Source organism: Eschrichtius robustus, chromosome 2 (assembly GCF_028021215.1).
Source record: "Eschrichtius robustus isolate mEscRob2 chromosome 2, mEscRob2.pri, whole genome shotgun sequence".
NCBI lineage: Eukaryota > Metazoa > Chordata > Mammalia > Artiodactyla > Eschrichtiidae > Eschrichtius > Eschrichtius robustus.
Window position 1 is genome coordinate 166690741 of NC_090825.1, and position 122973 is coordinate 166813713.

The following is a 122973-nucleotide window of genomic DNA, read 5'->3' on the forward strand; positions in this document are numbered from 1 at the left end:
CTCCTGGACTTCAACCCCTGGTGTAGAAAGGGAGTATCTGCCAGGCCCCTTGTCTATCTTCTCCAGTGGTCACTCTTCAGCCACGTCCATCACTTTATTCTTTCATTCTTTATCCAATATTTACCGGGCACCTACTGTGTGCCAGGCCTGTGCCTGTTATGTGCCTGTGGGGTAGCCCTGCACAAGGAGGTGGGGAGTCAGCCTCAAGGAGATGCCCCCTCCCCTAGACACCTCCCCTTCATCTGCAAGGCAGCTCATTACAAGAGAACAAGAACTTGAATGGGAGAATTCTCAGCACCAAAGCTTCATCCAGACCCAATTCTGGCTCTGGAGCTCTGATGGGGGGGTGATAGGGGCCATGAAAGAGAGGGCTGTGTGTCAGGAACTGTCTCTGAAGACTGATTTAACCTTCATTGCTTGTGCACTGGCTGTTGCTTTAAGTTGCTGTGGTTTCTGTCTTCAGGTCTAAGGATCCTAGTTCTCCCTGGTCCCAGGACCCCCTGCTGGCTCCCTTATACTTTCTCCCTCTCTAGAACAGCAACAAAAGCACAGACTTCTCCCCCACGGAAGTTCTCTCCATCTTCTGATTCTGAGGCTGTCTCAGATTCCCCGTAGGGAAAAGGAGGCCTCTGATGCTTTCTTGCGAGTCACAGCCCCTTCTGGGCCTCAGTTTCCCCTCCATGGCCTAATCCTTAGTACTTGGGTAAACTTTGGTTGGAGGGTGGTGTTTGTGACCTCCCTGAAATATCTTAGAAATATGGGGCATTCTCTGGGGTTAAATAAACTCTATCACCCATAATTAGTACCGTGCCCATTTCACGGGTGGGGAAACTGGAGCGGAGAGGTCCTGTGGCCTGAGGGCTCAAGGCCCTGTAGGTGGGGTCACACGTTAGCCAGCGGCGCCCTCTGGTGGCTGGAGGCGCAGCGGGGAGGCGGGGCGAATTCGGGGCCCTTCCTCGCTTTGCCAGAAGTCTCTCCCGCGCCCAGCTTGGTTGAGTTCACCCTGAGGGTGCGGGCCTGGCGCAGAGCAGGTGAGGCGGCTCTGTGCTCAAGTCTCAGATTCAATTCCCGCTTCCGGAGGCCTCAGTATCCCCCCATCCCACCACATCCCCCACCCCCTAGCCTCCCTCCCCGCGTGTCTGATGACTTATACATTGGCACAAGTCATCACAGCAGCCCCTGGCTTCAAGAACAGCAGGCTTCATTCCTAAATAATTTCATTAATAATTTCATTCCATTGATGAGTCATCGTCATCACAATTAATGATCAAATTCCACAGAGGGAGAATTAAAGGGCAGCTGGATCATGAACTTGGTGCATTTCCTTCCACACTTTTAAAAGGCAGAGACTTATGGGATTTTTAAAGGGCAGAGATTTATGGGATTTTTATTTATATATATTTTTTATCATTTTCCCCTTGCAAGTAATACATGTCGCTGTAGAGAATCCGAAAATAATGGAAACATGTAAAGACGAAAATAAAATTCTGCTGTAACCTCACCCACAGATCATCTGCCTTCAGCATTTCACCTTATTTCCCTCTGTTTTTTTCTCTACCCATTCATAAGAACACTCATATGTCCCCCTTCATTTTGGGCCACAGGTATCCCTCCCTCTTACTGACTGCACACTACCCACACTGGTTTTTTAACACCCCAAGCACAGTCCCACCTCAGGCCCTTGGCACATGCTGTGCCCCCCTACCTGGAATACTTCTCTCCCTCATCCTCACCCTTTGGGTCTCAGCTCAGCATCCCCTTCTCCAGGAAGTCCTTCCTGACCCTCCCCCTCCCACCCCAGGCTGGCACTGGTGGAAGCTCTCTGGGAGTCTTTGCTTCGTGTCTACCACCCTCTCCAGACTGTGATCTTCAGAGTTCCCCAGAGATGGACTTTGAGAACGTCAACAAATCTCTTAACCTCCCCGAGCCTTTGTCATTTCGCGGGTAAAATGTGTTCTTTGTGAGGCTCACAGAATTGTAACAACAGGTATTGTTTGAGGAAAGCATGTCCTGAGCTCTTTCTTCACACGTATAGAAACTGAGGCCCACAGAGGGTACGAGGAAGAAGTCACTCACATGCTCCAGGTCTCCCATTTTCTCCTGTTTAGGGTCCTTCCTGAGGGACATAGTCCTTGCCTTTGTGGCCCACTCTAGACCCAAAGAGGAGGGTGGGAGAAGATCTTTAGGGCCCCTGGGAACTTTCAGCCCTTGTGAACTCCTAGAGTGACTCGTAGGGCCTCAGTTTGCCCTCTGTTGAGGGGGAAAATGTTGCCTGGCCCCCCTTCCTCACAGAGCTGGAGAGGGGTTGTCCCTCGAGCTTGTTTAGTGAGTTCCAGCCTCAGGGCCTTTGCACTTGCTGTTCCTGCTGTCTGGAGCACTGTTCCCCCACTTCTCCCAGTGGCCAGCTCATTCTCCTCCTTCAGATTCCTGCTCAAATGTCACTTCCTCAGAGAGGTCGTCCCTAACCTCAGTGGCCAAAGTCACGCTCCTTCTAATCATTCATTTGTTCATTCATTCATGTCATACCATCACAGGGCACCTACTGTGTCCAAAGGTGTAGGTGCTGGGGACACCGATCACCGACTTTCAAAGCTCACAGCTGGCTATTGGATAAATAAGTCAACATGATCATTTCTAATGGGGATGTGTCAGGAAGGAGAACTATGGTGACATGATAGGAGGTGACATGGTGAGATCAGAACTTCTGGAGGGAGGTGGGTGTTGATTGGAGATCTGAAGGGGATGAGAGAGCCAGGCACAGAAAGAGCTGGGGAAATACCTGGGGAAGAGGACACAGCAGGTGCAAAGGCCCTGAGGCAAGGTTGCACCTGGAACCTCGAAGAGGGAATGACTCACCGGAGGAGAAAGATGAGGTAGTGGGATGGGATCTGAGAGGGTTTGGGGCCCTTCTGCTACCCAGCTCTGTTGCTCGGACCACACAGGACACCTCCCCTCAAGTCTGTAGTCCCCACCTCCAATTCAACCATCCTAATTCCAGAGCCTTATGCTGATTCTTAACAATAAATCCTTCCATTATTTTTATTTTAAAATACAAAATCCTGGGACTTCCCTGGTGGCGCAGTGGTTAAGAATCCGCCTGCCAATGCAGGGGACACGGGTTCGAGCCCTGGTCCGGGAAGATCCCACATGCCGCGGAGCAACTAAGCCCGTGCGCCACAACTACTGAGCCTGTGCTCTAGATCCCACGAGCCACAACTACTGAGCCCGTGTGCCACAACTACTGAAGCCCGCGCGCCTAGAGCCCGTGCTCCGCAACAAGAGAAGCCACCGCAATGAGAAGCTCGCGCACCGCAACGAAGAGTAGCCCCTGCTCGCCGGAACTAGAGAAAGTACGTGTGCAGCAACGAAGACCCAACGCAGCCAAATAAATAAAAGAATAAATACATAAATAAAATAAAATACAAAATCCTTTGTGCAGAAGCTGGTATACATTGGTGTGGGCTTTTACCCTTTGGGAAAAAAATAAGTGCGTGTTTCCGATCGACACCCACGTACAAAGCCGTAAGCATGCATTTGGGAGGTCAGGGAGCCTAGCTGCCTCGCACGCCCTCCCCTCCACCTGGGCAGCTCCTGGAGCTCCGCCCCCCCCCCCAATCCCCCACCCCAAAGCGGGAACTCGACTGCTGGTCTTCCCGTGGGGAGAGATTGGAGGTGGATTTATATTTATTCATTATCTTTTTCTGAATCTTCCCAGTTCTCCGCAGTGGGTTTGTGATACTTTTATAGTCTGAGTGAAGAGGAGGGACAAAAATGTTATCCTTAGAAAAAAATAGATTTCCCAACTGCAAGGAGAGCTGGAGGGACGTCTCCGCACTTCCGGGGCGCTGGGGGCGGGGGTAGGGGGCGTGGGCGGCCTCCAGGCGCTAAGTTATTCTGGTTTCTAGGCGCCTCTGCAGCTGGCGAGCTTTTTATAAAAAAGACAAGCCCCGCCCCTCGTCTCCTGAGGAGGAATCAGGGAGATGAGAATTTTCCTGGGGCCACACGCCCCCCTGCCGGGTGTGGGGACCGGAGTTGGGGCGGAGGGCAGAGACCTGGAATGGAGGCCAAGGTCTCGTTCTTCCTCCCCTCTCCCAATTCTGACTTTTTCACATGAAGATGGATGTGACGGGTCACCTTGGACCCCAAAGTCTCCATCTCTGAGTCATTTTGCCAGGATGGAGGAGGGAGGACTCTCTGTCCCTGTCTTTTTAAACTCAGGAACCAGGGAGGAGTAAAGCATCTCCCACCCCTTGTCTTTATTGTTGGGTCTTTGAACCTCGCTCGTATTCTCCCTGTTTCCCAGGTTTTTTACCGCAGACTTTGCGAGTTTAGGGGACAGGCCGTCTTTCTGCCCTACTTCCGCCATTTCGTTGAATTTTTCTCTGGAAAATGGGGAGCAGGAAGGAAAGGAGTTCCTGGAGCGTTCGTTAGCCCCTTCCTTTTTTCTGGAAATTGGTGGGGAAGGGTGACTCTCTTGATCCCAATTTCTTCTTTCTTCATCTCAGAAACAGGGTGGAGCATCTACTAGCCCAGCCTCTTTTGGGGGTCTTACAGCTGAAATTAGACGGAGTCTATCTTGACCCCTATTTCCGCTTTTTCTTCTTTTCTACTTATGTTGAACCCAATAAATAGGAGACGTGGAGCATCTTCTCGAACCTCTGTTCCTCTTTTCTGAAATTGGGAATAGGGAGCGTTTAAGGAGAGGTCACAGCACCCTGGACTGAAAGGGGACCTGCTGAGTCTCCGACATGAGTGCATGGGGGCGGGGAAGTGGAACACCCCAAGAAGACCCAGGCTCAGCCCAGGCCTCAACCTCTCGCCCCTTCAACCGCTCGGGAACCGTCATTGGACAGGAGGAGGGAGTGACAATTGGCTACTTTGCCCGTCGCTCGAGGACTTAAGCCAATGAGAAGGCGCCGCGCAGCCCCGCCTCCCTAACGCTGAAGAGAGGCGGAGCCGGCAGGCGATTCCTCCCCTCCCGCACCGCTTCTGCTAGCTACTGGATGCGCTCTCTGGGCCCCGCCCCATTCTCGCGTCACTCTGCGTGAGAGCCCCGCCCCTCCCGGCTCTGTGTGCGACCGTGGACCACATCCCCATCTGTGGCTCCTCCCCAGAATGGCGTCACGACTGCATCTGCATGTGAAGCCCCTCCCCTCTCTTTGCAGGACGTCACCGCGGACTGCAGGGGCCTGAGCCGCTACGGTCGCCTCCGCTGCCACGCAGCCCCACATCAGCGCGCTGGGGGCCCTGTCACCGCCGCTGCCAAAAAAGTCGCTGCCGCTAGGGTCGCCGCCGCATCAGTGCAGGGCAAGGTGAGCTCCCGGACGGTCCGGTGCGCTCCCTCTCGGAGCACCTACATAACCTTCATTTGACTGATGGGCTGGGGTAGGGGGACGAAGTTGGCCGGCGTTAAATGAGGGGAAGGATGCGGCGGTCGCGAGCCTGGGGAGGGGTAGGGCCCCGGCTCCCTCTACCTGCCCTATCCTCACCCCCACCCCCATCCCTCCACCCCCGGCTCTGCGGCGGAGGGGGAGGGGAGACGAGACGAGTGCCTTGCGGGAAGCTGTGCGCGCGGGAGGCTCCGTGCGTGCGCGTGCGCGTGGTGTGCACACGCGTGTGCGCGCCCGCCTGTGCGGGCGGATCTGTGTGTACCCTTGCTTGTGTACCAGGGTATTCTCGTGTGACCCCTTGGAGGTCCCGATCCAAGTTTGTGCGTGTTGCAGGCATGTGGAGGGAGACGCGTGGACTGTGCGTGTGCGTGCACAGCAATGTGCATATGTGCGCGAAGATGCGTGTCCGTGTGGGTGAAGTGTACTCGGCTGCATGGGTGGAGGACGCAGTGCGCACGGGTGGGTTTGCACATTTGTATATGCATGTCGGTGTGCAGACAGGCTCTGTCCCGTGCACCGAGTGTGTTCGACGCTCAGATATGCACGAGCGTGTCTGTGTGTGCCCTGCTGTGTGCACGTGAGCGTGTGCACGCCCCGCTCCTATCACGTGATGTAGCTGTCTCAGCCCAAGCTCTCCCAGCCTGGGAGGAGGACTGCGGACACGCGTCCCCGCGGTACCATACACGCGTGTGCACGTGCTCCCGCGTGGCTCAGTTCTGAGAAAAATGAATGATTGATGGGGGGCGGGGCCGGCCGTAGTCACCCCTCCAGGCGCAGCTGTAGTGCTTAGATTACAGCCGGACCTGGGGAGCAGGCCTGCTGGAGGGGCCTGCAGGGGTGTCTCCATCCCCTTCGCTCTGAGGTTCTCCCCTGAAACCTCGGGCCTTTCAAGGTCATGGCCCGCCCTCTGCCGTGGGCCGCACCGTTAGTACTGGGGCTCCTGATGGGATAAGGGTAATCTCCATCCCTCTCTGGGAGCTCTCCATCCTGAGCCTGGGCTTGGGTGTTTGGGGATGGAGGGAGACCCCTCACGCTTGCCTACGACCCGCACCCCCAGATGGCATCCGCCACAGACTCTCGCTATGGGCAGAAGGAGTCCTCGGACCAGAACTTCGACTACATGTTCAAGATCCTCATCATTGGAAATAGCAGCGTGGGCAAGACGTCTTTCCTCTTCCGCTACGCAGACGACTCCTTCACGCCTGCCTTTGTCAGCACTGTAGGCATCGACTTCAAGGTCAAGACCATCTACCGAAACGATAAGAGGATCAAGCTGCAGATCTGGGTGGGTCCAGCTGGGGGGATTCTGGCTTCATCACTCTCCCTACCGAGAATATCAGCCCCAGCTTTGCCTATTTCTTTCCTGTCTAGATTCATTCATTACACACTGGGCATTTATCAAGCACTTACTGTGTACAAGGGGCTGGAGGCACTGAAGAGAGTGCCCCTGTTCTTCCATCAGTGCCTAATCAGCGCTCTTCAGGGGTGGGGAAGGAGCAAATGCTGGGTCCTCTCCTGAGCCTGACATCATCAGATGCATCATTTGCTTGGTGCCTCAGTTTCCCCATGTTCAAGTTCCTCCATGTGTGTCTGTATCAGGTTTCAGAGGGATCTTGACCCCCAACCTCATTCCCTGGGACAGGAGCAGGCTCCTCCGTCAGGGTCTTCTGGCCACTTCCCTCAACGCCTCCGAGGCCTGAGGAAGCCTGCTACATCCCAAGTCAGAACTGTTCGTTCCCTGCTCCCAGTCCTTCCACGGCTCCCACCTCACTCCGGGTAAAACCTGCACCCCTCCCCGCAGCCAGACCCTGCCTGGTCTGCCCCCGTTGATACCCCATCTCATCTGTCTCCTTCCATCTCTGTCTCAGCCTCTTCATTGTTCCTCAAACGTACCAAATGCAGTCCCACTTCAGGGCATTTGCCCGGGCTGTGCCTTCTGCCTGGACTGTCCTTCCTCTGATCCCCACACGGCTCCCTCCCTCATCCTTCAAGTTTTAAAATTGAAGGCAGCCCACGCTGCCCATCCTTGTCGGGCTTTTTTCTCCTCAGTCCTTGCCACCCTCTGACGATACATTTTCTACCTTTTCACGGGTTTATTGTCTGTTTCCTGCACTGGATTGTCAGTTTCACAAGGGCAGTGATTTTGGTCCATTTTGTTTACAGCTGTGTCCCCAGTGCCCAGCACAGGGTGTGGCACAGGTACACGTGTGTTGAATGAATGAGGGAACGATCCTGTAGGTACCTTAGGATGACTGGGTACCACATTCCCAGTGCAGGCAGCCAGCTCACTCTCCCTGACCCACTGTGCCTCTGGGCAAGCCCCTGCTCCCCTGGGCCTCGAGGGGGCTGGACTTGACCATCTCAGAGTTCATACCCACTCTGAAGAGTTTCCGTGTGTGTCCTCTCTGACACCCTGTCTCTTCTTCCCCAGGACACGGCGGGGCAAGAGCGGTACCGGACCATCACGACAGCCTACTACCGGGGCGCCATGGGCTTCATCCTCATGTACGACATCACCAACGAGGAGTCCTTCAATGCGGTGCAGGACTGGTGAGCGTGCCCCCACCTGCTTGCAGATGGTCTTCTGAGCTAGGCTTGGTGTAAAGCCTGGGGTACAGGCAGAGATCAGGGAGCCCCAGCCGCTTGGCAGAAATGTAAATAACAATATTGGGGTCCCAGCCCTGCTATCAATCTATAATCATTAAAACAGTGTGGCATCAGCTCAAAATAATGGGAAACAAGGTTTCAGGTGGAAAAATGAAACTGTAAACATATAGGAAAAAAAAAATCTGGGACAGAAAATATGAAGACAGTTTGCATAGGTTAGAGGATATAAACATTTACACTTTCTGACTAGAGTAATGATAAATTTTGAGAAAATGTCTGAATTTGTTTTAAGAGCGAGAATTCTTCTCTGGGGGTGGGGGGATCTGGGAAGGATGGGAAAGGCTGCTTGAAAGAGGACCTCCCAAGAGCAGTGAACTGTGGGAGCAGACACCTGCAGAGAGTGTTCCTGGCAGGACAAAGACGGGGAGGAGGACCGAGCCTGCCTCCCTCAAGAATTAATGGGAGGTGCGGGCTGGAGTGGGGTGAGGACGGGGAGAAGGGGGAGAGGGTGGCGGAGCTCAGATTCTCCAAGCCCTAACCCTCCTCTGTCACCACCTCCTCCAGGTCAACCCAGATCAAGACCTACTCATGGGACAATGCCCAGGTGCTGCTGGTGGGGAACAAGTGTGACATGGAGGATGAGCGGGTGGTGTCATCGGAACGCGGTCGGCAGCTGGCTGACCACCTGGGTGAGTACCCAGCGAGGCTGGACACCCACAGGCTAGGAAAGGGACACTGAGGCCCTGAAAGGGGAGGAGACACACCCAAAGTCTCACAGCAAAGCCAGGATGGGGCGTGGATTCGAATCCAGATGATTCATACTTTCTGCAAGCTGGCCTTGATCCAGGGGCCATTTGAGGTGAGTCTTTTTTTAAAAAAATTAATTAATTTTATTTATTTATTTTTGGCTGCATTGGGTCTTCATTGCTGCGCACGGGCTTTCTCTAGTTGCAGCAAGTGGGGGCTACTCTTCGTTGCGGTGCGCGGGCTTCTCATTGCAGTGGCTTCTCTTGTTGCGGAGCACGGGCTCTAGGCACGCGGGCTCAGTAGTGGTGGCTTGCGGGCTCTAGAGCACAGGCTCAGTAGTTGTGGTACACGGGCTTAGTTGCTCCGCAGCATGTGGGATCTTCCCTGACCAGGGCTCGAACCCATGTCCCCTGCATTAGCAGGCGGATTCTCAACCACTGCGCCACCAGGGAAGCCCCTTGAGGTGAGTCTTGATGGATGCTTAGGAGTTCACTCTGCAGGAAGTTTCTGATTCATTCTGATACTCTCACTGCCCAGCCTTGTGCTGGGTGTTGCTGGGCCCCTGAGAGGCCTCCAGCTTTGTGAGAGAGGGAGGGACCTCAGCTGGGGGAGCCAGGCTCTGCCTGGCACAGGTAAGTCTTCCTGGAAGTGGGCCTTGGATCTGGTACTTGAAGAAAAAGGGTGGTCTTTCAGACAGAAGAAACAGTGTGGGCAAAGGCCAGACGTGGGAAAGATCCTTTTGGCAAACAGTTTAACGTGACTGGAACATGAGGGTCACTTGGAGGAAATATGGCTGATCTTGCAGGGCCTGAAGCACGAGCTGAGGAGCCAGACTTTTCAGAGGGCAATAGGGAGCCGTGGAGAGTGTGTGAGCAGGGGAAGGCCTGGGATCTGAACGTCAGATGCCGCCAGGGCCCGGGCTGGGCTGTATGGTGGAAGCAGGGAAGTGGGTCTTACCAGGGCTCTGGGGACAATGAGAGGGGACAGTTTTAGGGTGAAGAAAGGAGTGCAGGAAATAAAGGCTGACTCAGTCCAGTGTTGCTTCCCCAAGGGACCTGTCAGTGCCTTTAACATGCAGTTGGCACTGGGAATCTCCAGGTGTTACCTGCCCTCGGAAAAGTGTCTCTGGGCGTGGGGGGACCAGGGTCCTCACCCCTCCCTTCCCCGACCACAGGGTTCGAGTTCTTTGAGGCAAGCGCCAAGGACAACATTAATGTCAAGCAGACCTTTGAGCGGCTGGTGGATGTCATCTGCGAGAAGATGTCCGAATCATTGGACACAGCCGATCCTGCAGTCACGGGCACCAAGCAGGGCCCACAGCTCACGGACCAGCAGGCGCCCCCCCACCAGGACTGCGCCTGCTGAGAGCTGCCCCGCCCCATCCTGGCCCCGCCCCCTGCCCGCCCCCTGGGCCTGAGCCAGGGCCCCTACTGGCCATGGGCGTGAGTCCCCTGCCCTGATTTAGCCCATCACCCTATTTATTATCGTAGCTATTTATTTATTTATTTATTGGAGGTGTCCCCCAGGGGCTCGGGCACCCCACCTGCTCCGTGCCCCACCCTGTACATATAGCCCTGTTCCCGCTCTGCAGTGGCGTGTCGTGGCCCCGTGAACTCACCACTCACCCTTCTCTCCAGAGCCCACCTTTTTATAAATTCACCCCCATCAACAGTTAACAGTTTTGAATAGGGGGCCGGATGACACCCCAGGGCAGTCTGGTTGCGTGATGCAAGGTAGCCAGAACTGCCAGCCCCCTGGCTGTGACACGGTAGGTCCAGGTGGCTGCAGGCATCTCGACGTGGACCACGGGGTGGGTCAGAGCCAGGAAATGGCCCGCCTGGCTCCTCGCCCCCAAGGTTGTACCTTTTTTTGGAGGGGGGCGGGGGCTGCTGTGGATATTCACCACCTTGGGACACCGCCTCCCACCTGACCTGTTCTGATGTCATGAGTGTCAAACATGCCCCCCAGTCCCCCCAGGAGATGTCATGACAACACTACACACACCCAATAAAGTGAATGGACGACACAGTGTCCCTATGAGCGCCGGCCTGCCAGTGCTGGCTTTGCTCATCCACAAGATTTTCAATTACAAAGAATTTAATTCTCTGTACTTCCATAGTCCACGAACAGAGGATGAGACTGGAGGCTATCCAGCCCCACCCAAGGCTCAAAATTCTGGGGGCCCTGCTCCAAGGGTATGGGCGATGTCCCCACCTTGGTCCCAGAGCCCAGCCCGCAGGAGTGTTGAGGGCTTGGTACTAGCTGGCTGGCTGAGGCCCACTGCTGAGGATGGAACATCTGTCACCAGTCACCTGAGGCTCTCCCAGAAGGGTTGGGGGATGACGGTCCGTCTTCATGGTTGTGTTCCAGATGGAGAAACAGAGGCCCGGCAGTGGGCTTGGAAGGGGCAGCCCAACCGGATGCCTAGGAATCAGGGTGGGCCTAGGACTGGGCCCAGCAGTCTGTTCCACTTCCTGCCGAGGCAGCTGGTCAGCTGAGGGTCAGTCTTGCCCTGTCTGGCGTGTGGTGGCAGTGTGGGGCAGCTCAGTGCCCAGGGCCACACCTCCTGGGGGCGCTGGGGGGCCTGGGATCTGTCCACACAAGAGGATCTGGTTATAGGCACTATTCATCCCTCTGGACTCCTCACTGAACCCTCCTCCACCCGGGCTGGGGTCAGGCTTGCCGGACAGATGTGGCAGGGACCTGGCCGAGGTCACATCAGACAGAAGACGTGGGCTTGGTCTTCACCCCGCTGGTGATCAGCAACCCACCCACCCACCATGGGGTGCAGGTTGTCGTGGGCACAGGAGGCCCGCACCCTGGAGCGTAGTTGTACTGCCATTTGGGGCTCACACATGTGGCCCCCCAGGAGTCCCCTGGGTACTTGGTCTGCCCACTGCACTTACCCGGTATTTCAGATAGGAGAGGTATGTGTCCCAGCCCAGCGTCAGGCCGTTGATGTAGGTGACTCGGAACTGGGGGGGCACGAAGAGGAAATTCACCAGCTGCGCAGCAGGCCACACGCACCAGTCAGCCTACGGGGAGGGGTGGAATGCAGTGAGAGGCAGGGCCGGGAGGGACCTGGGTGGGGCCGGGTGGCTGTGAGAGGTGGGGCTTTGAAAGGGGGTGCCTGTGAAAGGGAGAGGAGGGACAGATGCAAGGGGGCGGAGATGAAGGACAGGCGGGGCCTGGGAGGGCACGCCCACCTTGTAGAATTCCCAGAACTTGTCCCGCAGCTCCTGGCAGCTCTCGCCCAGGGTCTGGCCCTCCAGGCAGCCAAGGCCTAGGAAGGAAACCAAGAAATCAGTGTCAGAGGCTGGGGAGTACGGAGTACGACGGTAGAGCGGGTGGGGTTGGACCCCTGAGGAACAGTGTCTCAGGCAGAGGAAACAGGACACTTAAAAGCCTTGCAGTGGGAAGGGCAGCACAGCAGGGTGGGTAGGGTGGGTAAACAACAGAAAAAGTCGGAGAGAGGTGAGAGGAGAGAGGTCTGTCGTGAATAATCGCGTACCCTGACGGATGGGTACGCCACACACCCTTGTTGTGGCTGGGGCTATTTTATTACCGGTCCTAGGATGACTGTGCCCTGTCACCGTCAGTCTCAGCTCCCCTTCCTCCAGCCTCAGAGCCTTTGCATGGGCTGTTCCCCCTGCCTGCTGGCTCCTTCTTCAAGTCTCAGCTGAGTGTCTTCTCCTTTGGGAAGTTCTCCCAACCACTGTCCAGGGCAGCCCCATCAGACACTGTCTTCATCCTTCCTACATTTAGCGTCATTGTCTGTAATTCTGCCATTCACACTTGCCTCCACTGGGTCTGCCTATCACCACTGTACCCCAGCCTTCAGGAGGTGCATCAGTAATGGGTCTCCACATCCTTAACACAAAGCTGGCTCTGTCCCTCCCGACCTATGAGGGGCAAAGCCCAAGCTCACGGGGCTCCTTACCCAAGAAGTACCAGACGCCCAGCATGGGAGAAGCCACCAGTTGGTCGACGAGGACCTTCCTGAGGACGTTTGGGAGGCCACGGAAGCCAGATGCAGGGAGCAGGCGGTCCAGCCAGAGGTACCAGTAGTGCAGGAAAGGGCCCATGCTGCAGCCCACTGCAAACATGCTCGCTGTGGGCGGTCCAAGAGTCAGGGGGTGCATGTTAGGCCAGCAAAGCCCCCAATTCACTCTCTCCCTGTCTAAGACCTGGGTAAGCCTGACACCCTCCCGGAGCCCAACCCATTACTAGCCCCACTGCCACGTACCATTCCAAGAGCTGCGTTTGCATTTTCTTCCCTCATTCCCTCACCACCGTGGCAGAGGGTTCTACCATCGCCCCGCTTTCCAGAGGAGGAAACAGAGGCACAGCGGGTAGGGAAGCGTGGGACCAGGGCGCGATCCTAGGCTGGCTGGGGCCAGACGCTGCGCCCTTGACTACCCCGGGTGCAGCATCCTGTGCTCAACGCTAGGTCTCTCAGTGCAAGAGAGAAGGAAGCAGACCAGGGGTTGGGCGGGGACCTGACCCTCAGGATGCGAGCGAACAGAAACCCCACGTATGGTAGGGGATGAAGACCCCCGAGGGGGGAGGGGGCAGAGATCGGGGAGGGGCTGTCTCGGGTGCACGCTGAGGTCAAGGGTCTTGCCAGGGACTGAGGTCTCGGGTCATGGGTCACGGCACGCGGGTCCGGGTCACAGGTCTCCGAATTGAGGTTGGGGCCAAAGATCCTCTGGGGTCAAAGGCCAGCAGCACTCGCCCCCTCACCTGAGCGCCGCGGGTCAAACTTCTGGCAGGGCCGGGCGCGGATCTCCCAGGACTGGCGCGCTCCATCCCCGGCCGCCATGAGAGCGCCGCAGCCCAGCGTGTTGGTGACGAGCAACGCACGGCCTTGGAACAGGGGCTGCCCCGCGGCCCAAAGGCCACGCAGCCAGCACCAGCCGCCGGACACCATCGCCTGCCGGGACCTAGGAACTGGCACACCCGACCGCCCTGCCCATGCCGGCCAACCTCCAGTCACCCCGCGTCCCGGATGCCCGCCTCGCGCCGTGCTACCCAATCGCACGCTGCCTTCGTGATTTGCCTGCCTTCCCCAAGTCGCTGCAGCCAATCACCGACCGCTTGTCTCTTCACTTTGCCCGCCCCGGGAGGTATTAGCCAATCAAAAGTCGGCATCCCGTCTAGAGGCTAATTGCCGAACGAAGCCGCACACCGCCTTCCGAGCCTTACGGGCCAATCGCAAATAGGCTTCGCGTCACACCGCGCATGCCAATTGCTGTCGTTCTAACCTCGTTTTCCCGCCCCTATCTTCTCTGGCCTATGGGTAACCGTCGCCGCACCCTTATTTGCCTGCCCAGTGCTGCACTGGCCAATCGGAGACCCTCGCTGACTATCGTTAGGCTGGCAAATCACTGACTGTCGTCCTGCCTCCCGCATTGAGATGGCCAATCTTGAACAACTCCACCGAGTTCTCTCTTGTAGTTGCCCTCCAGATTTCCAGATTCTCCCGGAATTCCTGAAAAGGGGATCGGACTGTGGCCATGACTACCGGGGCGGAAGTCCAATCCCGCAGAGGCTCGAGAAAGTGGGGGCGGGGCTACAGTTCTGCGGCGCGCGCAGGCCGCTGGGATTCTTGTGTAGACGTTGACCTTGGTGCTGACTAGTGCTGAGTATCTGACCTCAGTTCAAGAATAACGTAATTAGGGCTTCCGTGGTGGCGCAGTGGTTGAGAATCTGCCTGCCAATGCAGGGGACACGGGTTCGAGCCCTGGTCTGGGAAGAGCCCACATGCCGCGGAGCAGCTAGGCCCGTGAGCCACAATTACTGAGCCTGCGCGTCTGGAGCCTGTGCTCCGCAACAAGAGAGGCCGCGATAGTGAGAGGCCTGCGCACCGCGATGAAGAGTGGCCCCCACTTGCCGCAATTAAAGAAAGCCCTCGCACAGAAACGAAGACCCAACACAGCCAAAAATAAAAAAATAATTAAGAAAAAGAATAATTAAAACGTTAGGCACTGTTCTGGGCACATGATATGCATTAAGATTTCACAGCAACTTTGTGTTGCTGCAGGGACAGTTTTATCACCATGTTAATTTCCTGTGTTCCTGGAGGGGAAAATGTGAGTTTCAATGGAAATCTATGCGTTACCTACAGGAGCAGGGTGTCGCAAACTGTCGCCTGTGGGCCAAATCCTGTCGGCGCCGGTTTTGGTGAGGCTCGCGAGCTAAGAATTCTCTTACCTTTTTTAATTGGTCGGTGAAAAAAATCCAAATAATATTCTGGGACATGTGAAAATTATATGAAATTCAAATTTCCGAATCCTTAAATAAAGCTATGTTGGAACACGGTCATGCCCATTTGTTTCTTTATTGTCTACTCTCATTACAATGAGCAGTTGCAACAAAGATTGTATGGTCTGCAAAAACTAAACTATTTACTATTTGACTCTTTACAAAAAAAATTTTTTTTCCTCTTTGTTAGAGGACACCCTTCAGGGTTTTCTGATTTTGATTCTATGGGAGATATTTTATAAACCCTGTGGTTATAACTGATAACAGGGAAAAATAATTCTTCCCTATAGACATGCAAATGAATTCTGCCGAGTGGAGAGATGCCCACCCCCAATTTTTTTGCCTTCATTTGCACATTCATTTTACTGTGCTTGTTTTGTCTGTTGTTTGGTTCTTCTTTGATATGGGTTTAACGCCTGATCAGTTGCCTTTATTAACAACGAGTTAACAATTTTTAACACATGCTCATTTTTATTTCTGTATGAGAGTCGTGATTTTTACCTCTTTTGGGAAAATTATCCTTCAACACTTCCTATTGCTGTCAAGTAACTCAGCCTGGTATTCCAGGTTCCAGATTTTACTGCATTTTGGTGGAAAACCTCCAAAATGGTTAAAAGAGGGGGAAAAGTCAAATTATGATTCACGAAACAGAGTCAGGTAAACTTTTTCAGCAGAGAAGTGCATTTCATGGTGGCTGAAGCCCTGGCAACTTCAAGAGGTAAGAGAATCTTGCTGATTCTCTATTTTTCTCATCTGTGTTTTCCTCTCTCTAGATAGGTGCCTTGTTTTTGATGCTTTTATGATGGATAATGTCACCAGCATTAGAGGCATCAGGGACTGGGAATTTGTCTTTATGGTCTGACCATTTGGCAATCTCTATCAATGGATTACTGCTTTACTGGCTGAAAAGCAGTGGAGGATCCATTAAGAATTTAGTGCCCACCAGGAGGAACAGCTTTTGATGTCTAGACCTGTGATTTTGGGTGTTTCTGTTGAAGGAGTTTTCAGAACATGCCACCCCAAAATATGCTGCTCTGGCAGATTGATTACTTTGAGTTAAAGGCATTAATAAGACTGCAAGATGCAAGAAGGGCTCTTGGTCTTTCCTTTTTCTTACTGAAAGCAGGAAATAAAATTCCCATGGCAAAGGTGCCCTCCCTCTACTGGGAGGAAGAAACCCTCTTATCCCCAGAGACAGGGAGTCGAAGCTGAGAGAAATCTGTACAAACAGGTCTTGTTGAAATGACTCTTATCTTCCTTTAGTCTCCCTATGTACTTTAGTTGCTTTTCTGCAGTTGACGCTCTGTTCAACCTAGTAAATAACAAGTCTTTGGGTCTTAATTTTTCTTGCGAAGACTCCCACGTACATGTAAATAAATGTTTTATGCTTTTCCCCTGTTAATCTGTCTTGTGTGTCAGTCTCAGCCAGAGACTTGTGTGCCGAGAGCTTGGCTTGGCTTTCTGTCTGCTAGGGCATGCCGGTTTTGGTCCTACATGTCCAACCATCAGGTGAGAGCCCTGAGAATATGTAGATGACCAGAAAGAAATGTGGGTTGCACCCCATTTGTGGCTAGGGTCCTACCGACCACTGGACCACTGTTGCCAGCCTCTGAGGGGAATTGTCTAAGTCTTTCTCTCTTTTGGCCATCTTTGGGAGTGGCTCTGGATCTTGAGAGAGCTGCATTTTTTGCACCCTCTTTGGGGACCCCTCATGCATCCATGGTTTAGTCATAGAAGGCTGATTGGTTTTGGTTTTGAATCACTTGGAATAGGTATGCTTTTGGTTAAAAAAAAGAAGTTAAAAAATAAAAAGGGAGTTCAATACTGCCGGGAAAATTTACTGTTTGGGCTGAAACCTGATGATAAGATATTGAAAGGATTTTTTTTTAAAGGAACTCTATGTCAGAAATTGGCTTTATTGGAGACATATTCAGAGCCTGATTGGAACTATTTTCAAGGCCTTCTTCTTTCCTAAGCTAAAATGGAACTATGTACTCAGAGGGCTATTTGGAAATACACCGGCAAGAAAAATAGTTTAAAAAGGCTTCTTCACAAATATTAGTAACTTGTTCCATCTGCCAGAAACACACTTTGGATCCAACTTTTTTTTTCTTCAATAATGAGTTTAAAATTCTTGTACCTGTCTCATGGCTAAAATTTAAAAATAAAAGTTATAAGATCTCTGTTTGCTTCTGTCTCTATGTTTATGTATGTCTATATACATGTGATATTCTTCTACCTCTGGGAAGTATTGCTAAAAATTAACTTGTAAAAGAGCTCTATTTAATTGTCTTAAAAAAAAGTGCTTACGTAAGTTGATTAGTCAAACAAACTGGTTGTCTCTACTAGATGTTTAGATTATAAAACTGTAAATTCAAACTAAGAACAAAACAGACAATAAAAGTGAATTGCTTGATGTATATCAAGCACGACAGTAAATTTTAAAATAAAGGAGGTCATATATTTAACTTTTTACATTCTTTGCTTCTGTGATTTTTGATACTTGCTTGATTTATCAACAATAACAAGATTATGGCTAGCTATTTAATGACTCATGAAATTTTCATGAGTAATTTAAGCATAATTGTTAAAAACAAGTTAAGTAATAAACGTAAATGGGATAAAAGTTTATAAGTGAACTAATCAACAATAATTTTGTTTTATAATGCCTTCTTAAAAATAGTTTCCAGAATCATTTTGGAAAATTGAAACCTTATACTAAGTTAAGTGAAATGGTGGATATTCATTGAATATGTAGACAGTTTTCAAATACGAGAAAATACTAAAATATTAATCACTAAACATAAGTTTATCTTGTTGGCTTCTTAATTTTTACAAAGGGACTAATGATGTTTCCGTTAGTAAACACGTCCTTTGCCACATCAAAAAACTGTATTATAAGGAAGCATATGCCTCTAGAAATTATGAAATGATGTATTCATAAATTTGCTAATCTACTATAGAATGTTGGTATAAATGTTGGTAAGGCCACAGGCAGTTTACAATTGCTTGCTTCCTAGTTTTCACTGGAACTTAGGGTTATGAATTATAATCAATGTAAGTAAATGAAACTGCTAGGAATAATAAAGGTACAGAAAAAAAACTCTGTATGTGAAGTGTGCAAGGAAAATAAGATGTGTTTCTGCAGGAAAAAGTATGAGGTATGAAGGATGCGCTCTTTTTTTTTTAATTAGCAAGTATTTAATTTAATTAATTTATTTTTGGCTGTGTTGGGTCTTCGTTGCTGTGCATGGGCTTTCTCTAGTTGTGGCGAGCGGGGACTACTCTTCGTTGCGGTGCGCGGGCTTCCCATTGCGGTGGTTTCTCGTTGTGGAGCACAGGCTCTAGGCGCGTGGGCTTCAGCAGTTGTGGAGCACAGGCTCAGTAGTTGTGGCACTCGGGCTTAGTTGCTCCACGGCATGTGATGTCTTCCCGGACCAGTGATTGAACCCTTGTCCCCTGCATTGGCAGGCGGATTCTTAACCACTGAGCCACCAGGGAAGGCCAAGGATGCGTTCTTAGGAAGGAAAAAGAAGAGTAACTTTATCCCTGTTTAAGCGTATTTAGTGATTGTTTCAAAATACAAAAGAGGAAAATAAAGGAGAAAAACCTAAATGGATTTAGAAAGTTGGAGAGGGAGAAAGAGGAAATCTTATCTTGTGTGGTCAAATTGGCAAAAATTAAATGGATTATTATAAGAATTTTAAAAATGAGCTTTATTTTAAAAAAATTTTTTATTGAAATATAGTTGATTTACAATGTTGCATTAGTTGCAGGTGTACAGCAAAGTGATTCAGTTATACATACATATATACCTATCTATTCTTTTTTAGATTCTTTTTCATTATAGGTTATTACAAGATATTGAGTATAGTTCCCTGTGCCATACAGTAGGTCCTTGTTGGTTATCAACAATGAGCTTTAATATCAATAATGTGACTATGCAAAACTAGAATTTGACTTTCTTTCTCTGTTAAAAGAATAACATTTTCTTGGATTATTGTAAAAGATTTTTCTTTACCTGTTAAGTAATTCATATAGAAAACAAAGATTCTGTTTTATCAAAATGTTGTCTTTATCAAGTCTCTAATTAGGAAAACTGAGTCGTCTCAAAATTAAAAGAGCTGGAGCTTTTTCTTTTATTATGTTACTGTATTTGCCTATAAAATCTTTTATTGTCACTTTGGTTAAATAGGTAACTAAGTATTGTTTCATAATTATTTGTGAGCTTATTTAACCTAGTGTTCAAATCTTTGACATTTTGGACAAACTTCCCAAAATCAAATTCTAAATTTTATTTCCCCTACACTGTGTTTCCTCTTGAACCATGGTTGAAATTTTAGAATTGGAGCCACTAAACTCTGTCTGCCTACCTATAGGTCTGTAATTCAGAGAGGCCTTTACTTCTCACTATGTATGTTGTATTTTTCTACACCAGGAGGTGTGAGAGGCAGGATTCTAAGATATGGCCCCAAGATTTCTGCCTCAGATGTACATCAGTACATCCTCCTCAAGTGTAGGTAGAACTTGTGAATATGATAACATGCAAATATGACGTTATGTTGTATTTTAGAAGGGATTTTTTAAAAACTTATTTTACTGAACTATAGTTGATTTACAGTGGTGTGTTAATTTTTAGAAGGGATTTTGTAGGCATAAGTACCCTAGTCAGTTAATTAAAAAGGAGCTTGGTTAGTGCCCTCACTGTGATACATTTCTTTTTTTTAAATTGAAGTATAGTTGTATAATATTATGTAAGTTATAGGTATACAGTATAGTGATTCACAACTTTTAAAGGTTATACTCCATTTGTAGTTATTATAAAATATTGGTGGGACTTCCCTGGCAGCTCAGTGGATAAGACTCCCTGCTCCCAATGCAGGGGGCCTGGGTTCGATCCCTGGTCAGGGAACTAGATCCCACATGCATGCCACATCTAAGAGTTTGCGTGCCACAACTAAGGAGCCCACCTGCCACAACTAAGACCTGGTGCAACCAAATAAATAAATAAATATTTTTTAAAAAAATTGGGCTTCCCTGGTGGCACAGTGGTTAAGAATCCGCCTGCCAATGCAGGTGACACGGGTTCGAGCCCTGGTCCGGGAAGATCCCACATGCCACAAAACAACTAAGCCGATGTGCCACAACTACTGAGCCTGTGCTCTAGAGCCCGCGAGCCACAACTACTGAGCCTGCATGCCACAACTACTGAAGCCTGTGCGCCGAGAGCCCATGCTCCGCAACAAGGGAAGCCACCGCAATGAGAAGCCCGTGCACCGCAACGAAGAGCAGCCCCCGCTTGCCACAACCAGAGAAAAGCCCACGTGCAGCAACAAAGACCCAACGCAGCCAAAAATAAAATAAATAAAATAATTTAAAAAAATATTGGCTATAGTGCCCGTGTTGTAGAATATATCCTTGTAGCTTATTTTATACCTAATAGTCTGTACCTCTTAATCCCCTACCCCTATATTGCCCCTCTCCCCTCCCCCTACCCACTGGTAACCACTAGCTTCTTCTCTATATCTGTGAGGTCTGCTGCTTTTTTTTTTTTTTTAACATCTTTATTGGAGAATAATTGTTTTACAATTGTATGTCAGGTTCTGCTTCCTAACAAAGTGAATCAGTTATACATATACATATATCCCCATATCTCCTCCCTCTTGCCTCTCCCTCCCACCCTCCCTATCCCACCCCTCTAGGTGGTCACAAAGCACTGAGCTGATCTCCCTGTGTTATGCGGCTGCTTCCCACTAGCTATCTATTTTACATTTGGTAGTGTATAGATGTCCATGCCACTCTGCTTTTTTGTTACATTCACTAGTTGGTTGTATTTTTTAGCTCTGTGATGCATTTCTTTAAAAAAAATTTTTTTTAGTATTTATTTATTTGTTTATTTTATTTTTGGCTGCGTTTGGGTCTTAGTTGCAGCTCGTGGGATCTTTCGTTGTGGTGTGTGGGCTCCAGAGAGCGTGGGCTCAGTAGCTGTGCTGCGCAGGCTTAGTTGCCCTGCAGCATGTGGGATCTTAGTTCCCCGACCAGGGATCGAACTCCCATCCCCTGGATTGGAAGGCAGATTCTTAAGCACTGGACCACCAGGGAAGTCCCTGTGATACAATTCTATTTGGCAGATTCCTGAAGGTGCATTGGCTGATGTTAGGGAACCACAGGACAGCATTATCAATCCTAATTCCAGTTATTCGTCCAAATGTGAACTTGGCCACAATCCCACCACATTGCGTTTAGTCATCCCCTCTCCTTAGGCTCCTCTGGTCTGTGATTCTTTCAGGGTTTTTTCTTGTTTTTCATGACCTTGACACTTTTGAAGAGGACCGGTGGGACATTTTGTAGAATGTCCCTCCATCTTGGTTTGGGTGCTGTTTTCTTGTGGTTAGACTGGGGTTCTGGGTCTTTAGGGAGAATCCCACAGAGGTGGTGTCCTCCTTGCATCAGATGGTGCGTGTGATATCACACGATTTACCCCGGTGACGCTAACTCGGATCACATGATGTTAACCAGGATCACGTGAGGCTCACCGGGCTCACGTGATTAAGGGACGTCTGCCAGGTGTTTCTACTCCACTGTCAGGTTACCATTTCTCCCTTTCCCTACTCTTTGGAATTGAGTTCCAAAATCCAGTCCACTCTCAGGGCTAGAGTGAGGGGGTGGAATTAAGCTCCACCTCCTGGAAGACAGACTGTTTCCAGATACAATTTCACCAGCCATTTTCAAGAAACTAAGTTGGACTTTTGGGAGCCAGTGCTTACAAAACTCTCACAGGAAAACTGGCTTGTCCCTGGCTTGAGGGTCAGCCCTACAGGTCCAGCCGGGCCAACCAAGATCCTTGCCATACTTTGGGGACATCAAAGAAGAGAGAAATTCACCAAAAGGCACAGGTGAAACTGCAGGTGAAACTCGAGTTATCTCCAGTTAACAAATGATAGAGGCTTTTAGAAGTCCACCCTGAGATTCTTTACAGAAACTGCCAGTAAAGCAAACTGAACTCCTGCTGCACCTGTGTAAAATAATCAGGGCAAATCCCATGAGACCTGTCAAGGAAGGACTTTCTTTGAGATTTTATTTTATTTTTTATTTTTATTTTTTTGGCTGAGTTGGGTCTTCGTTGCTGCACGTGGGGTTTCTCTAGTTGTGGAGAGCGGGGGCTACTCTTCACTGCGGTACGCCGTCTTCTCATTGTGGTAGCTTCTCTTGTTGAGGATCACAGGCTCTATGGCATGTGGGCTTCAGTAGTTGTGGCCTGAGGGCTCAGTAGTTGTGGCGCACAGGCTTAGTTGCTCTTCGGTATGTGGGATCTTCCCGGACCAGGGCTCGAACCCATGTCCCCTGCATTGGCAGGTGGATTCTTAACCACTGTGCCACCAGGGAAGTCCTGAGACTATTTTTAACAAAAGGCACAGCTCAAATATCATTCAGTCATTAAAAAAAAAAAGAAGGAAATCCTGCTACTTGTGGCACCATGGATGAACCTGGGGGGCGTTATGCTAAGTGAAATTAGACAGACAGTGAAAGACAAATTATGATTTAGTTTATATGTGGAATCTAAAATAGCCAAGCTCGGGCTTCCCTGGTGGCGCAGTGGTTAAGAATCTGCCTGCCAGTGCAGGGGACATGGGTTCGAGGCCTGGTCTGGGAAGATCCCACATGCTGCGGAGCAACTGAGCCCGTGTGCCACAACTACTGAGCCTGTGCTCTAGAGCCCGCGAGCCACAACTACTGAAGCCTGCGTGCCTAGTAGTCGTAGTTGAAGTTGAAGCCACCGCAATGAGAAGCCCGTGCACTGCAGCGAAGAGTAGCCCCTGCTCGCCGCAACTAGAGAAAGACCACGTGCAGCAATGAAGACCCAATGCAGCCTAAAATAAATAAGTAAAATAAATTTATTAAAAAAATAAACATCCATTTTTATAAATAAATAAAATAGCCAAGCTCATAGAAACAGAAGAACGTTGGTTTTCAGGGGCTGGTGGGGAGGGAAGGAATGGGGAGATGTTGGTCAAAGGGTACAACTTTCACCGTAAGATAGTAAGTCCTGAGGATCTAAGGTACAGCATGGTTACTATAGTTAACAGCACTGTATTGTACACTTGAAAGTTACTAAGCAAATAGATCTTAAGCATTCTCACCACACACACCAACCATGGATCATGTAGGACTATAGTACATATTTAGTGAAAAAAATTCGTGTAGAAGTGGACCCATGCAGTTCAAGCCCATGTTGTTCAAGGGTCAACTGTATTAAAATTAGAAAAACATAAAGCTGGGTGGGAAAAAAAGGAAGAGCTCTCCCATCCCCTGCCCCTGTGAAAAAGTCGGTTTTGCACAATTATTTCAATATTCCTGACCTATAAATCCGTCTGTTCTTTGAATATCTGACCTGTTTCCCTAATTAATCATGAATTAAATAAAATCTTTAACATGGATTCATTTTACATCAGTATGAGAATCACGATTTCTCCTTTCTTTGAAAATTATCCTGTAACATGCCCTGTCGTTCTTAGGTGCCTCAGCCTGGCATTCTTTTTTTTTTTTTTTTTTTCTTTGGCTGCATTGGATCTTCATTGCTGCGCATGGGCTTTCTCTAGTTGTGGTGAGCAGGGGCTACTCTTCGTTGCGGTGCATGGGCTTCTTATTGCGGTGGCTTCTGTTGTTACGAAGTACGGGCTCTAGGCACATGGTCTTCAGTAGTTGTGGCTCACGGGCTCTAGAGCTCAGGCTCAGTAGTTGTGGCACACGGGCTTAGTTGCTCTGTGGCATGTGGGATCTTCCCGGGTCGGGATCGAACCCTTGTCCCCTGCATTGGCAGGCAGATTCCCACTGTGCCACCAGGGAAGTCCCTCAGCCTGCCATTCTAACTCCAGATTTTGCTGCTATCTGGGCCTTTTTACACTGGTTCCCCTTCCCTGAAACACCATGATTTCCCCCCAGTGAACATATTCTTTCAGACTCCCCAGACAAGGTCCCTGCCCCATCCTCTGGCCTTGCCTGGCTCCAGTTACCATTCTCTGGCTTAACCCATAACACCCAATGTGAGGCAACAAAAAGGGGTAGCTAGGGATGTTTGCTGAATTAATAAATACATTTTCTGCCTAATGAACTCCTAGTCACCCTTCAAAACCCCAGTCCCAATGACCCTCCTCCCTATGCAGAACGTTCACTCCTCCTCTGGGTTCTCTAGTGCTGGTGCCTCCCCCTCTAGCCCATCCCTGCCCCCATGGGACTAGGGATGTCTGTCTGGCTCTGCATCCCCTGGACAGGGGGCTTCTCAGGGGTTCCAGCATTGTGCAGATCCAGGAAAAGGGGATTTGCTGACTTAACAAATGAATCACAACATCCAGAAGTGTTTATTGAACTAGTTTCAGTGTAGCACCGTTCTCAGTGGGGCAAGATTCTTGATCTCAGGGCAGAATTTTGAGTCTCGGCTTCGTGGAATGTGTAGAAGTTATCTGGATGATAAGTAGTGGCTGCTGACTCAGGGATCAAAAAATGAGCGCAGGTGGGATCTTGTTCTTCCTGCATCAGTTCCCTCCCAGGGCACCGGCCATCACTTGAAGCAGACTTCCTTGTGGGAACTGGCTATGAGTTGGCAGACATCCGGCTTCTCGCCCTGGAGGAGATGGCCAGGAGTTGGGGTCCTGAAAGGAGACCCTGCCCCCACCAGCTGAATCCCTCTGTCCCCTGTCTAGCTTACCTGGTATAACTGGCAGACGAGGCATAAGAGCTGGTCCTTCTCTTTCATGGGTTTCTGCACAAGCAAGACAGGAGGTCTTAAGTCCCACCTGCCCCAACCAACCCGTGCTTGGCCCAGAAGGGGCTGCAAATGGCCCCAAGTCTGGCCCCTGCCTCCTGCCTCCCAGCCCAGTGGTCACATCCATCAACCCGGTCCCTGCCTGGGGGATGACCTGAGGGCTGCAAGAGTTCTTACCCCATTGACGACGACCCAGGGCACATACTCGTGGGGTGGCTGCAGAGCATCCGTGAGCTGGGCATTGATGTGCAAGAGCTGCATGCCACGGTCCCCTGTGGCACACTCCATGATGGAGTCAGGGGACACCTTTGGAGCATAGATCTGCAGGCACTGAGGGCAGAGGGGGAGCTGGCCAGCTGGGGTGCTGTCTCAGCTTCCTCCCTGTTATCTCCCCAACGGTCCTCCCACTAGAACCACCCCACACCCCAAGCCAAGCTTTTGTTTCCTCACTAGCAACAGGAGACAGTTGGGTTCACAGGGATGCAGCAATGCCCATAAACAATGGGTGCTTAATACATGCCTGAGTGGAGGCCCCCAAGGTAGGGGCTCAGGCTGCTCCTGTCTCCCATAAGACCAGACCCGCAGCCCGACCCCTATAGTGTTTTATTTTCCTGAGAGCATCCGTACTTGCTCTTCCCTCTGCCAGGAGCACTTTTCCTTCCCCTTCCCCTGAGTCTCCTGAGCGTTCCCTCATCCTTTGCACTCCATAGTATGACTCTGCAGGGCCTGGAGGTGTCTCAGGGTGGCTCAGGTCTCTTGGGTGGCCCAGATGTTTGATGAATGAATAAACAATCAGGGCAGATGGGTCACTCCTTTGGGAGTTCTTTTTCATAACCCGCCAGGGAGTTAAGTGGGCCTGTCCTGTCATCTCCTTACCCCAGAGAAGGATCACCATCTGTGTCCCTTCACATTCCTGTTTGTCAGAGCCCAGCTCGGAGGCATCTTGTCCAGGAAGCCCTCCCTGATCTACCCACGTCCCCAGAAGATCTTTGTTCTCTCGATTCAGAGATCGAGGCTTCGAGAGGGGAGGCTGTCTTCCTGGGGCTGCACGGAGAGTGGTAGTTGTGGCCAGCACTTGAACCTGGGTCTGTCTGGATGCAGGAAGGCCAGGGCCCTCCAACCCAGGCTGAGTGAGGGGCATTGCTCACCGGCTTCAGATTTTTCTCCATGTCATCCATTTCTTCTAGGCAGACAATGGTCAGGAAGGCCGCGCTCCTCTCCAGCTGGTCCAACAGGCAGGCCTGGGGTGGGGGGGGGGGCAGGCAAGGATGTGAGGGTGGCCCAGAGCACCCCAAGACCACTCCGGGAATAACCACGAGTGTCCACTAATAAAGCGGAGAATGAAGGCACACAGGCAAGGGACGGAGTTGGCTGCAGTCCATCCCTTCTGAGTCTTGATTTCATTTTCCTTATCGTGGGCAGTCTCCCCAGCCTCGTGCCCCCAACTCGGGAACTCTGGGGGCTGCTCACCTCCACCTTGTTAAGCTTGCACTCCTGCTCGCCGTGCTGGCACGTGAACTCCCACCTGCCGCTGATGTTCTGTTCCTGAGAAGCAGTGGGGTGAGTGCTGGCTGCCTCCCCACCCAGACCCCCTTCCCCTGGCCACAGGCCTCAGTTTCACCCGTACCCACGCACCTGAGCGTTTCCGTAGGGCACCAGCGTGACATTGAGGATTTCCCAGACCATCAGCCACGTCGGAAAGAGCTCTCGGATCAGGAAGTACCGGCAGCCGGGGCACAGTGACTCATAGTAGAGGCTCACGTTGATGGGCGGAGGGTCAGACTTCCGGAGGGGCGCCTGCAGGCACAGCTCACCGGCCTGCGTGGAAGGAAGGGATGTGATTCAAATGCAGCTCTGCTTGATTCTCTTGCAGGAAGGGAGCTGCAAACAGTAGGTGCTCCACCTCACACTCCTTCCGGACCTTGCCAGGGGGAATCCTGACTCTGAGGCTTAACGGCATTCCTAAATACTCCTAAATATCAGTCTGTCTGCAGAATGGATGTGACAAAGATTTGCAAACAGTAGGCAGTTAATGAATGCACAAGTCTTGCTTTCTTCCTCCAGGTGAGGTGAAACTCCTCACCCAGGGGCACGCCATGCAGTAAGAATTCAAGGCATGCACATTTCTGGTCTCTGCTGTCAATCCTGCCTTCTCAGTCCTGCCTTCTCGTGAGGCATACCACTAAGGCAGGCTCATTCATTTCCACTTCATCCCTAGAGCCTTCGCCCTGAACTGAGCAAGGCCCTACATACCCGCTGACTCATTTATCCTTCCTCTCCACGGGCCCACTGAACCCCTCCCAAGGCTACTGCAGAGGCGGCGCCTAATAGGTGTTGACTTCCGCCCGCTGAGGGGCGGCGGACGGTCGCATCTGTGAGCGAGTCGTTCAGCCTCCAGGGCATCTGCTTCCTCCGCACCAGGAGCACGCGAGCTCTTCCCCGACCGAAATGCACCCAATAAGGAGCCCCTAATGAATGCGGTGGCCATGCGCAGGCCGCTTAGCTAGTCTGGGCTTCCCCTGGCCTAAAAGAGGAGACTCTGATTCCTGCTCTAGATGTACACAGTAGGTGCTCAATGCACCCTGGGGGGGCGGGGGGAGTTGCGGGAGGATGGGGTGGGGGGACAGCTGAGCGACTCAGACTCCAGTTAGGGAAGCAAAAGGGAAAGGGAAGTATGGCCAAAGTGTAAGGATTGAAGCGGGGGTGGGGTGGGGGGGGGCGGCCGGCACCGACCCGGGCAGCGTCCCCTCCGGACCCCGGTCGTCCCCGTCGAAGTCTGGGGAGCGGGAGGAGCCGCGGGCACCTCGCCTGGGCGCTGGTCCCCGCCTGCCCGCCCGCCGCGTCGCCTTCTCTACCTCGCAGGGGGCCGCCCCCTCGGGGAGTATTTCCAGCGGGGACGCCCGCGCCGCAGCGGCGACCTCCAGCAGCAGCAGGAGAGGCAGGAACAGCAGGAGAGGCGACGAGGCCATCACAGTGGGGGCGAACGTGCGACGGCGGGAGCAGCGTCCCGGGGAAGAAGCCGCCTTTAACCAGGCGGTGGCCCAGCCCCCAGGCCGGGCCGGCCTCCAGGTGCACACGCCTCTCTCGGGGGCCGGGGCTGACGTCTCTAGGGATCTCTACTTTTTTCTCTCTCTCTCTGGGTCTTTCTTTCCACCCCGACCCCACCCGCATCCCACAGCCCGCCAGGTGCTGGGCTCCCAAACTCCTGGACAACGTGCTGCCCTTCGATCTTCCCCGACACTTCCCCGTAATCAGCCCCGTCCAGTCCTGTGAGGCTGGGGCTTGAGCACCTTGAGCGGAGGATAGGTGGGGGCTTAGAGACAGAGACACGGAGAGACCAAGAGATAGGAGGGTCTCTATGGGTCCACGGATCCCTCTGGGGGCCGCCAGGGTGCTCCAGGCCCCTGGTCCTAGCCCGGGGACCCCGCCTCCCCACACCATGCTCCGATGAGAGGTGATCCCTGGCCTGGGAGCAGGCAGGAGCTGAGCAGCCCGGGCCCTTTCCCCTAGCCTGGCCCGGACCCCCCTAATTCTCAACCTCCACCCCCTCCCCCTCTCAGGCTCCAGAGCCCAGACGCTCCAGATCCACCAGCGTGGTCCCGTGGGGCTGACTCAGGCTTGGCCACAGCTGGGCCAGAAAGCAGAAGCCAGCGCAGGGAGGGGCTCCCTTCTCTTGGCTCCCTCACCCCTGGCTGGGGGGTGGGGAGAGAAAAAAGCTGGTGTTCCTTCTTTCCACCGTCCAAAGGCTTGAGGAGGGGGGCATCCCTGCCCTCAGCCAGCGCCCTTGTCAGAAGAGAGGCCCGGGTTGGAGCAGTCATTATTACCTGAAGCCTGTACTCTGTACATGGAGCCGGGGCGGGGGATCCCCGGAGGACCCAAACCCACAGGAATCAGCCAAACCCACGTTTGCTCTGGGACGGTGTGGGCATCTCAAGTGATGAAGCCTCAACTCATTCTGTAAAACGGGAGAAGTGAGGTTTGGGGAATAAAGCTACCATGGAGGGCTCAGAGCAGAGGGAGAGTTGCCCCAGGCTGGGTGTGGAGGTGACACAGGTGAGCCTGGGAAGGTGTTGACGGGACAGCAGTGAGGGCAGGGAGAGTAGCCCAGATAAGGGCTTGGCGGCTGGTAGTGTTGGGGGAAGTAACCGAGACGTTCAGACTTCAAGGCCTTGACACGACACAGACTCAGATCCCACCAGAGAAAATGCTCACCCGTGGGCTGGAAAACGCCCAGTCCTCCGCTCCACAGCCCGTGTCCCGCTTCATTTCTGGGGAAACCGTGGCCCGCGTGGCCCACATTCATAGCAGCAGGATGCTGCTGGATGAACCCCCCACCCCATTCTTCTGAACCCTTAACAAAACCCACTTCCTTTGTGAAACCTGCAAGACTAAGCAACACAGCTTTGGGGAACTAGTGTGTGCTCGGTCCTGTACTGGGCAGGACAGAAGAAATAGCAATAAATATAATTGCTACTATTTTTCCGGTGGTTATTAAACACCAGCCCTATTGGAGGAATTCATAAATGTAACCTCACCCATTTGATTGTGGAACCCTCAGAGGTGTCCACTGGGGGCAGGGGTAGAAACTACTGACCCTACTTGGTAAGAGGAAACAGGATCAGAGAGGGGAGGTGACGTCTCTGAGAAAACACAGTTGACTGAGTGTGGGGACTGGCTAGAGGCTCTGTGGGCCGTTCTCTTGTGCCCCCAGGTTCCACCCGGCTGGACTCATGGGACTGAGAAGGTGAGCTTTACCCTGCGTCCACCCATGCAGTGGGTGAAGGCCACAGTGGGGGCAGAGTCCGGGCTGGAGTTATTTATGGGGCGCCTCCTGACTGACCACTCAGCGGGGACAGTGCTTGGGAAGGACCAGAGCTCTGAGGCCAAGGGAAGCAAGTCCTGTCCCTCTGAGAGCCCAGTGGAGAGATGGGTCAGAGGCGGCCTGGTTCCTTCATCCACCTGGGGCTGCCTCAGGCGTGTTGGATCCTGACAGGTGCTGTGTGGGGAGAAGAAAGGTCAGAAGGTTCCCAGCCCTGGGGGTGTGAGAGGGGAGGGTAGAGTGGCAGGGACCTTGGGGAGGGGGAAGATGGTGAACATGAATCTGCGTTAAAGACAGCATGAGGACCCAGCTCAGTGTCCCCTGGGACATGGCAGCTGGCGTCAGGGTCGGGTGTGGCGAGGGGGTCAGTGGAAGGTCAGCAGGGAGGGGCTGGCACTGAAGACTCCTCTGGGTGTCACGGGAGGGGTTGTGACTATTGAGCCTGCCTGGCAATGAAGCTGCACATCAGAGGGGAGGTGACTTTCTGGAGGGTAGGGCTGGTGGCTGATTGCCGGAACTCCAACTCCAACTTGGGGGCCAGGGAGGAGCTGGGCCAGGGTCTGCCTGGGGTCCCCCCAGCAGGCCAGGGTGTGGGGCAGAGCTTGGGGTCTGAGCCTCTCTGCTGTGTGACGTTGGCGGGTCTCTCAACTTCTCTGGACGTGAGCATCTAAACTGGGGTTGGGGGACTTCCCTGGTGGCGCAGTGGTTAAGAATCCGCCTGCCGATGCAGGGGACACGGGTTTGAGCCCTGGTCCAGTAAGATCCCACATGCCGCGGAGCAACAAAGCCCGTGCGCCACAGCTACTGAGCCTGTGCTCTGGAGCCCGCGAGTCACAACTACTGAAGCCCACACACCACAACGAAGAGCAGGCCCCGCTCGCTGCAACTAGAGAAAGCCCGCACGCAGCAACGAAGACCCAACGCAGGCAAAAAATAAATAAAATAAAATAAAAAATAAGTAAATAAAAAAAATAAACTGGGGTTGGGGGTGGAGGTGGGGAGGAGGCAGGGGTTGTCAGCCCTCGTTTGGCAGCCCGGAGCTAAAGAAGCCTGTCACCAAAGACAGAAGCATCCATCAAGTTCAATGTTTTATATCCACATCAGTATCAACGTACCATACAAAACCCGCCTGCCAGCCTGGCCAGGCAGGCAGGAGGTGGGGTGGGATGGGGGTCCGTGGGTGGCGTAGAAAACCAGGGCTCTCGTCCCAAAAGAGGAGAGAAAAGAGGGCTTTACGTACAGTAGAGGAAAAATAAAATCAGAGCCCGACATGATTGAGGAGAAGCCTTGAGTCTGCGTCGCGTAGAGGTGCTGTGGGCAGCGCTGCGTGTCGGCTGCCCCAGAGGTGCTGGTGGCCTCAGTTCCTGGGAGGCCTGGGGTCAGCTCATGAGTTTATTTTTACTTATTTTCTTTTTGGGGGTTACTTCTTGGCAGCAGCCCCGTCATGGTGTTAACCGGGTTTCACTTCAGGATTTGAAGGGGAAGTTGGGGTCTGTGGGGCAGGTCCCGCCTGGCCCCAAATGTCATGGATGAGGTTCCTGGAAGTGGCCAAGCGAAGTTCCTTCCTGCCCTGATCCCAGGTCTATGGCTTAAAAATCGGGGTACCCAGGTCGGGGCCGCACAGCCCGGAAGCCTCTGTAAACATGGCAGGTGCAGCCAAGGTGGGGCTTTGGGGACCCCGGGGGCCTGTCAGGGGCAGGGCACAGGGGTGTGGGTGGCCAGAGCTGCAGGGAGGGCAGTGCTGGTGGGGGAAGGGGGATGGAGTGGGGGAGGCGGGACCCCCACCACAGATACATAGAGGGACAGAGACCAAGAGGGAAAGAGAGGACAGACAGATGGAGCTAGAAAGAGACGAAGTGTGACAGTGGGAGACGGACAGAAACTCAGAGAAAGAGACATGGAGAGACAGGCAGACACGGAGGAGAACCTGAGAGAGACAGAATTGCAGAGAGATGAAGAGAAAAACAGATAGACCTGGAGAAATTCACAAAGACGAGAGAGATGGAGAAAACCCAAAAAAGAAGAGACAGGTTCAAAAAGATGGAGACCGCAGATGTAGCTGCCACCCCAGCCGGGCCAGTTCTCCTGCTCAGAGCTCAGCGGGTGGCAGGTGGGGGCCCGGGGCCCGGGGCGCGCACAGGATGGGCAAGTGTGACGGTGAGCGCGTCGTTGTGCTGCACCAGCGAGGCGTGCTGGTAGTGCAGCACCAGCTCCTTCAGTGACCCGTACAAGTTGTAGGGTTCTGCGAAGCCAAAGCCCGTGGCGGTGCGGTAGATGACACAGTGCTTGGTGTCGCCGTCCACCCTGTGGGTGCAGGCGAAGGGGTGGGTTAGATGGGCCCCCACCAGGCTCTCCCAGCCCCGTCCCCCAACTCCTGTCGGGTGACCCTGCCTGGCACCCATATCTCCCCATTTCCTGGATGCTGGATGCCGACCCGATCCAGACCCCGCAATCTCCTGCTTTGATACTGTTCCAGCTTCCTCCCCTGTCCCCAAGAATCTAGGGCTTCTTCCTGACTGTCTTCCCGAGGCCTAACATACAGTTGGCACTCAATGAGAGCTCTCGGAAGGAATGGGCGGATCCCTCCTCCCCACCTTCAGTCCACTCTCCGTTCCCTCGCCAGGCACTCACACCACAGAACAGGCATAGCAGCCCCGCTGGCTGCTTTCACGGATGAGGAAGGTGCCATCCCGCTTGCCGCTCAGCATTTCCTCAGCTTGGGTGCGGTTGATCTTGCCTACATACCACGTGCGTTCCTCATGGTGGGGGAGATCATCTTCATCCTCCATCAGTGAGTACTGGCTGCGGGGGAGGCAAGGAGGAGCCCTGGTCACTTACTCGTTAGCCTCCAAGGTCCCCCTGCCACCTGGACAACTCTCCCTCCGTGGTGAACTCCTACTCATTCTGCAAAGCCCACCAAAAATGGCCCCTCCCCTGGGACAACCCCTCCCCCCCCCCAACCAAGTGGTCACTCACTCCTCAGTCTCGTTCTTGATCCCCAACCATTCATTGATTTTCTTCTGCCGGGCACCTTTCTGAGTGAGCCACCTGGGGGGAAGAGGACAGGTGGGCTCCTGCTGCTCCGCTGGTAGGGGAACAGCAGCTGCAACACAGGCAGGGTGAGCCACCATGGGCCAGGCCAGCCTGGCTGGAGGCAAGGGCTGACAAGTGCAGGTTCTGGGTGTAATACCCCTGGTTGCCACAAGGGGTCAGCCTTGGCCTGGCCAAGGACCACTTGAACCCAGATGGACTCCCCAAGCTCTGCCAGGGAACCCCCCTATTTATTATGTTTCTGTTAACACTTTTTGAGACCCTGGATTGTGCCATCATGGCAAGGTCTTATCACTATCAGAGGCTCAGTCCCGGGGACTGCACAGTGGTGCGCCTTTGCACAGGGCAGCTTTACAAAGGACTTTGAAAGGACCAAGTGAGCTAACGTGTGCAGGGTGCTTGGCACACAACAGGTGCACATGAGCGTCAAAGACCCAGGCGGAAGAAGGAAGCCGCTGATGAAGTCCTCAGTGGGTCAGTGGGCAGAGGAGGGATCCTGGGCTCAGGCTGGGCACCGTGTGCTGAGCTGCACAGTTGGCATTCATGGAGTGGACCCTGTCGGAGGCTCCCAGTGGCCCGGCCTCGTGAGAGCAGTGTTCCCATTCCACAATTGAGGCTGAGGCCGCTGCACAGGGAGCCCTTCTGAGGGGGATGGGAGGGGACTGATCGAGAGGGAAGGGGCTGGTGGACAGACGAGGGGGCTAGGAGACTAGGTGGGGCTAGCTGGTGGAGAAAGCAAGAGTGAGATGCATGCAGAGGTCACCTCGCCAGGTGCCCCTGCACTAACGGGGGGATCCACGGTTGAGCGCAGAGCCAGGCACTCACACGAGGTACTGGTCTCTGATCTTGCGCAGCTGCATGAGGTCTGGCTTGAGGCTGTTCATGCGCTTGTCAATCTCTCGGTTGTCGGAGGCCTGTGCCCGCAGCTCCTGTTCCAGCTTTGTGCGGCTCTCGTGGATCTCAGCAATGCGAGACTTAAGTCGCTCTGAGTTCAGCAGGATCCTGTAGGAGGAGTGGCTCAGAGGCCTCAGATGGCTTCCAGTATCTAAGCGTTTGGACATGCTGTTTCCCTGATTGTTCTTTCTGGCAAACTCCTATTCATCCTTCAAAACCCATTTCAACCGACCCTCTCTTCCCCTGAAACCCAGGCTGCCCCTTCTGTTTCCTTTCTTTCCCCACTTGCGCTGTGTCAGATGAAGGTGCGGTAGGGCAGGGCAGAGGAACCAGACTCACCTCTGCATCTCTTTCTCATTGCCCTCACGCCGGAAGCGCTCCAGATATTCCTTGCTGCACTTCTCCTGTGTCTGGCCCTGCTCTTCAAAGATCTTGATAGTCTCATTGAAGGCCTCGATGGCTGTGCGCTTCATCTGCAGTTCCTGGAGGAGGGAGTAAATCTGAGCACCTCCTGGGACTCCCCGCAAGTCCCTCAGGAGGGATAAAGGCAGATCCCAACCTGATATGGAGACTTTGCTCAAGCTGTTCCCTCCACCGCGTGCACCGTTCCTCTAGCCCCTCCTTCACCAAACGAACTTTTATTCAGCCTTCAAATCCCACACTCCCCAAACCCCCTCTTCCTTTAGATCCTCCTTTAGGCACCTTAAAAAATACCTGGGTCTGTGAGCACAGCTGAGAATTAATGATAAATCTAGTTGCTACAATTCATGGGGCTCCTTCTCGGAGTAGATGCTGCACCAAGCACCTTCCATGCATCATCTCATAAAACCTCCCAACAGCCTCTCACAAAGTCAGAACTATTAATGGGGAAACTGAGGCTCAGGGGGCCTAAGCCATTTCCACGGTCATGATGTTCCTAATTGATCCCAGACAGGTATCTTGTCCACTTAGAACCTCAGGTGACCCATCACTAGAAAGGGGACAAGACAGAAATTGCTCAGCGACTACAGGGGAGACAGAGAAATTCCCTGCTTGAGATGGATGTTCAATCTGAGTAAGATGCATCTCAACTTACAAGATAAATTTATTAACACAGTCTTTGAGTAATAAAACCTCCCCCCACTTCCCTGTTTTTAAAAGACACTGCTCTTTTCCATGATCTCTTGACCCTTTGTCTTAGGTAACTCTTCGTCAGGCGGTTATCATCATTTTGAATAACATCCAGGTTGAAGGGGATGGAGAAGTAATTAAGACTCACGGTTCCAGTTTCCAGATGGGGAGACTGAGGCCCAGAGGCTCAACCAAGACATCTCCCACAGCTCAGCCGCTCCTGGGAGGCTGGTTGGTGCCTCTTCATCTGTTTTGTTTTTTTAGAAACACATACATTGATTTCTATGTTTTTAGGGTGGTCCCTGGTTGTAAGAGCCTGCTGTGACCTAGAAGTGGACGTCTGTCCCTGTGGCCGTGGCACTGCCCTTCCGTGCCTGGGTCTCCCGGGGTGCGCTGGCCTGCGGTACCTGGGAGGTGCGTGTGTACTCCTCGTAGAGCTGGTCATACTCGCGGCTCTTGTCCTGGTACTGCTGGTGGTAGACCTTGAGCTGGGCGCCCACTGCTTCCACACTATCCTCCTTGACGATCTGGTCCTGGGGATAGCCGGTGCTGTCAGGGAAGCTACCTGGGAAACAGGCCCAGGCCCGGCCAGGCACCACCCACCCCCGCCCCCAGCTCCCACCCCAGCCCTGCACCTGCTGGTACTTGGACACCGGGTAGAGGAGTCGCGTGTCCAGCTTGGCGTTGTACTGAGCCAGCGACTCGTGGCGGTAGTGGGTGATGAGGTCCACAACAGAGCAGAAGGTGAGTGGCTCCGAAAAGCCATAGTGCCCGTCTCGGTGGAAGACCTTGATCAGCTTGTTGTTTCCACCTTTCCTAGGGGCGGGTGAGAGGGGATGTCAGCGACCAGCAGCATCTGCAGACCCAGCAACGTCCCACTGGCTGTGCGACCCCCAGTCCTCTGACCTGGGTGTTCTCCCTCCCAACGCTCACCCCTGGTCTCCCTGAAGGGACAGGCCCCCACCTGAGGGTCAGCGTGTACTCCCCCTGGATCTTGCTAGATGCATCTCGGACCAGAAAGGTGCCATCAGGTGTGTCCCGCAGTTTCTCGTTTACCTCCTCCCTGTGGAGACAGCCAGGACTGGGGCTGCCCACTGGGAGACCCGACCCCTCAGGCTCTGCCCACCATGTGGCTCCACCCCACAACCCTACCTGGAGATGTCACCCCAGTACCACTCAGCATCCTGCAGGGAGGGCGGGTTGCCCCCATTGACCAGGCCTGTGGGGGCTGGCTTTGCCTTGGGGGGTTTTGGTGGCAGTGCTGGGGGACAGGAAAACAAATGCACACTGAGCACCAACTGTATACTGTGGCCAGCTCCCATTGCAACCAAGCCTGCTGATACCGGCAGGGCTCCGAGTCAGCATTCTTGGTCCCCAACAATAGGAGCTAATACAAGGGGGTGGAGGTCACCTGGGGGTGCAATCTCCTGTTCCTCCAGATGTTCCTGAAGCAACTTCTCCACCAGTAGCGCAGGGAAGTCGGGGGTAGCCTCAGTCCTATGGGGAAGGGACGTGTGGTGAGCGCTGGGTAGGGCCTGGTGTGCACAGGGCCCTGCATGTGCTTGCGCGTCTGGCGGGGGGTCTATGTGAAAGCATGTGAGGGGAAGAAGAGTAGGTGACGCAGGCTGGTGTGGGAGACCCATTACTGTTTATGCATATGCAGTTAGCGCCCAATAAGTATTCATACAACAAACAACAGGAGTCAGCATGTGAAGGAAGGTACAGACACCACCCAAGTGCCTGCCCTCCGGTCTAGGCCCCATCACCTTGTCCCAAGCCCTGCTAGAGTCTTCCTGGACCTCAAGTCCCACCCCTTGTTATCTTTCCTAGCTCGCCCATCATGACAGCTCTGGCCTCTTCTCCGCTGGGCCCCGTCCATACTCCTTTCTCATCGTCTAGACCCCCGCCCTGGCTACATCTCCAGCCCTTCCTCCATCTAAAGACCCACCCCTTTTTGCTCCGGCTCAGCTCCCCCTCCCCAGGCCTCTCACCCGTCGGGCGCGCCCCCTGGCGGCGGCGGAGGCGACGGCGCCCGCAGAAGCAGCGGCCCAAAGGCGGCGCTCAGGGCACGCACAGCTGGGCCCAGGGCTGGGGCGCGCCGGGCCACCCGGCCCAGGTGCTGGAGCAGGAAGCGCAGTGTGAGCGCGCTGTGCAGCGGCAGCGTCGGGGGCTCCAGCGCCGGCCCCACGGGCCCCGCGGCCTCTGCGGACAGACGGCCAGGGGAGGGTGAGCCAGGGCCGGCACCCGCCCGCCCCAGCGCCCTCCCCAGTCCGGGCTTCCCGCCAGACTCACCCCGCAGGGCTCGGTGTGCCTCAGCCGCGGCCTCGGGTGTCACAAGGGGTGCGGGCAGCGCCAGCAGGAAGCCCTTCACGCCATCAGTCAGGGCTGCAGCGTCCCACTGCTCCATATCGCTCAGCGACCAGTCTGCGGGTGCAAGGGGGATACATCGATCCAAGGCGGGTGCAGGGAGGGGACATCATCCGTCCGGGGCAGGTTCCTCTCCCACTCTTGCCCACTGAAGCTTTCCCTCACCTGTGCGCGCGGCAGGTGCCTCAGGCCTGTAGCTGTCTAGCCCTGTGGGGAAGGGGATGGGGTAGGTTAGTGCCACCCCACGTGGCAAGGCCAGCTCTCAAACGCTGCCTCGACCCCCGTGTGGGGTCTGGGGTGGCTGCTAACCTCCCAGAGGTAAGAACAGGGCGAGGGGAGGGAAATGGTGGCAGAGGGCATGGCACATGCAATGATGGGGTCTACATTCCCCCCGGGAGTTACTCCTTCCCCAACTCAACATGGAGGCCCAGAACATCCAGACTCAGCCTCTTCCCATACAGAGTGAACCCAGCAGCCCTGTGAAGGAGATGAGTTGCCCATCACCAGAGGTAAGCAAGCAGAATCCAGGGGTTGCAGCCAGGCCGAGGCTCACCTGTCCGCTCAATGGCCTCCACAAGTTTCACCAGGATAGGGGGAGCCACATCAGGCGGGGAGAACTGCTCGGGTAGGTCAGGGAGTGTGAGGCCTGGCAGGAGGGGACAGAATGTTGGCAGGGTCCCTAGAAGGACCCCAGTCCCTCTCTTTGCCTGCTGCATCTCAGCCCAAGTGCCTGGCATCTGGACCACCACTCTAGAGGGGGACAGAAGGCCCAGCTGGTGGGGCTGGGAGGGCTGAATTAGTGGGAAACGATTTTCTAGATTAAAATATCAATTCACCCAACTACACAGGCCAGCTATAGTTGGCTGACTAGTGTCCTCCCAAATGGTATGTCCACTTTCTAATCTCTGGTACCTGTGACCGTGACCTTACTTGGAAATAGGGTCTTTGCGGATATAATTAAGGTAAAGATTTCAAGATGAGATCCCTAAATCCAATGACTGGTGTCTTTATAAGAGAAGGCCATATGAAGGGAGAGGCAAGAGATTGGGGTGATGTGGCCACAAGCCAAGGTACACCTGGAGCCCCCAGAAGCTGGAAGAAGCAAGGAAAGATCCTCCCTTAAAGCCTCTGGACAGAGCACAGCCCTGCCCACACCTTGATTTTGGACTTCTGGTCTCCGGAACCATGAGAGAATAAACTCCTGTTGTTTGAGGCCACCGGTTTGTGGTAGTTCATTACAGCAGCCACAGGACGCCCATACAGCAGGTTTAGGGCTCTGCCATTGCTTGCTGTGCAACCTCAGGCACAGGACCCACCCTCTCTGTGCCTCAGATTCCTCAACTGAGAAACTGGTCGATGGCATCATCTCTCCTTTCTCAGTGGGAACAACAAAGTGGTTGAAGAGAGTAAAAGGAAAATACCCCAGCTGGATCAGAACACCTCATTCCAAGGACCTTTCTCCATTTTCTAAGTCATTTTGCTTAAAAAAAAAAAAAAATTCCCCCCTTTTAAAAATGCTGACCTCCTTCCGTGTCCCAACCCCGCCCCCCCCAGCCCCATGTTTCTGCCCCACCCAGCCTTTTGTGCTCAGGCGCACTCTGCCTGCACAGCCACCATTTGATGCAGCTTTGGCCCTTGGCGGGGACGCCCTGGCACACAGCAGGAGCAAGCCGGGGCCTGCGGGGCCTCCCTGAGTGATGGGCCAGGTGGTGCCTTGAGCTGAAGAAAGGCCCAGCTGTGTCAAAAATGCAAAAAAAAAAAAAAAAGTGAGCGAACAAGGGGAGGTGGGTGACATCCCAGCTGGTAGGGGGACTCTGAAATTCAACTTTGAAATTTGCCTGTGACCAGTTTGCAAAGCATGGAGGGAGGTCCCATCAGGATAGGCATTATCCCCATTTTACGGATGAGGAACTGAGGCTCAGGGAGGGAGCAACCTCCCCGTGGGTGCACAGCCAGACGGGGGCGCAGGTGACATCAGGGTTTGGCACGCAGCTCCCTGCGTGGAGCTGAATGGAGGGAAGGCAGCTGCAGCCTGCTGCCTGGTGGTCCCAGGATCCCGGAGGGTCAGGGCTTGAACAAAAGGACTAGTACCCCCCATTTCCAGATGAGGAAACTGAGGCCTGGAGAGGGCTGGTCCTAGCCGATGTCATATAGTCCTGGAAGATTTGGAGGGTGGGGCTGGGTGGCCGCCCGGAGCAGGGATGTGTGTGGTGTCTGGACCCAGGCCAGGCACAGGAGGGAGGCGGCTGTTACCAGGGGGAGAGGCAGATTCTGGCTGGGAGCCCGGATGGGGCCTCCTCCTGCTCCTCTAGGCCGAGGCGGGACGCAGGCACTGGCCCTGGAGACGCCAGATGCTGCAAAGCCCAAGCCAGCAACCATGCTGCCTCAGCACCCCGCCATTCCACCCCACACTGTGGGACCCTGGCCTGACCCTCTTTGGGCATCAGTGTCCCTTGGGCACAAAACCAGGCAGGCCGTTGGGTGGGGCCACGGTGCCTCCCAGGGGCTTTGGCCTTCACTGGGTGACTGCCCCTGAGCAAGTGGTTCAACCCCCTTGCACCTTGGTCTCCACATCTGTACACAGGGCCTCACTGGGCGGCTGTGAGGGTCGGAGCAGACCACGCCGGGCGCTCAGCACTCATCAGCCTCCTCCCCACAAGCTGAGCCTCGGTTTCCCTGGTTGGAAGCCACACGCCCTGCCCAGCATACAGCCCAGCACGCAGCAATTGCAGCGTACGTTCAGTGCCCCGATTCTCCACTCCCAGGATACTCTTTGGAAGTAGGGATGGCCGAGGGTCTCTTTGGGGAGGGATGTAGGGTCCTCACACGTCACTGTGCTGCGTGGCCTCGACTGAGTAGCCCACCTTCTTTGGGCTTTTTGGCTCTCTTCATTTTGGAAACGGGAAAATTAGGGTTACAACAAAGGGGGTTCCTCAAGGGATTCTGTCTGCAAACCACAAGATGAAGCTAAATTGAGCCCCTGAATCTTACTGGACACTCCCTGTTGTCCTCAAAATCAATCACACGAAGTCCTTGAGGTGAGGACCCTGCCCCTTTCCTCACTCCGCTCCACCTGATGGCTTGTTCCCTGAGAACCCGTCATGCCATTCCCACCTCAGGGCTTCTGTCCTCGCTGTACCTGCTGCCCGGAGCCCTTTACCCCCATCTCTCCTGAGAGGCTCCCTCCTCACAGCATCTGTCATCACCTAATCACGTTCTCATCACTTCTTGAACCAGAAGCCCCATGAGGGCAGGGCCAGGCCTTGTGTCCACCACTCAGTGCCCAGTGCCATGAACTGCATCCAGCCCTTGACGGCAGTGTAATGAACACTTGCCGACCAACCAAATGTCCTTATTCCTCCTCTCCTGGAAGAAGCACCGTTGCCTCATGGGAGAGAAGAGGATCCTGAGGGTCTGAGGGCACTCCCCCTTTTCCCCAGCCCTGCCAGGGGCCCTACCTGTTGCTCACCTGGCTCAGGGGGCCCATCTCGGGGCCTGGCAGGCAGTGGGCGTGGGCCACGTGGGCGAGGCCCAGGCCGGGCCAGGGTCACAGGCCCTAGGAACTCAACATAGGTGCCAGGGAAGTCGCCGCGCTGCCGTGTACGCTCATTGAGGCCAGGCATCCAGCCCACGCTCTGTGGGCAGCGCTCGCTGCCCTCGGCCACGCCCAGCGCCTGCAGGGCTGCCCTGCTCACCACCAGCACGTCGCCCGGCAGCAGCTCCAGGTCCTCCGGCCGCTCCCGGCGGAACGGGTACAACGCACGGTACTGGAAGCCCTCGGCGCCAGCCATGGCTGGGCAGGGTGGGGTATGGATGGTCAGGTGGCTGCTCGGGGCCCCAGTGGCCCCATCAGCCTGGGGTGGGGGCCAGGAGGGTCCGCTGGGTGGGCCTGGGGACTCAGACCTCTATTTCCACCAGGAAGTTACAGGTGACCACAGGGGATGCTCACGCCTTGCTTCCCACCATTGTTCCACGACCCTGACAAGGGTCACTCGTTGCTCGGTCCACCATTCGTCAACTGGTGGGAGGGGGGCGGCAGCAGCGTGATCTCAGGTCACTCAGCCGCTGCGTCCCCCCTCAATCCGTAGGGCTGGGCTGGGCCGCTCACTCCCTCACGTGGGGGGCCATCGGCTCCCGAGGCTGGCGGCTCTTCCAGCTGCGCCAGGCGAGGGGGCCGAGGGCACAGGCTGTCACCATGCTCGGCTCGGGACGCTGACCTAGGGGGAGAGGGGCAGGGCAGCATCAGCCAGTTTGGACTCCTGCCACCCCCAACTCAGAGATGGGCCCAAACACCAGGTTAGAATCCCCTGACTCATTGGGTAATGGGGGGGCCAGTCCCTGCCCCCTCAGTTTCCCCAGCTGTAAAATGGGTACAATAATAGCCCTCCTTTGGGGTTGTTGGGGGCAGAGCTCCAAAGAATCTGCCCCGGGCATATTGCATGCTCAGTAAACAAGCTCTTCATCATCCCTGTTAGAGATGGGGAATCTGAGGCTCAGAGCAGGGAGGTCTTTGCTGGACAACTCAATGGGCCAGGATGCCAGGACTCAAAAACTCAGATCCGTCCAACTTCACAAGGCCCAGGATAGATGAGAGGAGGCAGCAGCCACATGACAGATAGTTATACCCAGAGTGGGTAGGGTGTAATGGGTGATGCTCAGGGTGCTGTGGGAGCCCCGAGGAGAGACTGGGCCAGCTGAGCACAGAAGGACGCATCAGGGGCAAAAGGCGGTAGGAAAGGAGGTACAAGCAGGGGCCCCAGCACAGGCAAAGGGCTAGAGGTGAGTCCAAACAAATGGATCTCTGATCTCTGCGGGGGAGGAGGGAATGGGGGGGGGCGGTGTCCAGACATCGCTCAGTTTGGTGCCCACAGTAGGTACTCAAAACAGAAGGGGGGTGGTGGGAGGCCAAGAGGACCTTAGCTCCAGGGTAGACATGGAGCCAGTAAAGGGTGGAGGGAAGGAGGGCACTGCAACTGCCAAGAGGGAGGCTGCTGGATGCAGGGGCAATGATCACCCCTTAGGAGCCCCCAGTCTCAGGGAGACACAGCCCAGCACAGACACATTCTCAATCTCAGCCCTGCAGGTTCAGTCCTCCAGAGAGGTTGGGGGGTGGTAGGCGGTGCTTTTCCTAGGGGCGGGTCCTCACAGAGGAGAGGAGGGGGCACTGGCCAGAGGAAATAGTACAGGCAAAGACTTGACAGCAAGAAATGCTTGCCAAGAGTTCAGGGTGGCTTTAAGAAAGCCGCAGACCACGCAGGGCCCTCGAGTGCCAGGCAGAGGGTCAGACTGTATCCCTCGACCACGGGAGCAGCAAGACGTGTCCGAGCTGGGGGTACAAGCTCCACATTCCAGGACGCCCCAACTTACCCGCTCCCTGGCCCCTGTACCCCCACTCTACAGGTGGGGAAACTGAGGCCCAGCGAGGGGGACGTCCAGGAAACCGCCTAAATCCGCTTGCCTGCCCGCCTCCGCGCCCAGCTGAGCACACGTTTGCACACGCCCCGGTGTGCGCGCCTGGGAACCAGCGCTCCCCGAATCCAAGAGGCGGGTGGAGAGGCCAGGCCTGGCTGGGGTCTTGGCGGCTGGACTCAGGGCCTGCGCGCTCACGCGTGTGCAGACGCGCACTCGGGCCTGCGTGGACCCCGCAGCCCGGCCCAGGGGCCGGAAGTGGAGTCGACCCTCTACCGTCTTGCACCCCACTATGCCCCACACAATGCCTGGGCGCCCCTCATTACTGCTCAATGCTCCACTCCCGGCAGGGCCTCCCTCAATTCAGGGCCGCAGCTCCAACCCCTTATCTCTGCCTAGGGTCCCCCGTTCCACCCCCATCGTCCGGGGAAGGCTGCAACGCAGCCAGGTCGAGCCAGAGGCCTCCCGCTCCCTGCGGCCCCCAGTTCCCGCGGGGCCCGATGCAGCCCTGCTCGCATTCTGGCTTCCACCGTGGCCCCACACTCTGCCTGGGCGCCCCGCATCTGACCGAACCCCCAGACCGGCGTGCCACGCGGACCAACCCGGACTTACCTGGTCGCGGCCGCCACCGCTGCTGCCGCGGCCGCCGTCACGCAGAGCCGAGCCAGACCCGTGGCTCCACCGCGGCCGCCGTCGCCGCAGCCGCGGGATCCCCACCTCCGCCGCTGCCGAGGTTCCGAACGGTCGGGCCCGCCCCCGGCGGAAACGGCCGAGCGTATTCGGGCCGGGAGGGTGCAATGAGGCCGAGGCGGAGCCTGGGAACGCTCGAATGCTTCCGGAAAGAGCCGAACGTACTCCCGCGGGACTGGAGGGTAACGGGGGTGGGGGTGGGGCGCCCCGAGATAGCCGATCATTTCCGGAAACAGCCGAACATAATCGGGTCAGATGAATAATTCCGAGGCTGAGCTCGGCTAGGCTCGGCTGGACTCAGAGATGCCCGAGCGATTCCGGAAACGACCGAGCGCGCTCCCCCTGGACCGGCAGAACAGAGGCTGGGCCCCGAGACTTCGGAAAGTTTCTGGAAAGAACCAAGGGTGCTCGGTCCCAAATGAGGCCCTGCGAACTTAGATCTAGAGGCGACCACCAGCTTCCGGAAACTGCCGAAGCATGGACGACTCCAGAGGGCGAGTGAGGTGGCCCAGAACTCAGGAAATGGATGCGGCAGAGTTGGGGGGAGAGGCTCAGACAGAAAGCTGCGCTTTTCAGGAAACAAGCTGAGAGCCGAGAAGGAGCCGGGGTTGAAAGCCGGGGTTTCCGTGGTAGCCCAGAGCGTCCGGAAACAGCTGAACTAACTCTCTCGGGTAGGGAGAACTAGTCCAAAGCCTGTCCAGATGCGGACTGTTTCCGGAGATAGCCGAAGACACTCGGAAACGGGGCGTGGCCAAAGGTTTCCGACCTACGGAGCGCTTCGGAAGTAACCGAACGCGCTCGGGCTGGGTTGGGTTCCAGTGGTGGCGAGGGGAACTTTAGGGCACAGCCGGTTAAAAAAGGACACAAAGATGGTTTATTTATTTATTAACACAGCTTCAGAGCCCCAGACGGGTGTCTGGATGAAGCTTCTAAGGACAGAGCCCATGATGGGTACTCAATTCAGAGAGGACAGCAGGAGGCCAGGACCAGAGAAGGCATCAGGAAGAATCTCAACAGTGAAGTCCCAGCAGCCTTCAAAACCCACTTCAAGTGACTTTGAGCCAAGGGTCTGTTTTCATCCCGCCCCCCACCCCACTCTTCCCTTAACCTTTTCTTGGCCCCTCACAAATCCAGACATTGGACATCTTTGTAAATGTGGTCTTTTATTCACCGTCAGCTCCGGGATGGAAGGCGGGAGCAAGTCATGCACAGCCTTGATCTAGTTCCAACACCAGGCAGTGCTACGCGGATGTCTCCAGAGAGAACACAGAGTGGGCTGCAGTGCCTGGAAAGTGCCCTCACCATTGTGGGGTACGGTGATCTTGCTGGCCACCTCTGAATGGGAAATGGAGACTCTGAGATGCCCAGTGGGTCACACAGCATTACAGGGGAGAGAGCTGGAGTTGCAGTCGGCTATATCTGACAACAGATTCTCCATTCAAGCTCCCTTGACTACAATGCCCAGGACAGGGCCTGGCTGCATGACTCTTGCCAGGCAATGGTGGGGGCAAGTTTCCACGCCTTGCCAGGCCTTAGTTATTTGTCTGTAAAATGGGGATGACGACACCACCTCCAGCCTTCTCAAGGTTGGCTGAGGGAAAAGCCACAAGTAAAAGCGCTTGGCATACAGTAGGTGCTTAATAAATAGTCATTGGGATTTGTTTTGTAAACACAAGGAAACTGAGGCACAGAGTGGGGAAGTCATTTTCCCAGAGCCAAACAGTGAAGCCAAGATTCCAACTTGGGCCTCACTGCCCCCCAGTTGGATTTTTCTCACTCGAATTTCATCCCTACAAGGCTCTGGCATATCGATGGCACCCCCCAGGGGCTGTTTCAGACACATCATGGTCAAGTTCTCACCCTGGTGGGCATCAAACACAAAAAATCTTGTCCAGGGTGGACATTCTTCTCCTACCCTGGCAGTGTCCTGTGAGGCCTCTGCCTCCTGGGGCATCAGTGGCTGCTTGTGATGCAGGAGACCCCTCTGCCTAGATCTGGTGAACTTCTACTCATATATCAAAGCCCCAATTCCCACACCTCCTAAGCCTATAGGACTGGAGGCAGACTCTAGCAAGGCTGGCCTAGGGATGGAGGCTATGATGGTGGGAAGTAGCCTTCAGAATCCAGTCCATCATCAAGATTACTTTGTTTTGTGGTGGAGGGGAATTGTTTACGGAATCTCCAAGTCATCCAAACTGGGCCTGGACAGGTAAGCTTGGCTGCATCCCTTCAAATCTGTGGGTCTTGAGTCAGGGATGGGATCAAGTAACACAAAAAAACTTTAAAAGTTCAGAAAAACCATAAAACACGAACACATGTTGACTTGTCCAAAGTGCTTCCTTCTCAGCCCAGGGGGCAGGGTCTACAGATGGGTCCCAAGTGCATGGGACAAGACCTGGGCAGCCGCCTTAACAGTGGCGGCTCAGTCTGGCTATCGCTTATAAAACGTAATAAATTAGCTGCAGGGATTTGCTGCTATTTACAATGCCACCCTAGTCTCCCTTGCCTGCCCCTATGGCCCCCGGATTGATCGGCTCCAGAACATGAGGGAAGCACTTTCCAGCAAGAAACGCGATCGCTTCTCATCTTCCAGGTGTCAGAGGCTGGTGGCTCAGTCTCCATCCAGCTGTCAATTTATGGAAAACACATTCCACAAAAAATGCGTTGACTTCCAGGCCAGGGAGAGGCTAGGTAGGGGGGATTAGTCTTTCTCATAGGGTCCAAGGGCTCCTGGCACAGCCTCAGCGCCCTCCACGGCGATCTGCGGCACCAAGGTGGGTGGCCCAGTGGCCTCCTCAGGTGGTTCGTCAAAGCTCACCTCCTGCACAGCCTCCTGCTTCTTGAAGGAGTCTCGGCGCTCAGACAGGTGCAGCCGCCGCATGACCACCAGCTCGGAGTCTGGCCCGCGGCTGCGGCGCCCCAGCTCCCCGTCGAGCCGCTCACCTGTACCCAGTTTGTCAGCCGACTGGCCTCGGCGCAGCCTTGGGGACCGGGCAGGCACAGGCGGATGCCCTGGCAGGGGCGACGGTGAGCGGGGTGGGGGCGCTGACACGGGCGGGCAGGCCAGCGGGGAGGGCGGGATGCTGCTGGTGGACTTGCGGCGGCCAGCTTTGGGGCGGGGTGGCCCAAGCTTGGTGGCCAAGCCATGCAGGGAGCTGGGTCGGGTGTGGCCAGCGGCAGCCGGAGATGCAGGGCTGCTGGAGCTTGGGGATGCGCTGGGTGGAGACACTGTGTCTGTGGGTGACAGGGGAGGGTCAGGGCCACCAGCCTCAATGTGCCAGCCTCGAGGTGGGGCCCTAAGACTGACTGCCAAAAGCCCACACTGTTCCCTGTGGCCACCCATCAGGCCTGGTTTTTCCTTTGTTTGAACAGGCTCTTCCTTTGGCTTAGATCTGGTGGACTCCTACTCATCCATCGAAGCCCTAGCTCCTCTTCACCTACTTCTCACCTAAATGACCCACTGAATCATTCAGCCAAAGGTACCTGCCCACCGTCCATCTATCCACCCCATGAGCCATCCACCCACTGGTTCTGGAAGTTATCCAGTAAGGGCCCTGCCTCTGCCTTTGTCCACTCCCTACCCCTAGGCCTCAGCCCCTGAGGATGCCTGATCTGAGAAAGACAAAGATGGCACAGATACCCCCAGCCCCATGAGGTCAGGGTAGGCCAGAGGGAGAGATAGCAGTTGGGGTCCCCAGAAGGCAGGAAGCCTTCCCTGCCTCTGTGGATTGCCCCAGACTGTCTCTCGTCTGATGATAACCCAGTGGGACTAGGGGTGTCCATCTCTGGCTGTCTCTCACAGACTGGGGACCCTCAGGGTTGGGCCAAGTCACCATCCTTTCCTGCTCCAGAACAATCTTTCCATGCCCTCCCTGGCTCACCCTCCATGGCTCCCTACTGCCCCCCAATTTAAGCCCAGCTCTTCGGCTTGATCCATCCCCCAATCCCCTCTCCCTAGCCTCCCTCTAGCTTTCACATCTCTCCTGTCTGGATCCCCTTTGTTCATGATGTTCCTTCTGCTGGGCACACCCTTCCCTGCCCATCCCAGACTGCCTTTGAGGCTGTCACACATCAGGTCATTCCAGCCTCCCAACTCTGCTCACTCCCCCGCTGGGCTCACCACCGCAGCCCTAAGGGGCTGTTCTTCCCAGGGTGGTCCTGGCGGGTGCACCCACCTGCTGGGGCATCGGGAGCCGGGCTGCAGCAGGGCGTGGTGGGGCTGGGGGAGAGGCTGTGGGTGGGTGAGCCCGGGAGGCTCTCGCTGGATGACAGGGAGTGGTGGAGGCCGGAAGAGAAGCTGCGGCTGGTGTGCAGCACGGACGACTGTTTTGAGATCTTCTTGAAGAGCGACTTCCGCCTGGGGGTTAGAAACCCAGATTCTTCAGAACCCCTGCCCCCAGCGTCCCGGGCTGCCCAAACATGCCACAGGTCCTGCATCAACCCTCCCCGGCAGCCAGCCCACCGCTCACCGGTCCTGCGTCTCCCGCCTTCGGCTCCGCTTGTTCCTGCGTGCCATGCGGCCCTTGGTCACATTCTTCCGTGCGGGGCCCACCTTGATGGAGGTGTTCTCCAGGGGCGTGGTCCGAAGGGCAATCTTGTTGCCACTCTGCAGGAGGGATGGCAAGGGGTCGCCTGTGTGCCTTCCATCCAACGAGCCGTCCATGCACCCACCCACCCATCTACTCATCCATCGGAAGCCCCGGATCCTAACCACCTGTTTCTTACCTAATGACCCCACCATTCACTGGGCCAAAGATGGATGTCTGCCATCTGTCCATCCATCCAATGAGCCATCTACCCACCCACTGGTCCCAGGAGCTATCCAACTAGGGGTCTGCCTCCTCACCTGTGCCCACCTCCCCGCCTCTAGGCCTCAGCCCCTGAGGACCCGTGGTCTGAGGGGGGCAGGAGGCAAAGATGGTACAGATACCCCCAGCCCCACAGAGTCAGGGTGGGCCAGAGGGAAGGTCAGGAGAAGGGGCACCCAGGGGGCAGGAAGGGCTTCCTGGAGGAGTGGCTCTGAGGCAGAGGGGACGGGGCATGCAGGGCCGAATGCGGAGTGGTATGGTTGGACGGGGAGAACCACACAGAATCGGGAGCTGAGGCCAAGGGGTGGGGATGGGGGTCACAGGAGCAGCCCAGAGGGTGGGCAGTGTTGGGAGATCCAGGGGCCCTGAGGATGGACAGGGGGTGGAGGCTCTGGGATGGAGGCGGGGATGGGGTTGGGGGCCTGCACCTTCAGCAGTAGCTCCACGACGTCCATGTGCACCAGGCCTAGGACCGACTCCCCGTTGATGTGGGTGATGAGGTCCCCGGCCCGCAGGCCTGCCTCCTGGGCAGGGCTTCCCTCCTCCACGTTCTGGGGGTGGGGGCAGATGGCGGGGTCAGTGGCCTGGGCCCCAGAGCTAGAGACCCCAGCCCAGCTGAGTCAGCTACAGGCCCCCAGCAAGCTGCTGCCTTTCACACTGCCTGGTTTCCCAGACCTTTCAGAGACCAGTGGGGAAGGGACAGGTCCTGGGCTGGGGGAGGGAGGACAAAACACCCACTGTGCGGGAGCTTTGTGCCCACTTGAGGTCTCCATCCCTCTCGCCTAATCCTCTCCCCATAACTAACAAGGACCATTAAGACACAGGTGGCATCAGTTCCCTGCCCTGGGCTCCAAAACCTCATAGGCAATGAGTACTCGCCTGCTTTCCAAGACTAACAAATGCAGCTCCAAAAGGGAAGCACCTTGCCAGGGCAGAGCTGGGACTCAAACCAGGTCTGGCTGTTCCCGCCCATCCCAGGGCCAACTCACCCACACGACATGGTGCACGGTGTAGATGTCACTGTCACCCATGTAGACGCGGATTGCCCGCAGGCTGAAGCCGTACTTCTTGCCCGAGCTGTGGATGACAATGGGGGGCCGCAGGCTGCCACACACGGGGGAAGGGTCTCGGCTTGGAGAGGAGTCGCGGGACGACGGGTTTGAGGACACCGAGCGTGGGGACAGGGGGCTCATGAGGGGGCCGCCGCTGCCGTCATCTGCAGGGATGAGGTTCAGGGAGGGGGGGTCACTCCCTTGTGGGTCCCCTCACAAGGCACCTTCCCCTCCCTCCACACTGATCAGTCAGTTTGTTTTTGTTTTTGTTTTTTGGCCGCACAGCGCAGCATGTGGGATCTTAGTTCCTGGACCAGGGATCGAACCTGTGCCCCCTGCAGTGGAAGCTCAGAGTCTTAACCACTGGACCACCAGGGAAGTCCCCACACTGATCACTCTGGCTGCTTTGCTGCCGCTCCAATGCCCCAAACACCCTCCCCCTTCCCCTCCAGGCCTTTGCACATGTAGTGCCTGCTGCCAGGAATGCCAGTCCCCCAGCTGCTTCCCGTCTCCTGGGCTCAGCCCCGAAGAGCAGCCCTGGGAGCTTTGTGCCCAGGGACACATCACCTGGAGGGACCCCCTCTAGCTCCCACTGGCCAAAGCAGCCCCCACTCCATGGTTAAAATGGACATGGACAGACAAGCAAAGACGAGGCTGGGCCGTGGGCGTCACCTGCCGTGATGATGAGCGACAGGGCAGACACTGAGGCTGACTTGGGCACGCGACCCCCGCTGGGGGAGGTCCTGGATTTCTCAGGGGCTGAGTCTCTTGGGCCCCCAAGGAGGCGGCCCCGGCTGGCATCCAGGGCCCTCGGCGTAGAGTATCGTGCACCGGTGCTGTTGCTTCGTAGGCGTGCGTGGCTGAGGGCAGCTGTGTCAGCTACAGGGATCAGCAGGGTCAGGGGGTCAGTCTGCCCCTCCTCCATCTCACCACTTGCCCCCTCTGCCCTCAGAAGGCAAAGCCCCTTCTTCCCTGGTCAGTGTGTACACAGTCCAGCCTCCTGGCCTTTGTTCAGGCGTTCCCTCTCCCTGCACACCTTTCTTTCACTGCTCTCCCTGGGAAGCTCCACTCTTCAAGTCCCCTACTTCAAGAAGCCTTCCCCTCACCCCAGTCAGATTCCTAACTCCCACTCTTGGAGCTCCCCAGTTCAATTCCTCTCTCCCGTCCTAATCCAATGAAGCTGGGGGGTATCACCCTCAGACTGAGGCCTTTGTTACACAAGTGAATGTTGTCTCTAGAGAACTCCTACTCATCCTTCAAAACCCATCTCAGATAGTCCCTCCTGTGGGAAACTCTCCATGACACCATCCCTCCCACCTTGGACTCCACCTACCAGAAAGGCTTGAGGGCTTGGGCATCACTGGGGTGGCTGCTGGGGGTGGGTCGGGCTCCCCTAGAATGAAGACGGGCCTTTTGGGGCCCACAGGAGCTGGGCCGGCTCCCTCATCCTCTGATGAGAAGGCAAATTTGGGCATCGTGTCCAGGTTGATGGTGTTCAGGAAAGATGGGCTAGGGCCCCGCTCAGGCTGGGAAAAGGATAAGTGGCAGGAGGAACCGGAGGATGTGCAGGACCTCAGCCTGTAGCAGGGAAGAGCCTGAGTCACACCTGCCAGGTGCCCTCACCCCAGGACACCCAGTCTCCCCTAGTGACCATACCTTAACTCTCAGCCTAGATTCAGAGGTAATTTGTAAATATAAGGTGAGCTCCCTCTGCCTGCTCTGTCCTCTGTGACTGCCCAGAGAACTCCTATTCAATTTTTAAAACCCAGCTTCCAACGCCCATCCTCTAGCAGACATTGATTATTTCTGTGAGTTTGGACATTGAAAGATGAAAGGGACTTCATGAGCAAAGGGTATTCTGGGCAGAGGAAACAGCGCAAGCAAAAGCCTAGCAGTGTGACGGTACATGGCTGCTTTAGGTTTAGTGTGGTTAGGAATGCAAAGCCAAAGGGAGTGATGATAGGGGCCAGGTTGGCAGGGGTCTGACAGGCTGGCCAATATGTTTTACCCTTTTCTACTGGGCCACTGGGAAGCTCTTTCCAATGTTAAGACTTTGTGGCTCCACCTCCCAGCAGGTTTGGAAGCTGGATCTGCTTATACTCCCCAGCCCACCTACCGGACCTCGGTGATGCTCAGCCGGCGCCCATAGTCCCCCTCACTGCTGCGCTCCCACCCTTCCTCCCGGTCCTCACTGAAGCTCCGTTCAGCAAAGGTTGGGGTGGGCTGGGCGGCCAGGAACTCAGAGCTGCTGTAGACCTGGGAAGCAATTAAAAATAACAGTAACGGGACTTCCCTGGCAGTCCAGTGGTTAAGACTTCGCCTTCCAATGCAGGGGGTGTGGGTTCAATCCCTGGTCAGGGAGCTGAGATCCCACATGCCTCGCAGCCAAAAAAACCAAAACATAAAACAGAAGCAATATTGAAACAAATTCAATAAAGACTTTAAAAAATGGTCCACATCCGAAGGAGAGTTCTGGGCAGAGCTCTGGCCCCTGAGGCTTCTGAGGAGGAGTTGCTACCATCATGACAAGCATGTATTTCTGTACATGAGCCCCTTTGGCAAACTGGTGACACCTACAGATCTCTTCTCAGAGTAGTATTTTTAAATGCATCAAATGAAATAGGTCAGGTTGCAAGCGAGGCTGATTATATTAAAATAATATTAGAATATTTTTTAAACCAGCAATATGGTACTATACGTGCCTCTTTAGTAATGCATTAAATAACAAGATCTAGCAGGTCTTATAAGCACCATAATTTTGAAGTAGTTTTGAACTTGAAAGATATTTTACGGCTCCAGCGTGATGTGAAAAATCCATGATTTGTATTGGTGACAAAGTCAAGGTCATGCTAATATTACTGTGATTTGTTGCTTATATTACAATTGGAAAACATGCCAAATTTCAGTTCGAGATTAGTGAAAATAAAGATGTAATTTATTCCCATGCAAGTTCACAAACCCTAGATTAAGAAGCCCTTCAATAAATTCTGATAGTACCTGAAAAAAAAAAAAAGGTCCACATCAAAAAAAAAAAAAAAAAACAGAAACAAAAAAACAGTAACAACAACCACATTCATGGGGGATGGCTTAGTTGAGTGTTTCCTACATGCCTGACACTTCCCTGAGTCACTTCCTCAGATCCTTACTTACCACATCTCTAAAGACGTAGAGTCTTTAGCCCACTGTACAGGTGGAGAAACTGAGGCTCAGAGCGGCCTGGCTACCAAGGGGCCACAGCTGGGGTTTCCTGCCTGGGGCCCAGACCCATAAGCAGTGCAGGTTTTTAAATCAAATTATAAACAAAGGAAGGAACTCAAGTTAAGCTGATGAGGCTATAATATAACACCCAGCATAGCAGGTCTATTCACAATTGCCCCAAAGTGGAAACAACCCAAATGTCCATCAATTGATGAGTGGATAAAACAAAATATGGTCCAACCATATAATGGAATATTATTCAGCCATAACAAGGAATGAAGCACTGACACATGCTACCATGTGGATCAACCTTAAGAAGCCAGACACAGGGAATTCCCCAGTGGTCCCACATAGCGTATGATTCTATGTATGTGAAATGTCCAGAACAGGTAAATGCATAGAGACAGAAAGCAGATTAGTGGTTGCTGGGGAGCGGGGGAGGGGGAAACGAGGAGTGACTGCAGCCGGGTACAAGGTTGCCCTTTGGGGATGATGGAAATGTTCTGGAACTAGATACAGGTGATGGTTGCACAACATTGTGAATGTACCAAATGTCAATGAATTGTATGTACAGTTTAAAATGGCTAAAATAGTCTATTTTATGTTACATGTATTTCACTACAATAAAAAAAAAAAGAAAAAACCCCCCAAACATCTTGCCCTGTTTCCTGAGCACTAGCTACATCCAGGGCCCAGGCTCACCTTGCTGAACCGGTGGGAACAGGATGAGAACTGGGGGATCTCCGTGGATGACTCCTCATCATTCGTCTCGTCATCTTCAGAGCCCAGGTGACGGTAACGCTCTGAGCGCGCTGCGGGAGGGAAAGGCATGTGCAGCCCACCTGATGCTGGGAGGTGGACACAGGGGCTGTGGGGTGATGTGGGGAGGGCCTTCCAGGTGGGGAGACACTGTCAGGGCAAAGGCTTTGTGGTGGGACCAGGCTTGGTATGTTTAAGGACCAGAGGAGGCTTGGGCAGCAGATTTAGTATCTGGGAATAAATCCCAGCTGTGTTCCTAAAAGCTGTGGGACTGTGAATGGGAATTCTTGTGTCTCAGTTTCCTCACCCTTAAGATGGGTTACCCAGAGTTAGGTAAAATTGTGCATCTCAAACATAAAGGATGTTCCTCATCTTACAGAAAAGGAAACAGATGCTCAGAGAGGACCTCTGACATGCCCGAGATCACACATCAAGTTCTGGAGGAGGAACTGGAAGCCGAGGGCATTTACTCTGTGTTTGGCCAGAGCCCCGAGTGGGGAGAAGGAGATTTGTCTGAGCTCACCTGAAGTGCTTGAGGGGACCCCCTCCAGCAAAGCTGAGCGAAGCACCCCACCCTCCTGTATGACAGGCAGGGCTCCATGCCTGGTCAGGGCTGACACTCAGGAGGCTGAACCTGCTGGGGGACCCCCAGGCGAGGGCTGCCACACTCAGTGCCTTGGTTTCCCCTCCCGCAACCCAAGGTGGTGCGACAGCCTCCTGAGCTCAGACGCATAGGAAATCCAGGCAGGGGGGCAGCCAGCAGACATGCCCCAGCTTCTTGGAAAGCTCAGGAAGCTGGAAGCTCCAGGCACAGGGCGAGGCACCAAGCTGGGGTGGAGACCCTGTTAGATACCCCTCACCACCCCAGGAGATCGTGGGACAGCACAGCCCGCCTCCTGGACCCCTGCTTACTGTCGAAGTAGCTGGTGTCGTCCTCAGCTTCAAGCTGCGGCACGAACTCGGCCTTGTGTCGCAGAAGCCCCGCCCAGTCCAGTGTCCAGAAGAAGGGGTGCTGCTTTACTTCGTGGGTGCCTCCTGCAGACATGCCTGGCTGAGCCCTGCTGGTCCCCACCCCCCATGGCCCCCTGGGCCAATTATGAACACAAACTTGGCCAACACAGAACCAGAAAGATAGGAGGGGAAACGAGCCATCCTTTAAGAGCCCATAGGGGAACCAAGCTAGGGCTAGAACCCAGGCCCTGCTCTTCCCTCCGCTGGATTCTGAGATCCCGTCACCTGGAGAAACCACAGAACCTTAGGAGGGGGCTTTTTCCACATGTTTCTACCCCATGGAGCAGAGCTGACTGTATCCTGTTCCCCAACCTCAGCCCCCATAGTCCTCTCCAGTGGCCAAGCTTCATCCTGAATGTGATCTGTAGTGGCCCACATAATGGGTGGCTGCATGAATATTAAATAGTCCCTTAATCACTATTTTGGTGGCTGGGGAAACTTGGGACAGTGGGATCCACTGGGCTGGGCCTTGGGGACCATAGGACAAAGCCCATGGCAACCTGGCAGGTTCATATACACAGCCTCAGTGCCCCTTGTCTGAACCAGACCCAGCTACCTGCTACTCTTCAAAGTCTTATGCTAATTCTTGGTGAGCTCCTATGCATCCTTCAAAACCCCAGTTTCAAGTCCCCCTCCTCTATGCAGCCTCTCAAATAGAGCTCTTGTTTACCCCAGCCCCCATCCCACCTACCTGGGCCCCACCGACACCTACGTACCAGTGCCCAGACGGTCCAGGGGGCTCTGTCGGAGCAGCCTGGTGATGAGGTCCTGGGCGTCAGCTGGAAGGGCTTCGTCCCCCTCTGGCCACATGATCTCGTCTAAAATGAGAGGAGGGAATGAGGGACTGGGGACAGCGCTTCCTAGCACCTCCTACTACCTCCCCTTTCTACGCTCCAAGCCATCAGCCTCCTCTGCTCCTTCAGCATACCAGGCTTGGTCCCATACAGCCTTTGTTCTGGCTGTGCCCTCTGCCCTGAGCACCTTCCCTTCATCCATCTCTGTGGCTCCCTCTCGCTCCTTTAAGTCTTTGCCCACATGTCACCCCAGTGTGGCCCTGCGTGACTCTCTATTTAATATAGCACCCCTACCACCCGCCCCCCCCGCCCCCTCCCTTCTTCCTGCTTCCTTCCCTCCTTGGCATTTTTTGCCTCTGATTGCTCTGTAATTTGCTTATTTATCTCCCTTACTGTCTGTCTCGCCCTTGGCTGTGTCCCCAGGGCTCAGCTGGGGCCGGGCACGCCATAGGTGCCCAATCCACAAGTGGGCCTGCTCCCCTCCCTGGCAAAGGCAGGGGAACCACCGACCAGAGCCAAAGTGGGGCTGAGACTTAAATCTGGGGCTACAGGGCAGGGGGAACGCACCACTGACCACCTGGCCAAAGAGTTCCTCAGGGGTATCTCCGAAGAATGGCACGCAGCCCACCAGGAATTCGTAGAGGACGACGCCCATGGCCCACCAGTCCACTGGCTTCCCGTAGCCCTGGCGGAAGATCACCTCGGGGGCGATGTACTCAGGCGTCCCGCATACCTGGGCCAGGTGGGACAGGGAAATGAAAGACGGCCCCCAGCCAGGGAAGAAAGTGTGGGTAGAATTACAGGGATAGTTTATTTTCTCCTTTTTTGCTGCAATGTCTCCCCATGTCCTGGGCTCAGGCTTCAGGCAGAGGGAGGCAGCCCCGCCCACCTGCTTGTCCACGAACTCCCGAGTGTCCTTCTCGATGTGGCCCTCGTAGAGGTTGGTGGCCATACTCATGAGCCCGATCTTAGACAGGCCGAAGTCAGTTAGCTTGATGTGGCCGAGCGAGGTGATGAGCAGGCTGTGGGCAGGCGGGTGGTGCGCTCAGGGCTGGGGGGCCCGAGCTGCTTGGCTGCTCCCGCCCCCTCGCCCACCCAGAACTTGGTCCTACAGGAGGCGGCCCGACCCCTCCATGGATCAGAAAGCACTGCCTGTGCATGATCACATTACTGAAAGAACCAACGGGTCCTGGGCAATATTACAAATTTGGCAAACATCTCTGTGCACCAACTGGGTGCATCTGGTGTTGCTCTTGAGCACCTGCTGTATACTCCACTGTGCAAAAATTAAGTTCCTGAGAATCACAGCATGTCCCCACTGGGCATTAAAACGTTTCGTGAACACCTCCTGGGGGGGATCTACAGCATATTCTTGTACGTGCATCCACGATTTTAACAAACTGAACACTTTGTAAGCACCTATTGTTAAGTGAACATGTCTTTAGCACCTGCTGTGTACAGAAATATTTGTGCCCCTTATGGGCGCACCAGTTTTTTAAAACTTACACACCTACCATGTATCCCTGAACCCTCCAGGGCTGCACCTTCCCACCCCGTTTTTCAGATGAGGGTCCTGAGCTTGGGAGGGACAGATTCTGCCTTGGGGACACTTGGTAGATCCCACTCCAGGATGATCCCACAGAGGCCCGATGGGCACAAAGCAAGCAGCCTTAAAGCTTCGAGCACAGAGGCCCAGGTACACAGCAGATGCCAACACACATTTGCTTTGTTTTCTAAGCCACTCGCAAACAACAAGATGCCCTGAAAACATGCAGGGCTCTTAAGACTTATGTTCACACCTCCACATAGCAAGTACCTCCATTGGAGAAAGGGACCCATGTCCCTGGCACACAGTAGGTGCTCAATGCATGCTGACCTCAACATAAAAACTTTATAAAAAAACAGCTGCAGTGTTCGGGGACTGACACACAGTCATTGCCTAATAACTGTTGTTCTGATCACTTTTACACAGCTGGTGCCCAATAAATACACACCAGCTAAAAAATGTGCTTTATAAACTCAAAAGGGTCATCAGTGTGTGAGAAGTTAGTTATACCGCCGTCTGGGTTCCTTAAAACGGTGAGCACAGGCCCAGGTATACAGAAGGTGCCAAATACAGGTGCTTTGTTTTCTAAGCCACTTGCAAACTACAAGATGCCCTGAAAACATGCAGACTCTTAACGCTTATGTCCACACCTCCACATGGCAAGTACCTGAGAAACTCACACTTCTTGCCTGGTATCCAAAGGGCACTTGATGTAAGAGCAGCCCTTTCCTCTGTACACAGGAGGTGCTCAACTAATGTAGGGAAGAGTGCTTTGAAAATTATGAAAGGGTTACAAAGCATGAGGGATTATTCACACTCACACTTGCGTTTTTCAGTCACCCAGAGAGCACCGGGCACTCAGTAGGTGCTTACTAGAAGCTAGGATAAAATAAACACCCTAGGACTCTCTTTCTTCCCTGCACTAATACACAGCAGGAGCTCAAGACATGCAGTCCCTTTCTCTACACATAAGGTCTTGCAAAGTGCATGTCCCCGCTCTTTGTATATAGCTGGTGCCTCATAAGTGCATGTTCACTTCCCTTGTGTGGCAGCAGCTCTGTGAGTGCATGGCCCCTTCCCCTGTCCAGTCTGTGCCCCCTCACTTTGCCTGGCCAGCACCTCGATAAGTGCACTGTCCTTCCCCTGCACACAGCAGGCGCCTATTAAATACCTGCTCTCTTCGGTACACACCAGGTGCTCAACATTGCCAAGATCCCTGCTTTCTACCAGCAGCGGGCCCATGATGCCAGCAGAATCTAGATGGTGGGGCTCCTGAGCAGCCCCAGACCCACTCAGAGGCCCCGCCCCCAGGCTACTCTGAGCCCCGCCCCCTGAGAGCCGGGGCCACTCACTTGTCCGGCTTGAGGTCCCTGTGCACGATGCCATAGTTGTGCAGGTACTCCAGCGCGAGCACCGTCTCGGCGAAGTACATGCGGGCCATATCCACGGGCAGCGGGCCCATGTTCTTTAGGAGCGTGGCACAGTCGCCGCCTGCAGAGGGGTGGACGTGCTCACAGAGGCCCTCGGCTCTACAGCCATGCCCAGACTTGTGCCTATGTGCCTTCCCCACCTTCTGCAAAGTGTCTCCAATCTGTCCTGAATTGGGGTGGGGAACTGGGAGGGGCGGGAGGATAGGCAGACCCTGCCTTCTGATTTTTCCCTGGCAGGGCAGCAGCTCTGTTAAGTGCACAGTCCCTTCCCTTGTACACAGCTGGTGCCTCCTAAGTGCATGCTTCCTCTCCTCACCTGGCAGCACCTTGGTAAATGCACGTCCTGCACTTACCTGAAGGCCCTGCTCTTTCCTGAACTGCAAACCTGATCCCACAACTCCTCACCCTGGTCCCCAGCCCTCCTAGTCCTTGTGACGCACGCCTCCCTCCCTTCGCTGCTCTTGCTCTAGCCTCTAGGCCTCTGACCACCAGTCCCTCCTGCCTAGGCTGTCCATCCGACCCCTATATCCTAGGGTCCTGCCCTCACACTTCTCTTTGGGATCCCCCAGCTCCAACTCCCTGAGGCTGGGACCCCATGGAGGACAGAGCAGACTGCGGGCTTGGTCAAAGGAGGGGTAAGGTATTTCTTCTGGATAAGGAGTAAGCTCTCCATTGCTGTGGAGGCATGCAAGCCCCAGTGACCGCACCTTCCACATACTCCATAACCATGCACAAGTGGCGCCGGGTCTCGAACGAGCAGAACATGCTGACCACAAATGGGTTCTCAGCGAAGGTGAGGATGTCGCGCTCCACGAAGACCTGCTGGATCTGGTTGCGAAGGATCAGGTTCTGCTTGTTGATCTTCTTGATGGCAAAGCGCTGCCTCGTTTCCCGGTGCCGCACCAGGTAGACGGCCCTGGGGCGGGGGGGGGGCGGAGCTGGGCTCGCTGAGGCCCGAGATCCAGGTCCCAGCAAGCACTGGGACCTGACCTGGGTCCAGAACCCAACCTGCCGTGCCTTTGCCTGTGCTGTGCCCTCCACCCAGGACACCTGTTCTCTTTACCTGGCCCTCCCTTCTCCCAAAGCAGCCACCCCATGGGTTTAAGCCACTCTCCCTGGTGTCATATAAAGAGCCAAAGATGACCCCTAGGTTGTTTATTTCTTCACAGCCGACTGAGACCCATTAGCTCAAAAGCCCCGCAGGCACACACTCAAATTGCTTTAACTACAAGTCAAATAAGCAGATTTTTAGCCATTTAGAGCCTGCTGGTTTTGCATACCTTGTAGATAAGATAAACGCTGGGGCTACTAAAGACCCCAAGCTGCTCCTGCCCTGTGGAGCTCTCTGACCCAGAGACTCCCCACTGTGCTGCGGACACATAAGCCTGGACACAGAAGCCTCCTCTGTAAGCCCCCCTCCGTCCCAGACCCCACAACGGTCTTATGCTGTGAGGGACTCCTCCCCGCTCCCAACCCCCCCTCCCCCAAAGCAAATCCGTCAAAGCGGCACTTAAAGAATGCTTGGTGCACGCTACTGCCATCGTGTGGCCATCTTTTTCCTTGCTCAGTCCCCAAATTCCTAGTACCCCAAACACCTGGGGCAAGTAAGGACCTAGATCACGGACAAGCCCTTCCAAGGCCATGCCCCTGCTGTTTTGTGCCTCCACGTCCCTCTTCAGGCCTCAGTTTCCCTGTCTGCACACTCAGGGACTGTGTGGGTTTCAGCCATCCCCATGGGCATCTGAGAAACGGGTCTACGGGGTACCCAAGGACTCACCCGTAGGCCCCATTGCTAATGAGTTTGATAGTCTCGAAGTCGCTCTCACAGGGCTTCCTCCGTGAAGGGCCGACCAGGGCACGACTCTGGGGGGGTGGCAAGAGGGGTCAGGGTCCTGCCCCACCACAGAGCAGGCTGTGTTCTTCCTGCCCCCAAGTCCCAACTGCTGGTCCTGGCACCTGATGCTACTTCTTCTCCTATACAAACTTCTCAAACTCAGCTTCCGAGTTTGAGCTTTTGCTTAAGCCATGCATGCCCTCCTTCCAGAAAACTCCTACACATTCTGCAAAGCTCCCCTTTCCAGTGCCCCCTCCAACCCTGCCCTGCCCATCCTCCATGGCAGGGCAAACTCACCTGCCCCCACCATCCCCCCCCAAGTCACAGGCGTTCATTAAGCACCTGCTATATGCAAAACCTCAGCAAACAGCAAACCCAGCCCTTCTCATGGCCACCTGGTCTACTGTCAAAAGAACAAGACAGGTGGGGCCGCCAAAGCTCTGAGTCTTACTTCTGGGGACTCCGGTGCTGGGGGCTGTCCTCCACTGTCATCAAGGTGACTCAGAGGCACCATCTCTGTAAAGTGAGGGAGGAGCCTCAAATGGGGTTTCTGAGCCCTGCCCCTCCACCACCCAGAGACTTCCAGAGGCCTCCAGGGCTCATCCTGGGCTGGGGAAATGGTGCCTCCCCTGACCAGCTCCCACGATGCTGTCATTCAGCCTCTACTGCGTCCAGGTGTCGGTCAAACCCAGGAGGCTGGACTGAACAACGACTAAGGAACATTCTAGAAGGGCCAGTGGGAAGCCCAGGCTCCGAATGCTCAGCCTACCTTGAACCCTGGCCCCAAGTATTGGGCCTGTGAACACCGGCTGTGACGCCACCCCTCTGGGTGATGGCTCCTAACATCCTCCTCAGCTCAGGGCATGGCCCAGGGGAGCCCCCTTAGTTTCCAGCCCTGGGGCTTAGCAGAGGGGCGGCCTCGGGTGGGAGTGTGCAGTTGGTGAACATCAGCAGTGACGGTGGCCATGAAGACAGTGTCTTGCGGTCACAGAGCAGGGCTAAGATGGGGCAGTGGAGCCTCAGGGTGAGGGAGGCCCGGGTTCAAATGCAGTCCGCCTGTCCCACTGTCAGTGGGCCCACTGCGCGGTGCTGGGTAGATGATCTGCCCCCGCAGCCTCAGCTGCCACCTGCCTGCCTGGCCACTTCGTGTTTCCTCTGACACCCGGGCCCACCCACAGTGCCACCTGTGTCATCTTCATGAGACAGAAAAGAGGTTGGCTGCAGCCACACGGCTAGTCCACGGGCGATCTGGCCTCGGGCACACATGGGCCTGAACCTCAGCTCAATCTCATCTGCCTGGAGCCTCAGTCTCTCCAGCTTTAAATGGGGACAATGGCAGCCCAATCCCAGCAGACGCTGGCCACTGCGGCTGGTCCCTGCTGACCCCGTCGCCTCCCCCCAGCTCCCCTCCTTCCTCAGCCACACCCCTTTCCTCGCTGCTCTTCCAACACGCCAGACACAGACCCACCTCAGGACCTTTGCCTTCACCATTCCCTCTGCCCGGTTCATTTTCTCTCTCCCCTAAATCTGCACACCTTTCCATCCTCCAGGCCCCAGCCTGAATATCCTCCCTTCCCAGAGCTCCCCCAACCACCCCTGGACCAGGCCAGGTTCAAGTTCAATGCTCCCCTAGCACCATGTCTCGGTTGTTCCCCTGTCCTGGCTGGGGGGCTCTCGACCACCTCGGTCGTGCCCATGGGCTGCCCCGTCTGATTCCCACTTCCCAGGTCCCACTTCCCGGGCCACAGTAGGATGAAACAGGGAAAGTGCTTTGTGAATTCACAGGACAACGTGAATGCCACTGCTAAAGGTGGTCCCCTGGCACCCTGGCCCAACTTGACTTAGCATTGGAGGACTTGGCAGGTCAGGGGCTCCAACTTGTGGCCACCTTACCCCGGAATCCTGGGCACTTTCCCCATAATATGCCCTGCAGGTGGCTGAGGACAGGGCCAAAGAGAGAGGAAGGACAGTGTGGCGGCTCTGGAGCCAGATGGGCATGGGCTGGAATCCCGGCTCCACCGCAATCTCGCCCCAGTTTCTTCTTTCTGCCCCACCCCAAGCTCACCCTGGAGGGGGTCCTTAGCCAGGCCCAGCTGCCCAATGATGTACCGCGGCAGGTCCGTCTTGATGCCCTGGCCCTCGCGGGCCTGGCCCTCGGCAGCCTCCAGCAGGTGGTAAAACTCCTCAGGGTCAAACTCCTGGGGGTGCAGAGGGGTTGGTCAGCCGAGGCCTGGGCCCACCTGCAAGCCTTTGCACACGCCGCTCCCTCTGTCTGAAGCATCCTCACCAGTGGCTCCAACTCGTCCCCGGGATCTTAGCTCCCGGCCCCTCCTCTGGGAAGCCCGCCGCAGCCTGGCAGCCCCCAGCATTCCTCTCAAAGCCCTATACGATGGGGCCTGTCTCTTGTATCTCGGCAGGACTGTTGGGTGCCTGGACTCAGCCCGGCACCTGGCCACATGCCAAGACACTCACCAGGCACTCGAGGAGCCTCGCTGGCCGTGAGATGATGATCAGCAGCTTCCGGACAAGCTGGACGATGAAGCCAACTTCCTCACTGTCTGAGCGCTCATGGGCCTGGGGGCAGATGGGTGGTAGTGTCATCCGCAGGCCCTTGGTCCTGCCCTGCCCTGCCTGGGGACCCCTAAACCCTGCGCTCCCCTGCCCCCACGCACATCCTGCAGCAGCCTCTCCAGCTTCTCCTGCATCTCCAGGAAGTAGCGGGAGGTGACAAGAGCCTCTCCAGACTTGGCCAGGCAGTCGCGGGCCAGCTCGATGATTTGGTGGTGGATGAAACCCAGGACGCCGTCAGCCAGTGCCAGCTGGGCGCCGGGTGAGAAGGTGGCCAGAAACTCCTGCAGACGGCCCTCCATCTGTGCTGTGGCCTGGGCGGGGAGCAGGGGAGACGGGGTGACCTGGTCATTGGACGGGGCTGGGGAGCGACATGCGCAGATGGGGGCGGGAGAGAGAGAAGATATGACGATGGGGTCCCAAGATTGGAGGAGAAGAAGCAACGTGTATAGGTGTGGGTGGGGGAGGGGGGAGTTTGAGACACAGAATTAGGGAAAAACAGAAATGGACAGATGGGGGGACGCAGCCAGGAAGACAGCAGGTGCCACTGGAGGGACAGCAACATGGAGGGGAGCTGGGGCTGGTCTAGCCGCCAGGCGCTGCCCACCTTGGGGAATCTCTCCCGGTACACGTGATTCATCATGACGATCTCATTGTCGAAGGCCCCTGTTGTGCGTCCAGGGCTGAAGGAGGGGACAACTGGCTTATGACATGGGACCCAAAACACAGCCCAGGGAAAGGCAGCTGAGTCAGGTCTGAGGGCCAAGGGCCGGAGGCCAGGCTTGTGCATGGTCAGGACCAAAGGGGGAGGAGGAGCCACAATGTGGGTCCCAAAGCCAGCCCAGGGAGGGGCTGGGGCTGGGGTCAGAGGTCGAGGCCCACCTGAGGCTGCGGGAGCGGGGCCGAAGGCGAGGTGAGTGGTGGCCGCCCTCCTCATCAGCCATGCTCTCTGAGCTGCGGAAATGCTTGGACAGGAAGCATAGTTCGTCCGGTGTCGGCTGGAAAGGAAGCTGGTGGAGGTGCTCCCTGGAGGATGAGCTCGACTGGCAGGAGGGGGTATCGGGGCCATGGGTTCATGGTCAGTGCCACAGCCAGGACCCCAGCATTACCCCTCGAGGCTCAGGCTGTCTGCTGGTCATCAGATGGTAACTCTCCTGCCTGGCTCCTATGCATCCCTCAAAACTCCAGCTTTGATGTCCCCTCTTCCAGGAAGCCTTCCCTACCTGCTCCCTTGGCAGCCCTAAGACCCCCTCTGACCAGGCCTTCCCTGACCACACAAGGATGAGGATATCTGTGTACCCCGGACCAGGAGCCCCTTGGGGCTGAGGCTGGGTCCTTTCAGGGATGCCCCAACATTGCCCAAAATGGGGCACAGAGGGGCCAGCCAGGATGTTTGCTGATTGGATAACTATCCAACACCTTAAAAAAAACCCCAAAGACGTGTCTCCCCCACCCCCAACCTGGCACTCCCCTGTCTGCCTGCCAAGGTAGGACTTGTGGGTACCGAGACAGTGGAGCTGGGCGTGTTGGTTCCATAGCCAGAAGACGGGAGGGACGCGAGGGACCATCTTCTGCCGTCGGCCCTGGAGAGAATGAGAAGTTGGAAGGAAGGCACGGCCCCTGCAGCTAGTGGGGACCAAGGGCAGGCACTGTGGCTGGCCGATCCTGGCCCCACTGGAGGAAGGACCTTCTGAAAAGGCCAAGAACAGGAATACAGGGTGAGCAAGTCCACTGTGTGTTTTCTCCTTGTTCTTCAGCTGCCTCCTCCGGGAAGTCTTCCCTGATGCCAGCGGCCAGTGCGTCCCCCATCAAAGCTGCTCTCTGAGTTGCAGCTGCTGGGGTACACGCTGGCCACTCCCACCAGACTGAGGATTCCCTGAGGGCCAAAGTCCAGCCTCCCGTTCCTCAGCCCCCAGGGTAGGGCACGGCATCCAGCAGGCACTGAATAAATGTTGTTGAATGAATAAGTGACATCTAAGTGCCTGGCACATAACAGGTCCTCCATCAGCTCTTGTTAAGTGAATTAACAACTTTCAGTGAATGAGTGATTCCTGGACCAAGCCATGCCACCCCCTTCCCCTCCCCCTCCTGGAGGGCTCATAGAAATTACCTGTCTGTGCTCGGGATGTGGCTGCAGGAGACCGTGCGTGCATGCGTGCATTTGCCAGGGGCGGAAGCCAGAGGAGAGATCACAGCAGGGCAGAGGCCAGGGGTGGGGAAAAGGCTAATGAGGAGGCAGGTCCAGCCACCAAGTGCATGCCCCTGCCTGTCCCCTCGTCCATCATGTCAACACCATCCCCCAAAGCCGGAGACCACTCACCTCCGGGCAAAAGGGAAGTTGACAGCAGATGCAGCTGAGAAGTTCCGAGGACTATCCAGGGGGCTGCTGCCTGCTGAGGAGGAGGTGGGGGAACTGAGTCAGTGGGGGTGGAGACAGGACACTCCCACCCCGCCCCGCTTGCCCCCGCGCTCACCTGTTGGGATGGACAGTGGTGACAGGGGCCGGGAAAGGGTCGGCGAGGGCGTTCCTACCACCAGGCTCTTGCGGTTCCCGCTGCGGCAGCTGTTGCGGGGGGAGGTGGGGACAAGGTCAGGTCCAGGACTCCTGCTTCAGAGGACCACATTTTCAACTGGGAGCACACGGGTGATGGCTTCAGGGCAGGACATGAAGCTGGGGGCGACCACTCTCTCTCTGCTCCCCAGGCGGACCGCCCCGCTCCAACGTCATGGCCCTGGCCCAGCTTCTCCAGCTTCTGTGTTCACAATCCCACGCCCAGGACTTCCCCGGCGGTCCAGTGGTTAAGATTCCACACTTCCAATGCAGGGGGCACGGGTTCGATCTCTGGTGGGGGGAGTTCCGCATGCCGTGCAAAGCCGGTGGGGGGGCGGGGGGGGGGAAGGTTGCTCCACAATCCCACCCCCACAGCCTTGCCCACATCATGGCCACTGCCAGGAACAATGGCGAATAAGGCAGAGGGTGGAGAGGATCCTGGAACCCACAGGTGGGTTGAGGCAGGCGCCCACTCCATTTTATGCACCTTTTCCCAGGGCCACTGCTCCAATCTCTGAGCAGACCCCCTCCCCAAGATCCCCCTAAAACGCCAATCTGATCCTTGGAAACCCTAAAGCCAGCATCTTGCACATTGGATCCTGTTCCTGTTCTACCAAACTTTTTTTTTTTTTCAAAGAATGTTTTTTTAAAAAAAATATTTATTTGTTTATTTATTTATTTTATTTTGGCTGCACCGGGTCTTAGTTTCGGCACGTGGGATCTTCGTTGCAGCACACGGGATCTTTTAGTTGCAGCATGCGGGATCTAGCTCCCTGACCAGGGATCGAACCTGGGTCCCCCCGCCCCTGCATTGGGAGCGCTGAGTCTTACCCACCGGACCACCAGGGAAGTCCCTGTTCTGCTGAACTTTTGTCCACATGTTTTCCTCCCTTCATCCCAGCTCCCTCCTGGCCACCAGACCCCTGGCCCAGGCGCCCTTCCCCCTTGCCCAGTAATTCCCATATGTGCCCTGGCCCCAGCCCCCGCCTGGCAGAGGGAAGTTGGGAGCGACACGGTCCCCCCCACCCACTCCGGCAGTCGCCCGGCAACGGCTCCGATTGCTCTCGACAAGTGCATCAGCCCACACAGCCTGAGCCGCCAACGCAGCCCAGCCTTGGCGGGAGAACTGCACAGGGAGGGAGAGATGACACCTACGGGCCTCACAGGGCCAGGAATGGTGTCCCAGGCAGAAGGCACAGTGCAGGCAGAGGAGAGTGAAGTCAGCAACCGGCTCAGGAGACAAGACATGCACAGAGGAGGGGTTCAGCCTATCCACGGCTCCATGTGCAGCTGCTCTGCTGAGCCTGTTTCCCCATCTGTATACTTTGCAAAGGTGCATACACAGTGCTCAGCTTTGGGCCTGGCACTGGGTAAATTGTGGCAGGTACGTATATTGTCATCTTTCTCCTGACATTACTCACAGAGCCTGGTGCATGGTGGGAGAGCAAGCAATGCCTCTCCAGCGAATTAAATCACCAACATCTGCCAATAGCAATAAGCCCAAAGGAGGGAGAGACCAGCTGCACCCATTTCCCAGCCTGGAAAACTGAGGCCACAGATGTCATCAGTCACAGAGATTGTCCTCTAGTCTGAGGTGCAAAAGCAAAAGTGAAACCCACAGGTTCCTGCACAACTTCCTGTCACCACCTCCCCCAACACACACACATCCGACAGCCCACATCCTCTTCCAGCCCCTCACCCGGCTCCTCACCCCCACACTGCACCCCAATGCATCATTTTTCACTTCCAACAGCATTTGGGAAAAACACTGGGAGCCTCCTTCTTGCTCTCAGGCAGGGCTTTCTTGAAAACAACCAAATCTGGGATCTCAAAGGGGAACTGGGCATCATCTGTTCAATTCCCGAGCATCTATTGAGCACTAACTGTGTGCTCAGCCCTCCCTGGAGAAGGCCCAGGACGCTGAGAAGCTGCCTAGTTTTTCAATAACCAGCCCTGTGGTACAACAGAGAGTGACAATTATGTCAGAAAAGAGGGGCCTGAGGCCAGTTTCCTGCACCTGATCCCTGAGGTGCCCATGAGCCTTCTGTGGCTCCCCACGTTCTGGGAGAAGAGTTTAAACCCTGGATTAGTCATTCAAGGTCCTTCAGCAGCTGGTCCCACCGCCCAGCCTTTGCCTGTGCTCCCCTCTGGGAATGCCCCGACCAAGCACTGGTGAGACACTCAACCACAGAGAGGTTAAGGAGCTGCCTGAAGGCACACAGCCTGACAGTGGCTGAGCTGGAATTTCAACGCAGGTCCAGCAAAGCTCACAGCCCTCACTTAGCTTCTCTGCCTTCCAGGAGAAACTGAGACTCCACTTTGCTCTGGATAGAACATCGTGATTTGCCCCCACCCCCCCATAACCGACAAGCACACCATCCTCCTGCAGCAAATATTTGCTTCTGAACCAACATTTCCGCTGACTGGGCCCCAGGGACTAAACAGCCTCAGTTTTTCCAAGAAGCTCCTCCCCAGGTCTGCCCACAGGACAGGTTCGAATCCTGATTCAGTCCCAAATCCCTGCTGCTTCTGTCACCACCTGAGCTGCGACCCCGGCGGACAGACACCCCAATTTGGGTAAGGAGCGGTGAAAGGAGGGTGCCTGGGACCCCAGGGGATACCTGGATCCCAAAGCATCCGCCCACTTCCCCCTACCGCCGCACACAGTGGCCCTCCCCGCGCTGCCGAGACACACTTTTGGCAACTCGTGTCTGCTCGGTCGGCCGCCGCGCCTTTGCCCGCGCGAAGCCCCCTACCTCTTGGAGCGCTGCAGCAGCGCGCCCTTGGCCAGGCGGCTCCGGTGGCCGGGCGCCGCCACCGCCGTCCAGTAGCTAGGATCGGACATGCTGCTTCCCTTTGTGCCGCCGCCGCCGCCAGAGGCCCGAGAGGCGCGGGGGCACAACCAGCGGCGGCGGGACACGAACCTTTACGGCGGGATCTGCCCCGGGAGCCCCGCGGTGAGGGGCGGGGGCGCGCCGCGGGGCTGGGGGTAGGGGACGAGGAGGAAGCGCGAGCCCGGGAGCGAGGCCTGGAACCCCGCCCAGGACAGCGCGGGGGCGGGGCCTGGCCTGCCGGGGTGGGGCGAGCGGCGCGGAAGCAAGGCCTGCGAACCCGCGTGCTGGCTGGTGGGCGTGGCGTTGCCATGGCCGCGGGCGGAGGGGCGGGACGTTGCCAGGGTTGCGGGCGGCGGGGGCGGGGCGTTGGCGGTACCTGGATGTAGGGCCTTGGAAGTTGGCTCCCTTCCCTCAAAATGTAAATCCGATCGCGCCCCTTTCTCCCCTACCTCGGCGCTAACCCCTTCTGGGTGCGGCACTCAAGACCCATTCAGCGGCCTGGCCCAGCTCATGCTACCGCACCCACGCTGGCTCTACTCCTTGGAATGCCTTTCCTGCCTGGCAAAATCCAGCGTCCCCTCCTTCAGGAGGTCTTCTCTTGTGTCTGTCCAGCTCTGTCTTCCCCAGGCTTGGGCTCCTTGAGGTCCCAGCATCTTCCAGCACTGGACTGGCACAGAGGATGTGTTTAGCAAACTGAGTCAGGGCATCTGATATGCTCTTCCTGTCTGTATGATGGGAAAGTTAACTTCTCAAGCCTCAGTATTCTCAACTGTAAGATGGGAGGAAAATGGGGCTGACATGAAGATTACACCGTGCCTCCCAAGAGTGCCTGGTAAATGTTCGATAAACGTTAGCATTAGGCAAACTTCCAGGCCTCTTGTTCCCCATATACATATGTCCCTTTGTGAAAATGGAATAAAATCAGAGGCACAGAAAGTGCCTGGTACAGAGCTGGGGGTACAGTTCATCTTCACTATGGAATGTCTCACACAGTAGACTGTGAATTAATGCTTCCTCCTTTCATGACAGCCCCAGGAAGTCAGGGACAGTGTCACCCTGAAGGTGGACCCTCCACAGGCCACACAACACTTTGGGAACTGGCCCAGGCAGGACTGACCTGGAGCCCAGACCCCACATCTGAGAAAACTGAGACGTACAGGGGGTATTGCTGCCTGATGTGTAGCCCTAAGCCTGCCCATCCATCTTGCCACGCATTTTGCTTCTCAAGTCTCTCTCAGACTCCCTGCCTTGCTCCCTCCAAGCCCAGTGTCACCTTCAGGTGGCCCACACGCTGTGGCCCAGATATCTGCTGAGTGTCTCCCCAGGCCTGCTCTCCACGCCCCCCAGACTGGGGCTCAAACAACCCATGTCTGGCCACTCATTCACTCAACCTACTGTGTGTCTGCCCTTGTACTGAAACCTGGGGATGCAGGCCACAAATAATCCCTACCCCCAGGAGTCCCCAGTCTGGTAGGGGAGGCAGAGAGTGAACAGGAAACAATTAAATGAACAAGTTAATTTCACACACTGAAGTCGAGGAAGGAAAAGAACAGGGGTAAGGCTGGCAAAGGACAGCTTTAGCCAGGAGGCCTCTCTGAGGTGACACTGCAGCCAGCAGTGAGACATTGAGAAGGAAGAGGAGCCAGCCATGGAGAAAGAGCAACCCAGGCAGGGAGCACAGCTCATGCAAAGGCCCTGAAGCAGCACTGAGGGGAAGATGCCAGCAAGACTCACCATGTGGGCCTTGTGGGCTACAGGGAGGAGTGCAGTTTTACTGCAGCAGCAACAGGGAGTCATGGAGGATGTGTGAGCAGCGGGAGGGTGTGATCTGGTCTATGTTTGTAAACCGCCCCCCATGTCTGCCATGAGGAACAGGAGCTGTTGGGGGCAGGAGTGGAGGCGGCAGGAGGCTAGTGAGGGGCTGTAACAGGGTCTGGGAGGGGAGGACACATGCCTGGACCAGGGTGGGGCTGTGGAGTAAAGTGGGTGGATTCTGGACTTATTCTGAGGCTAAAGAACAGGCTGTGCTGTGGGGTCATGTGTGTAGATGAGGATAAGAGAGGTCACCCATGATCCTCAGGTGTTTCGCCTGCGCCACATACAGGAAACAGAGCCTCCTGCATGGGAGGAATTCGAGGTCCCACAGGTCTGGGGACCCAAATGGGGATGAAGCCACGGTCTCATGCACCATAGGCTAACATGCTGTGTCCACAAGCTCCCTCCACCATGTGTGCTGGGACACTTCTGCACACAGTTAGTAAAGGAGCTGCCCATCATCCCCAGCCTGTGCTGCCTACATGCCTCCCACTATGCCCATTGTGTTGGCATCCCCAGCAGCTGCTTCTCCCACGCCCATCTGGCCTCAGTTTCCTCCTCTGCAGAACAGGGCTACAGCTGGCAATCCAGAGGGCCTGTGGCCATGGCAAAGACCTCCCGCGAAAGGCTGGCTGATCAAGTGACCTCTGGTGCCAGCCCCTTGCCCACTAGATCAAGCCCCTCCCCTACTCACACACCCTCCACGGCTCCTCATTTTACAGCAAATTCACACTTCTGGGTAAATCCCTTTCCTAGAGCTCGAATCCTAACTCTGTGCCTCGGACTTTGCCTCTCTCTACTTGTGCCAGTAACTGTGTAAATAGGAAAGCCCTAGGTGGACATACAGACCCCCATCTCCGACCCCACATTGGTAGGGCCACCCCAGCCCTTCCTACCTGCCCATGAGCTGTCCACGCCCCTCCAAGCCCCATACTTTATGTGGCTCCCAGTGCCCTCAGTAGAAAATCCAAATCCTTCCCGTCCTTGGTGTCCAAGGCCCCAGAGGGAACACGCCTCTGACAATGCTGTTCCTGCCTGGAACAGCCTCTTTGTTGTCCCCTTGGCCATATGGGCCCAACTCATGACCTTCTCTTCAAACTGCTCCCCAACAACACCACAGGTAGAGCCCTTCCAGCTGCTTCCCATTTGTCTGTGCCACAAGCATTAATTGAGCACCTGATGTATAGCAGGCCCTGCCTGAGGCTATAGGATGACCAGGACAGATCCAGGTCAGGCTTTCAAGGGGCTCTCAAACCTTTGGATGAGAAAAACAACACAAGAATCACACAAGAAAACATGGAAATCACAACCATGATGGGGTCAGGATGAGGGAAATGGATGTGCATAATGGATGCAACTGGGGCTTGGGGGCCCTTATGGTGGGGTGGGGCAGGGGCGGGGAGGTTTCGTCAGGAAAGGCTTCCTATCTGAGAGCTTGATGGAGACTTGACAAATGAATAAAGGAGTAAACAGAGAAAGCGGAGCTCTGGGCAGGGGGGACAGCAAGTGCAAAGGCCCTGAGGCTGGCCAGCTTATATTCTGGCAGTCCAGGAAGCCGCACGGCTAGAATAGGGTGAGCACTGGAGAGGTGGATGGGAGGACGCGGGGTGGGGGGGGGGTGGTTCATCACAGGGGCTGGACCCACAGGGCCTTGGAGGCTGAGGGGACAAATGTGGGCTTATTCCCCTTGGAGCAGGGGAGGCAGGTACCCATTTCCTTGCCTGGCCCAAGTCAACGGGGCTCTGCTGCCCCCTGGTGGCGAGCAAGGGGGCCAGTGGACTCAGCTAGAGTCCCAAACTCTCTGCCTCCATTTCCTCCTGGTAAAACTGGCTTCTCTGCTCTCAACAGGTCCCTCCCCTCATCTTGTCCTCACCTGAGGTTGAGGCCAAGGACCCAGAGTCAGATCTGGCCTGACACTCTCTCTCAGGGTGCCTCTGGACAACACACTCTGAGGTCCCAAGCCGAGTCTCTCCTCAGCTAAATGGGGGCGACACAGTCTCTGCCTCCCATTGGACACCCCAGCCTGGTCCAGGGCCCACCATCTCCTACCTAGATGTTGCCCCAGCCCCTTCCCTGCCTCTGCCACCTCCATTCCTGTCCCCTGTCCCCAGCCAACCTTTCTTCCCCCAAGGTAGCCACAGGGGCTTTAAAAATCTTGGTCCTGCCTCAGGACCTTTGCATGTGCAGTTCCCTCTGCTTGGTGCTTCCCTTCCCCTAGCTCTGCTCAGGCCTTGGCTCAAACACCACATTAATAAGTCTCCGTCTGAATGTGTCTTGTTTGTCCATTCCCTTGTTCATTGCATACTTCCTGAGGACTGACTGAGAGGCTCATGAGGGAGAAACTATGTTCATCTTGTTCACAGCTATGCCCTTAGCACCTGGCACACAGTAGATGCCTGCTTAATGAAGGTACCCGCCTGTTGCCCAGCTCCCAGTGTGGGCTCCAAAGTGTTCTCTCTTCTCCCCACTAAAGGCCCATGGGAAGAGGCTGAGCAGCTCCTTCATACTAAGGTGTAAATGGTTGATGGGCCATCAAATTCTAGACATCACTGACCTGTACATCTGTCCCCTCCCCGAATTTTTGCCCAGGCTGTGTGAGGCGCCCACTATAGCCCTGATGTTCTCTCCCATACAGGGGCAAGACCCTGAGACCCCACAGTCGCAGAGAGTGGCTCAAACCCTCAACAGACTCTGATGGCAAAGCTGGCCCTGACTTGGCCCCCAGACGTACTGAACCAGGAGAACTGGTGTCTCCTCTCTGAGCCTCAGTTTCCTCTGCTGGGCAATGGGATCAGAAAGGGTGCTTCTCTCCCAGGGTTGCAGAGGGGACAGAAGGCACTTGGGGCACTCAGTCAAGCTGGTTCTTTTCTCCCTATACCACTTGGCCTGGTTGACTTCAGTGCACAGGGCTCTAATGGTGGACTCTCAGCCTTAGGAATGTGTGTGTGTGTGTGTGTGTGTGTGTGTGTGTGTGTATGTATATACATTCACAGGGAGGAGCTTTCCAGCCAGCTGAGCTGGGTCACAGCACAGGAGGCCAGGCCAATTCAGCAGGGCCCTGAGCAGGCTGGGAACCCAGCACCTGTATCGAGGAAGTCCTTGGGCAACAGCTCAAGTTCTGGCCTTGCCCTGACCATCTATCAGAAGGGGGAACCTGCTGGCTATGACTGAATACGGAATTTCCCAATCATGGTCCTAGTGTGGATCACAGTGCCATTTTATGGAGAGGTAAACTGAGGCCCAGAGAGTCCATGTCACCAGCCTACAGTACCTTGGGGGGGGGAGCTGGGTCTGGGCAGCTTCCAAGTCTCTGGGGTGCCAGGGCGATGTCCGAGCTCCGCCCCCGCGCGCTGTCACTTACCTCCAGGGGTGCAGGCCCAGCGAGGGGCTGCAGGGGCTGCAGGGGCTGCTGGGGCTCAGCAAGGACGGGCTCTGGCTGCTTGGAGACAGACTGCAAAGAAAGAGGCCGGGGACGGTGAACCTGGCAACGGCCCCTGCGTGTGGCCGAATCCGGAGACGGGACCGGGGTTGTGGTTTCCTTAGGGAGAAGGGGCCTGAGGCCGGGGATACTAGGTCTCGCGCAGGCCGCGAGGGCGGGGCCAGACCGTTGACCCGGGAGGGCTCCCTGGAGGCGGCGGTGCGACTCGGGGCGACTTGAACAGAGACACGGAAGAAGGGTGGTTGTCAGCCTGCTCCTGTTCCCCCAAATCTCCCCTTCCAGGTCCAAGCACTCACTCGAGGGTCAGCGCCGGGATGTGCAGCTTGTCCCTGCGGGACTTCATGCCGAGGCCGGGGCCGCGTCTACGCGACCGGATACTGACGCCCCCTTCGTGGCCGCCAAGCCCTGATTGTGTCGCGATCGGACAGACAGACAGACGTGGACGCCGGGACAGCACGCCTGGCAGGCGAGACAGACGCGGAGTGGGGCCTGGGCCGCCGGGGGGTGGGGTGGGGGGTGGGGCGGGCTCTCTCCGTCCCGGGGCGGGGCTCGGAGCCCCGCACCTGCGCGCAGGCACAGCCCCGCAGCAAAGGTCGGATTGTGCGAGGCGGGAGCCGCGGTGCCACCCCTCCCGGGCAGGGACGCCGAGAGGGCCGGGTATCGAGGCCCCGAGCTGCACGGCCGGAAAGGAAGGGCAGTCACTGCCTTCTCTGCCGGACTTATTGCTCCATCAACTGGCCCCGCCCCTTCCCGGTCGCGGCCGTACCTCCGCGCTCACCCAGCCCCGCCCAGCCCCGCCCCCGGGCGGTGTCTCTCGGACCCCGGATCTGAGCGTGCCCCGCCCCAATCCTCCCACCCGCAGCCGCTCAGCCCAGGCGTTCCCGGCCGCCCGCAGCGGGTGTCAGCATCCCGGCGCACACCGGAGGCCCCGACCACGCCTCCAGCCCTTGGCTTCCCTGGGTTCCCTCTGCCAGAACAGTCATCCCCCTCATTCATATCCTAATTCAGCCCCACCAGCCTCCTCCCTACACGTGGACCCCTGGCGCTCCGAGCCCCACCCTCCCTCCTGCCCAGCCCAGACTCCGAAGGTTTGGGGTTGTCTGTGTCTGGCCATGGCCCCCGTGAAATCCTGGTTGGACCCAGTCAGGCACACCGCAGGTGGCAAAGACTAGACAGCCCTCAGGGAGTCTTTGTCCTTGTCCCATTCCGTGGCCCAGGACTTTGCCCTCAGTGGTTTGTACTGATTCACGGTCCACTACCCCGCCCCCAGCCTGGGCAAAGGCTGGGGACAGTGCCCGCCTTCCGGGCAGTGTCCAAGCCCCGCCCCTACTGGGGTCCTCAGGGCCCTCCCTACCAGATGCACTATCCCCAGTCCAACAAGAGATGGTCTGGGCTTGGGGGCTACTCTGACACCAGCCCCACCATCAGATTTCAAACTCTCATCCAACCCCCAGGACCTAACCCTTCTCCTCTCCCTCCACCTCCCCTATGCTCACTTCACCCCAGCTACCCCTGTCTCCATGCTGTTTTTCCAATGCCAAGCTAGTTCGCACCTCAGGACCTTTGACCATGCTGTTCCCTCTGCCTGGAATGCTGTTCCCCCCACACTTTCCCCCTGGCTCTTGCTCCTCTTCCAGATCTAGTCTCAAATGTCACCTCCTCTATGAGATCCCACATCTTCAGGGCTAAAGCCACCCTCCAGCCCCCTCTGTCTGTCTCTGTTTAATTTCTCCCCTGTATAACATCTCTTCATCACTCTCCCCAAGAGAGTGCAAGCTCCACGGGCAGGGTCCAGCATTGACTTGTCACCGTGTCCCTTGTGCCTGGAACAGAGTCCAGCACACAGTAGATCCTAAAAAAATGTTTGTTGAGTGAGTGATTTCACTGAGGCGCAAGGGAATTCCCACCCCCAACTTAGGCAAACGCAGCCTCCAAAGAGGGAGTGTCTGCACTCACACTCCCCCAGACCACCAGTACAAGGCAAACTCCTCCCCCTCCTGGGCTTTGGTTTCCCCATCTGTAAACAGGGGAAGGCACTGAACAAATGTTTTTTGAGCTTTTGGGATCTCAAAATGCCAATCACCAGGAACATTAATGTGACCCTGAAGTGTATGATTTTCTGCCGGTGTTCCCCAAAATAGAGTGAGCTTCCTGTCATGGGAGGCATGCAAGCTGGTTCCAGGATACTTGACTGGAATTCTACAGTCTGGACTCTGGATGCCACCTTTTCAAGTTGGGTGCCTTAGAGCCAGTGATGCAACCCTTATGCACCTCAGTTTCCTCGTTTGCAAACTGGCATGGTTTGCACCTCACCTCCCAGCCTGTGGTGAGGGCCACGTGAGGTGCCTGTGAAGTACTTTGCAAACACCGGGGCAGGATCAAGGTGAGAAGCTTTGTAGTAATTATTAAATAAATTCACAATTTGGAGGCTGCTGCTGAAATATCTGTGCCCAGGACCACAGGCCCCCATCCAGCCCACTGGTCCCAGGTGAACTCACCCACGTCCCCGGCGTGGTAGGCTCAGTTCCTTCTGAAAAGAAAACAGGGGTCATTCTCAAGGAGACAAACCCTTCACATCTCTAGCTTTCCACCCACCTCATTTACCAGTTGGCCCCTTGTCCACCCTGTTCCAACCAATGCCTCTTTTCTGCTCACCCCACACACTGGACTCAACCCTGCCTCAGGGCCTTTGCATCAGCTGTATCTTCTGCCAGGACCACTTTCCCTCCCTTCTGGTGCTTGTCAATTGAAGCTCATCCTTCAGGTTTCAGCTCAAGCGTCCCTTCCTCTAGGAAGCCCTTTCAGATTCCCAATCTACCTCACTTCTCAGCTCCCCTACTTACATTTAAAAAAAAATCATTATTTAAAATAAATTAGTTATATTTACAAAGAAGTATGTCAGTAGTGGCTAAATACTAATAATCTATTAAGAAAAGGGAGATTCCTGAGTCATCCTCACCCTGTCCCCTCCCAGATCTGAAAGCCATTCCCCGCTCACCTTCTGCAGAATCTCTGCAGGTTTGGGTCCTGGTCATTGGTGGGGGCTGGAGATACTGACCAGTGACTCCCTATTGAAGACTCTTTTAGAGCTCAGCAAGCTGATCTGCACCAATCCTGGGTGTCCTCACCATATATAGGGCAGAAAGCCCTGTGCTTAGGTTCCACTGTGACCCCAGAGTCCACCCTCAAATGTGGCTTGCCCAAGAGGGCTTTTTAATTCTCAAAAGGCTGTGTAGCACAAGTTTAGAATCTGAGGACACTCAGACCTGGGTCCAGATCTATCATCTGTTCTTTCCTGGCCATGGAACCTTGAGCCAAGTGACTGGTACTACCTGTGCTTTGGTTTCCCCATCTGTAATTTAGAGATAATGTAAGAGGGTTCTGGGGTAAAAATGATCAGAAATTATTGTTGTTGTGTTACTGTTGAGCTCAGCAAGGGCCTTCGCAGACTATCGCAATATTTGCTAAATTTTACTCACATTTACTGAGCTGCTACTACGCATCAGGAGCAGAGGCCTTTTTACAGGTGGGGAAACTGAGGCGCGGAGGGCAGCAGCTGCCCACATCTCTCGACGGAGGTAGGGCCGGGAATCCAGGTCTCTGGACACCACACACACACACACACACACACACACACACACACACACACACACTGGGGCGGTCGCGTGGAGGATGCACGACTATTTTTACCTCGGTGGGCCCAGGGCTGCCCACATCCAGAGTTGGGCGTTCGTCATGGCAACCAATGATGTCATCAGCCCCCGCAGCTAATTGGAGGGGGCCGGAAGCTGCTGGGCTCGGGATGACAGGGTTGGGAGGGGTTAACAGGGTCTCCAGGCAGGGGAAGAGGAGGATCTGCGGGGGTGGGGCGTCGCCCTGAGGCTGGACCCCAGCTACCTTGAGCTCAGAAAATCAAGTCAGAGCCCTTCAAGGTGGGAGGAGGCTCACGTGCCACCCTGAGGTCTCCTTGTTTGCTTGAATACCTCTGGGGATGGAGAGCTCACTATCATTCTGTGCAAATGTTCATAGACCCACCACCACCACCACCACCATTAGGGTCTCCTTCGGCCCCCTCTGGTTGTTATGAGATCTCATGCCAGCTTCCTCCTCCCCTACTAACCCGCAAAACAGTGAGGAGCTGGGATCTGAACTCAGGGGTTCTTGCTGTGCCCACACGTGCCGCCCCCCACACACCCCGTCCCAGCCATTTCCTTCCAAAACACTGACAGTCCTGGGTTCCCAGTCTGGCTCCCTAATCTGGGCTGTGTGACCCCCGCCAAACAACCTCACCCCTCTGTGCCTCAGTTTCTTCCTCTGGAAAATGGTCCAGTTACATAGGGCCCTGGGAGGAATCAAGCAGCAGGCTCAGGGCCTGGCGCTGGGGGAAGCTTTGATCAATCGGAGCCCAGACAATGATTCTGTGAGGTTAATAACTACCAATTTAACCACAAATTTTAATTTACTTCCAAAATACAAAAAGATGTGAAATGGCACAGAGAGGTGAGGGAAGGTCAGCAGCCCCCCTACAAAGGCTCAGTGGAACGCTGGGCCCACATGGAACTCTCCCGGCACCACCCCCGGACCCTCTGCTCCCTGCGCCATCTGCTTCTGCCTTCAGCCCCCTCTTTGCCAGCTGTTCCTCAGGGAGCGGCTCCCGCCTAGAAAGGGGGTGGGGGTGGGCGTGGGGGTGGGGGTGGTCTAACCCCCCGGAACTGCCCTTTAAAGATAATATTTATGGCATCCTCTTCTGGGCTTGACTGGGCTGGGTGATGCTGCCTCCTCACCAGAAGCCTCAGCTCCACCCCGAGGAACCCACATTCTGAAGGAGACAGGGTAGGGCGTGGACACCCCCATACTGGAGGCATTAGCAGGGACCCAGAGGAAGAGAAGGGGCTGCAGGGAGAAGGGAGCCAAAAGAGTTCCAGGAGGAGGGCTTCAGGCTGGGCTAGCAGGCTAGTGGGAAACAGTAGGGTGGAGGTGGGACTCAGCCCAGTGGGCACCAAGTCTCATGGGAAGTTGGCAGCTGGAGCGAAGAGAGAGAGGTCAGCAGGGACCACATGGCACCAGCCGGAGGGCTTCCTGGAGGAGGAGAATAGTTGGAACTGGGCCGTGAGGATGCCAGATGGACCTTTCAGGGAGCTTCCCCAGCAGCAGGAGAGACAAAGTCCAGACACAGACTGGCCACCTTCTCTATCCCTGGATGCTCTCTTCGGGGATCTGCTTTTAAAATTCTGTCGTTTGTTACGCAAAGGGCCAAGTGGGAGATGATGAAAAAGCTGATAAAATAATAGTGGTAGTAGTCCTAGTAATAACAGCTTACGTTAACTGGCGCCTACAAATGCTACACAGAAGACTGAGCTTAACCCAAACCAGAAAGGGCCGGTCTCCACTTCTTCCCCTTACCCACAGCCAATGCAAACTGGTGGTCCACAGGCCAAGCCAGGTCCTGTTTACAACCTCCTAGTACTCAGCCAACAGCATGCCCTGCATTGCCACAGTCAGATTGGCCAGGATACCCCCAGCTATTGTCTGGACTGGCCAATCAGCACCTGACTTCCTCAAGCTTTTATGAATTGACTCTTTGACCTTTGGCAAGGATCACCCTCCAGGATATCTGATTGGCTATGACCTGATTGGCTGGGGGCGCTCTGGGCTCCAATTAAAGGAGTGTGTGACTGATGCCCCAAACCAAGGCCCTCAACATCTTTGCACCCTCAAGTGCCAGACCACTTAGAATTCCAACTCCCTGACTTCCTGGATGTTATTTTCCTTCTCTGAGCCTTAGTTTTCCCCTCTGAAAAATGAGGCTAATAATCTCTTGGGCTGTTGGAGAACTAAATGCATGTACAGTGCTTAGCATTTGTAGATGCCCCTTAATGCGAGCAGTTATTTACACTTCTACTGTTATTTTAAAAATTATTTTCATTGTGTCTCCTACTTGGTCCTTTACTCTAGATGCGTTCCTGGTTTCTGGCCCCCTTTTTGGCCCCCACTTGCTCCAGAGGAGTCTTTCAAAGCCCTCAGATCTGACATGTCCTCCCCTGTTCCATCACCTTCCATAGCTCCCAATCACCCTAGGAAGAAAGTCTAACCTCTTCAAAATCGGCTATGGAAGCCCTGGAAGCAGATGGTCCCATCTCACATGCCCAGTTCTAGCGCTAAGAAATGGCTTCTAGCTTCCCCATAAACACATATGGTTGCATACCTCTGGGCATTTGCACGTGCTGTTCATGGACAGAATGCCCTCACTCAACTGGGCAAACCCTACTTGCCCCTCCGCCTCCTTGGATGGAGGCCTGCCAGTGTGGGGTTGGGCTGGAGGGAAAGCCAGACTTGCCTGGGTTCAAATCCTCTGTCACCTTACACACTGTGACACCTGGACAGAGGCTATGATTCTATGAGCCTCAGTTTCCCCGTTTGTAACATGGGACTCGTCATCAAGGAATGGGTGCCTCTTCCCCATGGAACAGCAACCCCCCCGTTTCTGACGTCAGCTGCACCCCCCATTCGCCTACCCGAAGGCGGTTTCTCTATTTTAAGAGGCTGCAGGCAGGGCTCAAATCTATCTGGGGCTCCGGGCGGGGCTTGTTTCCCCACAACACCCCACTGCAAACCAGTCCTGCTGCACCCCCTCCTCTATGCTCAGGCCCCCCACTCCTGCCCCTGGCAATGGCCCCTCCCCCACCCCCGCATGTCCTCAGGGTCTCTGCCTTGCAGCTCTATCCACACCCTCCCTGACTCCCAACCGAAACACATGTGGCTCTTCCTTCACCTCCGGACAAGTTCGCAGTCCGCAGCCCGGGTTCAAGGCCTGCCTTTCCCTCCCTCCTCGGCCTCAGGGCCCACCTCCCCACCCCACCCCCTCCTTTCTAGCTTCTCTCAGCCTCATTCATTTCCCCAAACACCTACCCCCTGCCCTGCCACCAGTGGCTGCTTCCTCTGTCCCAAGGCCACCCAGCAACCCTCGGTTCAGCCGCCTTCTCCAGGGATACCTGAGCGTGCCCCATCGCAGCTGACACCTCTGCGGGGTCACTGCTGCTCAGGCATTCGTCTCCCACAATAAGCTGGGAGATCCAGGAGGGCGGTTCCAGGGGTGAACCCCCCCATCCCCGCCTCTCCAGAGGGGCGGGGGTGGGGTGGGCCGGGGGATGAGCAGGCACTCAATAAATGTTTGTTGGGTAAATGATGAATCCGGGTTCCCCCACTTGCAACTGGTGGCTTCTTACAGGTGTGGTCTAAGCCCCAGAGGGAAACGGCTAGATTGTCTAAATTCCCACTGGACAGATGGGGACACTGAGGTCCAGAGAGGTCAAGGAAGTTGCCGCCGCGGGGTCACGTGCGTTAGAATGTCAGCCTCTGCTAGGTCTGATGCCTTTTTTTCTTATCTCCTGGTGGCGCTGCCTCCCGAACACAAACCCGGGGCCAGAGGTCAGAAAAGGAGGGTCCTTCTAGTGAATGGGGAAACTGAGGTCGGGAGACGCAAGAGTGCCTCCCAACGCCCCAGACCCCACCCCCCAGGCCACAGAGCCAGTTGGCAGTGGCTTGTGCACCTGAGAGCTGGTTAAGGTCGCTGGACTGAATCCCTGCTGTGCGACCTCGGGTTTGTGACTTTCCCAGACTCCAGCCTCAGTTTCCTCATCTGACGAAAGCGCGGACTGACATCCCCAGCCTCCCCAGCTTGCCTTAGGGGTGAGCTGAGGCAGGGCTGCGGTGGCGCTGCGAAGGCACGAGGCATGTATTAATACACATTAATTAATATTAATATAGCACTAGTAAAAGTATTGACACAACGAGATGAACTTATGGTGAGCGCTCAAAGGCTGTCGTTGCTCATATGATTAGATTAGAGCTGCTGGTGGAGAGGTCGAAATCCTCAGCTCCTTTCTCCCACGGAGCCTCAGTTTCTCCATATGTCAAATGGACATACCCTCTTCCCAACAGGCGAAAAGCACTTTGAGATGCGGGTGGACAAGTGGGAGCCGCCGGAGCGCGCACCTCCCTCCGCCTTAGTTTCCCCGGGTCCGCCAAAGCCCCGAGCCCGGCACCCAAGCAGGTTCGCCAAGGCCCCGACCCCGGCACCCAAGCAGGTTCACTCCGCCAGCGCCCTCTGCCCGCCCGCGCAGGGGCCTCACCTGGAGCCCACGGCGCCGCAGGAGGCTCGGCTCGTCCATCGCCGGCTAGTCCGCAATGCCCGCTTGCGCCCTGCCCCGCCTCAGCCTGCCAAGCCCCGCCACACCCTGCCGTTGGCCAAACCGGTCAGCTGATGAGGCCTGACCCCGCCCCTCTCCGAGAGCTGGTCTCGAAAGGCCCGCCCCCTTCGGGCGAGTTTGCCCCGCCCTTTCAGGCCCCGCCCCACCCCTAGAGCCTAGAAGTAAACATTTTTCAATGAATCTTCCTAGAAGGGAGAGTTATCCCCACTTTGCAAATGAGGAAACTGAGGCTCAGAAAAGTTAATCCATGTTCCCCGCCCCGGGGGGCACACAACAAGGGTGAGGCGAGTGGGGCACTCATGTCTGTGCAAAATTTAAGAAGCGCCCACAAAAAAAGTCAGTAATGAAGATACACAACATTTTAATACAATAGTTTAAAGAATCGAAACTAATGCAAAAATGCATGACGAGCTAGACATCAACATTTTAAATAAAGACAGGATCAGACTCTGCCCTTGCACGACCCTGCCTGCTTGCCTCACTCCAATCCTGGCCCTTGTCCCAATAAAACTTTATTTACAAGAATAGGCGGCCACTGTAGTTACCAGTTTCTTTTTTGAGGATGGCTGCCTTTGCTGAGCGCCAATTGGGCACCCAACTAAGTGCCTCATGAGGACCTCCTCTCACAGGTATCTGATGATAATTGTTCAGCCTGACTTTGCAGAAGGGAAAGGGAGGCTGGGAAAAGCCCAAAGTCCCAAGATGGCACCCATATTCTCTCTTTCACTGGGACTTCCACTGTCTCTGCAGCTGCAGGGTCCCTTGGTTACCAACTGTTCGACCTGGACATTAGCGTATGTTCTCAGATTGGAGGGAGCCCTAGCTAAGGTCTCTGGCTAATCGCCTGTGAGGTACAGTAGTGTCCCACCAAGTTATGGTGGCCAGATTGAGCACATAAAAATACAGGACTCCAAGGCCAAATTTGTTTTTCTCACACACGTTTTGAAATTGACATGTAATTTACCTACCATAAAATTCACCTTTTTAAAGTGTACAATACTGTGGTTTTTAAACATATTCACAGAGATGTGCAATCATCACCACTATCTAATTCCAGAACACTTTCATCACCCCCAAAAGAAACCCTATACCACTGAGCAGTCACTCTCCATTCTCCCTCCCCCAGCCCCTGTTAAAGACCAATCTTTCTGTCTCTGTGGATCTGCCTTTCCTGGACATTTCACATAAATGAAATCATACAACATGTGGCCTTTTGTGTGTGGCTTCTTTCACTCAGCAAGACGTTTTCAAGATTCATTCTCGTTGCAGCAAATGCCACTACTTCATTCCTTTTAATGGCTGAATAATATTTCATTGCATGGATAGACACATTTTGTTTACTCATTCATCCATCAATGGGCATTTGAGTTTTTCCACTTTTTGGCTATTGTGAAGAGTGCTTCTGTGAACGTTCATGTACAAGTTTTTGTATGGACATATGCTTTCGATTCTCTTGGGTATATACCTAAGAGTGGAATTCCTGGGTCCTGTGGTAACTCTACATTTAAATATTCTCAAAAACTACCAGACCGTTTTCCAAAGCAGCCACTGTTATGGGTTGAATTGCGTTCTCCCAAAATTCAGAAGTTGAAATCCTCACCCCCAGTACCTCGGAATGTGATTGTATTTGGAGATAAGGCCTTTAAAGAGGTAATTAAAGTAAAATGAAAAAAAAAAAAGTAAAATGAGGTCATGTGGGTAGATCCAAATCCAATATGACTGGTGTCTTTATAAGAGGAGATTAGTATACAAACGTGTACAAGGGAAGACCATGTGAAGATACAGGGAAAAGATACCATCTTCAAGCCGTGGAGAGAGACCCTGGAAGAAATCAAACCTGCCGACACCTTGATCTTGGACTTCTAGCCTCCAAAACTATAATAAAGTAAATTTCTGTTGTTGAAATCACTCAGTCTGTGATACTTTGTTATGGCAGCCCTACCAAACTAATACAGACACCTGGTTAAATTTAATTTCAGATAAACAATGAATACTTTTTCAGTATATATCCTGTGCAATAACTGGGACATAGATATACTAAAAAGCTATGTGTTATTTATCTGAAATTCTAATTTAACTGAGTGTTGTGTGTTTTATCTGATAACCCTACACTAAATGGACTTCAGCTGGAGCTTGCATACCCCAGGTGATGGTAAGCTCACGCCCTACCATGGCCAACTTTCTGTCTCTGGCTAGTTCTGCCTAAAAGTTCTGTAATCCAGGCTGGGGTGGACATGTAACCTAGAGTCATTATCCATCTCAGCCACTGTGATTGGTTAAAGATGGAGATGTGACTCAAGCTCAGCCAATAAGAGTCTTCCCTGGGACTTTGACTGGAACCCTGAGGAAACAGAGGTTCCCTGTACCAGAGGTGGTTGGGCTGGACAGATGGGGAGCTGCTGGAGGGGAAGCCACCAGAGAGGTCTCAAAAGCCCGTGATCTATCTGCAGAACTTCTTCCCAGAACTCCTTCCCAAATGACCTCTTCAAAGGGCAACAGGGAGCACTTACTGACTGACCGACTGGAGGACTGACTGAATGCAATTTTTCCACGGTGAACACCTATCCTTCAAAATCCACTTCAAATTCTCTTTGAGAAGCATCAGAGAACATTTATTGAATGAATAAATAGATTTTTTTTCTTGCCAACTTCTACACATCCAGCAAAACCCTCCTCAAATATCTCCATGAGGGGTATCAGGGAGTGTAATCAGAGAGTGAATGAAGGAGTTCTTTTCTTGGTAACCTATGTCTTCTTTTTTAAAGAAATAAATATATTTATTTATTTATTTTTGGCTGTGTTGGGTCTTCATTACGGTGCACGGGCTTCTCATTGCGGTGGCTTCTCATTGTGGAGCACGGGCTTCAGTAGTTGTGGCTCGCGGGCTCTAGAGTGCAGGCTCAGTGGTTGTGGCACACGGGCTTAGTTGCTCTGGGACATGTGGGATCTTCCCGGACCAGGGATCGAACCTGTGTCCCCTGCATTGGCAGATGGATTCTTAACCACTGCACCACCAGGGAAGTCCCACCTATGTATTCTTTTTTTGTGGGGTGGGGGTGGGGCCCCACACTGCACGGCACGCAGGATCTTAGTTCCCCGACCAGGGATCGAGCCCCTGCCACCTGCAGTGGAGGTGCAGAGTCTTAGCCGCTGGACCGCCAGGGAAGTCCCCCTATGTATTCTTTTTTAAAAAATTGAATTATAATTGACCTACAACATTACGTTAGTTCCAGATGCACAATATATAGATTTGATATTTCTATATCTTACAAAATGATCACCACTATGTATTCTTTAAAACATCCTCAGTTGATTCTCTGGAGGCCTCAGAAAGTCCTGGTTGAGTGAATGAAAAATGTTCTTATTGGTGAAAAATGTTCTTATTAATAAATGTGTTTGTTAAATGAACTCATGGATTTTCTCCTTGCCAACTCCTACTCATCCTTCAAGATCCTCCTTAGATGCCCCTCAGGGGCACCAGGTCTCTTGACCACATGGAGAGAAGCTCAGCCCTTCTCGGGCTAAAGGTCACTACCCCCCGTTCCCACAGAAAGCGGAAGCTGAGGGGGTGGGGAAGTTCTGTGGTTCCTCCCATTACCATTTCCTGGGGAGGGGTGCCTATGACCCTATCCTTCCTGCCTCCCCCTCCCCCCAGTTTGTGGGGTATCTGAAAGTGGGACAGCTCTGGGGACATATCCCAGTTGTGCTTCTAGGGCAGCTGGGAGGGCTTCCTGGAGTAGGTGGCAGGCAGGCCAAGAGAGGTGGGTGTACAAAGATTTGGCACAGGGAAGGTGGGCTGCAGTGAACCTCAAGGAGAGCTTCCAACTGTGACCTCAAAAAGGGTAGAAACAACACCTCACAAGTGGCTGGAATCCTACTCACATTCCTGCCATAGCTCCTTGGGAAAAAGCTCTTGCGAAAAAGCCCAGCCCTTCAGCCCAGCACTCAAGGCCCTGGCCCCCCCCCCGACCATTTTCATCTCTCCCATGGAGCCCCAGACCTGGCACGTTCATCTTGGTGTTCCCCAAATCATGTCGCCCGAACTTTTGCCTCTTCTGTCACCTCTGCCGGTAATGCCCTTCAATTCTACAAAACCAGTTCAAGACCTCCCTACTCTGGGAAACCCTCCCTGGTCCCCTGCAGGGCCCCCTTAACCTCTGCCCCTCCCTGCACCCAGCCCCTGACCTCAAGGAGCTGGGGGCATCTGTGTCCAGCCCTGCCCCACCCACCTTGATGTTTTTCCAGTGACTGCTCTAACTTTGGGGGGATGGGAAAGAGGTGTGACAAGAGCAGAGGCCACTGAGAGCCCCCAAAGAATGACAAATCATACTGGCTGTCTGGTGGGCAGCAACCCTCTTTTATCCACACTCTAGCCCATTTGCACATGGGGAAGCTGAGGCCTGGGAGGCCCAACTTTTGGGAGGGGGGTTGGTGGGAGGTAGGGAGTAGCCTTGGAGCATGGGCTTTACTCTGGAAGGTGCAAAGCTCAGCCCCACTGTGGGGGGCGTCCTGCCTCAGGGTTTGCATCCATGTTTTCACCTCTAGCTGGGGCCCTGAGTGGTCTGGGTGTCTCTGGACTCAGTTTCTCCATCTGCGAAATGGGGCACCTCAGGTAGGGGTCTCAGGATCATTGAGAGGGGGGCCATGGGTTTACCCCTATCTCCAGTGGTCCCTTCTATCTTTACATTTCTCTCCATTTATGTCTCTGTCTCTCTCTGTCTCTGACCCTCCCCCAGGCCTCAAACCGACTCCGCCCCCTGGCCTGGCCTGGGCCCTGATGCCTGTGAAGACTGCTCTGTGCAGGGTCACAGGGTCCCCGTCCCCACTGTGCCAGGCCTAGAACACTGCCTCTTTGTTCCGATGGCTCTGACTTCATGGCCTGCTGGGCGCCTGACCCTGGCCAGCCCAGCTGCCCCTCAGGACTGGCTCTCAGAGAAAGGGCTTCCTCCTGGCCTCTTGGGCCTCAGTTTCCCCAGATGCTTTCCCCCAGGAGAGACCCTTACCCTGTTCTTTGCCCACCTGGGCTCCGAGAACGTTTTTTTTAGGTGAAAATCACATAACGTAAAATTAACCATTTTAATATATACAGTTCAGTGACATTTAGAATATTCACTATATGGTACAACAATTACCTCTGTCTAGTTCTAAAACATTTTCAGCACCCCAAAATGCAGCCCCATCCCCATGAGTAGTTACTCCCCATTCCCCTCCCCCAGCCCCTGACAACCACTAATCTACCTTCTGTCTCTGTGGATTTGCCTGTTCCAGACAGTTCATATACATAGAATCATACAACATATGGGCTGCTGTGTCTGACTTTTTTCACTCAGCCTGTTGTTTTGGAGGTTAATCCACTTTGTAGCATGAATCAGCTCTTCTCCATGGACATTTTGGGCCTTTGCTGACAGTGGGGAGAGAGGGTCAGAAACTGAGACGCCCCCCCGCCCCCCAACCTCTCCACCTCTGGCTGAGAAAAAGACACAGAAAAAAGACAAAGTTGAGTCTAAAGCAAGCAAGGAGACTCTTCCAGACCTGGAACCCAGGGTGCCCTGAGGCTGGAGTTCGGGAAATGGGGAGGTGGACATTTTCGGAGGGCCCAGCCTACAGCAAGCACTTCATAACAATTTATTGGGAGAGTGAACTCTGACGTCTGAAGACCCTGGCCTCCCATTTAGCTCCTAAGTCTCAGAAGTGGGCCAGAGAGGGCTGGAGACCTGGCCAAGGGCACAGAGCCCCAGGCCACCCATGGGGCTCTCACCCAGTGTCCAGCTTCAGTCTGGGGCCAGCAGAGAAGACCCCCCGGACCTGGGGCTCAGGGTCCAGAGCTCGGGTGTGTTTGTGGTCTGAATGAGGCCACCACCCACAGGCTGACTTCCTGGGTTTCTCTTTTAGTTTGACTTGCCCTGGGAGGGGCCATGACACCTAACTTTTTTTTTTTTCTTTTTAGTTTTTCTTGCTAAGCTTTAATGTGCTCCTGGGTGAGGACTGGGTGGCTGGGGCCTCTCCAGCAGCACAGAAGCTCGTCTGGGGCTGCCGCCCTCTTCGAGGACCGGATGGGGCAACGGGTGACCAGGCTGGTCCCCCTCCTTCTCCTCCTGCTCCCCTGGCAGGGCGGTGAGTCCCCTACCCTGGAGTCATGGCTCTTCTTGCCGGGGGGGGGGCGGGGCTGTGTGTGTGTATGTGGAGGGCTGTGGACCTGGGTCCAAGGGTTGTTTCTGTGTCTCTGTGCCTCAGTCTTTCCCTCTGTCAAATGTGAGCTGGATAATCATGGATTCTGATGTCAGACTTGGGCATCTCCCCTCTGGTCTTAATTTTGTCTTCTGTGGAGTGGGCTGAAGCTCTGAATCTTTCCCACATCCCAGAGTTTAATGAGAAATAGCTAAGGAAGGGATAAAGACCAAGTATATATATAATATATATATATATATAAAATATAGTGTTATGTACCCAGTGTATGTAATATACATACTCTCTCTCCATCTTGTGGAATCGAATGGGAAGGGACCCAGCCCCCAGCGGATGACTAGGTTTGGACTCTCATCCCAGCTCTGCTGTTGTATGACCTTGGGCAAATTCTTTGTGCCTCAGTTTCCCTCTCTGTAAACTGGAGATCAGCAAGGTTTCAGGGCTTTTAGAGGTCAGGCAGGGCTGGATACCAGCAAAAGGGAGAGGTACAGGGGACCCTGGATTGCTTTAGAGGAACGGCCCGAGAGCTGGATGGGTGGGTGGATGGATGGATGCGTGTATGTATGGATAGATGAGGGGGTGGGAGGATGGATGAATGGATGGATGGGTGGGTGGGTGGAAAGATGGATGGCTGAATAGATGAGTGGATGGGTGGATGGACAGATGGATGGATTTATGGATGGATGGATGGATAAGAAGGTGGATGGGTTGGTGGGTGCAAGGATGGGAAAGTGGGCAGGTGCATGGATGGTCACTGGGCAAGCCCCCTCCCCTGCAGTGAAAGGCTGAGACTGTCATTATCTCTTCATTGCCTTTGCAGCTGAAGCCTGTGGCACCATGGGGTGCTGTTTTCAGGACCCGCCGTATCCGGATGCAGAGTCAGGTCTGGGGCAGTTCCCCATCGTGGGAGGAAGGGGTTGTACTGGACTCTGACTGACACATCCCTAGCGGCCACTCCCTCAGCTCCCTCCTGCCCAGCCAAAGACTGGGGTCTCGGGAGCCCCAACCCGACAGCCTGATGGCCTGTCCTCACCAAACTCAGGTGTCCTGGAGCAGTCACCTCTGTAATCCTCATCTGCTCCCTAACAGGGTCGCAGGACTGGTGTCTGTGTCCATCCTGATTGGTCAGCATGTGGGGCTAAGCAGCTGTTAAACATTTTGAAGTTGCTCTGAGGCAAGCATTGCTGGAACATTCATGCTTGTAACAAACTCACTAATCTGCCACTGGGCAAGGAGTTTCATCTATTCTTTTGCTCAAGAAATATTTACCAAGCACGTACTACGTGCAGACACAGTTCTAGACATGAAGGAATCAGCTGCGAGCCCAGCTGTCCTCCTGGGGTCACAGCCTAGCTCAGGAGGTGGACAAGAGGCACACAAATGCATATCCTGCATACAATGACATGCTATGAAAAAAAACAGAGCAGGGTGAGGGATGGAGAGGGAGGGGGCTGCTTCAAATAGCCTAGTGCTTGAGGAGGTGACACAGAAGGAGAAATTGGAATGTCAAGATCTGGGGCAAGGACATTTCAGGCAGAGGGCATAGCACATGCAAAGGTCCTGAGGTAGGAGTGAGCCTGGTGTGTTTGAGGACCAGTGAGGAGGCTGAAGTGGCTGGAGGAGGAGGTGCAAGGGAGATGGCAGGAGACATGCGGGAAGGGCACAGGTAGGTGCTGGAAGTCACAGCGTGTTTAGGCTGAGGTGACACCGGATTGCATAAGTGTCACAAAGATTCCTCTCTGGGGTGTGTCAGTTTGGGGACCCCGCCCCCCCCCCCACTCTAGTCTGTTCTCAAACCTCCAGGCTTAGCTTCGGGCCCCCGGGACCTAAACTGCTACCGGATACTCAGCAACGCTGGTTATGAATGTTCCTGGGAATATGAGGGCCCTGTAGCTGGAGTCAGCCACTTCCTGAGATGCTGGTGAGAATCCTGCCCTTGCTCCTGACCCCCTGCCTCTACTCTCAGATGTATGACCTCGGCAGTGTCTTTGTCTCTTCCTGGGCCTCAGTTTCTCCTATCAGAAGGGAGGGTTGGGGATCTGTGTTGTGGGGTCAGCATGGGTGGGTTTCCAGTTTGGGCGGCAGTTAGGATCCCTGTGGTCCTTCCTACATCCTCACCCTGTGACTTATTCATCCATCTATTCATTTCTTCCTTCTCTCATCCATCTATTCATTTCTTCCTTCTCTCTGTGGCAGCCCATGTTAGGAGATTCTGGGATCCTCCAAATCCCTTAGTCCCAAATTGATCCCTAAGAAACCCCCAGGCTGGGGAGCGGGAGTAAAAGGGGAAGAAAAGGATACTGGGATGTGATGCACATCATCTGCTGTGGCCGCTGAGACTCAGTACCAACACCCTCCTTCCCACAGCCTCAAGCCTGGGCGCTGCTGCTACTTTGCCGCGGGCTCAGCCACCAAGCTGCAGTTCTCCGACCAGGATGGCATACCCGTGCTCCACGCTGTCACTCTCTGGGTGGAATCCCGGGCTGCCAACTGGACAGAGAAGTCCCCCAACATTACCCTGAACCTCTACAGCTCAGGTCAGCACCCTGTTCTCCTCCTCCCCACTACCACTTCCTCACCCAGAGAAGCCTCTGGTCCCCAAGCCTAGACCTGGGGGAATTCTGAGTCCCTGGCAAGGGGCTGGATACTGCCAGCTGTTTTTACATCCAACACTGTCATGTGACCTGGCAGAGTCATTCATGGTCCCCTTACTGATCCCCTACTGATGAACATTTAGGTAGCTTCCAGTTTCTCCTTGATACTGTAATGTGGCCAAGACCCTGTTGGGTCTTATAATTTTTTTTTTTTTTTTTTTTTTTTGATGCATTGGGTCGTCATTGCTGTGTGCGGGCTTCCTCTAGTTGCAGAGCGTAGGGGCTACTCTTCCTTGTGGCGCTCGGGCTGCTTATTGCGGTGGCTTCTCTTGTTGTGGAGCACGGGCTCTAGGTGCGCAGGCTTGAGTAGTTGCAGCACACGGGCTCAGTAGTTGTGGCTCGCAGGCTCTAGAACACAGGCTCTGTAGTTGTGGCACACGGGCTTAGTTGCTCTGCGGCATGTGGGATCTTCCCGGGCCAGGGATCGGACCCGTGTCCCCTGCATTGGCAGGCGGATTCTTAACCACTGTGCCACCAGGGAAGTCCCCCGTGTTCGGTCTTTAAAATCTGTTTTCACGAATCAATAACATACACTTAGTTTATACTCGTTGAACTGCTACTGTGTGCCATGCTCAGTCATAGGGGACGTGGGCAAGGCCAATGGAGGTCACAGCACAGGGCTGGGACAAGGGTGAGATGAATTAGGCACGCTCCTTGGCCACAAAATGTTATGGGGGTGCCAAAAAAACCTCAATAGTCATTATAAACCATATCATGATGCAACTTTTCTTTTTGAATATTTATTTCTTTACTTATTTGGCTGTGCCGGCTCTTAGTTGTGGCGTGCAGGTTCTTTGTTGCCACATGAGGGTTCTTTGTTGCAGAATGCGGGATCTTTTAGTTGCGGCATGCAAACTCTTAGTTGCAGCATGCATGTGGGATCTAGTTCCCTGACCAGGGATCGAACCCAGGTCCCCTGAATTGGGAGTGTGGAGTATGGACCACTGGACCATCATGGGAAGTCCCATGATGCAACATTTTAAAAAAATCAATATTAATGCAAAAAAAAAAAAAAAAACCATGACAAATCAAATATCAGATTTTTTTTTTGGCCGCGCTGCATGGCACGCGGGATCTTACTTCCCCGACCAGGGATTGAACCCACACCCCCTGCAGTGGAAGTGCAGAATCCTAACCACTGGACCGCCAGGGAATTCCCCAGAACTTCAAATAAAGACAGGATCTGACCCTGTATTTGTATAACCTTGCCTCACTCTCCTCACCCTAATCCCAACCCTGTCCCTGCCTTCATGGAGCCCAGATTCATGTAGGGTCGTGGACAAGGCATGATCATTACACATGATGAGATACTGCTGGGAGGTCAGGGAGGGCTCCAGCTCAAGGATGAAAAAGATCCAGTAGGAATAAAGATGGGGAAGTGTGGATACAGCAAGACAGAGGATACAGCAAGTGCAAAGACCCTGAGCTAGAATCAGGCACAGTATGACCGAGATGCAGAAAGCATGACAGATGTCTCTCCTCAGGCCAGGCTTCTTGAAGTGAGGTTAAAAAGTTAGTAAGATTTCCCTAATAGTCCTTCAGAAAAAAATAGAATCAGTTAATTACCCTTTCATCAGCAATTTACAAAAGTGCCTGTCTCACCACAGCCTTGCCAGCAATGTGTATTAATATTTTAAAGACACCTTTACTAATAGGATCCTGTGTATAAATCTTAACTCTTTGACCCATAGAACCCCAGGCTTAGATGGGACCTGTAGAGGTGTCCCTGATTCAAATTTTGGGAGCTTGGTGGGTTACTCTGGGACAGGAGGATCATGGGAAGATTTTCCAGAATTTTCAGGAGCAACAGCTCACACACATGCCGGCTTCCCCTTCCCACCCCCATCTCTGCTTCCAGTTAAATACGACCCTCCTCCAGGAAACATCAAGGTGTCCAGGTCAGCGGGGCAGCTGCTCATGAAGTGGGAGACCCCAGCCCACCAGGATGGTGCTGAGGTACAGTTCCGGCACCGGACACCTGGCAGCCCGTGGAAGTTGGTGAGTTTATTTCCCAGATCAGGGGTTTGCACAGGCACAGGGCACCCTCACACATCTTCCATCAGTTTTGCAATCTCTGTATCTATCACCCTTCCCACCTGGCCTCCACTCTTGACCCATGTTTAGCCTCTGGGTCTCTCTGACATGAAGATCTGACTGTGATCTCCCTTGCTCACACACCCTCCATGGCTCCCCGCTACCCTCAGTAAGGCATCCTTATCTTCAGCTGGCCCTAGGTTCCCTCACTTGCCTCATGCTTCCTCTGGCCCCTTTTTGAATGGCCATCATTCTTTGCCCATGCCCTGGATTTCCAGCCTCTTTGCCTTGGTATATGCAGTTCCTTCCACCTGCATGCCCTCCTCTCCACCTGAGCACATGTGAATTCAACCCACCTTCATGGTCCAGCTCAAGAGCTGCCTCTTTCAGGAAACTACCTTTCCACCATTCCTCCCTCCCTCCCTCCTTTCCTTTTTTTTTTTTTTTAGGCCATGCTGTGTGGCATGCGGGGTCTTAGTTCCCTGACCAGGGACTGTACCCTTGTCCGCTGCATTGGGAGCACAGAGTCTTAACTGGACCGCCAGGGAAGTCCCTCCTTTTTTTTTTTTTTTTTTTTAAATTTTATTTATTTATTTATTTATGGCTGTGCTGGGTCTTCGTCTCTGTGCGAGGGCTCTCCCCAGTTGTGGCACGCGGGGGCCACTCTTCATCGCGGTGCGCGGGCCTCTCACTATCGCGGCCTCTCTTGTTGGGGAGCACAGGCTCCAGACGCGCAGGCTCAGCAATTGTGGCTCATGGGCCCAGTTGCTCCGCGGCATGTGGGATCTTCCCAGACCAGGGCTCGAACCCGTGTCCCCTGCATTGGCAGGCAGATTCTCAACCACTGTGCCACCAGGGAAGCCCTGTCCCTCCTTTTTTAATTCAGATGTAACTGACATACAAAATTATATTAATTTCAAGTGTACAACATGATGTGATATTTGTATACATTGTGAAATCATCACCACAATAAGTCTGTTTAACATCCGTCACCACACAGGCATGTTCCAGATTTTGCTTCTTGTAATGAGAACTTTTAAGATCTACTCTCTTAGCAACTTTCAGACAATACAGTTCAGTATTGTTAACTATAGTCACCATGCTGTACATTACATCCCCAGGACTTATTTATTTTATATTGATAACTTTGTATCTTTTGACCACCTTCACCCATTTCACCCACCCGCTACCCCTCACCTCAGGCAACCACTACTCTGTTCTCTGTATCTATGAGTTTGGTTTTTTGTTCGTTTTAAATTCACCTGTAAGTGAGATCATACAATATTTGTCTTTCTCTGTCAGACTTATTTCACTCAACATAATGCCGTCAAGGACTATCCATGTTGCAAATGGCAGGATTTCCTTCTTTTTATGGCTAAATAATATTCCATTGATACATGTACCACATTTTCTTTATCCATTCATCCATCGATGGACACTAAGATTGCTTTCACGTCTTGGCTGCTGTAAATAATGCTGCAGTGAACATGAAGGTGCATGTATCTTTTCCAATTAGTGTTTTGCTTTTCTTTGGATAAGTACTCAGAAGTGGTATTGCTGGATGATATGGTAGCTCTATTTTTAATATTTTGAGGAACTTGCACTCTGTTTTCCATAGTGGCTGCTGCAATTTACGTCCCCACCAACAGTGCACAGCGTTCCCTTTTCTCCACATCCTCGCCAACAATTGTTATCTCTCGTCTTTTTGATGATAACCATTCTGACAGGTGTGAGATGAGATCTCACTGTGGTTTTGATTTGCATTTCCCTGATGATTAGTGATGTTAAACACATTTTCACGTATCTATTGGCCATCTGTATGTCTTCTTTGGACCTTCATTCATTCTTCAGCTACTCTATTCTCCCCTCTGTCCCCTGCAGGCAGGGCAAGCCTAGGCTTGCAAGAAACCTCAGCCCTGACCAAGTCCCCAGGGAGTTTGGGAGAGACAGAGACCCCCCCCCCAGCTTCTGAATTGTAGTGTCTCCCCCTCCCTCAGCCTGGGAGCATCTTGAGTCCAGGGAGTTGCCTCAGTTTCGGCCCCATCTTCCCTCCAAATGTTGTGCCCCTCCCTGAGCCTCACTTTTCCTATCAAGTGAATGGGTTCGGATCAGTCAGAGGCAGGTGACATGGGACTCCTGTTGGGGAGGGACATCTCTTTACTTTTTATCTCCAGCCCCCTAACGCACTCTTCAGTGGACCCTCTCAGCCCCCCTTTGCAGATGAGGAAACTGAGGCTCAGGATGTCCAGGGACCTCTCAGCATCAGCCGGGGAGTGTGGGGCTAGCTGGCTCCTAAACTTGCCTCTCCTCATCCATGACACCACAGACAGATAGGTTTTGTCTCTTAAAATATATATTTAGGAAGTTATAAAAATATAATTTTGCCTCCTAAAATAATTATTTTATTTTATTTTATTTTTTAATTTTTGGCCTCGACACACGGCTTGTGGGATCTTAGTTCTCTGACCAGGGATTGAACCCGGGCCCCGGAAGTGAAAGTGCCAAGTCCTAACCACTGGACTGCAAGGAAATTCCCCCAAATAACTCTTTAAAAAAAAAAAAAACTTTTTTATTTTGGAATAATCTTAGATTTTCAGAAAAGTTACAAAGAAGTACATAGAACCTTCACCCAGCTTCCCCACAGGTTAATGGCTTTCATTGCCAAGTCCGTCTGTCACTGGTCTCTTGCAATGAACTAAATTCCAGAGTTTATTTGGATTATCACCCGCTTTTCCAAGAATGTTCTCTTTCTGTTCTCAGATCCAATCCAGGTTTCCATGTTGCATTTAGCAAAATAATTGTTGAAAATTTCAAAAGAGCTAGAATTTTCAACACCTAAATGTAAAACAATGTATAAATATGGTCTTGTTTTAGGGCGACTGTGGACGTCAGGATGATGCTGACTTCGGTGAGAATAATAGTGACAACGACAGCAGTAGCAAGTTAGCATTAATTAGGCACCCACTGTGTGCTAGGCCCAGTGTTAAATTCTCTGTAGGCTTGTTTGCGCCTCCCTGTAGTTCAGTATTGGATTATTCCCATTTCACAGGTGAGGAAACAAAGGCTTGGGCGTGTGAAGCCTTTGGCCAAGATCACATCCCTAGTAGGTGGCCTTGCTGAGACTTGAACTCCAAACAGTAGAAGAAGTGGGTGATCCTTGAGGCCCCAAGAGCACAGGACCTGGCCTATTCTGGCTGTGTCCCCAGGGTCCGGCACATGATTAGCTCTCAATAAGTGCTTGTACACAGTTGACACTCAATAAGTGCATGTACACAGTTGGAACTTAATATGTGCATGATGGCTAAGTGACCAGTGCCAAGCCCTGGGTGTTCCTGGCTTTGGGACAGCCCCTTTGCTTGATGTTTGATCTGCTTCTCCCCAGAGTCATGCCTCTGCCCCTTGGAGACGGACACGGCCCAGGAATTCCAGCTGCGGCGACGGCTGAGGCCAGGGGTCCCCGGAGGTCCCTGGAGCAGCTGGAGCAGCCCTGTGTGCATCCCCCCCGGTGAGAGCATCCTGGACCACAGGAAGGGAGACAGGCGTTAGAAAGATGGTAGTGGTATTAGAAATAAGGTGGTGAGTGTTAGCAATAACGTGATGGATGTTAGAAATAAGGCTGCTGAAGAAATTAGGGAAAATTAGTGCAAGGTGGCAGGGCAGTGGGCAAGTTTCACTTTGTAAAATGTGGCAAATCCATAATAAAAAGAAAACATTTATCAGTCTTTCTCTCCTTCCAATTAGTTTGGTGGGTTTTGTTCTTTGAAAGCTGAACAAGGAGTCGATGGGTGCAAGTGGCTGTGTCATGAAGGCAGATTTTCCCAAATGATACAGGAAGCTGGAGCCAGGGCAGCTCCAGAGTGGAGACGTGGCCCGAGGTGGGGGTGGGAGGGAGAGATGGGGGGGTGACTGTCAACATTTGTCCCCCTACCCTTTGAGCTGGAGCTTCCTCCTGCCCACCCAAGTGCGCATCTGCTGGGAAACAACTCCGACGGCTGTTTTCAGATTTTTTTTTTTAATTGTAGTAAAAAAAGACATAATATAAAATTTGCCATTTTAACCATTTTTAGCCAGTTGCATTAAGTATATTCACACTGTCGTGGAGTGGATCTCCGTGTTTGCAGATTTTGAAGACTACTTAACGACCCATGGAATCCTGTGTTTCACGGGAGGGAAGGAAAAGGTCCCGGGTCCCCATCCAGGGTCTGCAGGACGTTGTGAGCAAGGGCCCCACCCCCAGTGTCACTGTCTTGCTGTCTCATTGCAGAACCCCCCCCACAGGCCAAGGTGAGGTTCTCCGTGGAGCAGCTCCGCCCGGATGGGAGGAGGCAGGTGACCTTGCATGAGCAGGTAATGGGAACATCGCAGGCCTGTGGGGTGGCCTGAGGACAGAGAGAAGGAGACAAGAGGCTGGAGTGGAAGTGTTTAAAAGGAGGGAGATGAGTCGTGGAGGTGGTAGGGACTGGAAGGACTGTGGGTTGAACTCTGAAGGTAATGGGGAGCCATGGAGGGTGTGTGAGCAGAGGAAGGATATGGCTGGACTCAGGTGTTCACAGGCTCCCTCTGGCAGCCATTGGGGGAGCAGATTTTGGGGAGCTCACATGGAAGCTGGAAGGCCAGGAGGGGGTTGACTGTGCTGGTCTGGATGGGCGATTATTTTTTTGAAGTTCCCCAAACAACTCATTAAGTACAGTCGAATGAACCCATTTTCCAGAGGAGGAAACTGAGGCGCAGAGGGGAAATCCCCTGCCTGAGTCTGGGCAAACTCACCATACATTTCAACCCCTGGCTTCACCATAATTGATTCAGCCAGGTCCCCAATGGGCTGGCATGATAAAGCTGTAGTGAAGCTCCTTCTCTTCCTAGGTTTCCTATAATTTGAATTCCTTTTCTTAGGAAAAATTTCCAGGCTCGAGGTAACTGGGTCCAAAGACGGAAATATTTTTTTTCTCTGGCTTTCAGTGGGTTTTGCCAAATTATTCCCCCCTCCCCCTAAACCAATGAGCAGTGGATGTGTCGGTTTCCCAGCAGGCTTGCCAGCACTGAGGTTTACTATTTTTTAAAAATTTTCACATATGTCATCAGCTGTGGCCCGTGGATGAGCCTGTGCTCGTGGGCAGCATCCTGATGTCAACCCACAGGGACGACGTGCATGTTCAGGTCCCCACAAACCATCTCTCACACTCACAACAGCTGCCCCAGCTGGAGCTTCCGGAAGGCTGCCTCGGGCCCGACTCGGGCATGGAGGTGACCTACCATGTCCACCTGCATATGCTGTCCTGCCCATGTAAGGTCAAGGCCACGAGGACTCTGCGCCTGCAGAAAAAGCTCATCCTCTCGGGTGCCGCCTATGACCTGACTGTCGTTTCCCGGAATCGCTTTGGCCCCGGTCCCAACCAGACATGGCACATTCCTGCCTACACCCACTCAGGTACCTTTGGCTGGGCAGTGGGGGGGCCCCTTGGAGCTGAGCACGTACTCTGAGCCTCAGCTAGACTAGGGTGAAGCAAGTGAGGCACAAAAATGTAACGGGGTGTCTAATTTAGGAGAGTGTAAAGTCAGTATTCAAAATGCATAGCATTAAAAAATGCATAGCGTTATAGTGTAATAGTTAAAAAAATTCTCACTGGCAAACTGTGGCCCAGACCAAACACTTGTTTTTGTAAATAAAGTTTTATTGGGACCAGGGCCAAGATCAGGGTGTGGCAAGAAAGGCAGGGTCGTGCAAATACAGGGTTGATCCTGTCTTTATTTAAAATCTAGACATTTTGCTCATTTTATATACATGTATACATATATTAAATATATACATATATTTATACACAATGAAAAAATCAATGGCGATGATGTGGATAAAAGGGGACCTTCATACACTGTTGACGGGAATGTAAATTGGTGCAGCCACTATGGAAAACAGTGTGGAGATTCCTCAGAAAATTAAGACTAGAACTACCATATGATCCAGCAATTCCACTTCTGGGTATTTATCCAAAGAAAAAGAAAACATAATTGGAAAAGATATATGCACCCCTATGTTCATTGCAGCGTTATTCACAATAGCCAAGATGTGGAAACAACCTAAGTGCCCATCAATGGATGAATGGATAAAAAAGATGTGGTGCATGTATACAATGAAATACTACTCAGCCATAAAAAAGAATGAAATGTTGCCATTTGAGACAACATGCGTGGACCTTGAGGATATTATGCTTAGTGAAACAATTCAGCTGGAGAAAGACAAATACCCTATGATTTCACTCAGATGTGGAATATAAAAACCAACCAACCAAACAAACAAACAAACAACTGAATAAATAAATGGACAAACCAAAACTAATACATAGATATAGAGAACAGATTAGTGGTTACCAGAGGGGAAGAGGCAGGGGGAGGGGAGGGGTAAAGGGGATCAACCGTATGGTGACAGACGGAAACTAAATTTTTCATGGTGAGCACACAGTAGGGTATTCAGAAGTCCAAATATAATGTTGTACACATGAAACATTTTTATTATTATAATATTATAAACCAGTGTTACCTCAAAAAAGTAAATCTAAAATTTAAAAATTAAGGTTTATATGTATGTATATAAACATATGTATTTTTTTGAGGTAAAGTTCACATATCAGAATGAACCATTTTAACAAGTACAATTTGGTGCATTAATTACATTCACAATGTTGTGCAACCATCACCTCTGTCTAGTTCCAGAACCTTTTCATCACGCCCGAAAGGAGACCCCGTCCCCCTTAGCAGTCACTCCCCATCCCCCTCCCCCAGCCCCTGACAACCACCAATCTGCTTTCTGTCTCTGTGGATTTGCCTGCTCTGGACATTTCATAGAAATTAATCATATACTATGTGACCTTTTGTGTCTGGCTTCTTTCACTCAGCCTGATGTCTTCAAGATTCATCCACATTGTAGCGTACATCAGTGCTTCATTCCTTTTTATGGCTGAGTAATATTCCACTGTGTGGATGGGCCACATTTTGTTTATCTGTTTTTCCACTGACAGACATCTGAGCTGTTTCCATTGTTTGGCAACCATGAATAGTACTCAGTACATACTTTTAGGTTCATTTTGATTTTTTAAAAAAATATTGCATTAGAAGAGTGTTGATCTTGGTGATTGAGTTCTTTGGCGCCTCCTTAATCTCATGCCCGAGATTAGTGCCCTGCTCGCTTCACCTTAGTCCTGATCTTGCTGAGCACCCAGCTGGTCTGTTATGATCATGCCCATTTCAGAGATGAGATGACTGAGGCTCAGACAGATGAAGCCACTTGCCAGGGTGGCACAGCAGCAAGTCGGTCAGCTCCTGGTCTGGTTTGGGTCATGGCCTCGCTATGTGACCTTGGGCTGGTGGCTCTCCGGCTTCGAGCCTCAGTTTCTATATCATTGGGATGATCATGGTCCCACTTTGTGGGAAAGTGGCGCCTGTAAAATGCTCGGCACTGGCCTGGCGCATACAGTCGGAACTCAATAAGTGATAGTTATTGTCCTTAGAATTGGAAGCAGTACCCACCTCTCAGGTTGGTACAGGTGCCCTTGCTGTAGGGAGTGGGAGAGATGAGCCCAGGGGGCTGAGTGGGTCTGTCCTCGGGGCTCCGAGCTCTGGTCCAGCCGGGAGGCTCCTCCTCCACCACAGCCACCCACCGCTGGGCAAGGTGGGTGGTGGGTGGCCAGGCATCTGCTGGACCAGGAGATGCCCACTAGCCTGACTGGGTAGTAGTGGCAGCATAGGGAGCACTGATTGTGGGCATCCTGGCAGGGAACCCACAGTCAGGCTGGGGGAAGACTCGATTCATTCAAACAGCCCTTGCTGTCCCCTCTGTGCTCAGCCCCCATCCTGGCAGCCCCCAGCGTAGGGAGACAGAGCCAGATACAGACACTCCTGGCCCTGGGGGGTTAGAGCTTGTCAAGAGGGTGGGATGGGGCTATAGGAGCCTTGGGCTGTGCGGGGAGCATGAGGCAGCTATTCTGACGTGCCTCCCTTGTCTTCTTCCAGAACCAGGGGTTCTGAATATCAGTACCGGAGCCAACAGGACCACCATGCATTGGCCAGCCCGGGCCCAGGGCATGACGTACTGCATTGAGTGGCAGCCCCAGGGCCAGGACGAGAGCCTTGCCACCTGCACCCTGACGGCACCCCAGGACCGGGACCCTGCTGGAATGGGTACTGTAATATCGGTTGCCCTGCATCCTCCATTAGAGCTCCTGGTCAGTGCAAACCTACAGGCATCGTCCGTGTGGGGTGTCTGAGGCCCAGAGAGGTCTTGCCACTTGCTCAAGGTTACACAGAGGTGGGGACAGGCCAAGACAGACCCTCCCACTCATGCAGGTCTGGAGCTTCCTGCTGGGATCCTGAGGTGTCAGTGCTCAGCCCTGGGAAGGTTGCACCCCAGCGGGTAATAAGTCTCACGTCCCAGGGTGTTTGTTAAACATTCACCTGTGCCAGGAAAGGTGGCAGCTAGCAAGATGCAGGTGGCAAATTAATGAGGCCTCTGGAGGGAAAGGGAGGGTGCCAAATGGCCCAAGTAGCCTCTCACTCTCTGACGTGGTCTTGGCCAGGGCCCCAGGAAGCCTCGGCCTCAGCCTGGCCCTCAAAGAGCTCCCAGCCAGGGGAGACAGAGCTGGATGCAGACACCCCGGTGCCATAGAGTAGGAGCTGTGCTGGAGGGGGTGGGGATGGGTTGGGAAGGGGCATGAGGACGGAATCCTGGAGGAGGGGACATTGGTGCAAGGGCTTTGAAGCATGGGTAGGAGTGCTCTAAGAGTTCCTGGCAGATGGCACAGGTGCGGAGGTGGGGACACAATCTATTTACTGGTCTGGCCCTCGCTAATCCTTCTAGCAACGCACAGCTTGAGCCAAGGATCTGGGGCAATGTGGCAGAAGGAGTGTTACCGCATCACTATCTTTGCCTCTGCACACCCGGAGAAGCCCACCTCGTGGTCCACCGTCTTGTCTACCTACCACTTTGGAGGCAATGGTGAGTGGCCCAAACCTGCAGGGTGGTCTCCCCAGGGGACTCGGCAGTGTCCTTGGGTATCAGGAAGGGGGAATACCATTTAGAGGCACCTACTGCATATCAGGCCCTGGCCAGAAGCCAGACACATAGAAGTCAGCTCAGTCAACTCTTAAGATACCCCGAGAGGCATTGCCCCATTTTATAGTAAGGAAACTGAGGCTCAGAGAGGGGAAGTGATGACACCAAGAGTGGTGGAACTGGGATACAAACCCAGACCCAGCTGACTCTGTGGCCAAGGTTCCCTGGGTCTCCGGACAGTAGCAGGCTGGGCAGGCAGGAAGTACTCAACCAGCACCCTTGGAGCTGACCGTGGTAAAGGATGTTGGTTGCAGCCTCAGAGGCCGGAAGCCCACAACATGTGTCTGTAAAGAAACTCAGCCAGGATTCAGTGTCTGTGGACTGGACACCATCTCTGCTGAGCACCTGCCCCGGCGTCCTGAAGGAGTACGTTGTGCGCTGCCAGGATGAGGCCAGCAACCAAGTATCCGGTAGGTGAGGCAGCACAGGCCTGGCTGGGGGAGGAAGGGCTCTGGGCTTGAGTTCTGCCTTGCTGTGTGACCCTGGGCACCTCACTGTCCCTCTCTGGGCCTTGGTTTTCACACCCATGGAACAATAGAGTTGGACTCAAGGGTCTTGACTGGCCCTTTAGACGGCAACAACCATGGAGCGGGGATGACTGTCTCCATTCCACAGATGGGGAAACTGAGGCCTGGAGAGGGATTCACCTGCCCAAAGGTTAAACAGGCTTGGATTTGAGCTCCATTAGGTGCCCCTTCCTGCCCCATAGGAGGGAAAGAAATGAGGACGTACAGGGCAGGTCTCACCAGGGCTGGAACTTCCTGTCATTTCCCACATTGGGAGCCTCAGCCTCCCCACTGGGTAACATAGCCTTGCGAGAATACAGCCTCGCCCATCCACCTCCTGCAGCAACAGGCCAGGCCGCCAAGACCATGGGTTTATATCCTGCCTTCCCTCCTTGAGCCCAGCACAGGGGCGGGAGAGGGGGGAGGGGGGGAGGAGGAGGAGGGGGGTGGAACGGGGGCTGCTCCGGCATCAGACATAGACATTCTGCCATCAGCTTGGTCACCCTCCGTTGTTTAGAGGGGATAAATGAGGCCAAATGGGAGTCGGTGACTTGTTCACAGTGGCACAGCTGGAAGCAGCCCATTTGCTGAAAACCAGTTGGCCAAAAGTCAAATTGCTGAAGATGTATGCACCAAATGCCCATTTGGCCAAATGTACCAACTTCCCTGAAATTTCTTTTGAAGAATATTCCTCTTGAATATTTACAACGAATATGGATTTAGGGTTCTAGGAATTTTTCTTCTGTATGACAGCCAACAACTGTATTCTCATTTTAGAGAATTTTATGGGGTGCTTTATTTTTTAAAAGTCATCCAATTCCACAGACACTTGCTGAGATCCTACTTTGTGCTGAGGTGCTGGGGACACTCGGGGAACAACTTAGACAAAGTTAACCCTGACCTTGTCCCTAAAGATAGGAAAGAGGTGAGGGAGGAAACCATGTAGTTATCTGGCGAAAGGGTGAACCAGGCCAGGGAAACAGCCAGTGCAAAGGCCCTGAGGTTTGGGATTGAACCTGGTGCCTTTTAGGGAGCTCTGAGGAGAAGGCAGATGCGGCTGGAATGGAGTGGGCTAGGAGCGAGTGAAGGGCAAATTGGTCAGAATTTGAGAAAAAACAGCATTATTCACTGAATATTTTGATGAAGAATATTTTCCAAATAAGCTTGATGTGAATGGGTGCATTCAGGGAAGATTATTCAGCAAAATGTCTGTGAGCCCCCACTCCCACCCCCAGGGTGGAGCCCAGAGTAAAGGGGGTTTAGGGACCCACGCTGCCTCCCGCACACAGAGCTGTCAGTGAAAGCCACAGAGACCCAGATCACCCTCCAGGGCCTGCGGGCTGCCACAGCCTACAAGGTGCAGGTTCGAGCAGACACAGCCAAGTGGCGGGGCGCCTGGAGCCAGCCCCTGCGCTTCACCATCGGTGAGTGAGGGGGCGGGCCTGGGTACTTACCCAGCATGCACTGCCCCATCCCACATGTCGGCAAGCAGTCCCGCCCTGATCCTCCATCCTTCCATGGCTCCCCATGCATCCCTCTCAGGAGAAAGTCGCAGGCTGACCTGCTCCCAACTTCTTCACCTCCGCTGCAGCTTCCCCTCATGAACCTTCTCTCACACTGCCTTTCCCTTGCAGCCCTCTCTGTCTGGAATGTTTGGTCTCCTTGTCAAACTCCTATTCATCCTTCAAAACTCAGCCCAAAAGCTCTCTCCTCCAGGAAGCCTTCCAGGCTTCCTTCTGGGCACCCCCCCCACTGCCCCTCCTACCTGGCCTGACGCCTTGGGAGTGGGTGGGGGTGTCTGTGTGGGCTCTGCCTCCCCCAGCCTTGGGGCTCCTGGGGAGAGGAAGGGAGCAGGGGGGCTATTTATTGAATGAATGAATGAATATGAATGAATGAGTATCTCATCACAAACATAAGGAGGTGGGCTGCATTGTCTTGGGGGGGTGTGGCAGTGAGAGATTTGGAGACCAAATGACCCCTGTTCCTGCCACGGTCCCTGCCTGTTGTTCTTGTTGTGAAATCTGGTCCCAAGAGAACCAGTGAGTCAGACTGGGTGTGCGGTGTGCTGGTCTGGGTCCAGGGGAGCAACCTCACAGGCCCTACCTGCAGGCTCTTGGAGCTACAGTGTCCTGAGCACTTATTGTGTGCCAGGGCTTTATCCTATAGTCACAGGGCAGGCGGGGTCCCACTTCACAGAGGAGGAAACTGAGGCACAGAGGGATTCACAGTATGCCAGGGTCAGCAGTGAGTTGATGGAGGGCCCACCCCTCCCACTCCCTCCTCAATGAGAAGCAGGAGGTGGCTCTCCCCCAGCCCAAGCTCTTCTGCTTCCAGAAGTCCAGGTTTCTGAGTTGTCCAATTTGTCCATCTTCCTCACATCTTTGGGGAGCTTCGTGAGCATCCTTCTCCTGGGAATCTTTGGGTACCTCGGCTTGAACAGGTAACTTGCACCCCCTCCCCCGAGATGATCTGTAATAGAGATAGTAAGAATAGTAATAACTGCTCACCCCAAGTAGGTTTTTATGTCCACTTTCGAGATGAGGAAACTGAGGCCCAGATAGTCAGGCCCAGGCATCCAGCAGTGGGGACAGTGCTGGGATTTCAATCCGGGTCTGTCAGTCTCCCGTACCCCTGACCCCTTAGCCACATCCTCACTCCCCTTATTATAACCTAATGGAGATGAAAAAAATAAGTCAGAACAATTAAAAAGTAAGAACGAACAGAAGCACTGACCAGTTCTCCTCCCTCCCCAGGGCTGTAAGGCACCTGTGCCCACCCCTGCCCACACCTTGTGCCAGCACTGCCGTTGAGTTCTCTGGCAGCCAGGGGAAGCAGGTAAGGGCCCCCTTTCTAATTCCAGGTCTCGTTTATTGGGTCCATATCTGGACCAGGGCTCTGAAGAGTAATGGCCATGCATTAACTCATTTTACTTTCCCCCAACCCACTGGTGCAAGAACTCCAAAAGCCTGCCCAATTTTATAGACAGGCAAATAGAAACCCAAAGGGGAACCTCGTGTGGGTCATTTACTAGTAGCAGAAACAGAACTGAAGTGACTTCCACAAAGGAACCTGATGGAAAAAAATTCCAGGGTGGTGGGCTTCAGGCATGGCTGGATCCAGGAACTAGGACTCCATCTCTTTGTGGTGCTATCCTCCCTGCAGGCTTCTATCTCAGGCAGGCTCAGCCTTCCCCCTGTGGAATCAGGGTATCCATTTTTCCCATTAACTGGAGCAGAATTCTGGGACATCACTGATTGGCCCAGCTTGGGTCATATGCCCATTCCTTAGCCTATCACTAGAACCAGGGGGTAGGAATGTTCTGATTGGCTGGGCCAGGATCACATGCCGATGGCAAGAGCTGGCGTGGGGCTACTGCCCTGCCCAACCACATCAACTAAGAGAGAAGGGGCAATTTTCCAAAGAGAAATGGGGGGACCTTCCAACTGATCTTTGAATTGGTCTCGGGTTTTAGAGAATTAAGCCAGAAGGGACCTGGTCCACTCCATCCTTGTGTGGATGAGAAATAGGGCCCTGGCCACAGCCTTGACCCCACCGTCCCTCTCCAGGTTTGGCAGTGGACCAGCCCGGCAGACTTCCCGGAGGAGGTGTCCCAGCAAGAGGCCCTGGTGGTGAACATATCCTGGGACAAAGGAGAGCGAGCCGACATGGACACAGCTGGGCTTCTCAAGGAGAAGATGGAGCTGCCTCTGGGTGCCCCTGAGCCAGCCCTGGACACGGAGCTGCCCTTGAAGGACAGGAAATGGGTGCAGGGATGCCCTGAGGCTGGGACTCTGGGGCCTGGCTGGCAGGACAGTCTGGAAGGCAGCCCTGCCCAGGCAGCTGGACTCCCGCTGCTCCTGGGAGACCTAAGGCAGAGCCCCAAATTCTGTTCCCAGGGAGAAACAGAAACATCTGCCTCCTCTTACAGATAGGAAGACCAATGATTGCAATCACGACAGCTGGCTATTAAGTGCTTATTGCATACCCAGCCTGTTCTTTCCAGACACGTGATGCCCTGAATCCCCATAACCGCCTTGAGGTACATGGCTGTCTTATTAACCTATTTCAATAAGCCTCAGTGAGGTTCAGAGAGGATGAGTGGCTGGCCTGTGGCCACACAACACAGGCAGGAGTCTAACCCAGGCGGAGTGACTCAGACCCCATCCCCACTGCCCAGGCTCTGGCGTCAGTGCCCCCCACCAACACCCACTCTGTCCAGCACTGGTTGCCACATGTCCTGTGGTGGGAACCCTAGAAACCGCCATGAAATGGGAGCTGCTACTCAGGGCCGGGGCCTGGCATCCATGGAGCAGGGCGCTGTTGGCCTGTTGGGGGTGTGTGGCATAGACTGGAGGGGGGCCCAAAGGGTCTCAGGCTGATCCCAGGGTCTTGGGCTGGGCATCCTGTCCCAGAAGCATTGGATGGGGAATCTGGGCGCAGAGTTCCTGGCTGCATTGCAGGGTCTCCAGGCTTGGAGGATCTAGGTGTGAGGAAAAGAATGGGGGCTCTAAGCATTCTGAGGGGGACATTGGCCCTCCCTGGCCTCAGACTCTTCCCCTGTAAAATGGGGGTGAAAAAATAAAATAAAATAAAAATAAAATGGAAATGCGGCTGCTGCTGTCACTATGGCTCATTACAAAGCCGCCCATCAGTTCTGGAGGTACTTGGAGAAGTCGGGGGTGCTGGACACGCTGACCAAGGTATTGGTAGTCTTATATGAAGAACCAGAGAAACCTAATAGTGCTTTGGATTTTTTAAAACATTGCTTAGGAGCTGCTACCCCAGAAAATCTAGAAATAGAGCTGCTTCGCCTAGAATTGGCAGAAATGGAAGAGAAATATGAAGCTATTGTAGAAGAAAATAAAAAACTGAAAACAAAGGAGAAAGTTCAGTAAACTTATGGTGGAGAGGAAGAAAATACCTTACTATAAGCCACAACATCTTTGGGAAGATGTAGATTATTGCATATCAAGTATTTGTGCAGTGCAGTTATGAATGGGATTTAAATTTTAGTTTCCCAGTAATTTTAAAGGTTTATATAAAAAGTTTTCATTAGGTTTGATTGTATTAAATATTAAAAATCACTGAGTGGTTTAAAAAGATAGGCCTGGGACTTCCCTGGTGGCGCAGTGGATAAGAATCTGCCTGCCAATGCAGGGGACACGGGTTCTATCCCTGGTCCGGGAAGATCCCACATGTCCCGGAGCAACTAAGCCCGTGTGCCACAACTACTGAGCGCACACGCCTAGAGCCCGTGCTCCGCAACAAGAGAAGCCACCTCAAGGAGAAGCCCGCGCACCCCTACGAAGAGTAGCCCCCACTTGCCACAACTAGAGAAAGCCCGCACGCATCAATGAAGACCCAATGCAGCCAAAAATAAATAAAATTAAATCTTAAAAAAAAAAGGACTTTAATATAAACTTACTGATTCAGTAATTAAATTGAATGTAATAGTTAACTTGTTTTGTTGTTAAGTTTTTTACCCAATTTAGAATAAAATTCACCTAAACTCCAAAAATTAATTAATTAATTAAATGGGGGTGATAATAATGACCTCAGAGAGCTGCTCGTGGTGGGGGGGGCGGGTGTCTGAGGCTTAATAAATGTGTATCTTTCCCCTGACTAAAGCCTGAATGTCCTGCTCAAAATCCCCCAATAGGAGCCTGAGAATTAATTTATTCACTCCACACATTTATTAATCTCTCCCTCTGGGTGCCCCCAGGAGAACCCAGTCTGGGGGAGACAGAGCTAGATGATCACTTGGAACTCTGCAAAGTTAGGACTGGGAGGCGGGGGTGGGGGTGGTGGACCAGCCCAAGGGGCAGTGGGGCTGAGACCGCTAATAACGGGAGCCTTGGTTGTCCCCCAGCCCCGCCCCTCTGCCCAGGGCTCAGGCCGGGACCTGGGGTTCTTCCCTGGTCCTAACACCCAGCGCCCCACAGCAGGACCTGTGCCCCCCAGACACACCTTGAATCTGCCCGCTCCCCGTACCCTCGCCACGCGACCTCCCCTCATTCTAGTTTTTAAAAAATAAATTTATTTATTTATTTATTTTTGGCTGCGTTGGGTCTTCATTGCTGCGCACGGGCTTTCTCTAGCTGGGGCGACCCAGGGCTACTCTTCGTTGCGATGCGCGGGCTTCTCATTGCGGTGGCTTCTCTTTGTTGCGGAGCATGGGCTCTAGGCACGTGGACTTCAGTCTTTGTGGCACGTGGGCTTCGGTCGTTGTGGCACGTGGGCTCAGTAGTTGTGGCTCGTGGGCTCTAGAGCGCAGGCTCAGTAGTTGTGGCACACGGGCTTAGTTTCTCAGCAGCATGTAGGATCCCGGACCCGGGCTCAAACCTTCGTGCCCTTCATTGGCAGGCGGATTCTTAAGCACTGCGCCACCAGGGAAGTCCTCTCCTCATTCTGAAACGAGTTGGTTCTGATTCCCCGCATGGCCACCAGGTGGCAGCAGCGGCGCGTGTCTCCCAGGCCCAGTCCGCCCAGCCCCCTCCCACCTCCCAGGGAGTTTCCAAAACAGACTTTTCCGGTTTTAAACGAGGGCGGGGGTGGAGATTAAAACCCAGCACCACTGAATTTTGTGGCAAAAGGAGGTGGGACCTCTGGGTGAGGGAGGTCTGGCAGCCGGTAGGGCCGGGAATCGAGAGATCCAGCCCCCTCCCCTTTGGGGGTCTTCTGTTTCCCCATCTATGCATCTAGATGGGGAAACAGGAGACTTGGTCCGAGTGCTCCAGCTACAGTGCTGCTTACTGTTCTGCGAATGTTCCCTCCCTTGGATTTGCCACCTCGCAGCTTTTGCTCAAGCGCCCTCTGCTAGATATGCCCTCCCTTGAAGATCAGCCCTCCTCATTCCTTAGGGCTGGGCTCCAGCCTGAGGAAGAGGCCTGGACAGTGGCAGAACCAAGTGGACAGGAAGGAGAGGATGCTGGGTCAGCAGCCTCATGAGAAAGACCAGAGTGACCTGACCCCCAGGGGCTCAGAGCTACCCACCTCAAGTCCAGCATCTCCCCCATCCCCAACACACATACACAGCAGAACCTCCAGGGAGCTAAATGCCCCCATGCTGGCCATCCCATTCTTGGGCCCACGGGTAGCACACGACCCAGTTATGTGGTCTTGGAGTTGGCAAACTCACCCCCTGGGTCCAAGGGGTAGGAGTTTGGTGTTTATTGAGCACCACCAGGAATTCTTGCTGAAATGAATGGGAAAAATGAACACCCTGCTTCCACTGGGGGAAGGCTGAGCCTGCCTGGAAGAGAAGCTTGCAGGGAGGACAGCAACACAGAGAGATGGAGTCCTAGTTCCTGGATCCAGCCATGCCTGAAGCCCACCACTCTGGTTCTCTTTTTGTTAAAGCCACATTGAATTCTGTTTCTGTTGCTAGAAAATTACCCACAGGAGGGTCATTTTCTGGGCCTCTACTTGTCCATCTCTATAAAAGGAAGGGGTTCAGGGCACTGGCTTGAGGGCCCTACCTCAATGGGTTGGACAGCCTTACTTAGCAGAACCCTGGTCCAGTGTTTATTGAGCACTTGCTGTATACTCATTATTCTGGTGCTCCTCTGAGTGTTGATCCCTCAGCTCCTCCCAGCAGCTCCAGGAATCAAGACTGGGGTAGACCCCCTTTCACAGCTTCATTCCTTCATTGATTCAGGAAATCAGTGTTGAGCACCTACTGTATACCAATTCCTGTCCCGAACAGGCCAGAATTGGTCCAGGCATGAGGGGTTCCTGATTGGGTAGGGAAGGCAGATGTTAATCTAATCATCACAAAGAGAGTTATAATAAACCTGGGAGAGTGACAAGTGAAAGTGTGAGGAACAGGAGTGAGGGAGGGCTTCCTGGAAGAGGTGGTACTAGGGCCCAATGGTGAAGAGAGGCCAGAACAGCAAGAGCAAAGGCCCTGTGGCAGAAGTGGTCGGGGAGTAGGTGAGGGGGGCGGATAGAAGTCACAGCCTCCAGGGGCTTGGGGACCTAAGAGTTTTATTCTTAAGTTGGCGGGGGGTGGGGGTGGACGTTCTGGAGCAGAAGAGTTAGAGACCTGATTTGTGAGTTGTTCAAAGATTCTTCCTGCTGCAGTTCAGCCCAGAACAGATGACTCAGCCTGTCTGGCCTCAGTGTTCCAGTCTGTAAAATGGGTAAGGTGGCTTCTCCAGAGCACTTGCCCCCACTCTCAACTTCCTCTCCTCTGAGTCTTTCTCTCTTGAGAAAGAGACTCATCCCACCATGAGTCAGGATGCATGTTTCCATCAGGGGGACAGGCTGTCTCAGTTTACCTCCCCAGATACCTGCCTCTTCTGTCTCTCCAGCAGCCTCTGGGTGGTTTGGTCACAAAGACACGTTGTCTCCGCCTCTTCCCTTGAACCAGGATGGGGCTGGGGTATCAGGGGCCTCTGGGGACAGTGGTTGCAGGAGATGACACAGAACAGGCCTGGCCTAGCTTCTTACGCGTCACAGCCTGCACCCCGCAGATCCCAGGCCCTTGGCCTGAACTGAAATGCCCTTCCCCCAACCGTGCACCTTTGCCCATTCCTACTTTTTTTTTTTTTTTTAAGGCTATGTTTGCATACCACACTATTCACCCTTTTAAAGTGAACAATTCAGTGGCATTTAGTAACTTTACAACGTTGTGCAACCATCATTACTATCTAGTTCCAGAACATTTCCATCATCCCAAAAGAGACCCCAGCACCATGAGCAGTCACTCCCATTCCCCCTCCCCCAGCCCCATGTAACAGGTGGCCTTTCGTGTCTGTTCTTTTGTAGAAGAAACTCACCTTGATGTTCTTGATGTTTGAGGTTAATCCATGTTGTAGCGCATATCAAAACTTCATTTCTTTTTTTTATTGCTGCACTGCGCGGCTTGCAGGATCTTAGTTCCCAGACCAGGAATTGAACCCGGGCCCTACCAGTGAAAACGCTGAGTCCTAACCACTGGACCGCCAGGGAATTCCCACTTCATTCCTTTTTATGGCTGAGTAATATTCCATTGTGTGGATGGTCTGCATTTTGTTTATCCATTCATCTATTGATGGACATTTGGGCTATTTCCACCTTTTGGCGATTGTGACTAGTGCTGCTATGAACATTGTGTACAAGCATGAGTGTGAACACCTGTTTTCAATTCTCTTGGTATATACTTAGAAGTAGAATTGTTTGATCACATTGTAATTCTAGGTTTAAATGATTGATGAACTGCCAGATTGTTTTCTAGAGTGCCTGCACATTTTCCATTCCCATCAGCAGTGTGTGAGGGCTCCAATTTTCCCACATTCTCATCGACACCTGTTATTTCCCACTTTTTGAGTCTGGCCATCCTAGTGGGTGTGAGGTGGTATCTCATGGTGTCTTGATTTGCATTTCCCTGAGGACTAATGAGGCAGAGCATCTTTTCATGTGCATACTGGCCATTTGTACATTTTCTTTGGAGAAATGTCCGTTCAAGGCTTTTGCCCATTTTTCATTGGGTTATTTATCTTTGATTGAGTTGTGAGAGTTCTTTACATATTCTGGATATTAATCTCTTGTCAGATATATGATTTGCAAATGTTTTCTGCCGTTCTGTGGGTTGTCTTTTCACTCTCTTAAGTGTCCTTTGTCAAAAAAACTCTTAAATTTGGAGCCCAATTTATGTATTTTCCTTTGGTTACTTGGGTGTTAGACCTCATAGCTAAGAATTCTTGTGTTTGATGCCCCCTCTTGCAGGCCCCTCTCCCCATCCTCCCTGCCCCCCAGCCTCCCCCTCTGGCGGACCCTGACCTACCTCCCCTCCCCCGACTCCCCGCCACCCTGCACTAACTCGGGTTGGGGCATCTGCGTCCAACCATGTCCCCGCACTGGGAGGCCTCTTGGGCAGGCACCAGGCAGCTTCCATCAGTGTTTAATAACGGAGCGCTCGGAACCTTGGCACGGACGTGGGAAACCCCGCCAGGAGGCATCTGCCCCTTGGCCACACGTGGGGGCCCGCGACCAAGCAGGAAACCAAGATACGGAGGGAGCAGGAGGGAACCTGCCTGGTCCCCATGTTGGGGCGATGGCCGAGGTCGTGCCCTGGGTTCGGCCCCGGAGCTGCTCCTGGCTTCTGTCCCCTCCCTGGACTGACCCTGCCCGGCGGGAACCGCCTGCGGGCAAGGCGGTTCCTGCTGAAACCAAAACACCCAGGAGGCGAAGAAAAACACTCTTCGGGCTGGGATGGGGAGGGGCGGAGAGGGAGTAGAGGCGGGGCAGGGCGGATTTTCTCCTCTGCCAGCTGGGGTGCGCCTTCGGGTTGGCGGCTGGAGGAACCGAGTGTCACACAGTAGGTGGACAAACGTCTCTCACATCCTGACCGAGTCCTGCTCGGCCTCCAACTGGCAGTGCAGCCTGGGACTCTCCAGCCTAAGTGTCCCCGTCGGTGGAACGGGGGTGGTTAACCCTCCTTGGGGGTTGTGAGAGGTGAAGAGGGTGCCTGGCCCTGGAGGCGCGCACCTTAGGGAGCTGTCCCTAACATCATCCTCAATAATACGCAAGTCACGGTTTGTTCAAGAGCACGCAGAGATTTGTTCCATGTAGGGGCGCCTCTGGCTGTTTTTACATCCCCAGCTTCCCGCGATTTGCCAGGTGGGGGCGACCGTGTCTCCCTAACTGCCCACCTCCCTCTCTGTCTGTCTCTTTTTGTCTCTCCAGCTCTCTTGTTTCTCTCCCTTTCTCTTCGGTCTCATCTCTCCCTTTTCTCTCCACCTCACCTCTCTCTGTCTCTCCCTCTCTCTCTCTATCTCTCACTGCCTCTGTCTCTCCCTCAACCCTCCTCCAGATCGCCCAGACTAGGCCTGCGTCAGCCGGGGCAGCCCAGGCCTGGCCAGTGTCTTAGGCCCACATTTCCCTGAGACAAGCCCAGATCCTAATCTCCCCCCAGCCACCCCCCGCTGTGGCCTCAGGGTCGGGATCTAGGCATCTTGGGGCCCTCACTTGCCGCCTGGAAAACCCAAATGGCATAAGAATCCCTCTCTAAGCCTGAGAGCCTAGCAGCTCAAAACCCACAGTCTCAAGACACAAGAGTTGCCCCCCACCCCATTTATTTAGATGGGGAAACTGAGGCCTGCATCATGAAAAATCCCATCCAGAGCCCCCAGCTCCAGTGCTGTCACTGGTCACCCTGGTCCCCAGCCTGTGGCCCCCCTGGGCCTACCCTGTAAATGCTCGCTATTGTTCCACCCAGACGGGCTGGGTGGTGACATCCCCACCTCCCAGAGCTGGTTTCCCAGTGGCAGATCTGGCAGGTGGCCCAGGCCGTGTCCCAGTGGCATTGGCAGCTGCCTGGTGCCAGCTGGAAATGGGGACCAGAGGGTGGGGTCTGAGGTGGGGCCTCAGGCCCAGGAAACTCCAGGGTCAGGAAGTCCCACAGTGTCCCCACCCTCCCTGGCTTACGTCTTTGTGTAGGGGGTGGGACAGGGAGGGAGCTGCTTCTCAGTCCGAGGGTCCCTTCTTCAGGAAACATCCCTCACCACCTACCAGACTCCTGGGGATCCCCAGCTCAGAGTACCTCCCTCTGGGCCAGCCTTGACCCTGTGGAACTGGGGGTATCTATGTTGGGCCCAGACCCTCCCAAACTGGGGCCTTGGACATCTTCCCACACAAGGCAGGCACATGAAGGTGGCTGGGAATGAATGAGCAAATGAGTGGACAAACACATGATATACATGCATCCTTGAACCACAGAAACACAGGCCATGAACACTGAAACTGGAATTCTTAGCACACCTAGGGGGCTCCCACCACAGCCCGCATCTGAAGCCAGGAACTGAATAATACATTCCAGGGTGGGAGGGACATTTGACGGTATGTGTCTGCACCCCCAGGCCACCCCAACTCAGGTAGAGTGCGGTCCCAGGACCAGGGTCTGGAGCCCTAAGTTCAGGGTTCACATCTTGCTTCTGCCACTCATTGACCTGGACAACCACTTCGCCTCTCGGAGCCTCAGTTTGCCCATCTGTAAAATGGGGATGGTGCCCTTGTCTCAGGCTTGTTGGGGGAAGTGAATGAATCTGTGTGAAGCAGGGTCAGGCCTATCTTCAACTGTGAGTGATGAGCCTCCTCCCTCTGACAAGGATTAAAATTATAGAGATAAAATCAAAGATGGAAGGAGGGTAATTGCGCAGAAGCAAACTGACCGCCCTGGTGACTCCGGTGGGGGGTGGGGCACGAGGCTCCCTCCCAGATCCTGGTTGCCTCTTGACTTCCTACTGACCCTTTCAGCCTCTCCTTTACTCAGATATCTCTGCGTCCAGAGCCTCAGTTCTCCCTCTGTGAAACAGGACCAAACAGGCATCACTGATGCTCTTCCTTCCCCACCCCATCCACCAGTGAAATTGTTCCCAAATCGCACCCCTCCTCACCACCTTGTCCAGCCCCGTCCTTAATCCCTGGACCAGAGCAGGCATTCCTGGCCTCCTCACTTTTGCCCTCATCCCCCATAGACTCTGTAGTGACCAGTCAGACTCATCCTTCCTTCCTCCAGAGCCCTCTATGGCTCCCACCTCCCTCAAGGTAAAAGCCAAAGGCTTCCTGGAGGCCACAAGGCCCTGCTGGTCTTACTGCTCCCATTTCTTTTCCCTTCTTACCTGGCTCAGGCCACATAGGCCTCCTCAAAGTACCTCCAACAAGTCTGGCAATTTCTTGCCTCGTGGACTTTGCACAGGCTGTTCCTCTGCCTGGAACCATCTTCCCTGAGACACCCAAATGTTTCCCCCACCTCCTTCAGGTCTTGGCTCAAATGCCATTCTCACCCACGTGCCCTTTCTTCCTCTCCTACCATCAGGAGTCTAGATTTTGTTCACAGCAGTGTCAAATCAGTGTGCTCACAAATAATCACACTGATAATAAGAGTCATTTATCACATGCCTACTGTGTGCCAGGCCCTGGGCTGGTGGCTGGGAACACAGCTGGGGACAATTGAGACATCCCTGCCCTTGAGGGATTCATGGTCTGGAGGCAGGGAAGGAGATGGACAGTACGGATAAAGTGGGACACACGACCAGATGTGGCAGAGGGAGGGTCTTTTCAGATTGGGAAGTCATGGAGGGCCTCCTGGTAGAGGTGAGATTGGAGCCCAGGCCCGAATGAAGGGAGGGAGAGAGTGGGAGGTGTGATGAGAAGGTTCCAGGCAGAGGTAAAGGCTCTGACCTGGGAATGAGCTTGTTTGCAAGGAGGCCATGGAAGGAGATGATGGGGGGAGGGCAGCAGGGCTGGACCTTATGGGGCCTTGGGGGCCACAGGGAGGGCGATGGTCTTTACCTTAAAAACAATCGGTGGACTTCCCTGGCAGTACAGTGGTTAAGACTCCCCACTTCCACTGCAGGGGACACGGGTTCTATCCCTGGTCAGGGAACTAAAATCCAACTGCTGCGCGGCCAAAAGAAAACGAAACCAAATAAAACAAAAACAACTGGGCACGCTGGGAGGGTCTTGGGGGGGCGGCGCATAGGACTTGATTTGTGTCTCCCAAGGGAAAGACATGACTGCGTGTGGTTACTCTGGTGGCCGTGTATTTCTCACTAGTTCACAGATGGAGAAACGGAGGCTCAGAGACGTGAAGTGATTTACTCAGCATCCCCAGGCCCAATCTCCCCAACCTGGAGCTTGCAATCCCCTCCCCCGCCATGCACCCCTTCCCCCCCGCCCCTGCGGCCCAGATGTAGATGGGGAAACCGAGGCACAGAGGTGCTATCACTCCCCAAGGCGCCCCCGGGAATGGAGTCTGCCCCCTCCACGCTCCCTGCCCTTCCCCTGCGTAGCCTCACTAGGGGACTTTCTCACAGGGAGGAAGCAGCAGCAGCTGTTTTCACAACTGGGTGGCCAAAGCTGCAGGCCTGGGTTTCAGTTTGCAAATGGCATCCGGCTCCAACCGCCCGCTGCAGCCTGGGAGGTTTGCTGGGCCGCTGCCTGCAGGACACTATCTGTGCTAAGAGGATGCACTACCTGCTGACTTGGGGAAGCAGGGTACCGCCGGGCCTGGGGGCGGCCAGGGGTCAGCAGTCTGGGGGGTCACTGACCCCTCATCCTCATTTAGCCTCGATCACTCATTCAATCAATAGCCAATGCTTACTTCATGCTTTGCTGTATTAGCACATTTTATTCTCCCAGTGATCATAAATTAAGTGCCATATCAGGCTGTGTACCAGGTATTGTTCATTTAAGCATCCTAACAGTCCTAAGAGGCAATATAGGCCTGTGCCGCTGTAACAGGTGACCATAAACCTGGTGCTTAATACAATAAAAATGTATTCTCTGACAGCTCAGGAGGCCGGAAGTCTGAAATCAAGGCGAGGGCAGGGTGGGTTCCTTCTGGAGGCTCTGAGGGAGAATCTGCCCCTTGCCTCTCTCCTGGCTGCTGGGGGCTGCTTGAAACCCTCGGCATTCCTTGGCTTGTGGCTGCATCACTCCAATCTCTGTCTCTGTCTTCTCCTCTGTCTCTTTGTCTTCTCCTTTCCTGTCTCTTATAAGGACACCTCTCATTGAATTTACGGTCACCCTACTCTAGGATGATCTTGTCTCAAGATCCTCAATTACATCTGCAAAGACCCCTGTTCCAAATAAGGTCACATTTGGAGGTTCTGGGCAGGCAGACTTTTGGGGGGCCACGATTCAACTCTCTCCGGGCAGGTATTATCAGCTCTACTTTACAGGTCAGAGAACCGAGGCACAGAGAGGTCAAGTTGATGATCTGAAGGGCTAGGACTTAAACCTAGCTGGTTGGAGCCTAGATCTACTCATTTCACTGCTCTGGAATCACCTCCAGTCTGCTGTGTTCCAGGTCCTTGTCGGGACCTGGGGACACAGAAGGGAACAAGAATTGCAGTATCAGGCGCGTGGCTTTTGAACTTCAGGCTGATGACTCTTCCGTGTGTTAGAGAGTGATCTTAGGATCAAGGGTCTCTTCTGTAGTGGGCTGAACGGTTATCCTCCAAAAGACATGTCCACCTGGTACCAATGAATGGGAACTTATTTGGAAATAAAGTCTTTGCAGATTTAATTAAGGTAAGGATCTCGAGATTAGCTCATCCTGGATTAGGACGGGTCTTAAATCCAATGACAAGTGTCCCTATAAGATAAGAGAAAGGAGGGGAAGATGTGAGACAGAGGAGACAGCCATATGAAGACAGAGGCAGAGCCTGGAATGTTGCTGCTATAAACCAAGGAATGCTAAGGGTTTCCAGCAGCCATCAGAAGCCAGGAGAGAGGTGTTGGACAGAGCCTCTATAAGGAACCAGCCCTGCCAGCACCTTGATCTCAGGCTTCTGGCCTCCAGAACTGTGAAAGAATAAATTTTTGTTGTTTTAAGCTACCCAGTTCTTGGTACTTTGTTTCGGTAGCCCCAGGAAACTTCCACACTACTCTCATCCCGAATAATGATCCCCCTGTCTTCCCACAGGTGCCCCAGCCCTGAGAGGGCAGTGCCTACCCCCAGGGCACTCTGGCCAGGAGTAGGGAGGCATGTCTTTCTCTTTTGGGGATTTCAGGGGTTTGTGGGTTGTGGACTCTGATATGCTCAAAAACTCCAGATGCTTTTCTAAAGTGTTGGAAAGTCTGAGTTTCTCATGAATATGTGACTTGGGAAACACTGGTTTTGTTGGATTTTGTAGCTTTTGTCAATCAAATGGCATCTCACTTGTGTTTTGATTTACATCTTCCTTATCTCCAGTCGATTCTGAACATCTTGCCACATGGGTTTCCTCCTTGGTTCTTTATATATGTTCAATACTATTCCTCTGTCAGTCGAGTATATTGCAAATATCTTCCTCTTGTTTGTAATTTGTCTCTTTACTTTCTTCAAGGTACTTTGATTAACAAAGACTTTTAATCTTAATATATACAAATTGGTCAATATTTTCTCATGTAGTATACAATGCCTGTTGGCTCTTTTGGGGGAAGTCTTTCCTTAGTGAAGATCACCTATATTTTCTTTCTTTCTTTCTTTTTTTTTTTTTAATATTTATTTGGTTTCTCCGGGTGTTAGTTGCAGCTCGTGGACTCCTTAGTTGCGGCACGTGAATTCTTAGTTACGGCATGTGGGATCTAGTCCCCTGACCAGAGATTGAACCCAGGCCCCCTGCATTGGGAGCACAGAGTCTTATCTACTGCGCCACTAGGGAAGTCCTGCTCACCTATATTTTCTACCAAGACATTTAAGCTTTATTCAAGCTTTTTTTTTTTGCACATAACCCCTTCACCCACATGGAATTGAGTTTTGTGAGATGTAGAGATTCAATTTAACGGTTTTTAGCATGGACTCTTACTTCCCAGATCCTTTTATGAGATAGTCTCCCCTCCCCACTGCTGGGACAGACCCTCTCCATTTTGGAGCAAAATAACTGACCTGCATTGGGTGTCTGTAGGCATTTAAATCCAATCCATTGGTTAATGTGTCTCTCCCTGTGCCAACACCCCTCTGACTCAGTTACAGGTTTTGTAATGGATCCCAATATCTGGTAGGACAGGTAACAGCACCCTGTTCTTCTGCAGAAGCATCCTGGTTATTCACAACCCTCTGCTTTTCCAGATAAAAAATTGATTCATCTTAAGGTTCCCGGGGAAAAAACCCTGCTGTGACTTTGGTTGGGGTGTGTTAAGATGTCAGATGAGGGGCTTCTCTGGTGGTGCAGTGGTTAAGAATCCACCTGCCAATGTAGGGGACATGGGTTCGAGCCCTGGTCCGGGAAGATCCCACATGCCGCGGAGCAGCTAAGCCCGTGCGCCACAACTACTGAGCCTGTGCTCTAGAGCCCGCGAGCTACTAATACTGAGCCCACGTGCCACAACTACTGAAGCCCGCGCACCTAGAGCCGGTGCTCCACAACAAGAGAAGCCACCACGATGAGAAGCCCGCGCACCGCAACGAAGAGTAGCCCCCGCTTGCCGCAACTAGAGAAAGCCCGCGCGCAGCAACGAAGACCCAACGCAGCCATAACTAACTAACTAACTAACTAACTAACTAAATAAAACCTTAGATGGAAAGAATCAGTGTCCTTTGAGCCTCAGCCTCCCTGTCCATGAATATGGTGCATCCACCATCCCTGTTGCTTCCTTAGTATTTCTTTTTTTAAAAAATAAATTTATGTATTTATTTTTGGCTGCGTTGGGTCTCTGCTGCCTGCGGGCTTTCTCTAGTTGCAGCTAGCGTGGCTACTACTCTTCGTTGCAGTGGGCAGGCTTCTCATTGCAGTGGCTTCTCTGGTGGAGCACGGGCTGTCGGTGCGCGGGCTTCAGTAGTTGTGGCACGCGGGCTCAGTAGTTGTGGCTCCCGGGCTCTGGACCGCAGGCTCAGTAGATGTGGTGCACGGGCTTAGTTGATCCGTGGCATGTGGGATCTTCCCAGACCAGGGCTCAAACCCGTGTCCCCTGCATTGGCAGGCGGATTCTTAACCACTGCGCCACCAGGGAAATCCCTTCCTTAGTATCTTTTTTTTTTTTTTAATCTTTATTGGAGTATAATTGCTTTACAATGTTGTGTTAGTTTCTGTTGTACAACAAAGTGAATCAGCTATAAGTATACATATATCCCCATATCCCCTCCTTCTTGAGCCTCCCTCCCATCTTCTCTATCCCACCCCTCTAGGTGGTCACAAAACATTGAGCTGATCTCCCTGTGCTATGGGGCTGCTTCCCACTAGCCATCCCTTTTATATTTGGTAGTGTATATATGTCAATGCTACTCTCTCATTTCGTCCCACCTTCCCCTCCCCCCACCCCCGTGTCCTCAAGTCCATTCTCTACATCTGCATCTTTATTCCTGCCCTGCCACTAGGTTCTTCAGTAGATTTTTTTTTAGATTCCATACATGTGCGTTAGCATTTTTTTAGATTCCATACATGTGCGTTAGCATACGGTATTTGTTTTTCTCTTTCTGACTTACTTCACTCTGTATGACAGACTCCAGGTCCATCCACCTCACTACAAATAATTCAATTTCGTTCCTTTTTATGGCTGAGTAATATTCCATTGTATATATGTGCTACATCTTCTTTATCCATTCATCTGTTGATGGACATTTGGTAGCTTCCACGTCCTGGCAATTGTAAATAGTGCTGCAGTGAACATTGTGGTACGTGTATCTTTTTGAATTACGGTTTTCTCAGGGTATATGCCCAGCGGTGGGATTGCTGGGTCATATGGTAGGAAAGAGGAATAAATGAAGCAATTGGTGTTCTCAACCCCTCAGGGAAACAGAAACCACTGTATTAAGAGATACTAAGGTACCTTAGTATCCAAGCTTCATTTATTCCTCTTTCCTGATGCAAGGTGCCCTCCATCTGATCTTCCATTTTACCACTGCATTCTTGATTCCACTATGAGGTTTTTTTCTTACCTGGTATTTCTGATTTCTGCCTGGTTCTTTTCTGAATTTTGTTTTGTTTTGTTCTGTTCAGATGGACCCACTTTCACATGGCCGGCATATTCCTCTGCCTGGTTTGGGATGCACGTCAAGCTCATTTTAAGCTCTTGGCCTATCTGTCCTCCTGTTCTCACTCCTGGTGGAAGCCATGGTTCAGAGATTTTTCCTGGTGAAATAATGGGTTTCTCCAGATCTGGTCATTTTTTTTTTTTTAAAGGGTATTTTTTTTTTTAAATTAATTAATTAATTATTTATTTATTTTTGGTTGTGTTGGGTCTTTGTTTCTGTGCGAGGGCTTTGTCCAGTTGCGGCAAGCGGGAGCCACTCTTCATCGCGGTGCGTGGGCCTCTCACTATTGCAGCCTCTCTTGTTGCGGAGCACAGGCTCCAGACGCGCAGGCTCAGTAGCCGTGGCTCACGGGCCCAGCTGCTCTGCGGCATGTGGGATCTTCCCAGACCAGGGCTCGAACCCGTGTGCCCTGCATTGGCAGGCAGATTCTCAACCACTGCGCCACCAGGGAAGCCCCCAGATCTGGTCATTTTGATTCCAGCCCATTTCCTCAGGGACATCAAAGATAAGGCCAGCCCCAGTTCCCCTGTCTCAGGGAATGAGATGAGTCCCCAAGTCCCCTAAAACCTCAGGCCATTACTTCTCACTTCCCCTCCCTCCCCGAGTCCCGGCTTCCACTAGCATCTCCCAGGGGGGCAGCTCGTGGCGGGAGTAGGTGGGAGTCACTCTATTCCAAGCGCCCCCCTAGGGGCTAGAAGGAGCAGTCCCTGCTCGGGTCATTCTGCTGGCAGGTGCACCGCGTGTTCCTGCAGTGGCGGGGGCCGGGTGGAGGGCGGGAGGATGCCAGGAGCAGAATTCCCAGCCGCCCCCTCGAGGCTGTCTGGCGCCTCCATCTCAGGCCCGGGTCATTCTCAAAATTTTCTCGGCATCCCCACTCTGGCGCCTCTGGGTCAGTCTCTAGGAAGAGCTGAGATTTTCCTCAGTCCTGGACATCAGGCCTGGGATCGGCCTCAGGAGCCCAGAGGTCATTTCAAAATGCTCTGTGTCATGGAAACTTTCAAACACTCCCTGCAGTGGAGAACACACAGTGACCTGTGGGCCATCCCCAGATTCACAGTGACCCAGGCTACACTCACCACATGTCCACGGCACCCCACCCTCCTCGACCTTATTAGGTCCATGCTAATCCCCAGGTCACGCTCCTCACCCAAGAGACGGAATTCTTCTTACTGGACAAGCCTGGCTCCGAAAGCAAAATCACCCCTGAAACCCACCAGGAACGAGGGTCCCCTTCATTCCCTGCCCCCCAGCCTTTGGAGTTCTACCTGCACCTCTCCATGCTGAGGGCCCTGGCCTATGTCACAGCCTTGGAGCTGCAGGTTGAGAGCTTGGGATCTTGGTTTCCCCATCCGTATGTCTAAGGGGTGCCAGTCTGGTTTGGTGTTGGGGAGAGGTCCACGGGCCAGACCTAGGGGGTGCAATTAATGGCCCAAGAGCTCTCTCTGTCTCTCGCCACCCCCATCTCTCCTACTGTCTCCCTGTCTCTCTATTTCTCTCTCCCTCTCTGTGTCTGTTTTCTCTGTCTCTCCACTGTCTTCCCCCACCCCCGCCATCTTCTTCTCTCTCTCTCTCTCTCTGTTTCCGTCTCTCTGTCTCTCCCTCTCTCTCTCTCCCTCCTTGTCTCTCTCTGTTTCCTCATCTCTCTGTCTCTCCTTGTCTCTCTCTGTCTCTCTTTCCCTGTCTCTCATTCATATCTCTCTTCCTGTGTCTCTCTCTCGTCCTGTTTCTCCCTATCTCTCTGTGTGTGTGTCTCTCTCCCTGTCTCTCACTAACTCTGTCTCTCTATTTGTGTCTCTCTCTGTCTCTGTTTCTCTCTCTCCCTACCTCTCTGTATCTCTCTCCCTGTCTCTCCATCTCTCTCCTGTCTCTGTGTCTCCCTCTCTCTCCCACTGTCTGTCTGTCTGTCTCACAGGTGTATTGGGTCCGCTGTCTGACTTCCCTGCAACCCTTGCATCTGCCCTGGGGCCTCCAGTCTGAGGAGGATGAGCTCTTGTTGAACCTCCAGTGAATGGCTGATGGGCTGGACTTTCCAATGAGGCCAGAATTGCACACACTGGGCCCAACCGACTATGGCCACCTTGCCCTGACCCTGTACATCCCCCCACCTTGGGGGCCACACTGCTGAGTCCCCAAAGCAGCCTCCCCAGGTCCCCTTGCCAGGTCATGAGCTCCCCCACGGGTCACCCTGAGTCCAACTTCCTGGTTATCCCGGGACTCCAGAGTCTCAGGTTACCGGCCTGGGCTCCTCACCACCCCCAAGATTGTTCCAGAATAGAAGCAGCCCCAGGACTGGACCTTGTCAAGGGGCAGCTGTGCACTGGGGCGTGGCTGGGACAGCGCTGCTGCCTCATCGGGCTGGCCCCGGCCACGCAGGGAAGGCTCCTGCCTTGCAGATTATCAACCCGAGCATTTGGACAATGGTGAGATGTGCGATCTAGCCTTTGTTGACTTTCATTAGCATAAAACAAATAAATGCAGCAGAGAGAGCAGAAGATACTCAATCCAACCAAAGATTTATTTATCCTACCCTGACGGTACCTACTGCATCACCCCCAACCTACCCAGTCCCCAGTACAGACCCACACAGCGGGTGGGGGTATCATTACCCCCATAGTACAGATGAGGAAACTGAGACAGCATCTCTGTACAGCTGTGACAGCTGTAATATCTCCATTTCCAAACAACTGCTTTTTAACCTTTTTTCTGTGTTTATATAATGGTATGCTCACATATCTTTCACAAATACTTCATGTATAGCATGTTGATATTGACACAACTTAAAATACAGATGTGTTTTATTTTATTTTATTTTTTAGAAATTATTTATTTATTTTATTTTTGGCTGTGTCGGGTCTTCGTTTCTGTGCGAGGGCTTTCTCTAGTTGCGGCAAGCGGGGGCCACTCTTCATCACGCTGCGCGGGCCTCTCACTATCGCGGCCTCTCTTGTTGCGGAGCACAGGCTCCAGACGCGCAGGCTCAGTAGTTGTGGCCCACGGGCTCAGTCGCTCTGCGGCATGTGGGATCTTCCCAGACCAGGGCTAGAACCCGTGTCCCCTGCATTGGCAGGCAGACTCTCAACCACTGCGC

The 122973-nt window shown here is 53.8% G+C and overlaps 7 protein-coding genes across 14 annotated transcripts in view; 3 read left to right on the forward strand and 4 right to left on the reverse strand.

Moving 5' to 3' along the window:
• Window positions 1-1454, forward strand: part of PDE4C (phosphodiesterase 4C) — a 9291-nt gene extending 7837 nt beyond the window's left edge. The window contains exon 14 of the mRNA XM_068536733.1: window positions 1-1454. This exon is cut by the window's left edge and continues 613 nt beyond it. The gene's annotated coding sequence lies outside the window, so the exon portion shown is untranslated.
• A 3716-nt stretch (window positions 1455-5170) lies between these two features.
• RAB3A (RAB3A, member RAS oncogene family) lies at window positions 5171-10768 on the forward strand. The gene is made up of 5 exons (XM_068536735.1): window positions 5171-5312; window positions 6448-6675; window positions 7822-7940; window positions 8562-8686; window positions 9919-10768. The coding sequence occupies exons 2-5, from the start codon at window positions 6448-6450 to the stop codon at window positions 10107-10109; spliced, it is 663 nt and encodes a 220-aa protein (XP_068392836.1). The 5' UTR covers window positions 5171-5312; the 3' UTR covers window positions 10110-10768.
• Window positions 10769-10823: 55 nt separating this feature from the next.
• MPV17L2 (MPV17 mitochondrial inner membrane protein like 2) lies at window positions 10824-13761 on the reverse strand. Its single transcript, XM_068536734.1, is given in 6 exon segments — window positions 10824-11286; window positions 11288-11335; window positions 11651-11779; window positions 11951-12027; window positions 12685-12855; window positions 13488-13761. Coding segments are annotated over 6 exon segments (723 nt in total). The 5' UTR covers window positions 13675-13761; the 3' UTR covers window positions 10824-11175.
• Window positions 13762-24348: 10587 nt separating this feature from the next.
• Window positions 24349-27823, reverse strand: IFI30 (IFI30 lysosomal thiol reductase). Its single transcript, XM_068536736.1, has 7 exons — window positions 27627-27823; window positions 26407-26589; window positions 26242-26316; window positions 25920-26012; window positions 24949-25101; window positions 24715-24768; window positions 24349-24630 (listed from the first exon to the last, which is right to left on the reverse strand). Exons 1-7 carry the CDS (start codon window positions 27738-27740, stop codon window positions 24568-24570), a joined length of 735 nt encoding a protein of 244 aa, XP_068392837.1. The 5' UTR covers window positions 27741-27823; the 3' UTR covers window positions 24349-24567.
• Window positions 27824-30665: 2842 nt separating this feature from the next.
• On the reverse strand, window positions 30666-43152 carry PIK3R2 (phosphoinositide-3-kinase regulatory subunit 2). The gene is made up of 16 exons (XM_068536737.1): window positions 43034-43152; window positions 40482-41229; window positions 37566-37658; window positions 37178-37219; window positions 36938-37069; window positions 36637-36847; window positions 36057-36142; window positions 35798-35906; window positions 35610-35708; window positions 35281-35461; window positions 35053-35178; window positions 33875-34017; window positions 33467-33643; window positions 32567-32638; window positions 32222-32392; window positions 30666-31894 (listed from the first exon to the last, which is right to left on the reverse strand). The coding sequence occupies exons 2-16, from the start codon at window positions 40801-40803 to the stop codon at window positions 31687-31689; spliced, it is 2172 nt and encodes a 723-aa protein (XP_068392838.1). The 5' UTR covers window positions 40804-41229; window positions 43034-43152; the 3' UTR covers window positions 30666-31686.
• Window positions 43153-44254: 1102 nt separating this feature from the next.
• Window positions 44255-73394, reverse strand: MAST3 (microtubule associated serine/threonine kinase 3). 8 transcript variants are annotated; one of them, XM_068536740.1, is made up of 28 exons: window positions 73047-73394; window positions 72673-72762; window positions 64586-64674; window positions 64432-64501; window positions 64222-64242; window positions 63616-63694; window positions 62994-63154; window positions 62719-62794; window positions 62216-62425; window positions 62016-62117; window positions 61609-61741; window positions 59995-60059; window positions 59487-59572; window positions 58417-58625; window positions 57632-57770; window positions 55623-55755; window positions 55301-55466; window positions 54656-54757; window positions 53841-53963; window positions 52872-52981; window positions 51088-51227; window positions 50305-50549; window positions 49644-49850; window positions 48909-49135; window positions 48348-48470; window positions 47581-47717; window positions 47287-47468; window positions 44255-46345 (listed from the first exon to the last, which is right to left on the reverse strand). In XM_068536740.1, exons 1-28 carry the CDS (start codon window positions 73091-73093, stop codon window positions 45813-45815), a joined length of 4005 nt encoding a protein of 1334 aa, XP_068392841.1. In that variant the 5' UTR covers window positions 73094-73394; the 3' UTR covers window positions 44255-45812. The 8 variants fall into 8 exon arrangements, with proteins under 8 accessions (XP_068392841.1, XP_068392839.1, XP_068392843.1 ...); XM_068536738.1 differs by having other exon boundaries at window positions 64432-64504; XM_068536742.1 differs by lacking the exon at window positions 64222-64242.
• A 13604-nt stretch (window positions 73395-86998) lies between these two features.
• Window positions 86999-105375, forward strand: IL12RB1 (interleukin 12 receptor subunit beta 1). Its single transcript, XM_068534729.1, has 16 exons — window positions 86999-87074; window positions 87967-88029; window positions 88950-89067; window positions 89514-89683; window positions 91659-91798; window positions 94709-94742; window positions 95217-95339; window positions 96099-96181; window positions 97025-97262; window positions 99839-100006; window positions 100683-100820; window positions 101192-101347; window positions 102733-102867; window positions 103736-103883; window positions 104197-104278; window positions 105010-105375. The coding sequence occupies exons 1-16, from the start codon at window positions 87014-87016 to the stop codon at window positions 105373-105375; spliced, it is 2223 nt and encodes a 740-aa protein (XP_068390830.1). The 5' UTR covers window positions 86999-87013.
• The last annotated feature ends 17598 nt before the right edge of the window (window positions 105376-122973 follow it).

What these genes read in the sequence shown, in the direction of transcription:
- RAB3A (XM_068536735.1), top strand. Translation starts at nt 6,448, where the DNA reads ATGGCATCCGCCACAGACTCTCGCTATGGGCAGAAGGAGTCCTCGGAC. An exon ending in TTCAATGCGGTGCAGGACTG is followed by an intron (nt 7,941 to 8,561) that starts GTGAGCGTGCCC and finishes CACCTCCTCCAG; the next exon opens with GTCAACCCAGATCAAGACCT. An exon ending in GCAGCTGGCTGACCACCTGG is followed by an intron (nt 8,687 to 9,918) that starts GTGAGTACCCAG and finishes CCCCGACCACAG; the next exon opens with GGTTCGAGTTCTTTGAGGCA.
- IFI30 (XM_068536736.1), bottom strand. Translation starts at nt 27,740, where the DNA reads ATGGCCTCGTCGCCTCTCCTGCTGTTCCTGCCTCTCCTGCTGCTGCTG. An exon ending in GCAAGCTTAACAAGGTGGAG is followed by an intron (nt 26,013 to 26,241) that starts GTGAGCAGCCCC and finishes CCCCCACCCCAG; the next exon opens with GCCTGCCTGTTGGACCAGCT. An exon ending in TCGTCTGCCAGTTATACCAG is followed by an intron (nt 24,631 to 24,714) that starts GTAAGCTAGACA and finishes CATCTCCTCCAG; the next exon opens with GGCGAGAAGCCGGATGTCTG.
- PIK3R2 (XM_068536737.1), bottom strand. Translation starts at nt 40,803, where the DNA reads ATGGCTGGCGCCGAGGGCTTCCAGTACCGTGCGTTGTACCCGTTCCGC. An exon ending in AGATGGGCCCCCTGAGCCAG is followed by an intron (nt 37,659 to 40,481) that starts GTGAGCAACAGG and finishes CCCTCCTGCCAG; the next exon opens with GCCTCACACTCCCTGACCTA. An exon ending in AATGAGAAAGAGATGCAGAG is followed by an intron (nt 33,644 to 33,874) that starts GTGAGTCTGGTT and finishes CTCCTCCTACAG; the next exon opens with GATCCTGCTGAACTCAGAGC.
- MAST3 (XM_068536738.1), bottom strand. Translation starts at nt 73,093, where the DNA reads ATGAAGTCCCGCAGGGACAAGCTGCACATCCCGGCGCTGACCCTCGA. An exon ending in CGCCCAGCTCCACTGTCTCG is followed by an intron (nt 63,155 to 63,615) that starts GTACCCACAAGT and finishes CCCTCCTGCCAG; the next exon opens with TCGAGCTCATCCTCCAGGGA. An exon ending in TCGTGGAGCTACTGCTGAAG is followed by an intron (nt 47,718 to 48,347) that starts GTGCAGGCCCCC and finishes TCCCTCCTGCAG; the next exon opens with AGTGGCAACAAGATTGCCCT.
- IL12RB1 (XM_068534729.1), top strand. Translation starts at nt 87,014, where the DNA reads ATGGGGCAACGGGTGACCAGGCTGGTCCCCCTCCTTCTCCTCCTGCTC. An exon ending in CCCTGTGTGCATCCCCCCCG is followed by an intron (nt 95,340 to 96,098) that starts GTGAGAGCATCC and finishes GTCTCATTGCAG; the next exon opens with AACCCCCCCCACAGGCCAAG. An exon ending in GGGTACCTCGGCTTGAACAG is followed by an intron (nt 103,884 to 104,196) that starts GTAACTTGCACC and finishes CTCCCTCCCCAG; the next exon opens with GGCTGTAAGGCACCTGTGCC.